This window comes from Talpa europaea (assembly GCF_964194135.1).
Source record: "Talpa europaea genome assembly, chromosome: 9".
In the NCBI taxonomy this organism is placed as follows: domain Eukaryota; kingdom Metazoa; phylum Chordata; class Mammalia; order Eulipotyphla; family Talpidae; genus Talpa; species Talpa europaea.
The window spans coordinates 33,240,435-33,383,134 of record NC_140076.1 but is presented as its reverse complement, the minus strand read 5'-3'; the positions used below and the strand labels follow the sequence as shown (position 1 = coordinate 33,383,134).

The following is a 142,700-nucleotide window of genomic DNA, read 5'->3' as shown; positions in this document are numbered from 1 at the left end:
AAATTGATTCTGAAACTTCCTCTGAACCATTCTGTGGATTAATTATGTCATGTACTCGTCAGGGTCTTTGGCTAAGGACAACAAAAACAGACTTCAGCAACTCGAGCAGAAAAGGGACTTGTTAAAGGATATTGATTGGAGTCAAAGGGTGGGGGGGCAAGCCACGGCAGACCCACGCACAACCATGCTTGCGACCTGCCTGCTCAGGGTGTTCTGACTGGGTGTCCGGGGAGGACTCACCTCCATCGGCAGGACCATTGTCATCGCCATCACAAACCACAGCTACAGCCAACCTCCACTGAGCCCTCAGTAGGTCTGGGGATGTGCCCAACACTTTAGTTGTATTAACTCCTAGGTGAGTAAACCGACCCATGAAAGGTGAAGCAAGTTGCCCAAGATTAATCATTAGCAGGTGGAAGGGCCAGGATCCCACCTGGGTGGCTTGTTCCAGAACCCACACTCTTCACCACCATGGTTACTTCCGCCCCACCATCTCTGATGACCCCTTCTGCTTTGCGTCCCCTTCAGGATCTAAGGCCCCAGCAAAGTTCTAAACCCGTGCCCTCAGGGAGAGGAGAGGACACCATTTGTTCTGCTTCCATTTCCAAAGTGGGAGGTGTGGTCCTGCTTCTTACTATCTGGAGACCCTGTTCCATTTGGAAGGAGGGTGGGTCACCCTCAAATGGCAACAGTCCCTACAAACGTGAGTTGACTCCTGCTAAAGGTTATCTGTCATGTCAGCCTTGAAGACCTGAGACCCCAGCCTGAAATTTGGACTTCGGGCTGCTAGTAAGTAGAGTGGTTTCTGTGATCCAGGGGAGAATGGGTTAGGCAGCAGGAACTGGTGGTCCTTCTTGTGGACAGCTAGGCTGGGGTCTCCCAGTTGCTCGGGGGGCCATTTCCAGTTGGGTGGGGAAGCCATGTTTCCCAGGACGATGTTGGCATCCTTGGCCTCTTTTCCCCTGAGAGATGGTGGCGGCTGCCTCCTCAACCCTGGAGGCACATCTCAAGGAGAGCAGAGCTGCTATCTTTGTTTGGTATTTTTCAATGTCAGCAGCAGAGAAGCAAAATCAGCCCAAAGGACTGTTTAATTGCAATATGAAAAAAAATCATGCTTTTTCAAGGAAAAAAAGGAGAGTTCTCCACCCCTTGGGTTTCTAGCATGATACCATATCTGCTGATTCTGTCTCATTCAAATCCAAACAAGCACATTCATCATCACAAAAAAATGCCATTCAAGAGAACACACTTCACAGGGCTGCACTTTGCCTCAAATCTTCCTAAGCCCAATTAAGCCTGGTGCCAGCTACTGAACCCCAGCAGAGTGGGTGTAGATAGGGGACACACCCACGGTGGCCTTGAAAATGCGTCTGGCTTACCTAGTAGACCTCAGGGCAGGAGAGACGGGTGCCTGGACTGCTGAGTCAAGAGTCCTGGACCAGCTGTGAGCTCAGACCCAGGGGCTGTCCCTGCCCCTGTCCGGGGCTCAGCCCCCTCTCTGTACAGTCGGACAGGCTGGGTGGTGGAGGGCGAGTATGGGAAACCTCGTCCTGCTCTCCTCTCCCTCCCCCACACCGACATCTCTGATTACTCAAGACTTTACTTAGATTTGGCCTTAGAATCTTTGCAACACAGAACCGCAGGTAATTGTCCTTTGGGATGAAGTGTGTTGCCACCCCCTGAGCTGTAAGAGTTGTCTGGGCCCCTTCCAGGTCGCACACTTGAACTCAGAGAGTAATCACAGCCACAGACCCTGGCAAGGTGCTTCCCCGCCCAGCCAGTCTGCACTCTGAGTGCTCAGGCTCCGTAACACTTACTTGACCCACTCAACCACTTCACGGGTCTTACTAAAGACCCGGGTTATGGAGGACGCACAGGCTGGTGAGTAACTTGCCAAGGTCTCACAGCTGGCATGTAGAAGCAGGATTCAGATGCAGGTCATCGGGTTCCTAACTCTGAGCTCTGAACCCCCCCAAACAAAGTAGGTCAGTCAATAAAGAGTCAGTCTCTGGAAAGATAGGGACGACCCCTGAGCCATCTTTATGTCCTCAGCACCCTGCATATTTGTTGAATAAGCAAATGAATGAACGAATCATGTGAAAACCAGCAAAAGGCTGGAAAGAACACAATAGCAACGATGATGGTAATGGCTGCCATCATCAATTACTTATATAGTATTACTTATGCCATGTGTGACGCCCACCCCTCCCCTGTTTCAACTTGGAAGGAGCTCAATGAATATTTGTTGAAAAATGAGGATTTTATACCCCTTTGAGGTTAAGACCCATGTGGCCTCATTTTATTGAGGGGAGAATGTTCCTGAGTTCTCTGTTAGCAGTGGCAGAGCTGAGCTCTGTGCACGGGTCTGGCTAAACCGTGTTCCTTCTGGGCTCTACCTAATGCCAGAGGAGGACCCAGGGAGCAGGGAGCAGGAGAATATAGAGGGGACTGTTAATCCTGCTCAGGCACCCCCTCCCTCAAGCTGCTGAGAGGAGAAAGCTAGGAGGCCGGCCCTGGGCAGCCTCCCGGCTTCCATCTGTGTCCAGCGCCTTCTCTGCCTGGCTGCTCAGCGAGCAGGGGGCAGGCCTAGGGGAGGCTCACAGAGTGTAGCAGAGCCCTGGGCAACTGCCTGCCCCCCAGCTCCTCTCCCGCCTCCTTGATAAGAATCAGCTCCCAGGGAAGGCAATGCCCAGACCTACGGGAGGCAGAGGCTTTAAAATCCCTTTGACTGTGACTCACAGAAATTTGTCTTACACTCTGAAATAACAGTTGCACGAAACAATATTTACCCTTTCTAATTATGAAGTATTGTGATAACTTTCTATTCCACTCTCTCCAAAGAGAAAGCTAGTGGTGACGCACCCCATTGATTTCACGGTCCATTAGTGGGTTGTATGATTTGAGAAGCATCACTCTAAGGTCACGCATTACTAATAGCCACTATTAGCCGAACACTCACAGCCAACTGTGCAGCTAGGAACCCATTTGAGTGGTGCAACGGCCCTATCAGGTAGATCATTACCATCCCCGTTTTGCAGACGAGGCAACTGAGAACCCCAGAGCTTGAGCGACTGAGCAGTGTGTCCCTGATGTTCCGGGCAGCTCCTGCTGCAGAACAAGCAACCTGAACTCTCAGTGGTGCAAAGCAGTGAGCATTTATTTCTCACTCCCAGGTTTGTGGGTTGGCGCTGGTACCCCATGTGTCCCGGGACCAGCAGACCAGCTGGGACACATACTTTCCCAAGCAGTGGCTGGAGCATGTAAGTCCCACGGCAAAGCTCATTTCAAGCCCCTGCTTGCATCACATCTGTCAACTCCCACGTTATAGGACGCACTGTTGCACTTTCAATTAAGGCTTTGGGTTCTTCAGAAGAAGAGAAAAGAGACAGATCTATGCTTGTTGGCACTGCAGTCCATTCAGACTGCTTTATGGGTGTGCAGTCAAATAAAAACAGCATTTTAAAAACCACCCATTTATGTACTCTATGGCAAGGCTTATAATTCTTTGTTTCTGGTGAATTTATTCCTTTAGGGAGGAAGCATAGGAGGGAGAGCAGGGGGGAGAGAGAGCTCAGAGAATAGACATGTGGACAAATGCCTTCCCATCTCTGAGCTGAAACTTCTTCACCTTTAAAATGATGACACAGATGAATACATTTTAACAGGCAGTTGAATGACAAAATTGGGTTATGGTATAGCATTTGGAGTAGTGTCTCATTTTTGCAGCTCTGTATTCATGTTTAATATATATGCACGTGCATGTGTGTTTAGATACATAGATGTCTGAAAAAGGTTCACCTAACTCTTACCAGTGGTTCCCTTGCAATAGTGAGTGACTCTTGGAGTGATGTTCATTTTTTCCTGTGTACTTGCTCTGTTCTGCGTGAATGTTTTCCACAGATCATCAGAGAAAGCAATAGGACAGTCATATTTTGAACTGAAGTCACCAGTGTCTGTGTCCTCTGATGAAGGCAGCCCCAGCCCCTAGGCAGCCCTCTTTTGGATCCCAGACCTGCTTATCTCCCAGACAGCATGCCCGCCCTTGCTCACTCCCTCTACGTTCTGGCCTTGAGTCCTTGTTCCTCCTCTCACTGCCCTGGACACTCTGGGCAGCTTATCTTTTACATTCCATTTTCCTTCTCTGTCCCCATGACCTTTAAGAACATGGAGCTATTTTTCACAACACCCAGTGAGGTGGGAATGCAGTCATTTATTGTCGCATAGATTCACCCAGCCACCACTCATTCATCAAACATTCATTGGTACCCCCTCCCTGTGCCAGCTGCCAGGGACCCAGCGATAAATCAGATGCCAGCCCTCCAAGACCCCCCAGTCTAGTGCATGGCACATGCCAGCTAACAGTGGCTTAACAAGCTGCCACAGGAGTACAACTTTGATTCTCCAGGTCTAACCCTCATACTGACAGAGAAAAACATTACCACTTCCATTGTACAGAGGAGCATCACAGAGACTCCGTGTCAGAGCAGGAGGCCCTTAGAGGCCTCTCTTCAGGTGGCAAATATGTCATCTCTGCCCATGGTCATGGTGGATATTACTGGTGAGACAGGTGATTTTCCCCAAGTGCCCGTGGTACCTTTGAGGCCACGTCTGCATTCTGTTCTGGGCAGCCACACTGGGCAACTGAAGTTAGCATCTGTGTTTTCGAGCCCAACTCCAGGTGGGGGAATGGAGGCTCGGAGCGGCTCAGAGGCATTGACAGTCACTCAGCAAGCTAATCTCCCAACTCCTGCGTTTAGGCACAGAGGGTGGGACCACAGAGGGGCTGTGTCAGAGGGCCCTGGCACCCTCCAGCCTGCTCCGGGGCAGCAGCAGGTGAACGATCCGCTCTTTCCATTTTCTGCCCTGTGGCAGGCAGGACAGAGGGATGATCCTCAGCGGAGAAAATCCAGGAGGCATTGTGGCAGGACGGCTTTTGTGGGCCATAAATTGCCAAGTGGATTAGGGAGGATAAATAAGCCGGAAGACGCCACATCCGCACATGGTAACAGGCACAGCTTGGATGTATTTCATTTCTGGTCACACCAGAATGGAGCGAGAATTATGAACAAAGTGCATAAACCTAAGCAGCCATGCCTGATAATTTACACTCCCCACTGTCATTTTTAATACGCTGTGTCTGCCTCATTCCAACCCGGGAAGCCCTAAATCTGGTCACTTGAAGAACCACTTCACACTCCAATATGCCAAAGGCCTTTCTCAAGATGTGGCCTGGTTCCTGTGACAGATCCCCTGCACATGGGGAGCCCTGGGCACCACCACTGTGGTCCAGCCATGGGGACTGAATGAGGGGAAGAACCTGACAGAGGGTTCTGGACACGGATATGCCTGCTATGCACACCCACATGCCGGCGGTTGTCGTGGGGAGTCCATGTTGAGAATATGTGTCTGACACTTAGCACAGTTTATACTTTAAGCAGGACTGTTAATATCATGGTTATTATCCAGAAGGAGCATGATGGACCTGCCCACTGGCACTTTGAGATGTCTTCCCGCCCCTGGTTGGACACAAAATGGACTCTGCATGGGATGGATGGATAGATGGATGGATAGATGAGCGAATAGGTGGATAAACATGTGGATGGATGGACAGGTAAATGGCTAGATGGAAGGATATCTGAATAGGTTCTATTTTTGCCACAGAAAACATCAAAAAGATTTGAGAAGGGCCAAGTTTGGCCCCACTGATGTCAATCTTGAAGGTGACATTTCCTGCTTCCCTCAGTAACCCATCACTCAACCACCATTAGAGAAGTTTCCTAAACACTCCCAGGCCTATATACATCCTCAGAGGGACCATATAGACTGCCTGTGCCTCCTCGCCCTTGTTCTGCCTCATTCAGTCCAATTCATAACTTGGCACTCTGGCTGGCCATGCCAGGCCTGTGCGCCCACCCTCTGAGCTAGGCACAGAGAGGAGGGCAGGGACAGCTCAGGGGAGGGGCTGGGGGCCCTGCTCCAGGCTCAGTCCTCAGGCCTCAGGCATCTGGGGGAGGATGTCCTGAAGGCACATGTACCTGGGGTGCGGCTCTGGGACATTTGGAGGTTTGCTGAGTTGTTCAGGGTCTTGGATTCTCTGGTCGGCTGGGCCCATAAAGTCATTCCTTCCCAGCTTTAATCAAAGGCTGCTTGGCAGCCCACCGTCTCAGCCAATGCCCAAGGCCTTGCAGGGCGGGGCCTTCCTGGTATCTACTGAGGTTACTTGACACACAGTAAATTGCTTTTCATGAACACAGGCAGGAAGGAATCTGGGGGAGCCACAGCCTTGTGACGCGTGACTTTGGCAAAGTGCAATCTTCATTCTGCACAAGCAGGATTGGGCTGCGTGGCACTGAGAACAGTGTCAGTTGCTTTACTGTGGCCTGGGGCTGGGCGGGGGGTGGGGGGGCGCTGCACTGGTAACAGACATCAACAGAGGCATGAATGGAAGTGGGCAAGGTGCCCTGAAGGGACCAGTGCCAGCTGCCTGCTGCTAGCACTAACCTTGGTTTCCTCCTCCTTAAGATGAGTGCAATGGCCTCTCCCACTTCAGTGAATTATTCTGAACATCAAACAGAAGTCATAACAATTACAAGCATGCCCTATGATTGTCCAGACTTCTACAGTGAAGGCCCTTGCCAGGAATACGATTCAGTAAACATTCTCCCCTCACCCATGAACTGCTGCCTAAAATTCCTCCATGAGACTTGAGTTCTTTTTTCCTAAAGTGTTCATTGCTCCCCTCCGGCTCCTTCCCCAGGGAGCAGCGCTTCGCTGGCTCCAGGCTGGAGTGATCATGGAGGAGAAGCAGCAGATGCTGGTTCCCTAGCTGGGGCTCTCTCCTCCACCCCCTGCCAGTCTCCTTCCATCCTGCTACCAGCAGGACTAGAGAGGAGCAGGGAGGTGCTGGGGCCTCCATGTGGGGGCCAGGACAGGGTGTCTGGGGTGTCAGAGAGGAAGCTGACTCGTCTACCCTGGAGAGGAGGGAAGTAAAGGGAAATGTCACCCTCCAACACCAGCTGTTTCCAGGGTGTGTCACTAAGTGTCATGTAATGCACCCAACAATGGCTCCTAGGTTGATACAGATTAACCACCTCACCTCCTCCACTTTACAGGGCCTTGTGGGGCTGAGACTCAGAGAGGGCAGGGAACATGTCCCAACCACATTTGTGGCTGGGAGGTTAAGCTTCAGATTCACTCTGAGGTGAGGGTGGATGGAGGGGGACAGAGGACCGTTATATGATCATATGGGTCTTGGACATGTGTGTAGGCAGAAGGAGAGGGGAGAATGAAGGAGTGGTAGGTGGTAGATGAGTGAAATTTAGAGGGTGCTGGGTAAGCCACAAATTATGGCAGAGCAAAAGATGAATCAAGCTTCACCCTGGGGCACAGTTCTGGACTTCTCTCATCTGGGGTCCCCTGGGCCTCAATTTAAGGGCAGGGGAGGCCTCTACCTGCTCACAGTCTCCAGGAAGCCTGAGTGGGCACTAGGGAGTATTTAGCAGACGAGATTGACTTCCTTCCATGGCAGCCACGGAAGGACCGTTCCTCCTCCCCCATCCCCCGAGGTGTGTGGACACAGGTCAAGGGACAATCTGGCAGGAAAGTCCTGCTAGGTAGAAGTCATATTACAGAGGTTATGAGCTTCTAGAACAGTGGCAGCATTACTGGAACAGAGAAACTCTACCTGGGGAAAGGGCCCCTGAGATTCTTGGAGGCGCCCGGCACTGAACTGTTACCCACCCCAGCTGCCAGTAGCTGTGCCTCATCAAAGGCTCAGCTTCCTCCATTATTCACCAAGGCCTGGGCTGCCCCCCTGGCCTCCCATGTTCAATGCATCAGGGCCCACTCCTCCCAGGCTCCTTTGTCCGGGAGGCTTTCACATCAAACACTTCTCTCTTTGTGCCCTGTTTCATTTTCAAATATGCTCATTTCCTGCCTCATCTCCTAATCCATTCGGGGACAGCTTTCCCTCCAGTTGCTCAGGTCAGAAACCTTGCAATCATCCCAGAGGACTCTGTCACCCCCGACTCCCACACCTAGTCCATCAGAGTTGTAGGTTTTTTTTTTTTTTTTTTACAGAGGCATGTTTTTTATTTATTTATTTTATTTGTTTGTTTGTTTTGTTTATACATGCACTGGGTACAGTCAGAAGCGCGGGAGGGTGAGAGAATTCACCAGAGCCAGAGTGGGGAGCAGAGCAGGCAGAAGGACCGAGGTACACTGCTGAGGGGAGCAGCGGGCGGCAGGGGAGGTCTGCGCGCCATGTGGGACCCTCCTCTGGTGGCCGGGGAGCAGCCGGGGATCGAACCGGCGCCGTAGAGGCCGCGGGCAGCTTCGCAACCCAGCGCTCCACCGCTGCGCCACCGGGGAGGCCCCCCAGAGTTGTAGGTTTTTCTTTCTAGGACCAGAACCTCCTACAGCAGCCCTACTTGGCTGAGCACCCTCGTTTCCAGGCCTCAGCAGTCACAGCAGATGTCCATCCTGTGTCCCCATCTCTGCCCACCTCCCCTGCAGTCTCTTCTAAGCTCTGTGGTAAGAAAGCTCCATCAAACCTAGGTCAGATCATGACCACCCCAGACGCAGGACCCTGTGTGACTCCCAGCTCACTGGAGCAGATACGGAAGTCCTCACCACCTGGCCAAGCCGAGTGATCCTTTTCCTACACCCCCACCAACAGCCCCTGGCTCACTCTGTTCCCCTCCTCTGGCCTCCTGTCTGTTCCAGGTGCTCTCCAGGCATGCTCCTCCCACCTCAGGGTCTTAGCCCTGACTGCAGCCTCCCCAGTCCCCAACAACCAATCTCCTTCATCTGTCTCCCTTTTAACTCAAAAACAGTTAGTACCTTCTAACAGCTACATAATTTACTTCCTTACTGAGTCTATTATTTATTGTTCCTCCTCTAGGCTCCAGAAAAGCAGAGATTTTTCAGTCTTATTATCCATGTACCTCAAGGCCTAGAACAGGGCTTGGCACATTGCAGGCACTGAATAAATATTGATTGAATGAAAAACCGTTGCTGGAAATGTTCTCCCAGCATAAGTAAACTACTATGTCATATAAAGTATGAAAAACAGAAAGAAAAAAAAAAAGCAAAGGGAATGGTTTTACCCCTTAAACGCTTATCAATAATGTTTTGGAATAGTTAAAATTTTGTTAAAATTTTTTTATGGCAAGAGCCAGGAATTGCTCATCCAATAGACAATGTCCAGGGCCATTTTCAAATAGCATTTTACTGTTTTTCACAAGTCATGTGGTAAGTTTGCTCCTATTTTCTCAGATGAGAAAAACAGAGATAGAGGGGTGGAAAAAATTGCTCCTTTAAACACTGATCTTAACATTGTGTTAGTACTGGATGTGGCCTTTTTTTTTTTATCTTGCCCTTTTCACTTAATAATGCCAAGATCATGTACCCATGTCTTTAAACTCTAACTTTCATATAAATTTTACTGGCTATAGAATATGCTTCTCAGAGGTTATGCTACTCATCTCTACCTTATCCCTGATTGCTTAGAATTTTGACTATTTCTAACTTTTGTTATGATAAATACTAAATAAATATTCTCAAACATAAAGCTTTCCCTACATCTTCTATTATTTCCTTCATCCAGATGTCAGGAAAGGAAAATTCAGGGGTAAAGTCACACAAACTTTGACAAAGACTCTGGATACCTGTTCCCAGCCTCCCAAAGCCTGGGGTGGGGGGGGGGGAAGCGCCAACTGTGTGAGTTTCCATGCGGGAGGCTCATCTCAGGTGTTTTCCTTTGGTGTGTTTGTCCTATTCATGGGCCAGAACGACTCACATGTCTCTGGGTGAGGCCCCTGTTCATTATTGAAGCCTCAGCCCTCAGTGTGGCTGCAGTCAAGGACTCTAGGCTGCCACATAAATATTGTAGGCAGGGCTCCTGAAGACCTAAATATTTGATCAGAGCATGTGCCAGCCTGTCAGAGAGCCATATTCAGAGCAAAAGAGATCCTCTTGCCCTTCTATAGTACCAAAGTGGCGTGAGGCCTGGCCACCATCAGATGGTGTGGTCAGTTACCTGCGGAGAGTTGAGTACCGTGAGGAAGACTGTGAAAACAATGACATGGCAGCCTCAGCACTCTGTCTCTATAGTCCACAGCTGACGCCCTGCAACAGCACCCCACCCTCTGGGAGGGAGGGCAAAGCAGGGTCCACCAAACCCAGCCCACTGGCGCGCAGTAGGCCCTGTGCGTGCTCACCTATGAGTGCATGACTAGACCTTGGAAATTGGGAATGTTCATTCAGTTCATTCACTCACCACTTATTAAGCACCTACTGAGTACTAGGCTCCCTGCTATGCCCTTTTCAGTGGTTATTTTAATTGCACTAAGAACAGTACCTAGCACATATTGTTAAAAGGGGTTAATTATTATACATAAATGAATAGTATTTATTTGTTATTATGTTCTATTTATTGTCTCAAACCTATGAGGGTGGTGTCATCAATATTCCCATTTTACAGATGAGGAAATAGAGGTTCAGAGACTCAGCTAAGGAGTCAGGAGACTGTCCACAGACCCTGCCCACACACTGCAGATCTAGAGCTAGACATGGATGGTCCTGACCCTGACCTTGACTCAGGGCTCCTCCTGCCCTGGCTTCAGTTACAGGTCTCCTGCTCCTTGCTCAATCTCAGCTACATGGGGAGAGGGAAAGAAAAACTCCTAGGGCCAGTGGATCTGCCTCACACTCCCCAATAGGTGTGTCCGGCTCTGAGTGGAGAAAGCATGGCAGCTAGCCTCTCGTCCATTGTGGAGCTCCAAGGCCTGGATGACAAGGGCCTGGAAAGAGAACAGGGTGGAGTTGTAGGAGTGCCTGAGGGAAGACAGAGTACAGAGGGGGTGACAGGAGAGGCCTTAAGCAGAGAGCCAAATTCAGGGGCACGTATAACCACGAGACATTACTGTAGAACTGGCACCCCGAGATCAGGGCATCTGAAACAGTGGCTGAGTACAGTGAAGATGCCCCCTGCACAGGGGCCCAGGGCAGGCCCCACAGCCCATAGGTTGATAGGTCACTCCCTCCTCACCCTGGGCACTAGGACAGATGCGTCCTGCTCCCCACAGCTCCAGTTCTCGATGTCACACTGCATGCCAGCTCATGCTCCAAGAATATTAGCTCTTACCATGGAGAGGAGTGTATTCTGCAAAAATAATCAAGGAAGCGTGTAAATTTAGTTATAGCAGTTTTCATCATGGTGGGATAACACAACTTTCTGTATGACCGGACCAGCTCACGCACACAGTCACCGATTAATTCTCTCCCTCTTTCATTCCTTCGTTCACTCATCAGACTTGCTCCAAGGGGCAGAATGTTGCTCCTCTAGCTTAAATCCTCCCATGATGTTCTATCGCCCTTAGAAGTCAGACTTTTTAGCTGGCCTACAAGGCCCTGTATAACCTGCCCGGCTCCTCGCAGCTCTTGTCTTTCTGTTTCTCCATCAGCATCTGCTATTTCTTTTGTCTGATATGCCTCTCCCCCACCTGTTCCATCATCTTTCAATCTCAGTTCAACTTCCTCCCAGGCAGCTGAGGCGACCTCCCTACCCCCCACCCTGCTCTCATTTCTCCATGGATTATCTTGTTCGATGCTTTTCTTGTTGGTTGTCCACTTAGATTTTCAAAGCTCTGGGAAAAGAGGCCCTTGTCTTGTTCACTGTTGTGCCCTGAGTGAGCATTCGTGCCCGGCATTGCTGAAGCAGCAAAGGAAGGGAGAGAGAGAGGAAGGACAGACCAAGCAGGTCCTGAGCTGGGCTTGGGACAATAGGTCGGTGTGCCCAGCCGGGGCAAGAGGAGAGGCGTGCTGCCTGAACTGGACTCACTGTTTCTGGGCCTGCGGCTTTATCGATTAATCTCAAGAGAAGAACAGAATAGGTGTGACTTACCCATTTTACACAGGAGCCTGGAAGATGGCCAGGCCAGGAACCAGAGGCTTGGCCCTCCCCTCCCCCAGCATTCCTGGGCACTCCCTCCTCTATGGCCAGGTGCTCCCCCCTTGCTCAAGGAGCCCCCTGCCCTGTTTGTCATTCCAGCAGCGGCTTCTTTCACTCACACGCTTCCCACCATGCCAGGAGTGGGTTTGTGATAACGTCCGAATAAATTATTTAAGCTACTTTCCACCAGGCAAGGCAAGGATGAAACTCCAGGCTGATAATCAGTGGGGGCTGGGGCGGAAGTTCAGGGCTCTGTGCTGTGACCATGTCACCCTGTACTCCCTGTGGGTGGGTCCCTGGCTCCCACAGATGCAGCACCGCTGCATTACTGTGTTAGTCACGCTAGTCCTGAGCACGGGAATGGCCTTACTCTTGGCCATGTATTCATAGCACTGTGGGGTGCCACCGAGCAGGGAAAACAGGCCAGGATCACGGCCTGAGAGATCAGAGCCTGCCTTCTGTGAAGCCTCTCAAGTGTACCACCATTCCTGACACAGGCAGGGCCAATTCCACAGGAACTGGGGTGGGGAGCCCCTCAGGGAATGGAGGGCAGTGAGGGAGTTCCCTACAGGATAGGGTAGAGGGAGGTGTGCTATAGGAGGGGGGAGCCCCTGAGAATAGTGGAGGTCACCCCACAGGGATGTGGTTGTTGCCTAAAATACGCCTCTGAATTAAGGAATAAACAGAGACTAGGCTTTCCAGGGGGCATGTGTTACCACAACAGGGACCTGGTGAGCCTGCGGATGCCAGCTGTCCCTCCAGTCCGCCACGGTTCTGCTGCTATGTGACCCTTTGAAGCCGTGGCCCCTTGCTGGCCTGGTTTCCCTACCATCAGTGGGGATCCTGGTCCTCGCCCTACCTTATCACAGGACAAAGAGGAAATAAGAGCAGTTTGTCCTAACCAAGTGCTTCCTGGGGGCTCTGCTGCTCTGTCATGTGTCACCTCATTTAGTCCACACAACGGTCCTGCGAGGTAGACACTATCATCCACCTGACAGATGAGGACACAGAGGCACAGGCTAGGTGGTGGCAAAGACAGTGCAGTGGGGGCTGACGATGGCTCAGGCTGGCTTCAGAGCTGTGTCCCAGGCCATCCCACCCTGCGTGGGGGATGGGAGGATTCACTTCCCATGGTCTGGGTTGTCAAAGCTGGCCCTGGCTCGTCCCTAAGACCCAGACACTGGACAACTTGTCAAGGGCCAAGAGCCAAGTGGGCTGGAGGAGGCTGACCCCAAGGACACAGACTATGGAGCTGAGTGAAGGTGAGGCTGTGGGAGGAAGAAGGAGAGGTGGTCTGGGGGTCGGGGGCTTGGGAGGAGGACAGACTGTCAGCAGGTGGCAGCAGCCTCACCTCCATCCCCAGTCAAGGCATAGGTCTGTGCACCCCCCATAGGGCCGCCTCCCACTCCCACCAGAACCCCACATGCTCCTGTGGGTGAAGAGCAGCTGCTGCCCTGGGAGCAATGCCTGAGCTGAGTGGGAGGCCAACATGGCAGGCCCTGCCTGGCTTCTGCTTGGAAGGGTGAAAAGGAAGCAGCACTCCCACAGAGTTTGCACCGGGCTAGGCCCCAGCAAGCACTGCCTCGTTTAATCCTCAGAGTAACCCATAGCAACCCACAGAGCACGGTGGATGTGACAGCCCATTTAACAGAACAGAAACTGAGGGTTCGCGAGTATGAGGAGAAAACACAGAATTGAAAACACAGAAAACACAGAATTGAAAGTATGAGGAGAAAACACAGAATTGAAAGTGCAGGGGGCAGCTGAGCACGGCCGCACAGGCCACACAAGGCTGCACCCAGGCTAAAGGCTGTGGTCCAGCATTGACCCAGCACCTGTTCACTGACACAAAACTGAGGTTGAGGAAAGAGGAGGCAGCTGTCCCGGTGGCACAGCTGGCTGGTCAGAGCTTCATGGAATACTCTTTGGCTATAAGGAAAGAGGAAATGTTATCATTTACACCAAAATGGAAGGAACTTGAGGGAATTATGCAAAGTAAAGTAACCAAGAAAGATAAAGACAAGTAATAGATGATTTCATATGCATGAGTAATACAAGGAAACAGAGTAGATGAGCTGAAAAAACAATTACAAACTAGCAGACATTGATCGCCAAACAGGCGTTTCTGAGTTTAAGAAAATTGGGGGGTGGGGGGTGGGGAGGGATCAAGGGGATATAAGGGATGGTTAAAAAAAAAGAAAAAAGATGTGACTATCTGTGAATACGTATATAATAATGTCTAATACACAGAGGATTTGTGAGGGCAAACAGAGACAGGTTGAAATCGCTGTTAAACAGTACAGTTAGAAGAAAGAAGAGAGGAGGCCTAAAGTTGGGAAAGCTACATATCACTTCTAGGATAATCTGCCCAAAACGCAGGACCTGCACTGAACCCTGGCCTCACACTAGACAAGCCAAAGCGGAGGGCTCTTCTACCAACCAACTGGCCTCTCTCCTTCAAAAATGTCAAGGTCGGGGCCTCCCTGGTGGCGCAGCGGGTTGAGCACCGCGCTGTGAACCTGTCCTTAGCCTCTGCAGTGCGGGTTCAATTTCCAACCAGACAGGGAGATACCCACATGGTGTGGCAGACCTCTCCTGCCTCGCCCGCTGCTCCCCTCAGCAGTACATCTACCTGTTCTGCTCCCCACTCTGTCTCTGGTGAATCCTCTCACCTCCCACGCCTCTGGCCTACACCCCAGCTCTTGTATAAATAAAAAAAAAAAAAGTCAAGGTCATGAAAGACAAAGAGACTGGAGAATCTTCAGAATAAAGGAGACAAAAGAGACATGAGGACTAAATACATGATCCTGAACTGGTATGGGACTGGAAAATACAACTCTTTCTGCTAAAAGGCTACTACTACTAAAACAACTAGCAAAGTTTGATTAACATTGTAATTAGATAAGTTTTAAAAAAACAAGAAGGTAGTACAGAGAGTTCCCCCATGCCCAGAGTCCCCTACTATTAATCTCTTGTGTTAGTGGTACATTTGTAACAATTAAGGCACCGATACTGACATGTTGTTATTAACTAAAGTCCATGATTACCCCTTAGTTTCTACCTAGTGTCCTTTTCTGTTCCAGGACCCATCCAGGACGCCATAATACAGTTAGTCATCTTGCCTCCTTGCACACCTTCCCTGGGTGTGCGTGGGGTATGGGGGCTTTCCTGGAGGGTCAGGGCGATCCTCCGAGACTGCTGCTTAGGGTGCCTCGGTGGTCCTGGGATTGCAGAGCAGTGTCATTCAAGCAGCCTGTGACCTCCTGAAGGAACTCCCCACAGCCCTCAGCAACCAGAGTAGGCCTGTAGGTAGGTATTTACAAGTGACTGAGTATACTTCTGGCTAAGATATTTGAGGATGCAACTTAAAAGCCCCCTGCTGCTCTGGTTCCCCTGGGTACTACATGGAGAGCTGGCAGACAGAGTACTCCCTTCGGACTCACCCAGGCCCTCAGGGCCCCAAGACAAGCTTCCTTCCCTCTTGATGCCACACAGTGGTAGGATGGCCTCTTCCTTTCAGAGGAAGAGGTGCAGACTAAGGAAGATTAAGGTGATAAGGGGCTTTCACAGAGGGCAGCTGGAAAGCTCTATGAAGAGATAGGGATTAACAGATTAATCAGGGCCAGTCTCCTGACTCAGGGCTCTGAGCTCAAACTTTGCTGATAAGTGCTGGCTCAAGTTCAAGGCGCTCAAGGAGTACAGCTCTCTCCAGGCAGTCAGCTGAGAACAGATAATCAATATTATCTCCACTCTACAAGTGAGAAACAGAGACTCAGACAGATCAAACCTCTTAAAAGTGGCTGAGGTACAATTGCAAACCAGTTTTAGCCTAAACTGCCTCCCCAGAGAACTGGGACTCTGAGCCGATTCAAGTCCTGTCTCTACCCTCATGGCAATCACTGTCTCATGACTGAGACAGACAGGAAAGTAAGAGGAAGGAGAAGTCACTAGGGTAGTCAGGGAGGGCTTCCTGGAGGAGGTGAAGGAAAACAATGCATGGGCTGTCTTTGAAAGTTCAGCACCCCTTTCTTCAGGAGAGGAGCTCAAAAGTAGCTATCACCTGTGAGCAGAGGTACCTGAGCAAAGAGGACCAGACAAGGTGAGGTTGGTGTGCACTTCACATCCACATCCTGTCTGGTAGCAGGGGTCCCTGAGTTGGCAGCAAGCAGGCTAAAGAATTGGTCATTTGGCTACAGTAAAACCTTCCTGTTTTACCATAAAAATGATCACCTCTATCATGTGCCTCCTAATCATCTCCAGACCCTTGGCTACATGCTCATGGGTCCCTGCCCTAAAGGAGTTCATAATACATGCGTGTGTGTGTGTGTGTGTGTGTGTGTGTGTGTGTAAGGGCACTTGTACACACAAGAGGTAGGGTTCGGCAGTGGTGGCGGGGAGTCGAGCCGCGAAGAGGGAACAGAGAAAGATGGTGACTGCATAGATAGGTGAGGACCAGACAGCACCGGCGAGGGCGCCCAGATGGAATGTCCCCAGCCTGGGCATCAGGAGGAGACCCTGAAGAGGAGAGAAAAGCAGGGGACAGACGGCATAAGCAAAGGGAAGAACAGAAACAGAGTGAAGAGAGGAAGCCCTGGAGAACTGGAAATATAACTGGAAGTTGTACGCTAGAAAGAGGGTGGGAAGCCACTAGAGAGTAGTGTTTGAAAAAAAGATTTTATTATAGCAATTTCAAATATATATATATGCATATATAAAGAGACTAGAATAGAATAACCATCTATGTAGCCATCTTTCAATTTCAACAGTTTTCTGCTCATAACCAAGTTTGTTTCATTTATTTTAACTTCTATTGTTGTCCGCCCCTTAAGCTGGACTGTTTAAATTAAGTAAATCCAGATATCACATCATTTAATATATTAAAATTTCAATATAAAGCCCCAAAGATAAGGATTCTTTTAAAAAACATAATCACAATTGCTATGGACTGAATTGTCCCCCCACCCAACTCACTCATTGAAGTCCCAACCCCCAGTATATCAGAATGTGTCTGTGCAGAAAGCCCTCACTTACATCCTCAAGAGGTTCTTGGAAACTGAGGTTTTAAGTGAAAAGAGTATAAAAAAAGCAGGTTCTTGAGTAATGCCCTTTTGTTCAACATCTGCTGGGATTGTTTTTTTCTCATGGACCTTTTAACATTGAATGAAATGACATTATTCTAAGAACTGCTGTTATTGGAGATAGAATCTTGAAAGAGGTAATTAAGTTAAAATGAGGTCATGAGGGTAGACACTAAACTAATATGACTGGTGTCCTTACAAGAGGAGATTAGGATAGACACAGAAGGGAGAAGATACTAAGACAGACAGACGCTGTGTCATACAAGCCAAGGAAAGAAGCCTCAGAAGAAACCAGCCCTGCCCACACCATGACCTTGGACTTCCAGCCTCCAGAACTGTGAGAAAATGTATTTCTTTGCTTCAGCCACCCAGTCTGTAGTATTCTGTTATGACAGTCCTAGCAAATTAATAGAACAATATTAGTATAACACCTAAAATATTAATCACATTCCTTAAATTGTCAAATCTCCAGTTCCATAATTTTAACAGTTGGTTTGACTAAAGATGCAAATTAAGTCCACACACTGATGTAGATTGCTAGATCTCATCACTTTCTTAATCTAGGGGCTCCCTCTTCCTTTCCCCCCACCATCTGGATTTTTCTTGTGTGTATATCTGTAACATCATTGAACATGTTTCTCTGTCTCCTGCATTTCCTATAAACTGGTAGTCACATCTAAAGACTTGACCATATTCATGCTGATTTTTCTAGAGAGAATAATTGATAGGCAGAATTATGAGCTTCCATCAGGAAGAATAAAACATCTGGTTGTCCTCATTTATGATATTAGCAGCTATTGATAAACACTGATTTAGATCCATTATTTCCTGAGGGCTTGCAAAATGAAGATATTCTGATTCTATTATTTCTTTATTATCTACTAAGTAGAATATTTCTATAAAAAGCAACTTTTCTTTAGAGTGGTCACAATAAAAATTTTAAAAGAGTCCCTAGGTGTATATATTAATTAATGTGGGCTAATTGCTTTAACAAACAAACACCAGGTATATAATGATTAGAACATGATAGATATTTATTTCTAGCTCAGAAGAAGTCCAAAATAGATGTTCCTGATTGGGCATTTGTGTGTGTGTGCCACTCTCAATCAGACTTCTTTAATCACTGGCTGTGCTATTTTCAACACTTCCAAGGTGACTGTACTGGTCCACCTGAAGTTAGTAAAGGAACATGAATGACCCAGTATAGGAAAGTTCGACGGTCCAATATCTATCACTTCCACCCCCATTCCATTGACTAAAACTTCATCATATAACCACTTTTAATTATGAGAAAGTCTAAGGTATATAGCATATATAGGTGCTCAAGAAATAAGAGGAGTTGTGGGAAAATTGACAATCTAAAGTTCACCTAGGGGCTTCCCAGGTGGCGCAGCGGTTGAGCGCTGGGTTGCGAAGCTGCCCGCAACCTCTGCAGCGCCGGTTCGATCCCCGGCTGCTCCCCGGCCACCGGAGGAGGGTCCCACATGGCGCGCAGACCTCTCCTGCCGCCCGCTGCTCCCCTCAGCAGTGTACTTCGGTCCTTCTGCCTGCTCTGCTCCCCGCTCTGGCTCTGGTGAATTCTCTCACCCTCCCGCGCTTCTGACTGTACCCAGTGCATGTATAAACAAAAAACAAACAAAATAAATAAATAAATAAATAAATAAATGAAAAACATGCCTCTAAAAAAATAAATAAATAAAGTTCACCTAAAAAACATTCAAAAACAGCTTGAATGTTAGAACATTAGAATCACCATTTTTGTGCAATATTTGACAACTGTGTGAACTGGACCAGCTTCCTAAAAATGCAACTCTAGCAAAATATACAAAAGAAAAAATAGAAAACTTAAATGAAGAAATGGAATCTGTGATAAAAATTCTTCCCACAAAGAAAACTCCAGGTCCAGACGGGCTTCATTTGTGGATTTTATCAAGCATATGGAAGAAATAATACCAAACTCTACACAAACTCTTTCAGGCAAAAGAAATTCTAAAAATCAACAATGAATGTTGAGTTTTACCATGTAAGGAGACAATAACATGGCTAATTCCCACCTCATTTTATGACACCAGCATAATTCTGATATCAAATCCCCATAAAGATATTACAAGAGCTAAAGTGCAAATACCTTGTATGAATACCTCTTATGAATGTGTAAATTATTAACAAAATATAAGCTAATAGAATTCAGTAGTATGTTAAAAGAATAGTACATCATAATCAAGTGAGATTTGTTCCAAAAATGCAAGATTAGTGTAACATTCATTAATAGATTAATATCATTCACTATATTGCAGAAGTATTCCAATAGAAACAGAAAAGTCATTTGACAAAATAAAAACAAACTGTTTATGATGAACACTGTTATCAAACTAAGATTAGATGGGAACTTTCTTGGCTTGGTAAAGGGCATTTGCAAAAAACAAACAAACAAACAAAAACAAAAAAACCACAGCTAACATAATAGTTAAATTAGAATAGTTAATAAATATACTAAATGTTTCCTGGACTCAGAAATAAGGCACAGATGCCCTCACCACTTCTTTTGATATTTACCTGGATGTTTTAGATGATGCAATAAAACAAGAAAGAGAAGTAGAAAAGTATAAAGATGAAAAGGAATAAGTTAAACTTAGGTGGAATTTGCAGATGATACATTGTTTACCTTAAAAAAACTATGGAATCTATAAAAATACTAGAACTAATAAATTAATTTGGTAATGTTGCAGGATATAGGGCAAGTTTATGAAAATCAATTTTATGTCCACATACTAGCAAAAAACAATTGGAAAATGGAAATTTTAACTACTACTGACATTATCATCAGAAAGCATCTAATACTAGGAATAGAGCAAGCAAAATGTGGGTAAATCTGTATCTAAACACACAAAGGATGACTAAGAAATTAAAGAAGAATTAGATAAATGGAGAGATCCCCCATGGACTGGTGCAGAGTGAAGATGTTTATTCTCGGTGCCTTCCTGGCAGCACAGCGGGTTAAGACACAACCTATGAAGCTCTCCACAGCCACTGCAGCACGAGTTCAATCCCCAGCCAGGGAGCTACCCACATGGCGCAGCAGACCTCTCCTGACTCACCCACTGCTCCCCTCAGCAGTGCATTTCAGTCAATCTGCCTGTTCTGCTCCCCACTCTATCTCTGGTGAACCCACTCACCCCCCCACACCTCTGGCCTGTACCCTAGTTCTTGTACGCATGACTAAATAAGTCTTTTAAAAAATGCAGTTTAAAAAAAAAGATGTTTATTCTCCAGGAACTGACCTGTAGACCTATCACAGTTCCTTTCATGGTAAGATGCAACTGCACACCCACCAGAATAGTTAAAATGAGACCTAAAAATTGAACATATCCAATTGGGGAAAAAATGCTGCAAGGAAATGAACAAACACGTATCTATATATGAGACACTGCCTGTTGATATTTTTAATGACCAATAACCCAAAAGACAAATGGGCACAGGACATGGATAGTTGGTTTACAGACAGTGCATACAGAGGCCTTCTGAATATATGAAAAGGTATCCATGCTTTGTATCCATCCGTACAATAAGAGAAAAAGCAATAAAAACGACATGTGTTACCATCTTCCTCTGTAGATGGCATGGATAACTTTTGTGATAATCCCCAATGTGGGTGAGCGTGCAGGCAGCACCCCCTCGTGCATTGTTGATGGGAGTACTCATTTTACAAGTCTTGGAAAGACAATCTGGAGATATCTATCAAATATAAAACTGAACCTACCCTGTGACCCAGACACTCAACTTCTAGTAATTAATTCAACAGATACACTTCCACACGTCCAGAAAGATGAATGGTAGAGATAGCCAGTGCGGCCTTGTTCACAGTGGCAAATAATGGCCTTTGAGAAGAGGCTGGTTAAATAAATGACCGCTTCTGGATATAATGGGATTCCATGAGGCTGCTTGAAGTGCACCAAAGTGGTTTAATGTGGACCCTCGGAACACCGACTCTAGTGTGGAAGTGCCTGGGCCCGCCCCCACAGCACTGACACCCACTGGCTGTGTGCCTTTGAGCCAGTTACCTCCTAACCGCTCCATGTCCCAGTGTTCTCACCTCTAAAATGGGATCTATAGTGGTCGTAATGTAGCTATCTATTTAAAACTGTTATGCTGGGGATTAAATGCGTAAATATACTTTAAGTGTTGAGACCAGTATGTGGCACATGGGAAGTAGCATGGATGTATAGACTAGAATTATCACCCATTTGAAACAATCTCCAAAATATTTAAGTACCAAGAAGAACAAGGTGCAGTTACAGTTCTGTAAATGGGTTTGTGACTTGCCCCAGGTGTAAGTGGCAGGGACTTTTTGTGGTATGACTGCAAAAACTTTTACTCTTTTCAGCTCAGAAGTCTTCTTTTTCCTATTAAATTTGATCTGGCAGAATCTGGGAAGGCTTCACAGAGGATGTGACATTTAAACTAGGGCAATAAAGAGTAGCTGGTGTTGTGTCGAGGCTGGCCTAGGCTCGGATAACCTTGGTCTCTCTCCAGGGTGTCTGTCTCCCTTAGAAGATGTGCCCAGCCTGTTCCATGGCAGCAGTGGTGGATCCAAGAGAGGGAGCAGAAGCACCCAAGTTCTCCTAAGGTCAAGGCTCAGAACTGCTCTACCATTACCTCTTCCAGATCCTATTAATCCCAAACAAGTCAGAGCCCAGGCCAGATTAATGGGGGAGGAGAAAGCCTCCCCATCATGGTGGGTGGAACTCAACAGTCACATTACATGGGCCGTGGTTATGGAGGTGAGAGCGGAAACTGGAGTCAAGTTTTAATCAGTTTGTCCTAGAAAAGAAGTCCTGGCTCTGGGGCAGAAACAAACCCACCTGATCTGTAAATGATTATTGTTTAAAACCAATGGCTGAAATGGGGGCGGGGTGGGGGAGGTTACTACACATCCACCCAACTAATACAATGTCTCCATCTCATGTGGTGTATTTGGGGAGTGGGAGGAACTTCAGTGTGACTGGAACATGGGGGTGCTGTCAGAAGGAGGAGAGAGGTAAGGATGACTCTGTCTAGGTATTTCCTTGTCTCTTAAACTAGAAAGGTGAGGCCTACAGGAGAGTGACCATTATTGTTTTATACAGGTGACAAAGATAGGGCCCAGAGAGGACAGGTGAGTCCAAGTTCACACAGCCATGGGTGCAGGAAGGAAGAAAGGCTTTCCCCAGTGGGTCCAAGGAGATCATAGAAGGAAGGCGGGCTTAAAAGTTCTTTTATAATCTCAATGTAAGACCAGGAAGCCATCAGATATCCTTTAAAGAGTGGGGAGGGGTGGCCTGATGGAGACTGTGAGTGTGAAATCACTGAAACCCCCCATTGATACCTACACTCCTGCAGGGCTGCACTTATTTATGCTTTCAATTTGAATGATTGTTTTTTTCCTCCAAAAATTCTCTGGGGCTCCCCTTCTATCATTAGGCAGCAAATGGATTTGCAGGTGTTTAATTAGGCTGGAAAATTATAGACAGCCAGAAACCTTGACCAGGATTCCCTTGGCCCTGGAGGCCAAGAAATCAGGCCAGTTCTGGGGGAGGGGGTTCCCTGTCGATGTCCTGCCCTAGCAGGCCCCTGTAAATCCACTGGCCTTCCACTGGCTTATCCCCCTCGGGAGCCATACCTGAGCTGTACCTTGAAGAGTGGAGAAGGTGAGAATCAGTGTGGTGGGATTTGAGACAGCAGGAGGTCTGTGTGAGCAAGCTAGTGAGGACAGGACCAACTGTGGCCTGTGCTGAGCGCGGTACTGCTCCTGAAGTGGCCGTGGGGAGCAAGGAGGAGGGAGAAGGGCTCCCGTCCTCTCTTGGAAAGGGCAAGGCTCTTCCTACAAACCTGCTGAATGTCTGCAGCAGCCCTCCCAGCCTCAACTGCCCAGGGCTGTGTGTTCTTTGTTTGGCCTGCGGAGACACTCTATGCTTTTGTCAACCCCTGACTTTGTCACTTGAGATCCCTTGCTCTCTGGCTTAGGTTGATTCAGACAGTGGAAGGCAGGCAGGCAGGCAGCAGCAGCAGCAGCAACTCAGAGGTGGGAAGAGAGAGGCTGGGAACTCATTCTCTGGCTCCCTTCCTGCTAGATCAGGTTGTGTTCTTCCTCTGAGGGCCAAGGCTCTGTCAGGTGGCCCCATCTACAGCCTCTGCTCTCTTGGGACTCTAGCAAGGGCTCCCTGCTTAGGTGTTCAGGCCAAGGGGCAGGAGGGGGTCAAGGAGGGGACTACTCCTCCATTTTGGGTCTCAGCGTTTTAAGCTGTCATCAGACTCACTTCCATCACATCCCTAAGAGGCACCTGGTGGAGACATAGGTCTCTGTGTCTGCTCCTGCCACAAGTCCGCTACCCCCGTTTCCGCACTAGAAGTCACTGTTCCATCACCCCAAGTCCCTCATCTCCCCCTCCCTGCCATTCAAGGTCTTCTTGGGTGAACAGGTGATCAGGGCTGGGAGGAGAGCAGACTGATCAAACTGGTTCCCTGCAAAGCAGTCCTTCCCGCCCATCAGCCCCTGCTAATCTCCAGAACCAGCAATGCTTGCCTTTCATCAATTCTCTTTTCTGCCAGACTTAAAAAAAAGAATCTGAAATTTTGTTAATAAACTTCATTTTAGGGCAATTGTAGATTTACAGAGATATGGTGAAGGTAGTTCAGAGATCGACTCCCTTCTTAAACTTTATTTTAAAAGAAACTTTTCATTATTTCTGCAAATGAAAAACCAGCATGACTTGCCTCAAAGAGATTTTCATCTTCAAAATGAACAGTGAAAACAAAACAATGTTATTAAATTTTTAAAATTGAAATAAAAAATTAACAGCCCAATACTAGTAGTAATAAATCTGATTGATTTATAAAAATGCATTCTTTGCCATTTTGCCTGGGATCTGTGTGCGTGTGCACGCACATGTGAGTTTGTAGATGAAAGGAGAGGCAGGACATGAAGCCGTTCAAATGCAGGCCATGGCCGGGCACCAGTAGTTTTCCCCAAGGGGTTGGTCAGTCACAGCAGAGCCAGCCTTTATGCAGCACCTGCCTGGTGTGGGCACTGCTATAAAGACTTACTCATCGCAGCCTCACAACAACCCACAGAGACCGTTATTTTATTTATTTGAAATTAATTAATAAATTTTCTTACAGCATTGTTCATTTTTGTACAATATTTTATTTCTTCTCTCAGGTGTAGTCCCGCCACCACAGCCCCCATGTTCCATCACCACAGTCCCTTGTGCTCTTCCCGCCCCTGTTTTGAACCCTCTACTTCCCCCTGCCCTGTTGTGTGCCTAAAATCTATGGCCAGCTTGCAAGTTTTGTCTTTTCCCTGAACTTTTGTTCAGATTCCCTATATTTCATGTATAAGTGAAACCTTCCAATATTTTTCTTTCTCCTTCTGATTTGTTAAGCTTAGCATAATCCCTTCCAGCTCCATCCATGTTGCTGCAAATGGTTTGAATTTATCTTTTTCATCACTGAGTGGTATTCCATTGTGTAATTGTGTTTTCCGGCATTTGGGTTGTTTCCATATCGTGGCTATTGTAAATAGTGCTGCAATTAACATAGGAATGCAGATTTCCTTTCAAATTAGTGTTTTTGTGTCCTTTGGGTAGATTCCTAGTAGTGGAATCACTGGATCATAAGGCAGGTTTTTAGTGTTTTGAGGATCCTTCACACAGCTTTCCATAGTGGATGGTGTAGTTCTTATTATTAGTTCATCTTTCAGATGGGGAGACTGAAGCTGGTGAGGAACTGGTTCAAGGCCACAGTCAGGAGACACACGAGGCAGCCAGGCCCCATAGTCTGCACACACAACGCCTGTGTTGTGCTATCAAAACAGAAATAAAAGGAACTATGTGTAAAAGAGGACTCAAGGGGGATCTCATAAATCAGCTCCCCCCACCCCCATCAACACCTTTGTACTCTGAAATTCCTCAATTCCCTAGAAAGGTTAGAAGGCTAGAAAATGAATACTCTATATCCTTCTCCAAAATTTGACGACTGTTAACACTGTGTATGTTCATCTATTTTGAACTGAAATAAACAAAGCTTTTTCTCCACCTGTTCTTGGCAATAATGCCAGATTTGATGTGCTTGCTAATTTTTTCTAGATATATTTTTAAAACGAATACAATTATGTGAAAAGGGAGATATTTGTTCATGTACTTTCTAAAATCACTCTGCGAATCCCTGCTGATACGAGGGCCACTGCTGAGAAAAACAGGGCCTAGATTGGGAGAGATTCCAGGGATCTCCATGGCTATTTTTAACAGGATGCCAGCCAAACTCACCTATTCCTTCTGCTGGCAGAGCTGGGGGCCACATGGAGAAGATACTGTGGGATCCATGTGGGGAAGGAAGGGCGTCCTGGGGTCAAGTGCCTAGCATGAGACTGAAGGGGGCGGGGTACACACATGGCTTGGTTTTCCTCTGGGTCTGGACACTCTTCCTGACTATTTGGAGGCACATTTTCTTCTTTTACTTGGGTGTCTGCCCAGATATCCCTCTCAGGGCTGCCTTGCTGACTTCCTACCCCACTTAATCTGATTCATTTTCTTCAAAGCAGTTCAAACCATGACACTACTTTCTACACTTCAGCTTCTAAGGGCACGGCCACAGGTCTGTTTACTCAGCGCTACACCCCCACGCCGGGCACAGAGCCTGATACTTGCATGTGCTACATAAATGATTCTTCAATGTGCAGGTGAATGAATGAATCAGTGGCCTGGGGTTCAGACTCAGACTCTGGGTCTGGGGCCATCACTAGAGGTGACCCAGCCTCTGCTTGCATGCTTTCCCAGATGGGAAGTTCAGGCTCTAAGTTCCTGAAGTATGATCACATTTAGGGTCTTCTTCTTAGACTTTTTCTATAGATGTGATTTTTTTATGTCCCTCCAAAAACTGAGATTTGTGCTTTTTTTCAGACATGTAACTCCATGAAGAAATGAGAAGGGGGGGGGGTCTGTGCTCAGCATGGGGTGCCCACCAGGGACTCAGGGAGGGCGAGTTCACATCCCCGAACTCCCGTTATGCCTATTTCTGAGCAAGAGTTCCATTTGCATCAGACACTGGGCCATGGGGCCCTAACTCCTCCTACTTTGCTCCTCCTCACCCTTTCCTACTGATGGGGAGAACCTCTTCCTCTGGGCTGAGAGGCTTTTTGGCAAAACTCTGAGCTGGGTGAGGCCATCGACAGTGCCCCAGCTGAGATAGAGCCTTCCTGGGTTCTCAGCCACTGACGGGCTGTATAACCTTGGACCCTGCCTTCCACACCTGTAAAATGGGGACAGAGAATGCGTTCTGAGACCAAGAATAAGAAGCTGCTCTATGTCAGGTTTTCAAGCCCCACGGGCCTTCCGCCAATAACTGAATCACCCCTTCCCCAGAGGTCTCGGGAACAGATCAGCAGCAGAGCAACACTGCAGAGCCCTGTTTGCCAAAGCAGAGGCAGAACGACAGCGCAGGAACCCAGCAAGGGGCGCGCAGCAGCCTAATTTTGAGCTGTCAGCGTGATACATGGGACAAATTAAGTGTCCCATGCGCGAGTGAAGTCATAGTGGGCTGTGGCAACATGGCTATAGCCCGCACTCCTGGGCCACTAGGCTGGGGGTGGCAGGGTTTTCCCTTGCAAAGCCCAGCCAGTGTCCTTCTGCCTTCCCTACAGACCTCACGGAGCCTGGGCACTGAGGCTTTGCTCCTGCCTGACGTGCTCTTCCCCACTGACTCCCGCTGCCAGAGTCCCACAGCTACCGACTGAGGAGAATGGGATCTGGTGGGAGATGAGGTGCTTCTGGTGTTGAGGTGCCTGGGCCAGTTGTCTGGTTTCAAGGCCCAATCTTGGGGTGAGGGTTGCCACCTGTTTGACATTCAACGGGTCAGGAGTGAATTAATCCTGAGGAATTGCTTCTATTGGGACTCTTATTCCCCTGAAGAATAACCATTCATCAAGGTCAGCATCAGGACATCTCCTCCAGCAAGTCCTTCAAATATACTTATTTATTTTCTGTCTCTCCCAATAGGATGTAAGCTCCATGAGGGGAGGTCTCTATTTTTCTTGTTTGCTTTTAGATCTCTGTGCCTGAGCAGTGCTGTGAACAGTAACCTCAAATAGTTAAACATAGAATGAATAACACAAAGGGTGCACAGCATATGCAAAGACTCAAGGTGTGAAAGGGCAGGGGACGTAAGGTGTGACAGGAGGCAGGACTCCCAGACTGAGGTCCTCAAAAGGTGAGATGGGAAAAGGTAGAGGCCCAAAGTGGGAAGGTTTTTGAATACCAGGCCAAGAGGTAGAGGTGGTGGTGGGGGTCTCAGCAAGGTGTTAGAGGGGGGAGAAACCAGGTCATATCTGGGTTCAGAAAGACCCTTCTGGAGGAGTGGAAGGAAGGATTTGAGGGGAAGTTGAGAGAACAGTGAGGAGGTTGTGGGATTGGTCAGGCAAAGGGGAGAGGGCACCTGGTCTAGGATGGGCTACTGAGGGTGAGGGGAGAGTCATGGTAGAAATCAGGAGGGTGAGCAGGAGGCCTGGGCCCAGCTGGAGACTGACAAGCTATTGGAGGGGTGAATGGCCTCTCAAATGGGGCTCTTCGGGGTGGCCAGCCCTGCCCCAATGAGCTGTTCCCAGAGGCACAGGAACTGGACACTCTAGCCTGGCACTGCCACTCGGGACTCTCGGGATGGCAGGAAACGGGGGCCGGCCTAGCCCACCTAGTGTCTGCCATGTTGAATGTGAAACAGGCAAACCAGTGGGGACTTCCAGCTGACACCAAATACTTGCCTTTATATGCATTCAACACTCATAAAGAGTGAGGCTCATAAAAATTGAGGCTACCCCCAATTTACAAGTAGGGGAACTGAGACCTGGGGGGCCACGGTAACTTGTTGGGGCCACACACTGGCAGAGCTCTCTCCACTCCACCATGCTGCCATCTGAAAGGAGGCCAGGTGGCAGGCACGGGGGAGAGGCGATGGAGGTCATCACAGATGCCCAGCTGGGAGGGGCTTCCTGGGGAGGGGCGAGCGGCCAGTCTGAGGAAGCCAAAGGAATGCTTGTCAGCATCTTTGTGGAGGGGTGGGTCAGGCGAGCTGTCTTCTGGGTCCCCGTCAAGCTGGGCATCTCCTAGTGTAGGAAGACCCAAGCTGAGGGCAGACTTGGCTCCTGCTCCATGTCCCCAAAGACCCCCTTCCCAGATGCGGTCTCTTTCCCCCAGCCGGGTCTGACCCTGCAGAGCCACAGGGCGGCCCACGTTTGCCCCACCCAACACATAGCCCCGGAACATACTCTGCAACATAGATGGGAAAACTAAGGCTCAGACAGTCGATGGGCCCCTCCTAAGTCACATCTGTGCCACTGGAGGGTGCCAGGCATGTTCCTCAGTGCTGTCTGAGGGCTTTAGCCAGTGTCCAAGCAGCTGGGCCGGGCCCTGCCCAGGCCACCCAGATCACCCCAAATCCTGGACATAGTTCCTGGTCAGACTTACAAGAGTACCAGGAAGCTGGAATTTCTGCCGCCCCAGCCCCGCCCTTGTGAAATCTGCAGGCACCCACAAAGGGCAGGAGCAGGAAGTGTGTGGGGGGCAGTGCACCTTCTTTCTCAAGAAAGAGGGCTGGGCTGCCTGTCCTTCTCACTATCTGGGTTTCCCCTTTAAAGCAACTTTCCTTGGGGTCTCCATGGTGTCTCTCAAGCACGCTCACCACCAGTGCGCTCCTGGGGTGGACAAAGGAGGACACTAGAGCTGGGGGATGTTGAGCCGCGCCTAGGTCACAGGGTGAGGCTTCTGAAGTGGGGAGACAGATGAGTTCCTCCATGGGAGCACATTCTGACAAGGGGCTGGGTTTAGCAGAGGGTCTGTGGGGAGGGCAGCAGGTGCCAGGGGAGCCAAGGGCTGGAGCCACAATGTAATTCTGGTCCTGCTTAGGGTTTGGGGCTCCTTCCACCCCCTCGCAGCTTTGCATCGGTGTCTGGTGCTTGGAGCCCTACAGCCCAAACTCAGTGCTCTCCATCTCGGCTGACGCACCCAGCAGGCCCGCCCCATCTAGCTCCTCACCTCACAGATGCGGATATTTCAGGGGGGTTGAGGTCACACCCACCATGTGCTCACCCCAACTTGCTGCTTTCCAGCTCTGTGACCTGCCCAAGCCTCGCAAACCCAAACGCCAACTCTCCGTTTCCTCATCTTGTATGGCCTGTCAAGGGTTTACCTGTGCCAGGTACCGGACTAAGAACCTCGCACATGTGGGTGCATTGATTCCGGCCAGCAGCGCCTTTTCGTGGGTGGAAAAGGAGGTGGAAGCTCAGTTGTTCCCCAGGTGACACACTGGGGGTGGAGAGGAGTCAGGATTCAGATTTGGGTCTCGGTGAGTCCAAAGCCCACATCTTGGAATAAAGAAGAAATGTGGACCTCATTTGGCTGTTGTGATAACACAGACATAATACATAATAAAAAGCTGCTAATGCTTCCATGCCAGGTGCTGTTCTAAGCATTTTATACTATTAAGTTTTTTAACCCATACATCAGCGCTTTCAGCAGGCCTCAGTGCAACTATTATCACCCCCCCCTCCATTATAGATCAGGAAAAAAAATACAGAGAGGTTAAGGGACATGTCCAAGGCGACAGGCCAGTGAGTAGGAGAGCCAGGATTTTGGGTTTGGGGCCAAGCCTCTAACCCCGGAGTCCTTACTGCTACCCACTAGTCCATGAATGTAGGTGCTGAACCCTACACCCACAGAGCCAGAGCCAGCCATTTGGGTTCTGCCCAGTGATTCCTGTCCCAGACAGCTCCCCACCCCTATGGCTCCACCCCGCCCCAGGGTTTAGCAGGATGCATAGGCCTTCACCACCAGGAAAGAGAATTAACAGCCTGAGAACAATGCTGAAGCCAAGCCATGGATCTTCCTAGAAACCTGAGGCAGGGCTGGCCCAGCTGATGCCAGGAAGGAGGAAGTGTCCTCCTGTTCTCTCGCCTCCCCCAGGTCTGCCCTCCCTTTCAGTTCCCTGAGCCTAGACTTGCCCCCATATAGCAGGCCCTAGGGAAGCCATGACCACCCTCCAGATTCTCTTGGATTCCCCTCCCCTTCAGGTTTGTCCTCTTAGGTGAGGACACTTTTTCAGTACTGTTCCAACATGCCCTTTCCAACGGCTGCACCTTTGCTCAGACCACTCCCTCTGCCTGAAGGCTGTCCCATAGCACTCTGGAAAGACTTCCTTGCCCTTGAAAGCAGAGCTTGTCCCAGCTTCCTCTGAAACCCCATGACACCCACGACCTCTGCCATGCCCCCATGACACGCCGTTGTGATTGTGTATTGTCTGTCTCAACCCCAGCCATGTGCACCTATTAGTTTTACACAAACACTTAATCCCCTCCAAACACATAGCAAGGTACTCAGAAACATGCAACCACACAGAAATATACCAAGCTCCCTTCTCCTTGGGTACACCCAGACACCCAAAGGTGCAACTACACAGAGGCAGATGCAGACACATGTACCCCTAAGACACCTGTGTGCATGCTTACACTCAAACAAACAAGGTGACACGTGTGAGTATATATACTTGTGCACACTTACTCCACAGCACACTCACAGAAATAGCCTTTGACGCACCCAGCACATACAACTGGACATTCATACAGAAACGTCAACACCACCCAACAGTGAGATCACACACAGAGGGGCCCAGTGGCACACACGCTGCATACCAGTCCCGGGGGTGGGCTGGCCAACTCTGGGCTGAGGCTGGAGGACGTCTCCTTGGAGACGGACTGGGAGGCCCCATGATAGCAGGGCCTGGGAAACCAGGCACCACCTCCCGCTGGAGCTCAAGCCTGGGGGGAAGATAAATGATGTGTCTATCGGGCTCCTGGGTGGAGGGTCCCGGGCAGAGGGGGCTCTTGGGCTGTTTCCTGGCTCCAGTTTCCTTCTTACCATTTGTGCTTTCAGAGCCAACAAGCCCCTGCTCCCAGGCCAGGCCCCCAGTCATTGTTCTAGGCGTCCTTGGCAGCCTTGGGCGTAAGTAGTAAGAGCCAGCATTTACCAGCATTTTCCGGGCTCCCCGGGGCCTCAAGGTTCCCACCCTGGGCTCCACCCTGACAGTGTTGACACAGGCTGACAGTGGGCCACACCTCAGGTGCACAACCTCATGGGATCCTCTTGACTCCTCGGCAGGTGGCGTCATTCTGTCCATTTTAAAGGGGTGGAGATGGAAGCTCAGAGAGGCGAGGGGGATGGCCTGTGGTGACACAGCAGTTGTGGTGGGCATAAATGGACAGGCTTCTGAGGTGGTCCTGGCCCACTGGCATGGGGTGCCCTCAGTCCTTACCTGCCATCTAGGGAAGCGGCAGGAGCAGGGAGACCCCAGGGCTGGGGTGAAGTTTTTCTTTGGGTCTGAGGAGGAAGATTTTGCTGGAAAGTAGCCTGACTTTTCTAGTTCTAGTCAAGGAGGAGGCCACCTCCTTGACTTCCAGAAAAGGGGTTCCATAAGTCAGTGGTGACTGCTGTCACCCACTTTGGGGTCCTAGCAGTTTGTGGCCCAGTTAGTGGCTAGAGCCAGTGCTCCTGGCAGGTGCCTGTGAGACCCCAGGCTTTTGAAATCCCTGACCTGAAGGAGCTGAGAGTCTCAGGTTTTCCTGGGCACTAAGAAGAATAGCTGGAGCTGGCACCATGGGTTTAAGAGATTACCACATGAGAAGCTTAAAACCAAGAAACCTCCACACCAGGCTGATTGCTTTTAAGAATTAGGCAAGACAGCCACAGCAGATGGAACTAGAGGTTTAGAGGAGCATGGAACTACTTCAGGCCTGATCCCAACTTGGACCTGAGCTCCCTGTGAGACTCTGGGAGTATTTCTCCTGGGACGCTCTGAGTGAGGTCAGACAAATCCTGCCTCCCTGGCTGCTAGACTTGAGTGGAGATTTCCCAACTGTGCCCCCTTTGGCAGAGCTCGAATGGAGAGCTGCCAGCTAGGGGGCACTAGGATTCCTCGCCACCCTTGAACTGAACAGTGTGGCTACAGGTTCTCCAGTCTTATTTCTTTTTGGACCAACAGGAAGATTCGTCGAAACTGCCAACAGGACAGAAATTGCCAAAGGTCAGTACCTGGGTTTTTGTAGAAGGAGTATGGCAGAAAGAATGTATCCTGTGCCTAGACGAGCGTGACACGCTTAAAACCACAAATGAGACACACTTTGCTCCTTTCTTTGCCCCTCTCCCCCACAGTGGCAGTATATTAAAGGTCATGACACACCAAGAGGGAAGGACCATGGATCCCTGAGTTGTCATGTGGAAGAGAGATGCTCAGGAGATCCGCTGACCCACACTGTATTTGTGAGAGCAAGAAATAAACGTTTACTGTGTTACCGCATTGAGATTTCAGAGTTTATTTGGCCTAGACTCAGCATGGCTTAGACTAGCAGGACTAATATACTCTTCTTCAGTGGGTTTTATTGAGGTTTCACATAGGCTTTTATTGAAGAAAGAATTCTGTGACTAAAATCCCAGATCCTAGATGTCCTCTCTCAGTGTCTCCCAGCCCTGAGGTTACATTGTGCATTTAGACAGCCATGGGGCAATGGACCCCTGGGATTCTTGAGGTTGGTCATACATCCTGTGTGTGAACTTGCGCAGGCTTCCAACTTTTCTGAGCGCAGTGTCCTCACCTGTAAAATAGAGGTGGTGGTGTTCCACCACCAGGGCTGCTGTGGGGATCAATGAGGAATTGTAAATTATAAAAAGGGGAGATTGTGCTCCAGGGTACACCTGACTTTTTGTCATTATGCACATTCCACCCAACATACCTATTCCAAGCAAGGACAGGAGAAGGAGCCTTCAAGGCTTAATTTCTAAGGGGGCTACCTGGACATCAAGAGGTCTCACTCATTCAGCAATGAGGCATTGGGTTAACATCTAGGAGCAGCAGTTGTGACAGCAAAGGCCTTGCGTGTGGGTGTGGGCTGGCGGTACAGCCAGCCCTGTGCTGGACCGTAAGGCCAGTGACTAGTCAAACTGTTATAGAACAGGGAGAGGGCAGCCCAAGCCCCGCAAACCTGCCTATTCTAAATGGGTTCTGCCATCCGCCGCATCAACACAAAACACATGAGACTTTAATGGGAAGGATCTTTAATAAAACTAGGAAACAATACAGGTAAGGCAAAGAGTCCAGTTTCTAAATGAAGCACCCAAAGTTACCCGTCCCCTCGTGGGTAAAAGTCCATCCATATGGGATCGGCCCAGAACAAGGCCCCAAAGCCTGCTACAAGTCTAAAGCATCTTCCAGTGGGGACCCACAGAAAAGGGTCACAAACAACCGGACAAGCCCGGAAGGAAAAGAGCAAAATCAACATCAAGATAAAAGCTGCCATTGTCACCTCCCCATGGGTCTCACCCACATCTGTGTCACCCAGTCCACGGCCAAAAGACAAGCGCAGTTTCTTCACGTGTCTCTAGGCTCCATGTGCCTCCTCCAGGTCTCCTTCTGGCTCCATCCTGCTTCCCTCCTCAGTCTCTTCTGCTGCTTCTCCTCTTCCTGCTCAGCTCCACCCTCCCTTGGGTGGGGCAGGGAACCTGGAACTTCCTCCTTTCTTGGAGACCACCCTGTTACAAAACCTTCTCCTCTCAGGTATGTCTCCTCTTTCTTGGCAGAGAGTGGTGGTGTCTTTGCCAAGAACAAAGATGTCTCAAGGTCATTGAGTGTTTCTTGTGTTCCTGGCCCTATTTTATTCAATTAAGCCTCAGTGAGGCAGGTACGTTTCTCATCCTGCAGAAAAGGAAAACTGAAGCGCAGAAAGATGGAGTCCCTTGCCCGAGGTTACCTAGGCAGGACATGTGTCTGCGTAGGCTAGTCCACCATTGCTGCCTCCGCAGTGTGCACATGCCCAGGCGTGTGGGTGGTGGGCACAAGGTCGGGAGGGGAGGCTGGCAGGGGAATTGGCTTTCAAAACTAAGCAGAATTGTACAATTTCTGTTTTGTCTCCTTCTGTCTCTCTAACTCATATTCCCCACTTTCCTTCTTAACCCCATTTGCTACAACTCTTCCTGACTTTGCAGCTCTTCTTGCCTCACTTTAATTCTTTCAAGGCCTCCTCACTTCCCTCAGAATGCAGCCCACGATCCTAGGCTTGTCATTCAAGGCCTCCAGCAGGTGCCCTTGCCAGTCTTGTGTCCCAGCTGTGCTGCCAATGCCCTGAGCTCTATTTTGGTTGAACTGCCCTCCTGGGCGCAGCCAGCGGTGGCTCTCCTTGTGGTTCTTTCTGCCTGGAGTACTTGCCCTCACTTTTACCACCCTGCCCCAGGTGGCCTTCCTTGGATCCCTGATTGAGACTGTGTTCTCTCCCTTATGGTGCCACAGCGAGACCTGGCATGGAGGGGACATTGGTGAACTTGGGTAACCTGGACTGGACCTAAGTAATGTTTCAGGGGCCCCTGGGAGATGAACCCACACAATGATAGCACCGGGTAGGATTCAGGGCAGGGTGGGCTGTGAGGACTAGGGCACAAGGGACACAGTGGCCAGAGGAGGTCATCTGAGGCCCCAAGGACAGATACTGCACTGATGTGGATGGATGCCAGAACCAAACTACAAACATCCTATTTACTGTGGCCAGGCAATGGCCACAATATCATTACTTAATGATGTTGATAGATACACACAGAAGAGATACAAATAAACAAAGAGAAGTAAATAAACTGCTCATATATTTTATAATCCAAATCAGGGACTTGCTGAGAAAGAGGTTATAATGAATAACTACGTAGAGACAACAGGTACAAGTCAAGACTGTCCCAGGGAACCCGGATGTTTGGCTACCAGGATGTGAATAACGAGCACCTTTGAACCCAGCTTAAACCTGAGAGCACGATTAACACTGTGTGCTTCTTCCTTATCTCATTCCCTTGCCTTCCCTACAGAAGGAAACAAAATCTTGAATTTTTGTGTGATTCATTTCCTCCGTGAAAAAAAAAAAGCTTGCATCACACATGTAGGAAAACTGAAATAATATCATCTATTCTGCCTCATTTGGAACCTTATAAATGTTCAATCATTTTGTTTTTGGTTTTCTGCACCAAGCTTTTCTTGCTCAACATTTTGTTTTTAAGGTTCCTCCCCATAGTTGGTGACAGCTGTATCTGACTCATTTCCACGGATTCATTATCTGAAGGTAGCACAATTCATTAATACATTTTCCTGATAATGACATTAGTGTGCTTTCTAGGTTTTTGCATCACAAACAGTACTACCCTGAGCATCTTTATATTTGTCTCTTGGTGCTTAAATGCTAGTTTTTCTAGGGTTCCACTTAGTAATGGAATCACCAGATTCCAAAAGGGCTGCAGCAATTTCCACTGGATTAGGAGCACAGAAGAATTCCTATTGCCTCACATCCTCGCTAATACTTGTCATCGCCAGACTGCTTTTCTGTGGAAGCTCTCACTGTGGTCTAATTTACATTTTCTTCTTACTATAACGTTGATATCTTTTTTTTTTTTTAAAGATTTATTTTTATTTATTTATACCAGCACTGGGTACAGTCAGAGGTGTGGGAGGGTGAGAGAATTCACCAGAGCCAGAGTGGAGAGAGTAGAACAGGCAGAGTGATGAAGTACACTGCTGAGGGGAGCAGCAGGCGGCAGGAGAGGTCTGCGTGCCATGTGGGACCCTCGCCCGGAGACCGGGGATCGAACCGGTGCTGCAGAAGCTGCGGGCAGATTCGCAGCCCAGCGCTCAACCACTGCGCCACTGGGGAGGCCCAAAGTTGATATCTTTTCTTCAGGTTTACTTTCTATTCGTATTTCCTCAGCTGTGAAATGCTTGTTTATAAGCTACTGCTATTTTTTTTTAAAAGATTTATTTATTTATGTACACAAAAACTGGGATACAGCCAGAGGTGTGGGGGGGGGGGTGAGAGGATTCAGAGACAGAGAAAGGAGCAGAACAGGCAGAATGACTGAAATACACTGCTGAGGGGAGCAGCAGGCGAGTCAGGAGAGGTCTGCTGAGCCATGTGGGTAGCTCCCTGGCCAGGGATCGAACTCATGCTGCAGTGGCTGCGGACAGCTTCATAGGTTGCATCTCAGCCCCTTGTGCCACCAGGGAGACCCTAAACTTTTGCTATTTCTAAATTAAGTTGTTTATCTTCTTATTATTGAGTTGTAAGAGAATTTTTATGTATGTGAGGTAGTAATTCTTTGTTCATTATTTGTGCTGTGACTTTTTTTTTCCAGTGGGTGGCAAGTCTTTTCAACTATCATGAAAAAAAAAAAAAAACACCTTTTTTTTTTTTTTTTGAGCTGAAGAGACTATGTATATAAGATACACACCTTAGCAATGTAACAATGAATGATTATTAAATTCTTAAAGAAAAAAGAGGGCCTCCCTGGTGGTACAGTGGGTTGAACGCCACACTGTTGCGCTGTCTGCAGCCTCTGCAGCACGGGTTCGATTCCTGGCTGGTCAGGGAGATTCCCATATGGTGCAGCAGACCTCTCCTGCCTCGCCCGCTGCTCCCCTCAGCAGTGTCTTTGGTCCGTCTGCCTGTTCAGCTTCCTGTGCTGTCTCTGGTGTATTCTCTCACCCTCCCCTGCCTCTGGCCTATGCCCCAGTTCTTGTACAAATAAATAAATATTTTTTAAAAAAGAGAGAGAAATTACTGCATCCATGAAAAAAGAACAAGTTACTATAAAAAAAGAACAAATGAGAAATTCTTAGAAACATGACCAAAAAAACTTAAAAAAAAAAAAACCAACACTATGGAGAGTTGAAGAATCCAGAATGCAGAACCAAAAGAGATGAAAAGATAGGTAAGAAATGTAGACTAGTCCAACAGGGCCAATTCTGAAATAGTTAAGGAGCTGCCAAAAGAGAAAAAAACCAACAACAGAGCAAATGGAGCTGAGGAAATCATTACAGTGATAGTTCTAGAAAAATATCCTCAACCTAAAGATGAGTTTACAGAATGAGAAGACCCACAGCTTTCTCAGCACAATGTAGGAGATAGATTTGCTCTAAGATACAATGAAGACACAGGAACTGGAATGCTTTCAGAGGAAGAACAGGATTCTCATAAAGGGCTAGGAAACAAAATGGTATAAAAAAGAAGACAAAGGAGCAAAACCTTCAAAATTCAGAAGGAAAATTATCTCCAAAGTAGAATTTATATCTAGTGAAACTATCAATTAAGTGTGAGGCACTACAAGGTCTCAAAAACCTCCTTTCACAAATGACAGGTGGCTGTTCCCCCAAATATGCTGGTGAGTATAGAAAGACAAGAGATGCAAGTTGGGAAAAATGCAAAGAAGCCTCCAGATGATGGTACCGGGTTGCCCAAAGGAGCTTAGCGACTGGTCTTGCTGTCAACCAGTGCACGAGAGAACAATCAGAAATCCACAGAAACGTCTCCTGACAAGTAAGTCAGCAGAATACTTTACATGGGTGTTTGCATGAGGAGGAGAGTGACACAACAAGGGAAAGTGTGGGGAGAACTAAGGGACAAATGCATAGAAAACTAAGCAAAAGGGCCTCCCCGGTGGCGCAGCGGTTGAGGGCTGGGTTGCGAAGCTGCCCGCAACCTCTGCAGCGCCGGTTCGATCCCCGGCTGCTCCCTGGCCACCGGAGGAGGGTCCCACACGGCGCGCAGACCTCTCCTGCCGCCCGCTGCTCCCCTCAGCAGTGTACTTTGGTCCTTCTGCATGCTCTGCTCCCCACTCTGGCTCTGGTGAATTCTCTCACCCTCCCGCGCTTCTGACTGTACCCAGTGCTTGTAGAAATAAATAAACGAATCTTTAAAAAAAAAAAAAAAAAAGCTGGTACTGACCATTTAAAAAAAAAAAGAAAACTAAGCAAAAGATAAAAAAAAAAAAATCAACTATTAATTCCAGAAAAACACAAAATTGTGTAAACAAGGAAATTAATCATGGCACACTGCAAATTGCATTTATTTTGCTAAGATTGTGTCCAAATCCTTTCTAGATATGACACCAAAAACAGGGACAACAAAAGGAAAACTGGACCCAATGTATATAAAGTTATCGTCAAGTAAGCTATCCACAGGGTGGAAGACCATATTTACAAATCATATATATGATGGGTTAATATTCATAACATGTAAAGAATTTCTACTACTCAAACAACTCATTTTAAAATTGGGTAAATGACTTGAATAGGGCCTCCCTGGTGGCCTATGGGTTAAGTCTCAGAACTATCACCACCATGGCCTGAGTTTGATTCCCAGCTGGCCAGGGAGATACCCACATGGCACAGCAGACCTTTCCTGTCTCGCCCGCTACTTCCCTCAGCAGTGTATTTAAGTAGATCTGCCTGTTCTGCTCCCCACTCTGTCTCTGGTGAATCCTCTCACCCCCTGCACCTCTGGCCTACACCCCAGTTCTTTTATGCAAAAATAAAATTAAAAAAAATACAGACCTTTAAAAATAAAAGGACTTGAATAGATAGTCCTTCTAAGAAGATTCAGAAATTAACTGTAATCTTATGAGATGATGCTCAGCATCACTAATCATCAAGGAAATGCAAATCAACCATAAGGACACAGCACCTCACACCCCTTAGGAGATCACTATAAGAAAAAAAAAAACACAGCAGTAAATACATCTGAAGAGACATGAACCTCTGAATTATAATTGGTGTTGTGTACTGCCGTTACCTCAATAAAAAATAATATAGTTGTGAAAAAAAAAAAACTAGTGTTTATAAAGATGTGGAGAAATTGGGGCCCTCGTGTGCTGTTGGTGGGAATGGGAAATGCTGCAGCCACAACAAAAGCACTTCCTCAAAAAATGAAAGAGGACTGTTAGAGGATCTAGCAGCTCCTCTTCTGGGTACATATGCAGAAAAGTTTCTTGAAGAGCCATTTCATTGCAGCATCCACCACAACAGCCGAGAAAGTGAAGCAACTCAAGTGCCCATCATTGGACGAATAAACAAAATGTGTTTCTTTACTGTACACTGGAGCCCTTTTTGGGCTTAAGAAGAAAGGAAATTCTGTCTTCTGCTAAAGCCCAGATGAGCAGCAAGCACGTCTGCTAAGTGAAATAGGCCAGTCGTGAATGGATATGTACCATATGATTTCGCTTATATGAGGTACCTGCATTGGTCAACTTCATAGAGAGAAAGCAGAATGCGACTGTCAATGGAATGGGGGGGTTATTGTTTAACAGGTACAGTTTTAGTTTGCTGAGATGAAAAAAGTTCTGGAAATGGATGATGCAATGGTAGCACTGTAAAGTGAATGCAATTAACACCACTATCCACATAATGAACTGGACCCCTAACATGGTTAAGATGGTATATTTATGTGATATGTATTTTACCACAATTAAAAATAATTTAAGAATAAGCAATCCTGGGCCTCCCCGATGGTGCAGTGGTTTAGCGCTGGGTTGTGAAGCTGCCTGCAGCCTCTGCAGTGCCGGTTCGATCCCTGGCTGCTCCTCGGCCACCGGAGGGTCCCACATGGCGCACAGACCTCTCCTGCCGCCCGCTGCTCCCTTCAGCAGTGTACTTGGGTCCTTCTGCCTGCTCTGCACCCCGCTCTGACTCTGGTGAATTCTCTCACCCTCCCGTGCTTCTGACTGTACCCAGTGCTTGTATAAATAAATAATAAATAAATAACTAAATAACTAAATAAATAACTAAATAAATAACTAACTAACTAAATAAATAAATCTTAAAAAAAAAAAAAAGCAATCCTGGGCCACCCACTGTAAGGGGTGTGAGCCTCCTAAGGTGGTGCAGCGGATTGGGCGCCGTGCTGTGAAGCTGTCCGCAGCCTCTGCAGTGCGGGTTCGATTCCCGGCCGGCCAGGGAGATTCCCATACAGACAGGCAGACTTCTCCTGTTGTGCCCGTTGCTCCCCTCAGCAGTGTATTTCGGTCGCCTGCCTGTTCTGCTTCCCACACTGTCTCTGGTTGAATACTTTCACCCTCCCGTGCCTCTGGCTTGTACCCCAGTTCTTGTATAAAAATAAGTAAATCTTAAAAAAAAAAAAAGAATAAGCAATCCCTTTAAAATCATATAATCACACCATACTGGAAGTAGGATGGACAAAGATTGACTCATAGAGAGGGAGTGTGTGGGTGTCCTTATGTGTGTGTTTGGGGTTGTTGGTGTGTGTGTGAGAGAGCTTAATCCTCATCTTCATGGTGGGAAGTCAAAAGGTAGTGCCCCAGACAGAAATAAGTGTGCTATTTGATGATAGCAAGTAAATAACAAAAAGAATCAGCTAAGAGTTGAATGACTTTCCCTCTGGGGAAAGGAAATAGAAGTAGGGAATAAATGACTTCTTTTTCATAACAAGGCTTGCAGAACCATTTGATTCTTTAAACTATGTGTAAGTAAAACTTTGATAAGAAAATAAAATAAAATAAAAAACTAAATGCAAACATAAGCAAATAGAAAGTTGCTGCGCCTCCTTAGAAGGTCTGTGACTCAGGCAGTGGGCACTTGGGATCTGGATGACCTCCAAGTCACCTTGAGGAAGCAGTCACCAGAGGAAGGCCTGTCAGGACTCCAGCTCAACAATCTTTACCCCAGATTAAACGGGGAACACAGAGCTGGTGGCCCTGTGAGAAGAGGGACACATCTGGATGGATAGAGGAACATTGTTTATTGAAATGACCACATGCTTATTTTAATGGGTATCAGAAAAATATATTTAGCGTAGCAAACCTGTGATTTCATGAAGATTATTGCTTAGGGTGAAGCTAAGTTTATTAAGTGAAAGGATTTAAAGGAAAATACTAGAATGACAGTGAACAAGGTAAGTGAAAATAAAGAAAGTCATTCAAGGCAAATGAGAGTGACTAGTCATTCTTGATGAATGACTGATCCAACCCATCATGTTGGGGGTGGGGTCCCCAAGTCCATAGAGGGAGAGGGACCAGCCCAGTGGGTTATAACAAGTAGGTAGAGGAGGTGTAACTCGACCCCCAACATGAGGGGGTGGAGGCACAGGGAGAGCCAGGAGGCAAGAACAAAGGCTAGGGGTGTCTGCCTCTGGCCTGCTCCAGCCCCCTGGAACACCTCCATCCTCTCAGTTCCTGGTGTCTTTCTCTGTTTAATGAAGGGTCCCCCAGCTAAGGGCAATGCTGTTCATGACAGTAGTAGATAATGCTTATGGAGTGCTTACTATGTTCCAGAAACAACATCAAAAATAGCAAATGCTGGGGCCTCCCTGGTGGCCTAGGGGTTAAGTCTCAGTGCTGTCACCACTATGGCCTGAGTTCAATCCTTGGCCAGGGAGCTGACCCACATATGGCACAGCAGACCTCTCCTGTTTCGCCTGCTGCTCCCCTCAGCAGTGTATTTCAGTCAGTCTGCCTGTTCTGTTCCCCACTCTGTCTCTAGTGAATCCTCTGAATCCTCTCACCCCCTGCACCTCTGGTCTACACCCCAGTTCTTCTACACAGATGAAAAATAGCAAATGCTTATAGAGGGTGTACTTGCAGCGAAAACTCTTCTGAGCACTCTATCTATACTAACTTATTTCACCCTCACTAATCCTGAGACAGTGCACAGCCAGCTTCCAAGACATGATTTGTGCCTCCTGGCCGCTGCCCTCCTGGACAGTCCCCTCTCACATGGAACGTGGCTGACTTGTGTAACTTATAGGATCTGCAGAAATGCTGGTATGGCTTCCCCTGTTAGGTCATAAAAAACCCTGGAGCTTCCTCTTTGCTTTCTCTTTGTCTCTCCTGGCTCAGTCATGATGAGGAAGTTGGCTGCCATGTCCCGAGGATGTGGATTCAAACAGGCCTATGGAGAGAGCCACGTGGTGGGAAACTGAGTCAGCATGCCAAGAGGGACTTGCCAACCATATGAGTGAGCCAGCCCAGACTCTCCAGCCCCGGTTACACTTCCAGAAGACTGCAGCTTGGTTAACTCTGTAACTTGGTCAACACTGTAACCCAACTCAGCGGTTCCCAAATTCCTGACCCACCTGACACTGAGAAATAATAAATATTGTCTTAAGTTGCTACATGTTGGGCTATTTTGTTATGCAGCAATCCATAATTAATAACTATTAGGTAGCATTGCCTTCTCATTTTATAGATGAGGATATTAAGCAGAGAGCTCAGGTCACACCCTTGGCAATGATTTACCTCCGAAGTTTGGATCTTTATAAAGTTCATATAATGAATTAGAATCCCTCTTGTAACAGGAATGGAGGCATTCCCTCTAGTCAGAGAGAGGGAGGGAGAAATAGAGAGACTGACAAAGAGAAACTGGCAATTGGCTCACGGCACAGCAGGAGGGATTTGGGCTAGACTTCTGTAAATGAAGCCAGTGGACAGGGGGAGAATTCTGCTGTCACTGCAGGTCAGCTGTGATTAGCTTGGGGGCCACTGGTCTCTGACCCTCTCTGAGTGGGTGACACAGCCTTGGGGACTCTGGGGGTAAGAATCTGCTGCCCCTGAGGAGCCCCCTCTCTGGGGGCTCTTATCACTCTGTGCTGTTGCTCTCTGCCCCCAGGCCCTGGATCCTCAAGGTCAGCATGGAGTCTTACTCATCTGTGCCCCCGGCTTAACACAAGGCCAGCCAGAGCAGGCTGGGGGAGGCGTATGCAGAAGGCCTGCTGGCCCAGGCTTGACCCTGCAGAGAATTTATTCATTCTTTTACTATGTCTCATGGAGACACAGCAAGGACAGGAATGAACCCTTTTCTGACGTCAGTAGCTCTCTACTGCATGGAAGGCGCGTAAGAACTGTCCAGTGTGATCTAAGACCAAGACACACAGTGTTGTGGGAGCCCAGAGGAATGGGGAGCACCTCTGGGAGGAGGCTGGAAAATTTCTCAGAGGAAGGCATTTGCTCTGAACTGTGGATGAACTGTGCAAGGATGTGGTAGGAAGAGAGCACAGCCTGGCAAAGGTCTGGAGTAAAGGCCTGGTAAGGGTGATAGGGTGGGCTGCTGGGCCTCTGGAGTCAGGGACGTGGAGATCTGGGTGGGGCAGGGAGGGGTGCAGGCAGCAGGTGCAATGTCAACTATATCTGTCACAAGAGGAATTCATGGCACTGAGGGTTGGGCTTGAGAAATTTCCTTGGAAACCCAGGAGTGGGCAAGGTACATAGGCTTGAATTAGTTCAGGACTGGGAATGAGAAGGGGAAGTCACCTGAGCATCTGGAGCTGTGCCAGGACCTCTGTCCTTTTGGGATATGGTCTATGCCAAGGGCCGCGTTTTCTCCATGTCCCCCTGACTGGAGTTAACCAACACAGGTGTCCTAAAAATCCAATTCTATCCTTCACTATAGAACTGATCTGTTTTACCTGATTTACCCTTCCTCCTTCCCTTCTGGCAACCACAAATTTGGTCTTATCCTTAAAATCTTTATTTTGAATGTATTTAGTTCATTCACGTATTTTGTTTCTTTATGTCCCACATATGAAATCTGATCGTATTTGTCTTTCTTTGTCTAAATTACTCCATTGAACATATTATTCTCCAGGTTCATCCACATTGTTGCAAATGGCAAGGTTTCATCTTGTTTATTGCCAAGTAGCATTCTATTGTGGGTCTATCCCACATCTTCTTTATCCAGTTATCTGTCAGTGGACAATTGGTTATTGTGAATAATGTTGCAATGAACATGGGGGTGCATATATTTCTTCAAATTACTGTTTTTGTATTCTTTGGGTAAGTACCCAAAACCCATGATAATCTTCAAACTAGAATGAACCTTGGAAATTCCCCACTGCCTCCATTTCACATACGTGAAACTGAAGTTCACAGAAGTTTTGTTTGTCCTAAAGGAAAAAGCAGAAGGGGCTGAGCTAGAGACTTCAAGGGGTCTGCAGGAGGGGCTCCGTCCAGGCCCCACAGTCTCAGGCATCCTGCCAGCACAATGCATCACTGTCCTGGGAACAAAATTCCAACTCCTTGCTGTGGCCTGTCACGCCTTCATGTGGCCAGGACTTTGCGGGCCTTCCTCTGATCTCCTTTGGTGTACCCACCCCGGCTCTAGCCCGTCTAGAAGCCACTGCACTGCCGTTCCCCCTGTCAGGAATGCCCTTCCCTGTTCCTCATGTGGTTAGGCTCTGTCAGTCCATTTTGATGTTATAACAAAATACCATGGGTTGGGTGACTTATGAACAACAGAAATTTAATTCTCATCATTGAGGAGGCTGGGAAGTCCAAGATCAAAGCACCAAAAGATCAAGATGCCCACAGATTTATGGTCTGATGAGGCGCTGCTTCTTGGCTCATAGATGGCTGCTTCTCACTGTTTCTTCACATGGCAGAAGAGGCCAGAGATCTCTGTGGGGCCGTTTTTATAAGAACACTACTAACCCAATTCAGACCTAACCCGTCTTACTGCCTCCCAAAATTCACATTGCTACATAGCCTCACTTGGGGATGAGGTCACAACATGTCATTTGGGAGGACACATTCAGTCCATAGTAGGCTCCTTCCTGTGGTTCAGTGAAATGTCACCTCCCCAGAAAGAACTTCTCCAATCACCTCTCTAAAGTTAACTTTCATCACTCTCATATCTCTCTGAAATTATTATTTTTGTTTTCTTCTTTTGTGTGTGTATCCCAACTAAAATATAAGCTGCAGAAGAACAAGGAGGGGCCTAATCTGTTTCTCCATTAATCCGGGCCTCAGACAGTGCCCGGCACATAGTAGGTGCTCCACAAGTTTTTGTTGAAAGCATGTGTGTCTCTCATGATCTGTTTATGATCTATTTTCTTGACAAAGGCCTCACTGGGGTTGGTACCGTATCTGATTCACCTGGAACACATAGGCCCAAGACAGGGCTGCCACAGAGCAGAGATGAACATGCTTATTAGATGACTAAATGAGCAAAGGATAGAAAGGCTAGTGCTTTGCTGGACTCTGGGGTCTGCGTCCCTCTCCTGTGGGGTAGCTACAGCCACTGTGGGCTCAGGGGGCCTCTGATGAGGCAGTGTCTCCAGGCCTGGGGCCATCATTTCCTGCCCCTCTTCCATGGAGGCAAGGGGTTACGAGTGGAGAGGCAGGCGGGCCTAACACTGGGCTTAAGCTTCTGTGGGACTGCCTCTTAGCCACCAGCATCCTCAAACTCATTCTCCCAAGAAGGTTGTATGGATCGGACCTTGCCTGCTGGTAAAGCAAGTGGCTAAAATCTCTTCCTGGATCTGTTCTCTGCACCGTGGCGTGGGGAAGCTGACCTGTCAGAGGAGGAGTCTTCTCATTCCTGCAGAGGTTATAGGGGTGGACACACATCCTGGCGTGTGTCCCCTATGTACGGGCAGGGACATCACATCACTTCTGTGGGTCTCCACATACCCCACCCTTCTCAGTCACAGGGATTATCTTGCAGTCGCTGTGGGTCCCTCGATTGTCTTTCCCTCTGCCTGGCCCCACGAGAGTGCTGGATGAGGATGAATTAAGTCTGTGTGCCAGGCCCAAGCCACCTGCCTCATATTCTTGCCATGGTCACGTGCACAGAACTACTTGGGCATATTAACCAGCTACACAATGGCATAATATGTGTTGTGATATTATACTATGTGTTCACTGTGTGAATGAGGGGTTCAGAGGTCCCGTTCTACCCCCTCAGCCGCCACTGATTATGCACATCCTGGTACTCAGCCCCCTGGCTGCCACGATCCCCGCTCCTCTGCACACCGCATGGCACCTTGCACCTGGGAACACCCCCGCCTTTCCGCCCAGGCTCACTCCTAGGTATCCCTCAGCCTCCCGCCGGGCTGTCGCCTCCTCCGGGCAGTCTGTGCCGCTTCCCCAGGTGCGCCTGCCACCTCCTGCTACCGCCTCGCCCACCCCGCGTCCGCAGAGCCCGGCAGGCAGGTGTTCTCAGGACAGGGACACGGAGGCCCCGCCGAGGCGGCCGCGGGCTGAGGGCATTTGGGACTAGCGGGAGGTGGCGGCGGGAGGAGCTTGGGGCGGAGGCGACAGCGGGAGGGGCGCGCGCGCCGGCGGCGGCCGCCCAGGGCCGGGGCCGCGCGCTCAGGCTGAGCCCGCCCCGCCGCCGAGCGTCACGGAACCTGCTTGAAATGCAGCCGAAGAGCCGGGGCGGGCGGCAGCGGCGGCGGCGGCAGCGTCGTGGGCAGCGGCAGCCCCGGCGCCGCGGCCAGGGCTTGGCGGATTGAGGCGCGGCGGCGGCACGGGGCGCGCGGGGCGCGGCGGCCGGAGCCGGGGGCCCGCCATGGGCCGCCCCGAGCGGGGCGCGCTCCGGCCGCTGGCGCTGCTGCTGCTTCTGCTGTGGCTGCAGCATCTCGCGGCGGCGGCGGAGCCCCTGCGCGGCGGCCAAGGTGCGTGCGGCGGGCTCGGCCCGGCTCTGCGCGCGAGTCGCCAACAAAGCGCAGCCGGGGGCCGGGGGCCGGGCGGCGGCGCAGCCCCGAGTCCGGGCCTGGCGGGGACGCCCGAGGGAGAAGCCCCTGGGCGTCCAGCGCGCTCTCGGTGTGCCCGCGACCCGCGGCCCCCGGGTGGTGGGCTGCGCTCTCGGGCACCTGCTCTCGGGGGGGCGGGGGGATGGGCGCAGCGGGGGGCGGGCGCGCCCGGGAACTTTGCGGGGAGGGGGTCGGCACTGATGGTTGTTGGTGACAGGGAGACTCCCGCCGTTGGGGTTATTTGACACGCGCGCCCCGCGGAGACGGCGAGGCGGCCCCGGCTGCTACCCCGCCTGACAATGCGTTTCCGGGGACCCCTGCGCGCCGCCGAGAAAGGGGAGCCGCGCGGTCGCGGGATGCGGCCGCGGCGCCCGGGGCGCGCGTCTCGGCGTGTTCGGGGCGCCCGCGGCCTCTCCGCGCCGGGCTCCGGCCGGGCCCGCGCGCTGCTGTTCGCGAGTGGGGGGCGCACCTGCGCCGCGACGCCGCGTGTGCGCCCGGCCCCACCGCGCCCCGGAGCCCCTGCCCGCCCGCGTTCCGGATCGCGTGTGCCGAGGCCCCTGCTCGGGGGTTCCGCCGCGCCCCCTCGCCCCCATCCCGGCAGCCCCTCCCCGCGGCCGCGCCGCCCCGGCTCACGCCCCCTCTCCCCGCGCAGGGCCCGCCAAGGAGTGCGAGGAGGACCAGTTCCGGTGCCGGAACGCGCGCTGCATCCCCTCGGTGTGGAGATGCGACGAGGACGACGACTGCTCGGACAACAGCGACGAGGACGACTGCCGTGAGTGCGCCGGGGGGCGGCGCGGGGGACGCGCTCGGCGCACACGTGGCTGCAGCTGCCGCCCGGCCACCCGCGCGGACCTCGCCGCCGGGGTCTGCCGCCGGGACGCGCGCTAGCGCCGCCCCCTCGGGGTGGGGTGGTTCCCAGCCCCGGCGGGAGGCGGCCGGCCGGCGAGCCCGATAGGCCGGGGCGGAGCCGGGGGCTGCGGGGCCGGCGAGGGGGCGCGCCACGCCCGGGTGGCCGGGCTGGGGCTGTGCGCGGGGACTCGGCGGCCCTTGGCCGAGCTAACCTGCGGCGCGCGGCTCTCCAGCACTCCCGCCGCCACGCGCGCGGCTTTCAAAGTTCCACGCGGCTCCGGGCCAGGCCCTCGCTCCTTTTCCTGCTTGTTTTTTTGTGAATGAATGGGCTCCCCAGGGTCCCTGATTGGCTGGGCTAGGAACACCCCATAAGCCCCTGTGGCCGGAGCGGCCAATCCTGTAACTGGCGGGTGTGTAGTTTTCGGGGCCCGCGGCTCAAGGGCCTAGCTGGGGCCGCGCCTCGGCCGCACCCCCGCGCGCATCCTTAGGGTTGTAGGTGCAGCCGGGGCTGGGACGCTGGCGCCTGCTGCTTTTCTGCCTAGTCATGGTGAAGACCATTTCCTGCCACCCGGCATGGTTTACCGCGCTCTCCCGCCAGCCCGCTCGGGCGTCAGTCATGGGGCAGAAGGCCAGGAGGGAGGGAGTCAGGAGAGTGTGTCCTGGAAGGGGCTTGAGGAACCCGGGACACGCATGAAGCCCCTGGTGCGGGCAGTTGGTGGACTGCCTTTGCAGAGTGTGGTGTTTATCCACCGGGCGCCGACTGCTTTAGAAGTTCTTTCTAGGGGTGTGCATGGTTTCAGATGTCTGTGGGACCTAAAGCAAGTTAGCAGGCACTCTCTGCGGTGGAAGAAGTAGAATTCCAGGAACAGAGAAACTCGACTCCTGGAAACAGAGGCAGGTGATCATGCACCGGTCTCTTGAGGCCCTGCTGTGTGTAGGGCCCTGGAGCACTCAGAAAAATTGGCTGGGGAGCACATGGTCTCCCAGAAAACAGGTGGACTGACCCACAGTCTCTACAGCAGAAGGACTGGTAGAGGGACAGGCACCGTCTGGTGAGCTCTCCAGGCTTTTTATACTGAGTTTGTCATTCATCCTTGGGGGTCCTTGTCTCCAGCCAGTCCCTCTGCTGGCTCTGTGATAGGCACATCTTTCCCTCCTGACTTAGTTTCCTCACCTGACTACATGGGCAATATTTCCTTGCCCTGGTTTTGAAGACCAGTTCTGGTGATGGAGTCGATGTAATGACACCACCATGCTGACAGCTGCGTGCCAAGGACTGTGGTGGGTGCCTATCTTATGTAAATTCTGTTAATCTAAACAACAGTCCTATATTTTCGACTACCCAATGGAAACACTTTTAAGATTACATTACTCCCCCACAGCTATTGAAGTTAGTGCTAATGAAGTATGAAAATGGTCAAGCCACAGCAAAATACCACAGCGAGGCCCACACTGGACCTCGTTCTTGTGTGGCACCCTTACTGTGGGAGTGTGGAGGACAGGTGGGAAAATAGGAACTGTGCGTTTCTGGGCTGTTATTGCTTGATCTCCCTAGCTCTTTTTAACAACAGTCTTGAGAAAGTGGCCGTGAAAAGCACAAGTTTTTCTTGTCACTACAGTTTGAAGATAAGGAAGCTGGCTCAGAGAAGTTGAGAGATTTGGCCAAGGTCACACAGCTGAGCACAGAACTTGGTGAGGTGGTCTGCCTGCCTCCTAGCTCGGGGGCCTTGACCCCTGTGGTGAGGAGTGTGGTGCAGAAGGGCCGGAGAGGGTGACCCAGGAGCTGGGGAGCCACACTCTGAATGTTGCATCTCCATGCGAGGTTTTGGGCAAGATGGACAAATGAAGTGGCAGGCACTGGCTGGGTGACCCCAGATGGGGGGCTCTGATGGTCTTTCGGGGATGGATGGTGTGGAGTCATAGACAGTGAGTTAGTGAATAAAAGCAAATGATGTGGGAGGCTTGGGGTGGAAAGGATGGGGCCTTTGCTCTTAGTACCATGTATCTGTTGTGTGTGACTTGACTTAGCTGAGCTTATTTCCTCAGCTACCAGGTAGGGGCTAGCTTTTTCTCCATCACAGGTTATACAGTAGAATGTCTTCACACAGGTACACAGTGCTGGCGGGGAGAAGGGAATGGATGAGTGTTCACACCTCCTAAATCTGTAGAAAGGAAACCTTAGGAGCTACGAAGAGAAATTTTGAACAGGGTGGTGGCTTTGGGAGGTTGCATTGGGTCAGATGTTTGAATGGTCTCTCCTCACCTCTTCCTTCCCTATCTGTCCTCGCCACCACTTCTCCACCCCCACCCCCACCCCATTCTGGGCCTCCCACCCAAACTGAATTTCTTTTAATTAATTATCTTTCCCTAGAGGCTATTGGCTCCTCTCAGAGTAGCCTCCCTTCCTTTTATCTGACCCTCTACTTAGGCACCCCCATGAGAGGGCCTGAGCTGCCCACCTTTTGCCTTTCTGGGTCTGCAAAAAGGAGATTGTAATTTTTAAGTGGTCTCTGTTGGACAAAATGAGTACAAGGTCCCAAAGGAATCAGAACATAGCCCATAAATATTGAGAAGCTGATAGAGGCTGGAAGGAGGAGTTTTTATGTTGAGGAAACCAAGGAAGGCTTCCTGGAAGAGGAGACAGCTAAGGAAGGTCTTGAAAGATGGTATATAATACTATTCCCGCAGGACTTATCATTTTAAAATAGGTAACATGGTCTCTGTATTATAGAGGAGGAAACTTGGGGCTCGGAGAAGTAAAATAACACCCCCCTGTCACACAGCTGCTCAGAGCTGGAGCCAGAAATCAAACGAAAGCCTCTTGATCCTTTTCCCCAGCGGGTAGGTCTTGGTTCTTTGGAAATTGGAGACACAGAGCTTGCAGGATAGGGAAGGGGAAGACTCATGGGGCTTCAGTTCCCACCTCAAAGAGCCTTCAAAGTGGAGGAAGGGGCTGAAAGCCAGAGGACCAGGCCCAAGGAAACCCAGGGGTGAGGGGTGGTCCAGCCAGGGGAAGTGGGATGGGCTGTTGGCTGTGGACCTGGGTCACGTAGGCCAACTGGCCCCTAGGCCTGTTTCCTGTTGCTTTATAGAGTTTGGGGGCAGAGACAGAAGATTTGGTTTCTGGCCAACCTTTTGCTCCTAGGGTAACATCAACCACACTGGACACTTACTGAGCACTTGTCATAGTCCAGACATTGTGCTGACATTCTACCTGTATCTTATCACCTGCAATCCTCAAAATGGGACAGCTCTATGAAGTACCTGAATTAGACCTTTTTTACAAAGCCACAGAAGGGTTAAATAACTGGCCCAAGGGTGTACGATTTTTAAGTGAGGCTGCTGGGCTGTGAATGCAGGCGCCCAATTCTAGTACTGGCACTGTCTCAAGCACTAGCTGGTGACCTCAGTCAAGTCCTCCCCATGCCCCCATGTCCCCGTCTCTACCCAGCTCTGGGAAGAACTCTGTTCTTTGTGCATGTCTTGAGGGAACAGGTGGACCAGTTTCGTGTTCAATTCCTGCATCTTGTTCAGGCTTTAGGCCATCCTGTTCTCCCAGCCCCCATCACCCCCTCGCCGGGTTTAATGAAGAGTGGCCACAGTGAGGTCTCCGTGGTTGGCAGTTCATTAGCTGGACAAGGCCAGGCTGCAGGAGCACTGAGGGCTGCCGGGAAGCAGCCTTGTAAATAATTAAAGCTTGGCCACAGCTCCCAGCTGGGGCTGCAGCCTGCATCTGGCCTTCAGTATGCCTCCTGCCTCGGCCCAGCTCTCACATCCCTGATACTGGACCCCGCTTCATCTCCTTTTCGGATGGAGTCACGTGACAGACAGTGCTATGCCTCTCTGAACTTCAGCTTCCCAAGTACCCACAGATGAAGTTGGCTTTAGCGCTCTGCATTTGATCGTCTGTGGCCAGCTCTTGTTATCCCCTCCTGCCTCTTCCTGTGAGCCTGTAACATCAAACCGTGGCTTATATCACTCTCTGGTCTTCCTATTGTTTCTCACCTCCAGGCCTTCACACAGGCCATTCTGTCTACCTGGAATATTCTGTTTCCTCACCTGGCTACTTCTTTTTGTCATCTTAGAAGATTCAGTGCAGGTTCCTCTTCCAGGAAGCTCTCCCTGCTGCCTTCCACCCCAAAGCTGGATACAGGAGAGAAGGGGGACTTAGGAACTTAACGTTGAAATCACAATTCAGTGGGGTCCTGAGTCAGACTCACCTGATTTTCCATCCCAGCTGTCACATTTGACTGAATGGCCTCAGAGGTGACAATAGTTTCTTCCTCCCAGAGATATGAGGATTAAATGAGATAATGTGCCTGGGAAGCCTGCGGGGTCAGCAGATGGCAGTGGATATGAGTGATCTTGGTGGGAGGAGTTTCACTGAGATCTGAGGTACCCGACTGCCCTGGACCCTGCAGGCCAACCAAAACCCTTCCGGCTTCCCTGCCCCCATTTGCTTAGCCACATGCCTGAAGGCTCCTGCACCTGGGGCTTGCTTCAGTCAGTGCCCAGCCACAGTGGAGAGGGCCCCAAGGCCATTCAGCCCAAGATGAACCTGGAAGTGAAGAAAGGTGCCTGGAGAGGAGCTGAGGGAAGAAATGAGTCAAACACACCTCGTTGGTCTTGGGGACAGAGGGCAGCTTTCCTCAGGTGATGTGCTTCTTTTAAGACTGGTTTCTGGTCTCATGTTCCTTTCCTCCTGGCAGGCCCAGGAAGGGGAGGAATCTGCAGCCTCCACAGCTCTGCTGGGCCAGCTCTACGCTTTCCTCTCCTCTAGACCCAGGTCTGTGCTCCAAGGCTGGCCCAGCGGGCCCCAGGAGTGTGTGCTGAAGGCTTTCCAGTGGCCCTTCCCACAGGTCCCCCGAGACAGAGTTCCTCTCTGTGACTCCCTTGCTTTCTCAGGCCTGCTGGGGGACCAAGTGCAGCAGGCTTCAGGACTGGCTTTCCTCCTGGTTGTCTGCAGGTGACTTTCTTGGGGGAAAAGCAGCAATAGGTGCAGCCAAAGACATGTCACCAGGGAGAGCAAGAACTCAGAGGGCTGATGGAACAGGAATGTGTGGACTTTTGTGATCCCTCAAGGGCTAGAACCAAGTGGACGCTCTCCTGTCTGCTTGGTAGTTGAATCCCCAGGCCAGTGTTACCTCCAGGAAGCCAACTTAGGGTCCATGGAAAGGTATGAGAGCTATGAAATAAGGCCACTGGGCCTCAGTTCTATGTACCACTGGTAACACCTGCCGCACAAATGCCCAGGCATCCAGATCACCCAGGCTGAGAAGGCCTGGTGGAGAGGCCACCTCTTCCCAGGTTGTCTCGCCTTCCCTGACTCCCTGTCCTCCACTCCCACCCCCTCCTGAAGCTCCCATGACTGTCCTTGTTCTTCCCTCAGCCTCACATCCTTCTCTACATTGTCTGCTCAGCTAGTCTTGTGCTTGGCACTAGGGAGTCTACAATAAATCATTCCCTTGAGGGAATGATAACTGATTTTGGCTACTTCCCCCTCGTCTGGTGATTTGCATTCATTAGCTTTGCTACTCACAACCCGTGAGGTGACATGACTCACAAGTGGCTGGAGCCAGGATTTGACCCAGGTCTGTCTGCTCTTGGGCCCAGACTCTTCCTCACACTCTTTTCCCTCTCCTGTCTCTGTCCTGCTGGGACCAGAGGGTATGGAGGAAATGGTGAGTGGCCTCAACATCCAGCAGGGCCACCCTGGCTACTGGCTTGAGGGGTGAGGTTGGGAGGAACTCTTTTTTTTGGTGACCCCCAAGAAGCCCTAACTTAAGAGCCCCCCTTTCCAGCTTCCCACAAGTATGACTTCCACCATTTTTGGAAACATGAAGCAGTGGTCTCTTAGTCACTGCCTTTAAATTGGTGATGATTCTTCCAACTGTATAAACAGGGAGACTGGGGATCCAGTGACATGGGTGCAGGCGACCTCAAGGAATGTGAGCCTCAGTTGTCCTCTAAGAGTGGCATACCCCATTTATCATTCTCCCTCCAGAAAAATCCAAGAGTCCTTCATCAAGACTTACCAAAGTGTGGTTTGATCCCCTCTGATCCCCACCCCCCACCCCATGCAGTTCCTGACTTGACACATGATTTTCCCTCTGCCTTGGATTGTCCTTCTCTGATTCCTACCCATCTTTCAAAACCCAGCCCAATGCCACCTCCATGAAGCCTTCCTCATCGACCTGGTGGGCCTGATGTACCCAGGGCTTTGTGCGCCCTGTCACAGTCCACCATACGAGCTCCAGCTGCTTGGAAGTGTCTGTGAGCCGTTTGAAGAGGGGACCACATGACCACGGGGCTGGGAGAGAGGCATTTGGGGGACGGTGGGAGAGAAAGCCAAAAGCGCCCTTGAGGTTACAGAAGGAAGCTGGGTGTCCTTCAGGAACCATAGTCAGGCTCCCCTTGTGATCTAGGTTACCTGAAGCCCAGAGCACTCATGACTTGGGGGCGGTGGGCTGGATCCTCACATGTCAGCTTCTCCGCATTCACCCTGCAAACTTGGAACTTTTCTAGCCCCAGGCATGAGAAGGGAAAAACAAGGTCCTGGAGAACAAAAATTGACTCCAAGTAGCCACATGGACCCATTATAGGAACTAGGGTGTCCTCAGTTCCTGGAGGGACTCAAATCCCTATGCTGCCGCCTCCCAACCTCTGCCATTCTCAATGGCCACCCTTGCCCTCGCTTTCCTGCTGGATATGGGAATGAGGTATTCTTAGGCAGAGGGCCAGGCACAGGCCTCTTGCATGCAGAAAAGACATTGGTCTCCCACTCTGGGGCATGCCAGCCCTTGGCTGGGCCCTGACTGCTGGCCCCTGAACCCCTGGGGAGCTCATCTAAAATAACCGTGTTGATTGCGGTGTGAGTTAATGAGCGCACTCACTGCTGAGGGCTTTCTCCTGCAAAACCCCTTCAGCCAGTGTCTTGAGTAGCACCAGTGCACTCACTGAAGCCAGAGCCAACCTCTAAGAGGTGAGGCCTTTTCAACGTGGCCAGCAGGGGCCGGACTGGGCCATGCTTGTCGGGCTAGAGTACGACGCGAGGGAAAGGAGGAGATACACACCCCACATCCCACTCACAACAATGTCAGCGGGTGCAGGGTGTGCCAGGCCTACTTTCCTTTCTACCCTCGGCCGCTGCCAGGAGGTGTACTGGCACCTTCCTGAGCAGTTCTGGCACCTGAGTGTCCTCTGGCGTGAACTGAGCCCCGGGCAGCTGTTTCAATTATCAGCCGTGTTTACCCAGCTCTTCTTACAAGCTGCTGCATGTCACAGACCCTGACCCTCAGGAATAGCCTCTTGGCCACAGCAGCTCAGGAGGGGCCCCGACTATGAGCTCCCTGCCCTCTGCATCTGGTCTGACCTCTGTGTCCCTGGCAGGACCCAGCCCAGCCACTTTGGGGGTGCAGAACCCAGCATACTGTCAGGCCCCCCAAATACCCTCTGACGGGGAGAGCCATCCAGTGAGCCAGGGCCATGGGGACCCCAGGCCTAATGCAGTTCCCGTGGCCCCTCAGTGCCTGCACATACATGCCTCTTGGAACTGGGGGTGGGGAGCAGGACAGAGCTCAAAGCTTCTCTGAGGACTGCCTGTCCCGGAGACCATGGGCGTGATCCTGTGCTCACTGTCCTCTGCTGGCCACTGGCCTTGAGGTGCCACAAAGGCCTTTATTTCGGCCGTGCTGGAGACTCTTCAGTGTGCAGCCTGATGGAAACATAGAACAGTCTTTTTCAGTTAAACCTCACCGCCATGCGGGGAGGCAGGCAGTGCAGCAGTTAGTTAAACTCCCATTACCTGATGAGGAAGTTGAGGCTCAGGGAGGGCCGGGGGCTCACCTAGAGCCGCGCAGCTAGTTAGTGGTTGTGCTGCAACTGTCCCACTTTACTTATTTTTTAATCAAAGTAACCTTTCCTAATTATATTAAAGTAATTTCACACTTGTAATAAGACAACACAGACAACACTGAGGAGCAAAAACGGGAAGGTCACAGCCCCCTTAAATCACCACCATGTAAGCGGCATATGCCCACACGTGTGCTGGAGAACTGGTGTGCGTGAGCGTGGGTTTTTGTGTGTGTGTGTGTGTGTGTTTTTTCTTTTTTTTTTTTTTTAACAAAAAGGAGGGTGTGTTATACCAGTTGTTTCTCCCCACAGCATACATGTGTTCCGTGTCCAGATTCGCACTGCTTTGAAGGGCTAGATAGTAGCCCATTGTGTGAATCATCCATAATTTAGTAACACATTGCTCTTATTGACAGACGTATGTTTAGCTGTTTCCATTTCCCCCCCCTCTTCTACAGAACCGTGCTGGGATGCACATCCTTGTCCGATTTCTTTGTGCATGTGTATGATTCTTTCCTTTACAGTGCTTTCTTAGGAAAGGGGTTGCTGAGCATGTGCATTTTCCTCCTCACTGCATAGCTCTCTCCAGGAGCTGTTTTTCCTTCACCCCACCCCACCGCTGAACGGGACTCCCCACTTGACCCTCTTGACAGGTGGGCGGCCCATAGGACCTCCCTCTTCCTTGAGCGCTGGGCCACCTGTCCTAGCCCCAAGGAGCAGACAGTGTAGCCAAATCCAGGCCACACAGAGCAAAGCAAGGAGAAAGGACAACTATATTTTGGCCCAAGGACACTCCCACCCCCAGCAAAGAAAACAAAAAAGGCAGACAAAACTGGTCTTCCTTCTTAAGATATTTGTAGACTTCATCTCCTTATAATAAATATTTTGTCTGTGCCCATAATTTGCTGTGTGACCCTGGGTCAGTGGGTCACCCTCTCTGAGTTTCATCTCCCCTTTACCTAGTTTACTGCCACCAGCACTATGAGAAGATTTTTTTCTCCCTGGAATTGGGTTCAGGACTGGAGCTGGACAGTCCTGGCCTAGGGCTGGGGGACCTGTGGCCCCTGAGCTCCTTTCTGTCTGGGGAGGGTTGATGGGGAGAGGTGACTGGGTGGGTAGATTCTGGGCAGGTAGATGGAGGGGAGCTGGACTGCCTGAGGTCCACTTCCAACTCAGCTCTGAGGCCCACTTGGGCTTCTTGTTCTTCTGGTTGGGTTGGATGCAGTGGAGTGCTAGAGAAAAATGGAGTCAGACTCACCAGCCCATGACCCCACTAGCCCTGGGACTCTGGCATGGGTCTCTATTCTGAGCATTAGCTCCTCTGACTGTGAAACGGGGATAAGGAGCCCGCCTCCTGGGGGTGCACAGGTTGCTATAAACTGTTGTGCCCAGAATCTGACTGACCCTGAAAATGAGCATTCCCTTCCGTTTCCCCAGCCTCTGACCCCTGCACAGGGAGACAGAAGGGACTGTCAGCAGCTTTCCTCCTCCTCCTACAAGGACACAAGAGGGCAGCTGCTGAAATAGCAGTAGGAGGAGATGTAGGTCAACTGGCCAGTCGGGAGGACTTGGCTGCTGGGGGAACAGCAGCTTCTCGAGTTGGGAGGGCCTGGGAGGAATCATCTCCTCCCACTCTCCCATCTGCATGGGGGAGCCCACATAGCTGCCACCCAGATGCCTCGTGGGGAGCTGGTGAGGCAGAGGGAGCCAAGGGGAGCTGGTTAACCAGCTAGGCTTGGCGTGGTTAGTTATCCAGGAGGGGCCTTGGTTCACCAGTGGGTCCAGGTTCACATCAGAGAGTTGGCAGCAGATGAGAGGCAGGAAAAGCCCATCAAGCCCAGGTTGAGCTGCCTGCGTGAATAGATGGAGGCCTAGGGTGGGCTTTCCTGGCATACAGAATCCAGGATGCTCAGGCCAGTGCCCCTCCTCCCTCCTCCCCTCCCTCCATCCCTCTCTACTTCCTGGACCCTGAGCTGCCATCTGCTGCCCCGTCCCTCTCAGAGCTCTCAGCCGTGTGCACCAGCACATGTGTGTGCATGGGATGTGCGCTGAAGGAGGGGTTGTGCACCAGGTGGGAGGGGCTTGTTCTGGACTTAGAGGCTGCGGGGCCGAGGTGACACTCTTCCTCTCACACCCACCTGCCAGAGGAGCCCAGCCAAAGCTGAAGTCCCCCGCTGGGCTGTTTGTGACAGGGAATTATTTGTAGCTGGAGAAGTGCCAGCATTCTCTGTTCCCAGCCTGCCCCCCACCATGGCAGCCTCTCCCCTGCAGTCTGCTTCTGGCGCCCACCCCCCCACCCAGAGGGCCCAGGCTGATATCTGTGGTGTGGCCCCAGAGGACAGGCCCTACTCAGCCCCCATTCTCTGGAATTCTTTTGTTTTCCTCTGTGAGCCTCGTGCTCACAGTCCTTATAGTCCACCACACTCAGGCGCAGGTGTGGGGTTCCAAAAAGCTGCTCCTAATCCCTGAGGACCAGAGCAGGGAGCAGGGGCTGTGAAATCCAGCCCCAGGGGACCAGCTGGGTGCCTGCCCCTGTTTCTTACAGGATGCTGCCTAAACCATACACACCAAACTGGAATCAACTCTTGATTAGCAGAACTTACATCCACTTGGGGTTTTTTCCTGCCCATATAATTTTTTGGTGAGTGTGACCAGGCTGGATATTTTTTGTTTCTTTGTTTTTAATAGCTGTGAGCCAGCCAGAGTGGACTTCATATTAGCTATATATATGACCTCTCTTGTCTCCCTCATCCCTTTGCCCGTGCTGCGTGGGGTACAGGGAGAAGCCTGGCCTCCCAGTGTCAGCCAGACCTGAGTTTCCACTGCAGTGCCTCCACTTTTGGCTTGGGGGGTCTCGGAGCAAGCCCCTTGAAGCTGAACCCAGACTCCTGCTCTTTGCAGGGGGGTCAGAAGTCATTTCCGGCCTGTGTGAAGTACCTGGTAGCTCAGTGTTCTGGGCCCCATGGAGTGAGTTGGTTCTCCCTACTCCAGGAATTGATCCACACCAGACCAGCCTGTGCACCAGCCCGGTCTCTCTGCCACCTCCTCTCCCACACCCCCAGTCCTCCCTCTTCCTGACCTTTGGCATCTCCCACCTTTGCAGATTCTGTGCTGAGTTCGCCCTCCAGGAGCCCTTGTCCATATTGGTTGAATGAACCTGACTGCTAGTTGCCTCCACCCGCCTCCCCCCACTGCTCCTGCTCTCACCCTCACCACACCAAGGAATCAGGCAGCCTTACCATGTCACCAACTGCTGAGGGACTTGGACAAGTCCCGGCCCTTCCCTGCCCCACCTTGGGCCTCAGTCTCCCCTCCTGTACTAGGAAGAAGTTAGAATCAGATTAGGAGTTTCAGTCACTCAGATTCCTTGGCCCTTGTCCTGGCCTGACTCCAAGCCTCTGCCCTGAAGCCAAGTGGAGCCACAGACATGAAGACCTTGACCCCCGTCCTCTGACTGCTCCTGCATGGGCCCTGGTCTGTGAGAGGCTCCACCATGATGCAGATAACAGCGGGTGCCTCTGGAGAGCTGGGGTCAGGTCCAGACTTCACCATTTCCTAACTGTGGGGCCCTGGGCAAGTCACCTCACGTTTCTGAGCCCTTGCCTCATCTGTAAAATGGAGTCACCAATACCCAGTTGTCAAGGTGTATGGAGGATTATGTGAATTTATGAAAAGCACGAAGAGCAATGCCTGGCCCATGATCCATGCTCAGTTCAAGATTAGTTAGGCATATTTTTCCCTCTTCTGAACCTCTGTCTCCCGTCTGTCCTTCAGGAATCCCATCCTGTGCCTGGCTACTGCAATGTTCCCTGTTACTTGTGGCTTCTGCTGCCCACAAGAGAACTCACAAAAAAATAGGAAAAAGCTATTTCTCTCTATGTTGGGGTCTCCAGGAGAAATGGAGCCCCTTGGTAGGTCTGGGAGAGCTGGGACTGAGCACCCTGGCTGGGGGGCTCATGTGGAGGATGGCTCCAAGGCCTGTACCTTGTTCGGATTATGCCCTAACAGCTGTGTGACGCTTCTCTGGGCCTCAGTTTCCCCAGCTCCCCCTGCTCACCTCACGTTCCCGCAGTGAGGACCATCACCTCAGTCACTGCCTGCTGCTATTCACCTTCTTCGTGGCACTTTTTTGGTCTGTTCACGTCCCATTCTGGCCTCACTTCTCCCAAGAGGAGGCAGCGCTGGGGTCTTTATTCTGCATTGAGTAGGAAGAAGCCCCGATATCAGCCACTGACCTTGCACAGACACTGGTGATGTTCGGAGCCTTCTCCACGTGTTGCCTCCGTGCTCCTGGTATCCCCTGGGGGATGTGCCTGGCAGGCTTTGCCAGACCAGTTGTACAGATGGGGACACTGGGCCCATGGTCCCACAGCAGTCAGCTCCTTACTGGATGGGGAGACAAATGGGTAGCCGTGCTAAGTGGGGGTCACTGGCTGGCTGTCTCTCTTTTCCCCACTCCCACTTTGTTGATGAATCATCAGTAGGAAAAGAGGGAGACAGACGAAGGGAGAGGAAGACACAGAGAGGAGGGGGAGAGAGAGGCCGTGGTGGGGGTGATGGGGAGACGGGGAGGGGGAGGGGTCCAAGCAGCGTTGCTACTTCCTCTTGTGGTTCTCACAGTCTGTCTGCACCGATTCCTGACAGATGGAGGGAAGGGGAGAGCTGGTGCCAAGAGGCTGTCACCGCAGGCGGGCAGAGTTGGGGGGGAGGGTGCTTTGTGGCCACTTTTTGTATGGGGAGGGGGCAGCAGCTGGTGGTCTGGCTGCTGGGCCTCCTCAGAGCCTGCTCCCCAGGAGTGGTGGTTGAGGGGAGTGTGGATACTGTAGGGCAGGAAAGTGGCTGAGGATGAACCTGCCGCCTGCCGTGCCCTTGCCCCCGTCCAGGCAGAGACAGCCACCCCGCCCTCCCGCATTCTCTGTCACCAGTAGGGCCCTCCCACCAAGGATGCCTCCTTCCTGGGTGTCAAGGCTGGGCAGGGGCTCTGGGAGGAGGCACGGAGCTGTGGTGAAAGGGGACCAGGGTAGGGAGAACCTGGATCTAGGAAGCCCCTAAGACCATGGAGCTGTGCAGGGCCTCAGGGCAGGATGGGGCTCAGCCCCTCCCTCATTGAGCTGTTCCAGGTTTTTCCTGTGTTTCTTCACCGCAAAGGAGCTCTAGCTTTTTCTGCAGGCTCTGACACATCTACAGGAGGTAGGAGGGCTGACCTGGGGCGGGTTTGGCATCATCAGCATCTTTGTCTTTTTAGAGTGTGGAATTGGGTCTCATGTTCTCATGCTCTCCCCTCCCGTCTCAGCAGGGAGGAGGGGTCCTGTGAATGCTTGAATGAATGAATGGATCCCCTAATTTGCCCACCTTGTGGGACAGAGTCCTCACTTCTTTATAAGACACTTCTTCCTGTTTTCAGAAACAAACTCTTTTAATTCTGTCTGGCGAGGCCCCATGGGCACCAGATCTGTCACAGGTGCCTATGGAGCCCCAGGTCTTGTGGCTTTAGAGCAGCTGCCTATATAGACTGGACACACCCCTACGTGCACCTCACTCCTCAATGGGGCTTGACAGGACTGGGTCTCCACTGCGCTGATCTCTGAGTTGTCAGTAACCACAGCTGTCATTTACCAAGCCCTCACTCAGTGCCAGGAAGAACACCATTCAGTTCTCACATAGCCCCATAGGGTAGGTACTGCCTTTACTCCTATCTTACAGAAAAGAGAAAAGAGGGAAGGTAATGAGTGACTACCCAAGGTCAAGTGGCTAAGGTCTGAGTGGGGGCCTACCCAGGCCTCCTGGAGCAGAGCCTTGGGCAGGGCTTGTGGGTCTTGACAGGGTCACAGTGAGGACCTGTGACCACAGTGAGGACCTGTGACCTCTTGAGGTCCATCTTTCCCTGTCCCAGCTCCTCCCCTTCCCCACATTGTTCTTGGCAGATCCTTGACCCCCAACACTCCAGCTGTGTAGTCCCCACACCTGGAGACCAGGGTGCAGGGGTGCTCCATGTGAAGCCCAGGGACCTACCTGTCCTATTTGGTGACCTTCAGTGCTATAGAATGAGGGTTGAGGGTCGGGGGGGTGGGAGCTGGATCTCCTGCTGCTGCTTAACATAGGTTCTAGTCAGAGGTGTCCTCCACTCGCATGCATCGTGGCCATCATTAATAAATGACGGCGTGTCCACCCCCTGCCTGGACTGGGCTGGGTGCTCTGGGGGAAGCCCTAAGCAGGAAAAGCACCCATCCTGAGAGCAGAGGATGCATCTTCCACGGCATTTATCCCCCAGGGCCTGACCTAGGCTCTGTGCTCAGGAGCAGAGCAATAAATTCCTCCTGGCTGAAAACCAGGAACCTGGGCCTCTCTAATAGGTCAGCACTGCCAAAGGGCATGCTTCTCCCCTGCATCATTCACAGGTTGATTTCACGAGCCTTACCACCAAGACCTTTCCCCTTGCCTGGCTCTTCCGATGCTTCCAGGGACTCTCCAGTAAATGTAGTGGGTGGCCGTGGTCCCTTTAGCCCTCTTGACTGTGACTCTGTGTGACCTTGGGCAGAAGCCCTCCCCTCTCAATATCTTGGTTTCCTCATCTGTGCAGTGGGTTATAGTAAATCCTACCTGAAAGAATATTAGGAGGTTACATGAGCACAGCACAGAGTAATCTCTCCGTAGTGTTCTTCTGCCTTTGGGGGGTAGAGGAAATGAGCCCCACTGTTCTCCATGCATGACTTCTGACAGTCCTGGCAGGGGGTTTGCTCCTGTCCCTAGGCTGATGGGTTTGGTGAGACCCAGAAGCGGTGCCACAAGGTCCCTCGCCTGTGAGTGGCAGATTCAAACCCTGGTCCCTGGGACCCTGTGTGCATTCGCCACAGCACCAGGCAGGGAGGAAGGACTTAACCTGAAACACCACTGGAACTGTAGTTGCAGAGGCTCCTGTTTCCTGTGCTGATCTCCTGCAAGCCTCCAGCCAGCAGATCCCAAATCCCTCCTAATCCCAGGAAAGAGGCAGCTCCTGGTCACGTCTGTCAGCATTTCTGAGAGTCCTTCCTGGGCCTCTCACCTCCCACATGAGCAGGGAAGCGGCAGGCAAAGGCCTGGGCTGTGAGGATGGGGGATTTCCCGACTCCGGTTGAGATCTGTCACAACATTAATGTTAATTAAGCCTTGTTAATTCAGCCCTCTGCTTACGCAGAGCTCCTGACAGCAAATTACTCATAAGTGAGGCGGTAAATTTATTGCTGCGTTTTCCCAAACACTCAGCTACAAAGAACGTGCCCCCTGGAAAGGCAGGGGAAAGGCCTGGAGGGTGAGGCTGAACCATGGGGTGGGGCTTGGTGGCCCAGGAACCTGAGAGCACTGGGTGCCCATGGGCTCTAGTCAGAGCAGGCTGCCTGGAGATGCAGGGAGCTCCCCACTGGGAGGCACGTGAGCAGGAGGGCTGGAGCGCTGCCAGCCCCCTGGACTGGCCCAAGGTCTTTCTGGCTTATCCATCTCACAGGGCAGGCATGGTGGCTGTGCTGTTTCCTCCCACAGTGCCTTGAGCGCACATGGTGGGGCCCATAGAGTGTGAGTTTGGATCAGGAGGTGAGCCCCACAGCTCACCTTGGGGTCCTCTGCAGTGTCTCCGCCAAGAGCATGAACAGAACTTCATGTCTGCTGAGGTGTGTGGGCAAGGCCAGCAAACCTGCCAGGGACCCTGTCCTGGGTCATGGGGTGCTCCTGGGTCATATTTGGGGGCCCTCTTGCTAGGCTAGGTATCAACCCTTGGATGAAGGCACAGCCTCTCTCCTCACAGCCCCTCCTCTTGAGTCCTGCTTCCCTCCTTGGCCTCAGGCTGAGCCAATCCTGGATGTTTGGAACAAACCCAGGCTCTGGGTACCTAGATTTTTTTTTAATTAATTAGAGCATTAAATGGTCGCCCTCTGGGAGAATCCCACCATCTGGCTATCACGGGAGAGGCAGGAAAATCTATGCATATCTGTCAATAGTATGTGAGCATCGTGTGAAGCCACCTGTGCATGTGGGGGTGTGGTCCATGTGCTGCAACGTGTGCACTATGTGACCTGTGTGCCTGAGTGTGTTCAGCATGTGCACATCTGAGTGTGTGCCTCTGTAGGTGTGCATGCCCATCTGCATATATGTGTGCAGTGAGTGGTGGGGCAATAGTCTGCATGTCTGCCTGAACACACTTCTGTGCACAGACTAGCTTTCTGGTGCTGAGAGGCAGGCCAGACTGTGTACAGAAAGAGTGGGGCCTCTCCCCATCCTGGCTCAGGGAAACAGCTGGGACCAGAACCCAGGCCTCCTGGCTCCCACTCTGGTCTCTTGTTGCTGCACTGATGTGTCTTTGAAAAGGACTAAGGGGGGCTCAAGAGGCAGTTCAAATCTGGGGAGGTGAATGCTGGGATACCAACCAACTGGAGAAAACTGGGAATTGCTGAAACCCCAGATCACTGTGCATGAATGAAGGATTTTTAGAGAAAATTGTTTTAATGATTATTGTTTTTACTATGCATGCAAATACTGAATGGTAAATGAGATTTGTATCATGAGGTTTGTATCATGGGCTGTACATTCTGTACAGATGGGAAGACCCAGGCCCCAGCATTGCCTGCATTTGTTCATTCAGTCATCACACAATCCTTAAGTGTTTCTCCCTCCCGCCCCCACCCCCCCAAACTTGTAGGAAAAGATTGTTGGGTGACAGCAATACAAGGTGATGAGGCTGTGGCCATGACCCTATGTGGATCCCATGTGGGATCATGAAAGATCTCCCAACAGAATTGGGGGAGCAGGTCCTCCACTCCTAACTCCCAAAGGCTGAGGTGTACTCAGCAGAGGCCACGCCTCTTGATATCATTTAAAAATTATAACAAAATCTTGAGGACTTACTAGATATATAGCCTGCAGGTGGAGGAGCAATTGAGAAAAGTGGGAGAAACTTCCACGCTGCGTGTTTCTAAGGGCTCGGCCCAGGCACTGATGAATCACATCTTAAGACCAGCTGTGCTGCAGGACAGGCTTCATCGCCACAGTTTTTGATGGGAACTCGGGCTCTGAAAGGACAAATAACTTCCCTGAGGTCACACAGCTAATAAGGGGCAAAGCCAGGATTTGAGCCCTGGTTCCTAAATCAGCTGTTGGTAGGAGGAGGTTCTACAATAGGCAACAGACTGGAATCTTCCAAATCGCTGTGCCAAGAGAAAACGTCCCCTTAAAGAAAAAGACCAAGTGGGTGGGATTGTCATGGAGCTGCAGACATGCTCAGGGGACAGCCTGTTTCAGAAGGGGCTTCCCTTTCATCCAAGCAGTGGTAGGACCTATCTTGTTGGGCGACCCAGGATGACACGGGGGCCCAGAGATTGGGACCATGTCTAAGGGGTACTACTGCAAGTGGCATGGTGGCCAAGGTCTGGGCCAGGATGCCAGTGAGATGTGAGGAGCTGCTGGGCACGACCCCAGTCACTCCCTCTGCTCACCTCCTGAAGCCATGTGCATCTCCTTCTGCCCAGCTTTGGCCCAGAGGCCTTATAGCTGCCCTGCTGGGTCCCTGGCTGGAAGCACTAGTCTGTGGCCTGTGGCCATCAACTCTGCCCCTGTTGCCTGCCCCATGGCTGGCCACAGAGAGGTGGGTGGTCTCAGCCAGACCTCTGAGTCCCAGCCCACAGGACCAACACGCTGAGACACGAAAGTCTTACTTAACTGCAGGGCTTGCCAGCACATAGCAGGACACCTGGCATGCTGGAGGCCTCCTACTTGATTCTTTTGGCTTTTGGCAGCAGAGAACTGAGACTTTATAGTTAGAACTGGGGTCATCAGAAGCTGGCCCTTCCAGAACAGAGGGCGAAGGGTGTGCACGGGAGAGGGCTGGGCAAAGGCAGGTGTAATGGCCCTTGCACCGAGCTCTCCTTGAAGTGAGTCTGGGCAGCCCCTCTGCCCCGAGCACTTGCCAGGCAGTCCAGTGGCAACGCGTGGGTCAGCCTTTCCTCCCCCACTCTGGCCTAGCTGTCTCCCAGGAAACGGGGAATTTTCCCTCATTCCCATCATTAGGGTGCCAGGGCAAACAAACAGCCTAATCCAGATGAGCCCTGGGCCATAGTCACATTCTCTTTGGGGGTTTTCTCTTTATTTCTAGCAATTTTGAGAAGCCTGAAGTAATTGGTATTCCACACAGGTTGATAGAACTGCTGCCTCCTCAGTATTATGCCTTAATTTCCTTTATCGCATAGCAAGTTGGAATTAATCGCCCCTCTCCTTCCCTTTTCCCACCGAAACCCATTACCAGCCTGTCTGCTGGTTAAAGTCATTTTGTGGCAGCTCTTGGCTCCTTTCCACTTCCCTAGGAATCTTTCCGACCAGAGCCAACGAACAAGGAGGGGTGAAAAATCCATTTGTACAAAGTGGGGATCTCCTGTTGAGAACTTATTTCCCTCCCTGTTCAAGAGGAAGGAACGTGTCCAGCCTCCAGCCGGCACAGCTGACCGAGCCCCCTGTCGCTGAGAGCATTCAAGGAGGCGGAATGACCATATGTCAGCGGTGGGAACAGAGGATGCTGGCGTGGGGTGGGGGAAGGGCAGGCCTTTGGCAATCCCGGCACCAGGGTTAGGTTCTGTGATTCGAAGCTCCGGGGTTCTATTCTGCATCTGTGGATTTAAGGTGCTCACCATGAAGAGATTCTGCGAATCCATCATCCTAACATCAGACCATTTGGGTCTAAGTACTTTTAAATTGTGTTGTAAGATGCTAAGATCCTCTCCTGGGGCTTAGCGATTCAGTTCTGTAATTCTCAGGCTACTTTGCAAGTCGCTTACCCTGCGGTTCCACTCCAGGATTGGGTGCTGGGAGGGAGTGTGATTGCTCGGCGGAGACTGCCTTGGGAAGCTGTTCCTGGCCTTCTCTGGCTTCAGTTTCCTCATTTATGAAATATGAGGGTCGGACAAGATGGCTCTAGGGCCTGACCGCCAGGAGTGTTCTGCCTGATGCCTCTGTGGCTCCTTCTCAAACCACCACCCCTCCTCCCCAGGGCCCGGTCTGCCCTGGCTGCCCTCTAGCACCTCAGGGGACCCAGAAATGTTCCCCATCTGAACTAAGCCGGGCTCCTTGTCCACTTGCCTCCAGCCCTCTCCCATGCTAACAGGCAGGCAACCCAGCTCTCCTCCAAAGTTCCAGCAGGAAAGTCGGAGTGGGCGATGGTAAGAAATACACCCCATCATCACCAAGAACTCTGTCGCCTTGCGGGCTGCACAGTTCACCTTGTATTTTCAACATCTATAATCTCTGAGGGGTATAGCTATTATCAGCCCCATGTCATAGGGGAGGAAACTGAGACTCTGAGAAACGAAGTGACTCACCACTAAATCATACTGGAGGTCCCAGAATCCGAGCTGCTTGTTGTTGGCACAGCTGCAGGCTGTCGGGGCTGGTCAGTGTGATGAAGGAGAGTTGGTGGGGAGGGGCAAGGCACCGGGGTAGTTTCTCCCGAGAAAGTTATGCTCACACCTCCTGCTGGAACCAACCTGTGGGATATTAAAGGGCTTCAGAGAATGGACTCCTTTTCCTTCCCAGTACGCCAAGATGCCAAGAGACCACTTTCCCATCTGCATTAGAAACTGCCTTTTCCTTCTGAATCAAACAAGATTTCTCAGGGTTTCTGTATACGCCACCCCTCTACTTAACTCCTCCCCACCCGCTGCAGACCAAAAGCACCTCATTTTTTGAGGTCCTACCTAATGACTCCCCAGCTCTACCCCCCTTCGGTAGCCCTCACTTGCAGAGAGGGGAGACACTGGTGAGGGCTTGGACACCCCAAGTTCAGGGTCTTTCTTTTCAGCTGGGGGACTGAAACCCAGAGAGAGGGGAAAAAAATCTCAGTTCTCTCAGTTCTCTCTCTCTCTCTCTCTCTCTCTCTCTCTCTCTCTCTCTCTCACACACACACACACACACACACACACACACACACACACACACACAACCTCTCTGCCTTTGATTCTAATCAGGACTATTTTATCCTATTCTGGGTCATGGCCATAATATCTGTAATCTTTGTCACCTCAGCTCAGCTATAAACCGTCAGGGAAGTCCCATCCTCATTTTCTTCTTTCCTCATAGAGCATAAGATATCTGGGTTTTGGTCCTGCCTCCAGCTTTGTGACCTTGGGATGGCCCACTGCCTTTTAAAAGAGCATTGCTTCCTCATCCCTCAGAGTGATACCTGCCCCCCGCCTCTGACCCACCTCATAGAGCTGCTGTGAAGAACAAGACCGAGGGGCTGGGGCCAGAGTCTTGAGCATGTCACTCAGTGCCATGTCTACTCAGGACATGGGCCCTGTTCTGCCAGATTTAACTTTGGGCTGTGCTGAGTTTCCCAGTCAGTTTTATTGTCCCTCCACAGCCCGAGGCCCACCACCTCTGAGCTGCTGCTTCTCTGTGGCCCCTGCTTCCCTCTCTCCAGGGAACACGTAAGTGCTCTATGGTCCTCTTCACTGGCAGCACACCTGCCGCCCCTCCTGGCAGCCAGTGCTCATGACATCCGCTCTCAGCTGCTGCTCACCTGGGCCAGCCCCCAGGAGATGGATATCCCAATAACGGGGTGTCGCTGCCCATTTATCACCAGAGTGGCCCAGTGGGGCTCCTCTCTTCTCTTCTCCTACCAGCCTAATTGGTGAAAGCATTTGCATTTTCTGCTTAGCGCAGGCTGCTTCCCAGGGTGTTCAGCTGCTGCCAGCAGGGGAGGGTGCTGCATGAACATTAGTGCAGGGCCCAGGGCCCTGACTGCCTGTGGGTAGGGCCATCACTCTGTCCTTCACTGCCTCGTGCCACCTGGCTGCTGGGCAGGAGTGACTGACTACCAGTCTCTTTGCCCTTAGTAAACCCACTGTTCACTAAGACTGTTGACTAAGGCGGTGTGGCCCTCTGGCCTGGCCTCCTTGCTGATGACTGCAGAATTCTGCCCTGGGAGCCAGCAGAGGTGGAGGAAGCAGAGCCCAGAGAGGCCTGTCCAGTGTCACCCAGCGTGTTAGTTGCGGAGCAGGGCTGGCATGAGGGCTGGAGCCTCATCCTTCACTGCAGAAGCAGAAGAGCTGCTCCTCCTCACATTGGGGCTGGTGGCAGACAAACAGGGCCTGAAAGGTTCTGGATTCCTTGGCAGGTTCTGAGGTCTGTTTGAGGGTGGTGGAGCCATTGATCCCCGAGCTCATGTGGCCTGGCTATGGTTGGACAGGCAAGCCCCCTGGTCAGAGGAGGCTGAGTCCCACTGGGGGCAGCTAGGTATTCCCCGGTGGAGTAGAAGGGCAGCATGAGGCTGGGAGCCAGGCAGGACTCTGTCTGGACACTGAGGAGGGTTTTCCGGTCAGGCCTCTTGCCCTCTGGAGGTTTTTACTTTGAGGACCATGCGTTTCCCCACTGCTGTTTCCTCTGCCAAGTCCAGAGTTGGACTGGCCTGAGCTTGGGGAACGGGCAGGGCTCTGTGCTGCTTGCCTGCTACCCTAAGCAGCACCCCCTGTCCTTCAGTTTGCAGGCACCAACTGGAGACCCTCTCTGCTGACCCACCCTCCTCCCCCCCACACCCATCTTCCCAATAGCCGTCTCTGGCTCAATACCGCCAATGTCCACAAATCACTATGACAGGAAGACCCCTTTGTCGTCTGTCCCTCGGAGACTCCATCTTCCTGGTGGCGACACGGAGTCCCACATACCCCAGCGAGGGCTTGGACCTCCCTTGGTGACAGCGGGGCCAGGGTCAGAGCAGCTGAGATGTGCTGGGCCTTGGGGAGGGACTTGGCTGTGGGAAGCCCCAGGTGATCCTTTTGGTGGGGCCCACGGCAGCACCAAGGACTGCACAGTCCATCTGTGTCTTAGTCACAGACCCAGAGGTCAGCTGCAGGGAGTCCGTGAAGTCTTGTCCACATGAGGAAACTGAGGCCCAGCATGGGAAGAGGCTACACAGCCTGGTAGAGCTGTGGGACTCAGGATCAGACCCTGTGTGAGGCGGGGTGAGGAGCACACTGAGATGAAGTGACAGGAAGGCTCGTGTGGTGTCTGGGCTGCAGGCACTAAAGAAAGAGGCCTGGACCAGGGGAGAGAGGCCTGGCTTCCAGTCTGGCTGTGACCCTGCTGGCCAAGAAGTCTCCCTCAAGTCCTCATCTGTTGTGTCCAGCATGCCAGACTGGGCAGATTCATTGTTGATTCAGGCATATGGATAAAGGAATCCTGGGGGGCTTGACAGATTTGGCCAACTTTAATGCTGAAGCAGGCAACAGGTACACAGGCAGGCAGGCAGCTGCGGAGGCACTGAGAGCCTCAGAGCTTCCCAGCTCCCACCCCCTGATCTCCGAACTTTCTTTGCTTATCTCTGGCCTCCTCTCTCCGATCTCCCAATAATAATCTCTCTTGGGCATCCATACTTACAGCATGCACGCCCGTGCTCTCTAGCTTCTTGACCCAGAGTGTCCATAATCACAGGGATGCGTGCCCTGTGCTCATACTCCCAAGCACTTTTTGTCCCAACTCGCTATCACACGTGGGCAGTGAAACCTCGGAGGCAAGCAAGGCCACAGGTGCAAGCCATTGCCGCTGGCAGTGGGAGGTGAAAAAGAGCCTGAATCACTCCCTTTTCCCCCCAGGCCCCCAGCAGAGGGCAGCTTGGAGACCCTTCATTTGGAGTAAAGTGGTGTGGGCAGCTCACGGAGCAACATCTGTGTCCTCTGCCACAGCCAGAGACACCACTGCCACTCCCCATGTTGTCCTTCAACTGCCACTTGGAACACAGCCCCTCCTCCAGCCGGGAAATCTGGGCCACCTCCTCAGGAAGATGGGCTTTGTGGCTGCTCTCATGCAGTCTCCCCTTGGGCCCCCAACCCCTCCAAGCCTCGTTTGCACATCTCATTCTTGAAATGTTTTTGTTTTTTGGCTTAAGCGCTGAACTGGTTAAACATGTGTAGCTCCTTAATAGATTGGGCCGGGGGAGAGAGAAGTTGGAGAATGTTACGGGGAACTGCTCAATTTAAAAGCAAAGATGCAGGCCTTCATCCCCCTCGCCCCTTCCCATGCCTGTCCCTCCCCCAGCACCTGCTGCTCCTTCTGAAATTACCCCTTGCTCCCCAGGTGGGAGGAAGCGGACTTGGATGTCACCTGCTGATGGATGGTGGTGGCCGAGCCCCGGAGCCCGCTGGGCAGCACAAAGCGGAGCTGAGCCCCACCCACCACGCGCCCGGGGTGTCGGCACTGTGGGAACGGTCTGCCTTCCTGGCACCAAGAGCCTTGAGTCTGATTGTCAGCATGTGGGCGCTGGACTCAAACAGTCCCTCAGAGATCGGATGGGAACTGGCTCCAGCTTATCTACATGTGACTTCTGTGGTAGCTGTACTGAGTCCTGTCATGGTACCAACGGGGGCAGGTCTGGGTGTGCAGCCATAGAGCCTCAGGTCCTTAGAGAGTTAAAACCTTACACCCACAGAAGCTTTTCTAAATGGTCTATTAGACCCTTGGGATCTTTAAACCAAGAGTTCTTAGGGATTCAGTTTGAACCCAGAGCTGCTGGACCACAGAGCTGCTGGTGATGGGCTGTGAGCCCAGGTTCTCTTGACCCCACCAGGGCTGTTAAGAGGATGCTGGGGAAACAGCTGATGGGGATCCCCCCTTGCCCTGGTTCTAGTGGCACAGCTCCATTTCTTTAATCTGTTTTATATGTTGGGGTTTCACTTGGGGAAAGGTCCTCTGCTTAAAAAGGAAGAATAAAGTTTCCAGTCCCTGCGCTATACCGCAGCTCTGTGCCAGGACCCGCTGCAGCCCAAGAGGGTGGCTGTGGCCGGCGGGTGAGCAGGGCCTCTCGGGAGGGGGTGCAGGTTGCTCTGGGCCACTGTCTCCTCCCCTTCTCACTCCTGCTGTGTTGTTGCCGTAGCCAGAGAACACTCTGGGTCTGTCGTCCTGTTGACTGGGGTGACAGTTTAATAGTAGCTTCCTGGGCTGTCATTTAAATCTGCCTGCCAGGTTAGTAGGCCAGGGGCGGGCTGGCACGCCCCCTGCCCCCACCCCGGATCTTCATCCCGCTGGCAGCGGTCGTCTTGGCAACGCCAGCCCTAGCGAGCTCTGTAGAAGGGTAACCATGGGGGGAGCAGCCCTTTCATCTCCCGACCCGGCTACAAGTGGCCCAGCTGCCTTAGGGCTGGGCTGCAGGGCCGGAGCCAGGCCACCCGGTGCTGGTCCAGGCCTAAGAGAGGAAGAGGGAACAGATAAGTCCCCTCTCTGTCCTGGGCTCCAAGGTGGGCTTTATTTACATATTTGCTCTCTCATCTCTCAACTAGCAGGGGAAGGAACTTCACATGCCTCAGCAACAATGTTGAACCAAATCTGCCTTGCACTGGTCTCTGCTCTGCTCTCAAATAATTTTCCTTGGGCCCTATCACCTGTTTGCAGAAACTGGAGGGCACGGTCCTTGACATCTCTGCATCCTTGACATCTCTCTCAGCTGCTGTTCCATGTGACCTAGTATCAACCCCATCCCAGGTTCTCTTCTGGGTGACTCTGCTCTGAAGACTGGGGAATGCCCTCAGCTTCACTCTGGGCCAGTGCTCATAAACATGTATTTTTCATGAGTTGGTGGAGCCAGCCCAGAACGGAAGGCTGGGTGCCAGCCTCTGCTGTGTGACCATAGGCCAGTCCTTCCCTCTTAGCCTTCTTGCAGGATGAAGAGTCACACTACAGCAGTGTTTCCTCATAGAGCTGAACTCCTTGTTTTGTGGTTTGCTGAACTCCTTGTTTCTAAGGAAATTAATAGACGTGGCACTCGATAAAGAAGTTCCTCAGCTACACTAGTTTGGGTAGTGCTAGAGGCAAAAAAAACCAGTCAGGTATCTTTACTGTAGTGCTTCTTAGGGCTTTTAAGTAAGCCAGTGGGTACCGTGCCTCTCCAAGGGGGAATAAAAGGGTCTTATCCCAAATACCTGGGTGAATGGCCACTCCTGTTCCCTGTCCTGTCCTCTGCCTCTTTCTGCCTCTGCTTGGTGCACTGAATCCTCAAGGAAGCCTCGGCAGCTTGGAGTTGTGGGCTTTGCTGGCTGCTAAACAGCAGCCCTGTGCTTAAGAGAGGAGAGAGGATGGATGAGTCCAGGGGAGCTCGGGCAGACCCCACGCTGGGCCTCTAAGAGGCTGCTTGGTGCCAGGAGGCTCCAGGAGGCTCCTGGGCTAGTCCTGGAGCTTCCAGGTCCTTTGCCACTTGGCTCCTCCCCACCCCAGTGGTCAGTCTGTTGGCTCCTCCACAGGCCGACCCTCTTATCCTTTTCCCTGGAGTGCCCTTCAGTGCCCTCCTCACTCCCACAGCACAGCTCACACCTCTTCCCTCCTCCAGGAAACCTTCCTGGGTGGAATGGGTGGGTGGCCCTCTCCCGTGCCCTGGCCACACCTGGGTTCCGGAGCAGCCACCCCACAGACACGGACTGTGACTTTGAGCATCCACTTCTCTCTGGGCCCCACTTTCCGACCTAGGGAATGGGAGCACCATACAGGGGACTTGTAGGCTCTGCCATGACGTAGCATTCTGGTTGCCAAAAGGAAGCCACACCAAGCAGCTCCACCAGGTAGCCCTGACTAATTTTTGTTTTGAAGCCCCCTATTTGCACTGGGGCTGTGGGATGAGAGTGGGTGGGGAACAGTGGCGTGAAGGATGCATATTGTCTTAGAGAAGGATGCCTCTGGGGGTGGAGAAGCTGGGAGGTGCTGAGTGATCATAATAATTTCACAAGATCATAGACTGGGTGCTGGTGGGGGGCTTGAGATTCAGTCAGCACCACACCTCCACTTCCAGCGTGGAGGCAGGCCAGTGTCACGCACACAGCAGCTGAGGCTGCTCATTTCATATCCCCAAACCTGCCCCTTTATGCTTTCTAGTCTATATAGCCCATTTGCTCCTCACAACAACCCTGTGTATTTGGCGCAGCAGGGCTATTACTCCTGACTGCAGATGAAGCAAGTGAGGCTCAGAGAAGTTGTGTACCTTCCAAAAGGTCACACAGCCCACAAGTAGCGGAGCAGATTTTGAACAACTGTGGATGCTTTCCTTGGCCTGTGTTCTTATAAACAGCAACGCCTGCTTTCTTTGTCCCGGATTTCCCATTCTCTCCCAATCTGTCCTGGGGTTGGCCCCGTACCACCATCCTCTGGAATTCCAAATCCTTTGTGGCAGCCATCTGTTGCCATGGCACCAGATTATGATGTCGCAGACGCTGGATGGCTGTGTATGTTCCTAGGCTTAGAACAGTGACTCACAGAGGTGAGCATTGTCCAGCAGGCAGACTGACATGGAGGGACATAAATCCCTGGAAACCGGGGCCACAGCCTCGAGCCCAGCTGGGGTATCACCCTGGGAGCTGAAGCCAAAGCTGCCAAGGACTGAAGAATGAGGGTCGGGCATGGCTGACTGTGGCAGCCCCATAAGACAGCTCAGCCCTGATCTCTTGGCAGGGCTCATGTAGCCTCTTGATGAGGGGCTGCTGGCCTCATTACACTCAAAGTCCTGACTGTAGGGTGCTCCCTGAGATCCCCCTGCTTGAGCATTTTTGCCTTCTGTCCTTGTGGCACTGTTCTGCATGAAAGCCACAATCCTCCTTTGCCCCAAGAGGAAAGGACCTTGCCCCGGGGTCACACAGAGAGGGTGATGCTGCTGAGTATTAGGGGAGCAGTGATGGAGAAGAGGGGCATATGACTGCAACTCCAAATAGTGGGCCCACTCCCCCCAGATGTGACCTTAGCATGTAACTTAGTGCCTCTGACCCTGGATTTCCTTTTGTGTCAAGAGGAGACATCACTAGTCCTTTGTTGTGGGGTCTCAGGGGTAAGTAACTCGCAAAGAGACTGGAACACCAAAGGGACTCAGAGAATGTTGAAACAGGAAAAAGAAAACACTAGGAGACACGTTTCTTTTGGGGTTGCTGAGCTTCTAATGGAGAGAACACATCAGTGTTCCTATTAGGAAATACCCCACGTGCTGTGGTTCATAACATTCTCACTTTTGGGTGATCATGGGCCATGATTTACCAAAGGGCAGGATTTGCTTCTATGACCTACAGTTAGCCCCTCTGGATCAGGGAGGGCCCCTGGAGGCAAGAGAACCAGTTCTGATCCCCGCCTTGCTGTGTTTCCCTTCCCCTCCCTGGACCTTAGGTCCCCCATTTGTGTATAGACTTTAATTCCCTTGTTTTCTCTAGCCCTGCAAAAACAGGTGGCGTTTTAAGGAAAAAAGTGTGAAGAAAACTCCTTTTACAGCGCAGATGTACTGAAAGGATTCTATTGAAAAGAGAGGCAGAAATAAAACAGGGTTAGGAGACCCAGTGTCTGTCCCAAAACCCGGGCTAGGCTGCTCATCCCAGGAGCAGCAGTCACAGCCCAGGGGCAGCTAGAGGGCCCTTGGGAGGGCTTACATAACCCAAGGCTGGCCACGAAGGAGGAGCTTTCTGGGAGAGGGTGAGCCCTGCCTGCAGGTGAGGGAGAAGAGACTGGGCAGTGAGGTGCCTAGTGTGTTCGGGGCCCCCCAGCCAGATCCAGAGGCTGCACTGAATAGTCCCTGCACTGGAGGCGCATCAGCCAGTGGACGGAAGGAAAGCACACCCAGTGCTCGTCCCCAGTCCTGCTACCAACTGTGAGATCTCAGCCTATCATGGGAGTCCCTCGGAGGGCACCAGAAGACCCCATCTCCTTTATTCGAATGAAGACTCAAACCATTAAAACAGCTGTAGCTGTTACATACCTGAGTCTGCTGTGTGCCAGGATCTGTTACGTTCTTCACACATTATAGTTTCTTGTTTCTCCTTTCAGAGCCTTTTGTTTTCTTCTCCCTATTACACAGATAAGAAAACAGAGACTCAGACTTTAAGTAGCATCACCAAGAACACACAGATAGAAAGAGGCAGAGCTGGGAGTCAACCCCGCTACGTGAAGGTCAATTTCTCTTATCAGTGTCCTACAGTCTTTCACTTCTTTGGTTATATAACTTTATTCCTAGGCATTTTATTCTTTTTTATGTGATTATAAATGGGATGGTTTTCTTTCTGATAGTTATCAATGTATAGAAATGTAACAGGTTTCTGTATTTAATTTGTATCTTACAACTTTACTGAATTTATTGGTTCTTTTTTAGTGGTCTTCAGGGTTTTCTATATAAAATATCTACAAATAGTGACAGTTTTACTTTTTCCTTTCCAATTTGGATGCCTTTTATTTCTTTTTCTTGCCTAATCGCTCTGGTTGGGCCTTTCAATACTATGTTGAATAAAAGCAGTGAGAGTAGGCCCTTGTCTTGTTTCTGATCTTAGAGAGAAAGTTTTCAGTTTTTCACCACTGAGTATGATGTTAGCTATGGGCTTATCACACATGGTCATTATTATGTTAAGGTATGTTTCCTCTATACACACTTTAAGAGTTTTTATCGTAAATGGATATTAACTTGTCAAATGCTTTTTCTGCATCTATTTTATTGATGTTTATCCTTCAGTTTGTTAATGTGGCACATCACACTGATTTGTAGATATTAAACCATCCTTCTATGCCTAGAATGAATCCCACTTGATCATGGTGTATAATCCTTTTAATGTATTGTCATAGCTCATTAATTTTGCCACAAAGTAACCATCTGCTTTTAGAATTCATTATCACCAGCTTCCCGATGACTGCAGAAGGGGCCTTGACTTTGTTGGTTGGGAGGAGCAGGCCAGGCAGTAACGGAGGATTAGTTGAAGAGGCTAAAGCAACTGTTCTAGGTGGTCAAGGGAAGGCTTCCTGGAGCTGGTGACAGTGGAACTGAACTTTGGGGAAGTGAAGGGAATGACAGAGGTCAGACATTCCTTCGGTGGACTTGAGCTCCAGGACTAGGAAGGCAGGGCCAGGTGTTACCTGTCTCTACCTAGTGGTCAGTAAACACTTGTGGGATGAATAATACTTTCTTCCCTGTCCCCTCCTTGGTCAGCGAGTTACTCCACAGGCTGTGGGTGGTCATGTGGTCCAGCTTTCTGATGGAGCACATTCTTTGCACTTTGTAGCCACCTGGCTGTGTGTCCTAGGAAAACCTCCTATACCCACCTGGCCCTTCACATTCTTCTCCTTTCTCTGCAGCCAAGAAGACCTGCTCAGAGAGTGACTTCACCTGTGACAATGGCCACTGCATCCCTGAGCGGTGGAAATGCGATGGTGAGGAGGAGTGTCCTGATGGCTCCGATGAATCCAAGGCAACTTGCAGTGAGTTCTTGCCCCTTGAATGGGGAGGGGACCTCCATCTGGGCCTGCCTCCTGTTTCAGATGTCCTGGTTGGAGGATGGAGGCACGAATGAGTGACGTGACAGAGCCCCAGATCCACATTATACCCCGTCTTCAGGGGCTCCTGGCAAATAGTCAGGTGTGTCTAGTTCCTGGTTCCAGTAATCCGTTTCTGGGCTTTCTTCACAGTCCTCTTGCAGGTTGGCCTCTGATCCTAGGGTTCCTGCAATTAGGCTCATCCCTAGCACATCGCCATAGCACATCCTCCAGGCCTCCCTCAGCCTCCCACACTATTTTTCTTGAGGACCTTAATCATGATTCTAGTAATAGTAATGACAGATGGTGCTTATTAAGGTTGTCTGGGTGCCAGGCCCTGTGCTAAGCTCTGTGTATTAATTCATCTTATTCCCACAGCAGCCTCATGAAGCAGGTACCGTCAACTTTCTGACTTTTGCAGAGGAGGACACTAAAGCTCAGAGATTGAGTGACTTTCCCAGGGTCACTCAGCTAGGACTTTGAGGCTCCAGCTCTGGCTTCTGCACTGGAGAGGTTGAGCCCAGAAGCCCTGGCCCCTGTGGCAGGCTGGGCAGCCGCAGAGGCAGTGATGGGCGAGGTGGAGGCAGAGTCTCGCCCCAGGCCTGCCTCCCACATGCTGGGCTTTGTATTTCCATGATTTCTTTTCCAGGCCCTAATCCTCAAAGCAAATGTACACCCGGCAGGTCATTCCGTGACATTTGTTAAATTAAAAAGGAGATGAGAAGGGGGCGGGGAGGGACCCAGTGGTCGGAGGCAGCGCTCCAGCAGAGTGAGCCCGAGACAAAAGGCTGAGCGGGAGGGGCTGAGAGGAGCACGTGGAGGATGGCGGGGCTGGTGGGGACCTGTGATGGTGGTCACAGTCCCTGATCCTGTTAGGGGTCACAGTCGCCCCAGAGGGAGAGGCAGGGACAATGGAGGCCAGCGTCCCATCTAGGGCTGAGGCTGGTGATAACTGGGTTTCCTTGTCTCCTAGCAACAGACCTACCAGTCTCCGGGAAAGAAAGAGAGAGAGAGAAAGGGAGAGCCAGAGCAATCCCGCCTGAGACAAGGGGCCCCTCATTTCCTTGCACAGCTGCTCCTGCTTTCCTGGTCATGCTGCAAGCCCTACCCTTTCCTCACCCTACAAGCAACCAAACTCCCTGCTGGCCTAGCGGGGCAGGACTGAGGAGAGCAGCCCAGCCCTTTGTCCTGAGCTTCAGAAGGAACAAAGCCCAGCCACACCCACTTATGACTCTTCCCTCTTGGCAAGCTTGGGATGGAGACGATCCCCCTTTAGAGAGAAGGCAACTGAGGCTGGGTCAGATTCAGACACATGTCGAAGGGGAAAAGCTGTGTGTACCCCAGAGATGTGTTTGGAGTGGGGTGCTGTGATCACAGGGGATTTTTCCACCAGTGCTGTCAGCCGGCTGACTCGGTGCTCCAGACTCCACTCTGGCAGTGACACTGGGAGCAGAAAGGTAGTGGGACCCTCATGGTTACTATGGGATGGTTACTATGGGCGCGTGTCCTATCACCTGAGAGTTGTGCTCCCCCTCCTCCAGTCTCCTTTGCGTTGATGTCTCTTTTTATCTTCCTCTAGTGCTCTCCAGGGCCCAGCCCAGCCCTGCTCCTGTGAGGCCTCCCTTAGCTGCCTGCCTCTCTTCCCCACCCCACTCTGCATTTCCCTGTTTCTCCCTCTGCTCCCAGCACATGTGCCTTTCCGCCCTCTCTGGGACCCTCCTACTTCACCCCTCCTGCCTCCCAGGCTGCCTGGTACCCAGCTGCAGGACGCTATTACTTGACAGTTGAGGAACTAGAAGCACAAAGGAGTTGAGGGCCTTGTTTCCAGGACACATGGGCTGTCCAGGCCGGCTTGCTTTCTATGACAAAAGGCAGACTCCTGGGAATCTCAGGCTCAGTGCAGGCAGAGCACCCTGAGGGAGCAGCCATGAGGTACTTTGGGAGTTGGGAGGCCTAGCACTCCTCTAGGCTCTCGCAGGGAGTCACTGTGAGGCTCTGCCTACATCACCGCTCCTTTCTGCACACCAGTTTCTAACATTCTAGAATTCTGAAGACCATGACTTCAAGATTCTTGGACTCGGGATTCTAAGACTCGCTCTCTTCTTTGCCTGTACCCAGCTGGGACCCAGGGCCCAGGATCCCACTTTCTGTGCAGCTGGGTTGGTCAGGGGCAGGCAAGGCCTGGGGTTGGGGAGGGCTGCTTGGAGGAGGCCCAAAGTGGGACCTCAAGGGTCAGGCAGAATTGGGGGCAGCAGGACCTGGTAGCAGGTTTGCTCGTAGCTTCCTGATAGAGTGGGAACCCAGCAGCCAACCCACTGCCCATTTAATTGGTGTTGCCATAGCAACCCATGGCCTACCAGGTTTCTGGGGTCTGTGCCAGCTCTTAGGATAGAGAACCTCCCCACCCTCCAAGAATGATTATAGACAGTAGTAAAGTGTAATGGTTGTGCTGGCTGAAATATTTGGGTTCAGGTCCTCTGACCTATCTCAGGCAGGTTGCCCAATCTCCACGAGCCTCATCTGTAAAATGGGAGTAGTGGTATACCTACCTTACAGGATTGTGAGCAGCAAATTTAAAAAAAAAAAAAAAAAGGCACCTACAAAGTGCAAATGCAGGATTAAATGGCAGGGTTATGTTATTATTAAATTTGACTCCTGGCCTCTCCTCCACATATGCCACGTTAACATGTTAGAATAGTGTAAGTAGGGCGAGTGGGCTTGCAGAGAGAGGGAAGGGGATTTGGGAGCAGGTGCCCATTCTTGCGTTCCCCACTATGTCTGCTGCCTCAAGCTGGCCTGCATTCCTCCCAGCTCTGTTTCCCCCAGGTTCTGAGTTTGGTGTCTGTCAAATGCAGCCAGGAGTCACAGTAGGAAAGCCTGGGACATTTGCCTAATGAAAGTAGCATTTCAGCTCTAATTATAGCTCACTTGATTGAGGACGGCTTCTGACCCACCTTCAGGTGTCTGTTGGGAGGGGTGTGGGGGGGTGGTGGGGAGGAGGTTGGTTCAAGGTGAATGAGTTAACAATTCTGGGTGCTGCTTATTAAAATGGGGTTTTATTCATGCATCTCAGAACCTTTCCCCCTGGCGGGTGGGGGCCCTCACAGATTAACTAAGCACATCTCCCTATTACAGATCAGGAGGTGGAGGCCCAAAGATTTTCTGAGATCGCCCAGCGAGTTAGGGACAGACCCAGCTAGTAGTGCTTTGCCTGGCCCTGTGTGACGGGTAACCGCCCCGCTACAAGGTGGTATGGGCTTGTGCCGTGCTTCCAGGGGCAGAAGTTGTCTGAGTCTCTGTTCCCCCTGCAGCTGGAAGTCTGCCCCCGAAACCTCACATGACCTGACACTGCAGACGCCTTCACTCATTGAGCAGCCAGCAAGCACTTACATTCTTTTATTCAACAGACATTTCCCTTTTTATTAACTTGTGAAGTTATGAATTAGAGAAAGTGTCAATGGATTTGAATTTCTGGGACAGGATTCTCTGGGAATTTATAAATGTCTATAGCCACTCCAGGATGCAGTCTCAGGCCCTTGCCGACTTGGGAGGCTTCCTGATATCTGAGAGACAGTGGGGTTCTTCACTTCCACCTCCCAGATTCTGGGGCTACTTGGATAACAGGTCAAAGGAAACCCTCAGGACATCACCTCAGAGGGGGACAGGGAAAAGGAGAGGGAGAAACTAAAAGAGGGGGAGACAGGTGCATTGGGGGTAGGGGCTACATTGTGGAGGGCAGTGGATTCTCAAAGTGCATTCCCAAAGGCTGAGACCAGGAGGGTCCCTTAGCCCTTCGCAGCTGCATTTCATTTAATGAAACAAGGGCCATTGTTTCCTGAGTCCTGAGTTTGTTCTAGATCCTGAGTGTTGAGATTTCCATGTTTCCCCATTTAAACCACCCACCAACTCTAGGAGATTATGTAACCCCATTTTCAGAAGAAGGGAAGCGGGGTACAGAGAGATAAAATGACTCTGATAATAAAAGAGATTTCAACCCAAGTCTGTTATTCTCCAAAGCCCTTGCTCTTTCTCCTGCATACTGCTGCCAGGGGCCCTTGGCTTCTGTTACCCTGGAAATGGACATCAGACGGCCATCTTGGTGACCCTCCCTGAGCACAGGTAGTGAAGGAAGTGAGCCTTCTTCCTCCTGTCACCCTTCTCTAGCTCCGAGAGGCTGGCGAGTCTGGCAGGGCCTACTCCTCTCATGCACTGGATAAGTGCAGTAAGTGAAGCTGTGCATTTGGCGTTGAGAGAGACCTCAGCTGGAGGGCCAGCTCCACTCCTCACCACAAGACTTAGAGCAAATGGCTTACCTTCTCTGGGCTTTGCGCTCATCTGTAAAATGGAAGTAATAACAATACCTATCTCTAAGGAGATATGTCAACACCCTGCCCAGTCTCCCAGAGTTAGGCAATGAGAGGCCTGACTCAGGAGCCTGGAGAGTGAGGTTGGCATGCTGGCTTTGGGGAAGCGCTGCATCACAAGGGACGCAGTGAGGTGCCAGGAAGACCAGCATCCAGTAGTGGGTCCCTTCCCCTCTCCTGTCACTCCAGTGCGTGTGCCTTGACATGACCTCCCCGGCCTCTGGTGTCCTGACATTTCAGGACGGTGCCTTGCCTCTTTGAGGGTAGGAGGACCAGTGTCAGGCACTGCTGCAGCCTTGAGAACCATAATTAGAGCTGTCTATTTAGGAACACAGCAACTGTCTTATTAATTATAAAGAAAGGAAGCAGACGGATTGTTTAATCATTGTCCTTGCTGAAAGGTTATGCAATTAACTGTATAAATATTCATTAAAAATTCAGGCGCTGCCTGCTGCCTTGGGGTCTGCAGAACCAGGCCCCCAGAGTGATGTGGACAGTGAAGGGCCATTTCTGTCAGCTGGGCATTTGGGCCAAGAGTTTGGGGCTGGTTCTAAGCCACTTCTCTGCTTGCAGGGTGGTCTGCAGCTTATTGGAAAGGGCAGGGCTCCAGTCAGAGGAACCAGGACTGCCTCTCACTGCTGGGCATCTGTGGGCTGTTACTTGGTCTCTCTGAGCCTTGGTTTCCTCACCTGTAAAGTGGAGAGCTTACCTGCAGGACAGCTGCCCTGCTGTGCTCCAGGTGTGCTGCTGATGTGCTGATCTTTGTGAATGGTGTCCCTGGAATTTGCACTTGGAAGCATTTCAGCTCTAATTATAGCTCACTTAATTGGGGCTGGCTCGTGCTAAACTGAATCCTACTTCTAGGGCCCAGCCCAGGGATTTATGTTTAGTAACTCCTTCCTCCTCCCCCACCACCCCATGAGTCACATGGAACACCATTTGAGAACCCCTGGTCAATATTCTGCAAGTCTAAAAAATATAAGAGATTTCATCTTTTTAAAATTCACTCCCATGAAAGTGGTAGAGGTGTTTTACATGTCTGCAAGCCCCTGAGAGAGGACTGGGGGTGGGGGTGGTTGGCATGAGCAGGGGCCCAAGAAGCCGTACTTCTAACAGCCCCATACCCACCCCTTAGTGGAAGGGACCATCTCTGGACTCCCAGGCCCCTGTATCACCCTACATGATAGCCAAGAGTGGCATTTAGAAAATATCTTTTCATGTCACTGCTTTCCAGGACTCTACCTGAGTTATCTGCAGAGGAAAATTTCTGTAAGATGAATCCTGTATTCCCAGTAGATGGCCTTATATTTCATGAAGTGTATTCGCAGGGGTAACTTTGGGGTCTAAGGTCCCACTCCCATGGCATTATTGGGTCCAGGGACCTTTATTCAGAATCCTACCCCCCACCCCCATCTTGTCTATGCCCTTTTCTCCATCCTTTGTGGCTTCTCATAGCAGGTATGGAAGTAAAAAAGAGGGGAACTGGTCTGAGATCAGAGGGTGAGGTCCTGGTGATTCACTGCTTCTGGGCTATGACAGACTCCGGGCTATGCTCAATCTCAGGGCATCAGACACAACTGACTCTGCAACGCTGACCACAAGTCACCAGTACATGTTGGTGCTCAACAGATACTGAGTGAATAGACAAGCCTGAAGTCCTCATCCGTTATGTTTAAAGAATAATAGTGCTTATCTCTTAGTAAGTGATACCCAGTGGTTGGGCGTTCTTCTGAGTGCTTCACAGACTTTAATTCAGCTGTCACAACGATCCAATGACCTGGAATAGTATTATCCCCACCTTACTGGCACAGAGATAAGGGTTGTTTGCCAAGGTCGCATAGCCAGTAAATGACCAAGCTAAGATTGGCCAGGCAGCCAGTCTCCAGAGCCCATGCCCTTGACTTCCATGTTGGAGGCCATGACCTATTTTCACCCTGCTGAGTTAGAATTAAACAGGTGGAGATTAAATATAAGAGTCTAGCACTGTACCTGGCATATCCTAGAAACCGCCTCCTGTATATACCCCAGAGGGAGCCAGCCATGCAGTTGGTCTCAGCTGGGTCTGTCACGTGGGTCATCCTGGGAAACTCAGAATGAGAGCCACCCCCAGCCCTGATCAGGGTTCTCATTCTTTTTTCCAAATTGAGAATCAACCCTGGGGCTTCAGGCCCCTGATTGAGTCGCCTCCGATTGTGGCTGCAGTAATTATTAGCTATGTGGTCCCACTGGGCCCTGCCACACAGTGGCTGCTCTCAGCAGCAGGCTCAGCACTGTCTTGGGAGGGAAGAGGTTTGGAAAGGGTGGTCATACCAAGGGAGCTGTCAGGAGCTTGGTGAGCCCCTCCAAGTCTACAGGTTCAGATCATGGAGTCACTGATCCGGAAAGCACACTGAGACCCAGTCAGGGCATGTCTGCACACAAGGGCGCAGAGATGGCAAATGGCAGCAATGTGGCAGCTCTGTGTTAACTGGAGCTTAAAGGGGAGCCTTGAAAGGGTGAGAGGTGAGGTCCATAAAATAGGCAGGGTCAGCCAGAACCAGGGTGTGATGAAAGGATGGTAGCAGGGCAGTGTGGGATCAGATGTGCGATTTGGAGAGCCTTGGGGCAGAAGGAGGCTTTTTACTCAGATGAAGAGATGGGGCAGGAAGGCCTGATGGACTGCCAGGACCTGGGCTATAGGCTTATTCCCACCTTGGCTAAGCCCTGCATGTGTGCTTGTCTCCACAGCCAAGCAGGTGTGTCCTGCAGAGAAGCTGAGCTGTGGACCCACCAGCCACAAGTGTGTGCCTGCCTCGTGGCGCTGTGACGGGGAGAAGGACTGCGAGAGTGGAGCGGATGAGGCCGGCTGTGCCACCTGTGAGTCTGGGGTCAGGGCCCCAGGGTCTGCCAAGCATAGCCAGGCCGCCACTCAGGGAGTGGCAGCCACTTTTGGGTAGGGGGCCTGGTTCTGGGGGACAGGAGGAAGTGGAAGGGGTTGATAGGTGGAGAGGAAAGACTAATGATCAGGACACTAGTAATGGCCAGGCACTGTGGAGACATTTTCTTCTTTCATCTTCACAACCACCTCACAAGCACCATTATCATCCCCATTTTGGGTGAGGAAACTGAGGCTCAGACAAGTGAGGAAAAGTGCCCAAGACTGAGTGATAGAACTGAGATTCAAATTCAGGTCTGGATAGCAAAGCCCATGAGCTTTTTACCATGTCAGACATCTGCTCATCCATTCCACAAGTCTCCGCTGATCTCCGCAGGGAGACCAGGGCTGGGCCACAGGGCTGACTGGTGGTGGCCTGCGCCAGTGCCCTGGCAGTGTCGGGGAAAGGGAGGGAGGGAGGGATGGGGTGGAGAGGAACAGACAGATTCCTGAGGTATGAAGGATGACTGTTGCTAAAATCTCAGATTTGAGCACAAATGTTACAGGTTGGGAAGACATTCCCAACAGCCTCAGCAGGGACAGATGGACGTGGTCACTAGGACAGTTTCACATCACTGAGCTTCAAACACAGGATTATCTCCTTCCCAGGGGGTGGGTCAGCAGGTCTGGACCAGTAGGGAGCAGACCTGGGCCTCTTGTTTTAATTCAGTGGACACCTATTGTGTGCCAGGCCTATAGCCAGGCTCTGGAAGGGACGATGAGGTAGAGCCCACACATCCTTCCTCCGGGAACTCATGATCACGAGAGACAAGTAACTAGGCTGGAAGCTGGGCTAAGATATGGGTGATCACTCAGGGGGGATTTTGCTAGGTACTCACTCACCACCGCCTCTCTGGTTCCTCCCTCCACCAGCCTCTATATTTGTATCCTTCCTGGCCCAAGGGAAATGCCATCTCCTCAGGAGGTTTCTGAGTCATAGCATTCTAGATTCTAAGTCTGGAGTTTGGATATGTCTGAAGCTGAGGGATCTGGGTATGGGAGAGAACCTGGCTGGAACCAACAGTTTCAAAGCCCCAATGCTGGCAGTGGCTCATTCTTTCAGCAATGATGATTTTTTTAGGGTCTCAGTGGCCATGAGAATCCTCTCCCTCCTTACACCCCCATAATCAGATGTTTCCTCAGTCAAAAAAACCAACAACCACTGTTGCAGGGTGTGGGAATAGTTCTAACTAGGATATGTGTGGCAGGAATGTTCCCTGTTAATTATAGGATAGGGTGTTAGGTGTTCTGCTGGGATTCTCTGCTATAGCTCCCAGCCCAGCCACCTGGACAGAGGAAAGAGTCCCCCTTCTCTTGTCTGTCAGAGCTTCTTCCATTTGTGAGTGCTGGGAATGGGGTCTCAGGGTATGGGCCTGAGAAGGGGAAACCTGAAGTTACTGTCAGCTTTGAAAGCTTGGAGGAACTCAGTGCAAAGTACTTCCTCCCCGAACTCCAAATGTAGTGAGTCCTCCCTCTCTGGAAAGGAATGAGGGGAACTAAAATAGAAATCAGCATAATCTTGAGGGGTACACCTCACAGGGTATTATGTGCTTTTCCCACCAATGCCCCAACATCCTAAAAACCCAGAAGGGGAGAAAAATGCAAATGTCAGAAACTTGACAGAGCTGTCAGCAACACATGACATGAACTGCCTACATTGTGAAGCTGAAGTCATCATTCTATTTTATGTTCAATGACTATGAAAAATGATGTTTTTTCCATCAGAAAATAAAAACACAGACTCTGGGCGCCCTCACATGGAGAGATCTGGTACTGCCACCACAACATTACCTGTTGCCACAACCATGCCCCTACCTGGGCCACTAGGCCCAGATGTTCTTAGCCTGCGTGTAAGGAGTGAAAGAGGCTATAAGATCGCTGCCTTATAAAGAGCTTACACTCCAGGAAGGGAGGGGGCAACCAGAAAGCCGAGAGGAAGATTATGGATAGAAAGGAAGAGCCCCAAACCTGAGTTCTCATTCCCTTGTCACCAGGGAGAACCGGTGCAACCCTGGGCAGGCTGTTCCTCTCTCTGGGCTTGTTTTTGCAGCTGTTAACTAGAAGTCGGGCTGGTGGTCTCCAAGGCCTTTCCATCCTGTGTACTCAGAGCAGCCCACCAGAGAGAGGAAGCCCAGTGCTCCAGGCAGGGCCCATGACTTGAGCCCTTAACCAGTGCACATCCCCGAATTAGTCCTCACAGCTGGGCTGGTCCAGCATCCATCCATGCCACACCCGCCCACTGCAGGAGACTCTGTACCAGGCCCTCAGGACCAAGACGGGTCAACTCAGACACATTCCCATGCAGTGTGTGGTCATGGAGCAGATGGAAAACACATGAGACCCAGACACCTGAGCAAGCTGTGAAGGAGAGCGAAGGGGGAGGGACACTTCCCAAGCAGTGGAGCATGAAGGGTATTATGAAACAGGTGGCCCGTGGGCCCTTGAAGGACGAAAATTCACAACTGTGAAATGTGGAGACAGTGATGGGCAGGAGGTGGGTACCCAACAGATGGAACAGCTTGAGCAAAGGCCTGGAGGTGGGCACGTGTGCATCTGGCCTAGTGCGGCTGAGGCCAGAGTGTGTGCGGGAGTGAGGATGTGTGCGGGAGGAGGAAAGGGGGCAGAGCAGTGGCCGCGCCAGTGGACTTAGATGCCCGGCCAGGGAACGTGGACAGGACAGTGCAGGTCAGCGGGTGAGGAGGGGCCTGAGCTATGCGTGAGGAAGCAGCTCGGACCTCACTCCCTGGAAAGGCCAGAGTCATGTTACGTTATCATTTCCTAGGAAGACCACAGGCTTTCTGAGACAGGCTGCCCTCTGCAGCTTTAGAGTCTCCCGGGACCACCGTCCAGTGGGCAGCAGGACAGGCCCTCACTCCCAAAAAGGCTGGGGAGGCTCATTCTGTTGCCCCCAGTCACCCACCACGACCCTGACCCCATTTCTAGGACTCGGCCCGCGCAGGGCCCCTCCTGCCTGGAGGTGAGGGTCTGGGCCCAGGCGCGGGACCCGCGGGCCCGGGGGCCCGGGGCAGGAGCCGACCGGCTCTCTGTCCCGCGCAGTGTGCGCCCCGCACGAGTTCCAGTGCAGCAACCGCTCCTGCCTGGCCGCCGTGTTCGTGTGCGACGGCGACGACGACTGCGGCGACGGCAGCGACGAGCGCGGCTGCGCCCACCCGGCCTGCGGGCCCCGCGAGTTCCGCTGCGCCGGCGACGGCGGCGCCTGCATCCCCGAGCGCTGGGTCTGTGACCGCCAGTTCGACTGCGAGGACCGCTCGGACGAGGCGCCCGAGCTCTGCGGCCGCGCCGGCCCAGGGCCCACGGCCGCGCCCGCCGCCTGCGCCGCCCCCGCCCAGTTCGCCTGCCGCAGCGGCGAGTGCGTGCACCTGGGCTGGCGCTGCGACGGCGACCGCGACTGCAAGGACAAGTCGGACGAGGCCGACTGCCGTAAGCCCCCGCCCCGTCCACAGGGCCCAGCCCGCTGCTCTGCTGCTCGCAGCCCAGGGGCGGCGGCGCCCCTGCCCGAGCATCTGTCCCCCAGGCGCCGGCTGCCTTTCCCAGCCCGCTCACCTGTCGCCCTGTTTTACTGCGGAGGAGCCTGAGCTTGGGAGCGTGAAGACGTGTTTGAGGTCACGTGGCTGCGAGGTCGCGGCGCTCGGGTCTAACCTGAGGTCAAGGGTTTTTCTCTGGTACCGGTGTCCCCCAACAGCCCCGGTGCTGGTGCTCAGTCCTTAGTAATTCAGGAACATCCGTGCCCTCAAGTCCTGCTGGGCCTGCTCATCCCTCAGGGCCTCACCCAGATTCCTGACCACCCCAGCTGGGCTGGGTCTCTCCCCTGGGCTACCACATGCCCCCAGGCCTTCGCATCTTACAGCACATGCCACCCTGTGATGTCTTCACCCCAGTCCCCAACCCCCAGATCCCCTCAGGACCCTGGAGGATGGGAAGCCTCCTAGTAGTCTCTGGTTTCCCCACCCTGGGCATAGCGCCCAGCACACAGTAGGGACATAGGAAGGGTTTGCTGAAAGAAAGAAATCATTTAGTAATGAGCACTGAGATTCAGAAAGAAAGTCATGCATCTGCTCTGGAGGGACGTGGCCCTGGGGAGCTGGTGGATGGGAAAATAGGACACCTGAGTTTTAGTCCTAGCACTGCCCCTGGGTGAGGCGATCCCCCTCTCTGAGCTTCAGTCTCCCCATCTGTACACTGGAAGTGCCTTGGCCAGGTGTCCTCTGGGAACTCCCAATCTCAGCCACTGGTTTTGTTGTGGGAGGGGGGTGGAGGGAAGAGAGCTGTCCCAAGACCATGTTGGCCCTGACCATCTCTCCCTTTGCCCTCTTCTGGTAGCACTGGGGACCTGCCGTGGGGACGAGTTCCAGTGTGGGGATGGGACTTGTGTCCCTGCAATCAAGCGCTGCAACCAGGAACAGGACTGTCCAGATGGGAGTGATGAAGCTGGCTGCCTGCAGGGTGCGTGTGGTCAGAAGCAAAGGGCAGTGTCCTTGTGAGGAAAGCCCTGAGCTCTCCCCTGGCACAGGAGAGAGCAGAGTTGAAAGAGGTCTCCCTTCGGCCCCTGATGAGCATCTTCTTCCAGAGCATCATGTACCCCTAAACCACCCAGATCCCCTCCAAAGGGTCCTCATGACATTGAAACTGGATTTTTAAGGGCCCAGGGCAAAGGTCCCTTCAGATCGTGGGTCCAGCCCACAGGGTCTCTATAGACCTGCTGCTTTTCCCTCCCAGGCCTTCAGTACCATCAGATCACACCCAGACCCTCTAGCCCTGCCCTGCTTGATGATGCTTGGGCACCCTGATCATCCCTGGGATCCTGTCCTTCTGTGACCAGAACACCCATCAATCCTATATCCAGCCCACCAGTGGGGGCTGGGACTGGAGCTGCCCACCTCCTGTGGGCCCCACTCAACACAGCCTAGCCCAGCCCTACTGTCCACGTTCTTACAGGCCCTGTGTACTCTCTTGTCCAACCAACAGAATCAACATGTGAGGGTCCCCGCAGATTTCAGTGTAAGAGTGGCGAGTGCGTGGACGGCGGGAAAGTGTGTGATGCTCAGAGGGACTGCCGGGACTGGTCGGATGAGCCTCTGAAAGAGTGTGGTACAGTACCTGTCCACTTCTGGCAGCTGGACTAAACCCTCCCTGCCATGCCCCCACCTGGCCCCCAGGCTGGGGCCGCACCTGCCCCTCTGCTCACCTCTGCTCTGACCCTCTCTCTGCACTTATGTGCTGTCCTAGGGCCTCAGATGGGGCTCTCTACCTCTGTATCTCTCCAAATCTAAGGTCCTTTCCTTTCCAGTCCAAATGCTCAAAAATTATGCTTTCTCTCACAAACCCAGCCTCTCCTCCTCACTCCTACCATTCAGGCCTCTGAGTGTGTGCTGACTCTGGAACTTTCTCTCCTCCTCAGTTTCCGCCCTATTGACCTTGCCAGGGCCCTGGCCTCTGAAGCCTTCATGCCCCCTGCAGGAGTCCCTGTAGAGGGAGAGGTATAGAACAGCGGGCAGGTGGCCAAAGAGGCACATCCCAAGGCCTAGTGGCTCAGGCCAGGCCTGGGTGAGGGTAGGGCAGACCCAGAAGTAGGAGGTAGCTGTGTCCTGAGCCCTGAGGAGGTAGGGCTTTCTGAGCAAGCAGATTTACAAGTTAGTTGTGAGTAATGAGGGGAGTGAGATGGCTGTCCTGACGACTAGCACTGCTGGGCGTTCCGGGAGCTGCCGGAACATGCTAGGAGCCCAGTGTAGGCTCAGGAAGGCTCATTTCTGAGGTCAGAGGTTTGGACAGAGAATTCCTGGGAAGACAAACTCTAGGCCAGAGACTCCCTCCCCACCTTCTTGGTAGACCCATTTTTCATCCTTGTAGCTACTCAAAGGAGCTTCGTTCTCTGGAGTGCCCCAGGAATATATTTCCACCCCTGTTGAAGATTTCAAGATTGATTTTGAAAGGGAGGGTAGTGGAATGAGGCCACTCAGCCTCCCCCTGAACTTATAGGAGATAGACTCTGCCTTCCCTGCTCCTTGCCTGCAGTGATCTTGCCCAAAGAAGTCTCCATGATTAGGACAGAAGTAGAAACAACTGAGCCTAGCCTCCACCTACCCCCCCCCCCTTCCAGGTTATAAGTTAGCCAGGGAATACTAACCTACTAAACACTTTCTCTCTTCTCTCTCTCTCTCTCTCTCTCTCTCTCTCTCTCTCTTTCTCTCTTTCTCTCTCATCTTTTGCATGACATGCCAAAGAGAAGTATGTTTGCATGTGTTTGTGTCTCTGGGCTGGTGACAGACCAGTGTCTGTATCCATGGCTCCTCTGAGCAAGGCAAGAGCATTGTATCATGCGTCTCTGTGTGTGTTCCACATCTGTTTGAGTGTGTCCGGGAAATCCACGGCCCATCTGTGCCTCTGCACGTAAGCTGTGTGTGAGCATGCAGGTGTGTGCATGTGCTGGGGAAGGTAACACTACCCGTTCCCCCCATGGTGGGCCTCAAATGCTGTGCTACTCAGGCCTCTCTGCACCACCTGCCCAGACCCCCTGCAGAGTCACTTCCTGACCAGAGAGAACTAGGAAGGCCCAGAGAATCCCTTTCAGCCTCAGCCTTGTTGCTGGCCTTCCAGGGCAGGGTTGATAGAGACAGAAAGGTCAGGACCACGACCCATTCTCTCGCCCCTACCCACCTTAGCCCCGGAGGACTCTGCCTTCCACTTTCAAAGAAGCCTGAGTCATTTAAGTGCCCCCCTTTTCCCTTTCAGAGCCATCTGACACATGCCCCTCCATCAAGTGCTCAGTAAATACAGTCATTAGTTGCTGTTGCCTGCAAAAGGAGAGGGAGGGAGTGGATGCATGAGTGAGGCAGCGAGTGAGCAGGTGAATGAACGAATGATGGTGCTGAGGGGATAAAATAGTGTGGGGCAGGCAGAAAGGGCTTCAAGGGACAGAGAGACTCCTGGGGTGGTACACATAGACATTACCCAAAGCTTTTATACATGGCTCAGCCCACCCTAAAGGGCTCAGGGTTTCCCAGGGCAGGGTCTGGCTGAGTCACCCCCAGGCCTCCCAGTCATGGGGTTGCTATGGTTTTGTTCTTTCAGTTCTGTCAACGTCCCAGGGAAAGAGGAGGAGGCCCAGGGGTAAAAGGGAACATTCTTTAAGCATGGCTTAGGTTGGAGGTGGGGTGCCCACCGCTGTGCATGGCCTGGGGTGGGCAGCTGACACCAACTGCGCATGGCCACACCACGCTGGTTTAGCTCAGCTCTGCTTGGCTTGGCTGAAGTGCAGTGCATGAGCCTGGTGGGCAGAGGGGTGGCTCGGCACCTCCCCTTGGCTTGCAGAATTGACCTTCTGTAATTGTAAAGCTGAGAAGATGCTGTGAGAGCCTGGCAAGCCTTGGTCCTGGCCTCCCTGACCTTCCCTAGGATCCTGCCAGAGATGGGCAGTGGAGGACCGGGGAACCAGACGACCTCCAGACATCCCTTCATCTCTTGTAGCATTGGTAATCCTGGGACCAGGCCCGACTTCAGTGTAGTAATAGGGATAGGTGCTAAGAGGAGAGGAGGTGAAAAATCTGTTGTAGTTCATGGGAGGAGAGACTCGACTTAGCAACAACTCTGAAGAAAAAGGCCTGGGAGCCTTAGGTAACCAGACACAGTAGGGGACAGCCTCTGCTGTTCAGACTCAGACAGGTGGCAGACCAGGTCTGGACCCTGCCTGGAGAAGGACATGGCCAGATAATGTCTACCCAGAGGAAGGCACCTGAATGGCAGGTGGCCAGAAATCTGCACATTAAAAGAGATTCTGAGGGAGATACTGGACTCTGCTCAGCCCCACCCAACAAGCTGGGGGCAGGAGCAAAAGCTGCAGGAGCAGACCCTGTGAGGCAGTTCCAGGAGGAGCCTGCTGCCTCGGGGGGTGGCGGGGGAGTGGGCTTCCTGAACCTGGAGGTGCTTGAACAAAGGCATTCTTGGGGTGTCCTGAGGGTTGGACATGCACTCATTCAACTCTGAGGTCACGAGGAAGGAGATGCTGGAAGAAATGTGTTTGTGAAAGGAAAGATCTTAGGCAACTAGCTGCCTCCAGCCTGGTGGTGGACAAAGCCCTGACCTGGGACGCAAAGGACCTGAGTTCTGGTTCCACTCTCCCTGTCTGTATGTCTGGCCTGGAGCAAAGAACTGCCCCTCTCTGAACCTCCCCTTGCCCAGTCACCTGGTTAATGAGGCTGAGGTTCAATGAGGCTGGAGAGCATCCTGGCTCTGTGGGAGCCCTGCCATCCCCCAGTCTCTGCTTCAGCTCTCGGCCCTACCACTGTCCTGCCCACACCCTAGTCTGGGCTTCTGGACCCTCAGCCCGCGTCCCTCCCCAGGGCTGAACGAGTGCCTGCATAACAATGGTGGCTGCTCCCACATCTGCACGGACCTCAAGATCGGCTTTGAGTGCACGTGCCCAGCAGGTTACCGGCTCCTGGACCAGAAGACCTGTGGGGGTAAGACCCTCCCTTGATCCCACCTCCCCGAGCAGAGGCAGAGCCTCTGACTTGTTCTGACCTCTGTTCCTCCCCGCAGACATTGATGAGTGTGAGGACCCAGACGCCTGCAGCCAGATCTGTGTCAACTACAAGGGCTACTTTAAGTGCGAGTGCCACCCTGGCTATGAGATGGACACACTGACCAAGAACTGCAAGGCCGTTGGTATGGACACCCCAAAGTGGGGGCAGGGGGCCAGCTCTGAGGGGTCACAGAAAGCGACACGCTCCCACATATGAGGAGTGGATATGCATGGCATGCACGCGCACACACTTGTGCACACCAGTGCTCGGACTGTAGGTATCTATCACACACCATGCCCTGTACGTGAACACCCACATGTAGAGCCCAGAGACAGCACTCACACAACACACCGTGTGTAGATGCCAACGGCACTACAGCTACACACAGCGTGATATGTGCAGACCTACACAGTGATCAGCTCAGCCCACTGCATTCATTTCATTCGGTTCTTTGTAATGAACACCTAATGTTGTAGGCACTGGGGATCTAGCAGCAAGCAAAACACACATAAATCCCTGTCTTCCCTACAGGACAGCAACGTCTAGGTCTCTGATGATCTTCCTAAAATTGAATCCGAAATCTAAAAAAGGGTTTTGTATATACATAGACATGTGTGTCGTTGCCTGTGCACACATCTAAGTGGTGTCATATATTACACACACCTCACCCCAACTATTGGCTCAGAATAAAGTGCAAACTGTTCACCCAGTTCATAGGGCCCTTTGTGATCTGGTCCCTGCCAGTCTTTGCAGCTTCATCTCTTGCCATAGCCCCAGAAATGCTCTACACAAATTAAAGACTCAAAAGACCTCCTTGAATCTCCTCCGTGGAGTCTCCCCCGAGCCTAGAGTCTGTCCTCCAAACTTCAGCTTCAGTTATCTTTCTAAAATACTTAATGCTCCCTGTTTCACTCCTTGAACACTGCAGTAGTGCCCAGAGAAGAGAAGTGATAGCTACGGAGAAATGCATTCTAGGTAGAGGGGCCGCCTTGAGCAAAGGCCCTGGGCAGCAGAGCGCTGCTGTGGCTAGGTAAGGATAGGCGGTTTGGTGGCTGGAGTCAAGGTGTGTCAGGGGGTGAGTGATGAGGCTGGATAGGGAACTTGGGGTATGCAAGCCTAAGAGGGAGGTGGGGAATCAAAAAATTTGGAGGGAGTTTTTATAAAACTCACAAAAAGAATGTGGTGCTTTCCAGCTTACCCAGTATTGTACCCAGTATTTCATCTACTCCTCTAACCTTTGAGATAGGAATTGTCACTCCTATTTTTCAGGAAAATGAGGTATCACCCAACAAACCAGTGGCAGAGCCTTGTTCTCCAGATTCCCCAACTCTTGCACTGATCTTTCCCCCTCAATCTCCCTGCATGGCAGCTGGCAGAAGCCCATCCCTAATCTTCACCAACCGGCACGAGGTGCGGAGGATTGACCTGGTGAAGCGGGACTACTCACGCCTCATCCCCATGCTCAAGAACGTCGTGGCCCTGGATGTTGAAGTTGCCACCAATCGCATTTACTGGTGTGACCTCTCCTACCGCAAGATCTACAGGTGAACAGTGGCAGGTGTTCTGCAACCAGGCCTAGCTGGGGGCAGGAGCTGTCAGAGGAGAGGAAGAGTGGCCTCTGCACTCCTTCTGCCTCTAGGATTCCCCAGGATGGAGCTGGGACTTGGGAAGGGAGGCACAACCATTGGAGCTGCCAGGACTCCACCCCCTGGACAGGCCTGGGCTGAAGGGTCTCTTGGGAGAGCAGTTTTGAGCCCCATATACCCAGGCTTTGACTGACCTCTGGTGGCCTTGTAGGGCAGTGCAAGACACAGTAAGTGTCCAGCCACAGCAGAAAGGAAGAAATCCCTTGCCTTGACGACTTTCATAGCAGCTCACATATCCATGTTAGCTCCTAGGGACTTGCACACCTGGTCCTGCCTAGAAGATCCCACTCATAACATAGTGACATCCCCTGTGATGCTCCTAAGGGAAAAGTGTAGAGGAGGCCTCTGACCCTGTCTAGGAGTCAGGGGATCTTCCTGAATGGCATTGCCCCCAACCCAGCCCTTCACTGTCTGTGACACGAAAGTCAGAGGACTTTTGTGCTTGAGACAGTTTCTTTACACATGAGGAGGAGCTTTCCTAGGTCTTTCTCAGATGCCACAAGCCTGCTGCCTGCATGTCCTGCCCCCACCCCCAGCCCACCCCTTTTCATAGTCATGGCTTTTCCTTGTCCTGAGATCCACTTGGTGGGGCTACCAATGACCAGGCACTGGGTAGGTGAGTGAATGGATGGGTGGGTGGGTGAGTGAATGGAAACAAATATACTTCACTGACAACTCAATGCCTATTACACCCCCTCAAAACAAAGACACACAGAGAGAGAGACAGACAGGGGCTGTTTCATTTCATTACAAAGCCTCCTCCAACCCTTCAGGATGATGTATTCACCATTTTTCTATTGCTGTAGCCTGTGATCACACTGTATTGTAATTGTTTGGCTAGAAATTTCTGTCCCCTACTAAACCTAGCTCCTCCAGGCCAGACACTATGACTGATTCAAGCCAGTACTCTTACCCCATGGCCCAGGGAATGTGTTGAATGGAAAATAGCCAAGTTCCTCTAAAATGTGCTGAGGCTCTCAGAGAAGAAATGGGGGGAGGGTCCATAGGCAGCTCCAGATGGAGCCCATGGCCAGCTCTGGTTGCCCCTAGTGCCTACATGGACAAGGCCAGCGATCCAGCAGAGCAGGAGGTCCTTATTGACGAGCAGCTGCACTCTCCAGAGGGCCTGGCGGTGGACTGGGTCCACAAGCACCTCTACTGGACCGACTCGGGCAATAAAACCATCTCAGTGGCCACAGCTGATGGTGGCCGCCGGTGCACTCTCTTCAGCCATGACCTCAGTGAACCCCGGGCCATTGCTGTCGACCCCCTGCGAGGGTGAGTGTCCCTAACCTGAACTTTCCATTCTCCCACTGCAGGTGCTCAGTCCTCATGTATTTGTCACAAGAACCACCTTGAGGGCTTTGGAAGGCCCTGGGATCCTCCAACCCATGAGGAAGAAAGTCTGCATGAGCCCCTCTGCCTGTTAACACTGAGCAAGGGTTCTTTGGGCATTGATTGTCAGCATCTTCTGGGATACTGCTGCTCACTCATCATATCATAGAAGCAGAGCATCTGAATGCAGAGCAGGGCTCTCAAGATTGCAAAGGCAGGAAGTCTTTCCTCAGGCTGCTGTGTGCTGTGGGTGGGCATTTGCTGGCTGCTCACAAACTTCCAGAGACAGGAGTGCATTACTTCCCAGAAAGCTTGTCATTTGGGAGCAGCTGTGCCCATTAGAAAGTGTTTTGTTTTTTCCCAAATCCCCAAATATGCCTTCCTCTGACTTCCTTCATTCTGCCTCTGGAGTTACATCAAAAATATCTACTACTTACCCGAGGGCAGCATAGGACAGCCTGCAAAGTCTGGGGACCAACATCCCTGGGTCTGCTTCGCTCCAGGCTGCCCACTGCCATCCCCCCCCTGTTTCCTGTGTGCTCTCATGCAGTTCTGAGGCTGCACCTGCCATACCCATCTCCCAAACCATATAGTGACAACCAGCCCATCCCTGGTCCACTGTGGATCTGTCAGGGTCCCAGCAGGAAACCCTACTGCACATTTAAGTTAACTTGAGGGGGCTTAATGAAGGGACTATTTACGAGTGGGTAAGCTCTAAAGCACTATCCTGGACTAGTGACAGCAGCATATTACCAGGTAGGCCTGGGTGGCAGGAGTGAGCAAGGTTACCCCAAGGGGAGAGCGGGGTAGAGAGTGTCACCTTTAGACCATTAGCAGAAGGCAATGCTGCAGGGGAGGCAGGGAACAAATGTCCTGAACTCAATATCTCTGCTTTCCCCCTCCAGTATTTTGCTGAACACAACCGGGAGCCGGGAGGCTAGGCAGTTGTGGTTCCCACATGGATCAAACTTTCAGTACACAGAGCGGAATGGAGACAGATAGAGAGTGAATCCAAAGTGGCAAAGGGCAGGGATCCTGGACAGTCACTCAGCCCCCAGCCCAAAGACAGTCTTGACTTGATACCAGGTAACAGTGAGGCAGATTTGAGAAGTTTAAGCACATAGGCTTAACTGGTTCAGTTTGAATATAAATTTAAATTTGAAGCCTGGATCCATTACTTACTGACAATGTCATTTTAGGAAAGTCAACCCCTCTGAGCTACAATTTACTCATCTGCAAAATGGAATTAAAACTTAAACCCTCATGGGACTGTTGTGAGGTAAAATTAAAACATTATTCCACAAATATTAAGTAAGACCTATTATATGCCACCCATGAGTTACCCTCCAGGTATAACGTGACCAACAGGCAAGGAGCCCGCAATGGGGCTTACTGCAGTGAGGAAACAGACAGTAGTAAGCAAGCACACCACAGAACCTGAGCACAGATGCCCAAACAGCTGTGGAAGCAAAGAACATGTGCTTTAAGAAGAGAGTAACAAGGAAGGGATCCGAGAATGAGTCTCCACTGAAAAGATGTTTAAATGGAGAACTAACCAGAGAGAGAGTGGGGGACAGAGGCTTTGCAAAGACAGGCTTGGTACCCTGGGGAGTCAGAAACAGGCCCTGCAGGGCATATGTGAGGTTAGTGAGGGAGGTGTGTGTAAGGGGTGGGAGGGCAGGAGAGACAGTCAAAGAGGTAGGCAGGGGCCTGCTCATGCAGAACGCCGCTAGCTATGGTAAGGATCTGGGATTTTATTCTAACGGCACTAGGAGAAGCCACTGTAAAATTTAAAAACAGGAGAGTGACAACTTTCCATTTTTAAAACCTCACTTGTGCTTGCTTTGTTAAAAGAGGCAGGATTATTACATTTGTAAGCACATGAGGGGAAACCACTCAGCCCAGTACCTGGCACATAATAAGTACTCAACAGGTAGGAGACACCTTGACCGAGCCCTGGCTGTGTGACATGGGGCTGGTCATTTACTCTGCAGATCACTTACACTGCAGACCAGGAGAATAAGAGAGGGCTGCTAGAGCCTTTCCCTCTCTGGCATGCTGCCAGACATGGAGAGATGGCTCACAGGTTGTCCACCCAAGGCAAGTGGACTCTCAGGGAATAAAGCCTCTCCAATTGCTTAGACGAGGTAAAGGCTAACGCACCTACTAACTCCTAGCTTTCATGGTTTTAATGGATTTCTAAGGTCTTCCCGGTCCCTACTAAGCATACCCTTCAAGGGGTTAAGGAGCCCATGTGACCTAGACCACCCCAGTCATGTCCCTCGACAAGAAGCCACATTGGGTTCTTCTCTCTTACAGGTTCATGTATTGGTCTGACTGGGGGTACCAGGCCAAGATCGAGAAGTCAGGACTCAACGGCGTCGACCGGCAAACACTGGTGTCAGACAATATTGAATGGCCCAATGGAATCACCCTGGGTGAGCCCTCCCTTCCCTGGGTCAGGAGCCTGTTCTGACACCTGATCCTCACCTCTGCCTGGAGCTCCTCTCTTGTTTCTGCAGCCCCTTGTAGTGCCACTGCTTTTGCTGCCTATGGTTGTCCCAGGGTGACCTCTGTCTGAGGCCTGGAAATATGGGCAGGGAGGGGGCCCGAAGGAGCAGAGATCCATCCAGGCAGCTGTCCCAGGCTCATAACCTCCCCCCCCCCCCCCCCGTTTCCTTCCCAAGATTTGCTGAACCAGCGCCTGTACTGGGTAGACTCCAAGCTGCACCAGCTGTCCAGCATTGACTTTAGCGGAGGCAACAGGAAGATGCTGATCTCCTCCCCTGACTTCCTGAGCCACCCTTTTGGGGTAGCTGTGTTTGAGGTGAGCCCCAGGGTGGGGACATATGGCTCCATCAGGAAGCTAAAGCCTCATAAAGGCTTATTCAAGTAGGACGGTTTTCTGAGACTTGTCCAAATGGAAACAAAAGGACAGGCAGTCATCTGACTTGTTTGTGTACAATCTGTGAACTACTGACATACGAGGCTTTGCAGCCCTTTGCCCACCTGGCTCCCTTCCCAAGATCCCTCCCTCAGAGTGCTTCCAGGTAAGTTGCTGGATCGTGTGTTTCATCGGCACCCAGTAGACCCACATATACAGAAGGCATATAAAGGGGGGAGGGAGAAATAATAGACATTTCCTTAAAATCATTTATTGTTGGACATGGACCGAGAGACTGTTAAATCCAGTACAATTTTACTGACCTTTGCTGGACTCTGGGGTCATAAAAGTGAATCAGACATCATCCTAGTCCTCAAGAAGCTCCCAGGAATGTAAAGAGTCAGCACCCTCCTGTGTTTTGACTCTTAACAACCTTTCTTCTCGGAGAATAAGGAAGCAAGAACTAATCAAGGTCTCGCACACTGACCTCTTCCCCCAAACTGACACCAAGGGGAGGGAAAGCGGGGGGCAGTGGTCTGTGGTGGGCAATGGCAATATTTGCTTGGCGCAACATCACCCAGATCTACTCTGAAATTGTGGGCAAAGCCCCACCTCCAAATCCAGCGCCCGCTTCAAAATACAGGTGTGTTCAGACATATGCATATGTGCTTCTGGATCTGTATGGCATGTGTATGTGAAGTATAGGTATGTGCTGTGTATTCATAAATGCATATATGTAAAGCGTGCATTCCTGTTGTGCTGGTGCTTGTGACTGTAAATTCCACACCACTACTTAGACCAGTGCTTAGTGAGGTACCAGTGTGCCTCTGTGTAGAGGGAAGCATGTGGGCATGTGTCTCGATCTGTGCATGAAGATGCATGGGTGTACCTGTAAGTGTGGATTTGTCATGTAGGTTTGTGTGAATCAACCACAGGATGCACATGTGTGTATCCCCAGAGGCTGTAGGAGGCCCAGGAGGGAACAGTTCCCAGCTGCTCACCCATCTCCTCCAGCCCTGGTAATGGTAATAGCTATAGAGACCCAACCTTGGGTTTCTGCTGGGAGGAAGCAGGCTGAGCTCAGCATTAATGACAACCTTCAGGCCAAAAGCACAGGATCATCAAACAACTCTCTGGGACAAAGAGAAAGCAGAGCAGATTCTATAGTGCCACAGCTGAATCCCAGTGAATCTGTGGACAGGAGAGCTCAGGGAAAGTGGCAGGGAGGGCCTTATGACTATGGATTGGGGCCAAGCCCTCAGGTTGAGGTTATGGGTATAGGCTCTAGGCCTCCCATGCCCTGTATCTGTATCCACAGGACAAGGTGTTCTGGACAGACCTGGAGAACGAGGCTATTTTCATTGCAAATCGACTCAATGGCCTAGAAATCTCCATCCTAGCTGAGAACCTCAATAACCCACATGACATTGTCATCTTCCATGAGCTGAAGCAACCAAGAGGTGAGCTTTTCCTGGTCCCTAATCCCTGCCCATCTCTCTTCCCTCCACCAATCAGGCTGTGTTCATGTCCGTGTCATGTCTCAGCAGCCCCAGGATGAATAGCAGCAATTCCTCTCCTTGGTAGAGTGCTTTGCTGCCACATACTCTATCTTATTTTGCCTTAAGCTTTTGGTGAAATAAGGCTGGGTTTAAGTAAATACATGAGTGCTGTTTTTGCCAATCCTACGAAGTATGGGTTTTCCTTTCTCATTTAACACTTGAGGAAACTGTAGCTCAGAGAGGTGAAATAATGTTAGCAGGTATAGGAACTAAGACCTAAACTCAGATCTGTGGGTCCAGTGTGAAGGAGCACACTGTCTCTCATTCCCATTTGTACCCACTCTGCAGCAGGATAAGATAATGTCCTCACACACCATCAGTAAGTCAGCTTGTTGCCTGGGAACAGAAGCCAGGAATCCTATTGGGATGGCCCTTCCTCCGTCACTAGGATGTACTAGTTCTAACTATAACTGAGGTGTTGGCTGCTGGGGTGAAAGTGAGAAAGCAAAAGAGATAAGGTTGGTGCCTGACTCCAGATCTAGAAATTTAAGTAAGAAATATGGTGTTGGGATGGGAGCAGGGGACAGGGACTCTGGAATCCAACTGATCTCAATTTAAATTCTGTCTCCAAAATTACTAGATGTACAGCAGAGCTGTTAAATTCCATCCCCAAAATTACTAGATGTACAGCAGAGCTGCCATCCCAATTAAATGAAAGGACAGGTCTAGAACACCAGGGATAGTACAGGATGGTGCCCGGTGTGTGGTAGAGAAAGCTTCTTGAGCAAGCCAAGTGGGAGGGACTCACCTTCTGGATGGGAAGGCCTGGCATGGCCTGACTGCTCCAGCTCTGTCTCTTTTCATCTCTGCCATTAGCTGCAGATGCCTGTGAGCTGAGCGCCCAGCCCAATGGAGGCTGTGAGTACCTGTGCCTTCCTGCTCCCCAGATCTCCACCCACTCTCCCAAGTACACCTGTGCCTGTCCTGACACAATGTGGCTGGGCCCAGACATGAAGAGGTGCTACCGAGGTAAGCAAACATATCGGGGGTGGCACCTGGCAATGCCAGGCCTTGTCCTGCTCAGGTCCGCCCTTGGCTTCTAGGACACCAGAGCTCCTGGTTTTCCTGTCTTTTCTGGCCACCTGTTGCCTTTGCAGTCTGCTCTTCTTTACCTCCCATGAAGGCTGGTGTCCCCCAGGGTCCTTCCAAAGCTTTCTCTTCTCACTCCCAAGAAAAATGCATGTTTACATACATTTTAAGTTCAGTTTGAGAGGCTTTTTTGGCACCCCTTAAAGACCTCAAATTAAGAACCCTGATTTCCATGGTTTTAGTTACTATTTATATGCAGGTAAGTTTATTTCTCACCTAGAACTTAACACATTAGATAGAAGCCCTTTTGTGATATGGTTGGGACTAATAGTTAAATATAAATTTATATTCATTTCCCAGCCTTAATGCAGGACCAAAGTCTTTTGTTTCACCATGTATCTGCTACAGCATTTATGACTCCCAGTTCAGTTGTTCAAAGTGGAGTGAGACTTAAACCTGAGAGTGTGACAATATGAATATAAAATCTTCCTTGATTTATAAGATCTCCCCTCCTCCCAGTCTTTTACAGTTATCTTGACCACACCTAATTAATTCTACTACATTGTTTTAATCACTCATCTTTATCAAATCAACACGCAGTATAAACATAAAGTGCTTGGGATTCAGCTAAAGAAAAGATTGTAGCCCATTCAGGAGGATTAGGGAAGGCTTCGTAGAAGGGGCATTTGAGCTGAGCCTTGACGATGCATTCATATGGATAATTCAGGCAATAATTTAGACACTAGAGCAACAGAATTCTCTGTCCAGTGATCTCCATGGTATTTCCCCTCCAGCACCTCAATCTACCTCAACTACGACGTTAGCCTCTACCACAACGAGGACAGTAGCAAACACCACAGGCACCCCTGGGACCACCGTCCGCAGCCCCACCTACCAGAACCACAGCACAGAGACACCGAGCCTGGCACCTGCAGCCCCAAGCTCATTTAGTGTCCCCAGGGTTCCTGGCATCAACCCATCTACCCCAAGCCCTGCAACCAGCAACCACTCCCAGCACTGTAAGGAAATGAGTTTTGCATTCTTTCATGACATGGAGGGGTTGTGGGGAAGCCACGATGGGAGGGTTCATGGGAAGAAGAAATCGTACCAATGCTGAATATTGGACATCTTAGAGGAGGAAGTGGAAGGAGGTAGAGTGCCAACCTGCAATTTAGGAGTCTTAGGAATCCCTACCTTATAGAGGGTCTTGAGGGAAGCTACTTCGTGTATCTGAGCCTCAGTTTCCTCACCTACAAAGTGGAAATAATAACCCTCCCCCTACCAATTTCACAAAATTGCATGAGACAGGTGACAGTGTGAATGGCTTCTGCCGACTCTGGGCTTGCCTTTAGTTGTAACATGTGAGGCGGTGTCCCTCAGGTTTGGAAACTTCAAAAGCTAGTGTCAACTAACCCTTGGTAGGTTCCCCAGATAGTGGTATCTGTAATAATGGTCTGTTTGTGCCGCTTTCCAAACCCTGAAATGAAGACAATTAAGTTCACTGCTTATTAATTATCTGGAGCAGTAACTGTCATGGCTAGAAATGTTCTATCTCATTAATCAGCAAATACTTTTTTAATTGCATTACTTGCCAGGGAGGGTTTATTGAAGACGATAAACTATCTTTTAAATGTTTGCCCATCCACACATGGTCCCCAAGCTGAGCAGCTTGGCAGTACCTCTCTAGCTGAGACTGTCTGGCCAGCAGCTGGATTTCAGAGTTGAACACTTACCCTGAAGTTTAGAAGCAGGCAGAACATGTGTGAATCCCAGTTTCTCTCATCTGGGGCAGAGCCTCTGGCCGGTGCATATATGAGTGGTTTCCCCATGCTCTTGGTTTTAACATCCAGTGCTTGCGGAGTCCTGGAGTGAGAGGACAGGCCCATGTCAGGTTTTTTTCTCCCCTTAATGATTAGGTTCCTTTAGAGCCAATTGGAGAAAGAGGCACATAGAGGATTTGGGCCACTGCCTGGGACAGTCATCTCTCGGGGAGCAAAAGCAGACAAAGGCTCCTTTTCACTCCCCAGAGGGCTATCATGAGGATACAGGGGGATGCCTTTTAAACCACAAGTGCTATGCAGGCATCATAAAGAAGATGGTTATATGAGTGAAAGAGATGGCACAACATATTTTTTTTAAAAATACAGCACATTTTCTGTGTACTTTTCAGTTTAGAATGTGCTTTTGTATATCCTAGTTAGACCTCACAACAGCCCCTACCACACTTCCTGCTAGACAGGCTGTGCCAAGCACTGTGCAGTGTGTGAATGGAATTTGTGAGCATTTGACATAGATTGCTTCATTTAATCTTCACAATATCCCTAGGAGGTAGGAAATGTAATTATCCTCATCTTAAAGATTAAAAACAAATGTTATTTATTATATATAATACTTGCCTAAGGTCACACAAGTTATAAATAGAACCAGAATTTGATAAGTTTGACCCAGGAGGCTGTGCTCTTCATTTTACTATACTATACTGCATCCCATTTAATTGCTTATTAAAACAATAAAGCAGATCGGAAGATAGTCTGCTAAAAACAGAAGAAACATAGTAGGTGCCGGCTGAAAAAGGCAATTGCCCCAATCAGTCAGCAACACGAAGCTCTAAGTGCTTCTCTGCCCAGCATAGCCCCCAGCTTCCTACCACTGTGTGTGACTGTGGAAAGCAAATGGGTGTTGGGTCACAAGCCTAAGTTTTGAGTCCCAATTTTGTCACTTACCTGTGAGCCCCCAAAACCCTAGTAAGACTCAATTTCCCCATCTGCGAAATGGAGATAACTCTACTGCCTGCCTCACAGCAGTTTTGATTGGATCTAGAGAGACTGATTATTAAGCATTAGCCAGGGTCATTGTTTTAGAATAAGGGCAAGAAGCAGAAGGTAGTTTTTAGCTTGAGACTGAACAGGACTTGGACTTTTAGTGATGGAACACTGTTCTACAAATATTTTTGGTTTGCAGATGGGAATGAAGGTGGCAAGATGGGCTCAGCAGTCACTGCTGCTGTCATTGGGATCATCGTGCCCATGGGTGAGTGTGGCCCCAAGTCATAGAGAGAGAAGAGACCCCTGCCCAGGGCCTGGGAGGAAATCACTAAAAGGATAGTGTGATTAGCACACTGACCTGCCCTGTCAACTTTTTCTTCTCTGGCTGCCTTCCCGCCCACCTCCCAGTCCTGATTTAGTTTGGTGCCTTAGCTTGGCACAAAGGTCCTCCAGGACCAGGCTCCAGGTGATCATTCAGATGCATCGCCCATTACCCCTTCATTCACACTCTGCAGTCCAGCTGTGTGAAGCCAGAGTGTAGGCTCCACGGGGACATGCTGGCCTTACAGCACACCACTATCCCCAGCTTCTAGCAGTGCCTGGCAGATAGTAGGAAACAAGCTATTTGTTGAATTTAATTAGTAGAGCTACTTGCTATTCTTTAAATAGATCATACTATTTGTCTTTCTTTCTCTTTGATTTTTAGCGAACATTTATCAAGGAGTACTATGTGTCAGACTCTGTGATAAAGGTGGGGGGTGGTGGTTAAAAATGAGGCAGGCATGGTTCCTGTCATCCAAAAGTTTCTAGTCTTATCAGAGAGACATACATAACAAAGATAATTTGATGATGACATGGTAAATCCTAAAATTGAGCCATATGCAGTTTGGTAGACGTGCTCGGGAAGCACTTAGAACTGGGAGAGAAGGAAAGCAGGCAGGGACAGTTAACTGACATTTGAGCCAAATCAGCCAAGTGAAGACACATCAAGAGCAATCTAACCACTGAAGACAGCATGAGCAATGCCAGGAGTGGAAAATGGCACGGGAGGGTAGGGAGTTCATATGGACAAAATATAACATTTGACTAACCGCTGCAGAGAAACATGGGGGCCAATTCATTCTTTCCTGCCCTGATGTTCACAGGGACAGCCGGTCTCTCACACCAGTCACAGTTCTTGGTAGGATCTTTGATTGCCCATCCATAGATTTCTCTCTCTTACTTGTCCATAATTACCTCAAGGACAAGGACTAGGCCCTTTTATCCATGAAATCTTCATTGTGTTGATGAGTGAGTGAACATTTTACAAACTTCTACACTGCACAGGGGACTGTGCCAAGAATCCAAGCAAGAAAAAGATTAAAGACTTTAAGAGCTTTCAGTCATTCATCACTTAGTCATATAAAAATGATATGAGAGAGGTGTTAATACATGGAATGTGGTCTAATAGAGGTGTGATCTTTGGAGGAAGGGGAGTAGTATTTGAGAAGATGACATATGAATTGACCTTGAAAGGCTTCAAGATGATGAGACTATTCTAGGCTTATTTTGTGTGGGGCGAGTAGAAAATACTCTGAGTATCATTTAGTGAAAGAGAAACCCCTTTCCTGCCATCCTTGGCCCTACAGAAAGACATGAGGGAGACTTCACCTTTGAGCTGGACCTGAAGGATGGGTGGTTAATGAAGGAAGAGATGGGAGAAAGGCTTCCAAGCAGCAGAAAAGAACACTTAGAAACAGAATCTGTGGAACAAGGGACAGTGAAACTGGAGAAGGGGCTGCACTGACTAGAGCCTGCTGGAGGTCCAGTGAAACTTGTGTCTTCCTCCAGGGGTAATAGCCTTGCTGTGCATGAGTGGCTACCTGATCTGGAGAAACTGGAAGAGGAAGAACACCAAAAGCATGAATTTCGACAACCCAGTATACAGGAAAACAACGGAAGAAGAGGATGAAGATGAGCTCCACATAGGGAGGACCGCTCAGATTGGCCATGTCTATCCTGCAGTAAGTATTCCTTGCTGGAAGAACACCTGCTTTCCTTCCTCCTCCCACTCCTTTCTTCCTTGCCTCCCTCATTTTCCTCCTTCCTGTCTGTCTGTCCTTATTCAAACACTTATCCAAAAACCTACCATGTGCCAGGCACTACCTTAGGCCCTGGGGACAGAGAAATGCTATGGCTGGTGGTTGGGACAGAAAGGTATCAGGACCATCTTGTGGCTGGACACTCTTCCTGGCAATAAGGAAGTGTCTTTTTCTCTGCTGAGTAAGCTTTCAAAACTTTTGGCCTAGAAGGGTAACTGTAGCCTAGCCATTTAGTTCAAGTGTTCAACAAACACTATCTGCTGGTTATGTGCTAAGCACCATATTAGCTATCAAGTGTTCAACATTAAGGAAGGCATGTACTTGCTCCCAAGGAGCTAGTGGGGGTTAGATAGCCACATACTACTGCACAAGTATGTGCTAAGTGCCATGGTGGATGCACAGGTGTGTGCTTTGCTAGGAAGCTTTCTCTGGCTTGCTTTGTTCTCTCACAGCTTCTCTCCATCACTGCACTATCACACTGTAGTTTACAGCCTTTTTACTTATTGGTCTCCCCACTAGGCCGTGAACTCCTTGAGGGCAGGATTGTCTAATCAGTCTATTTTCCCCAGTGCCTAGCACAACATGGCTCTTAGTACATGCTATGGAAACATCAGTAAGGAGCTGTTAATTCTGTTTGGGAAATCAGGCAGGGGAATGCCTCATAGAAGAGGTCACAGATGAACTGTGTCCTTAAGAGATTAATAGCAGTCTTCTGGGTAGAGGGAGAAAATGGCATTCAAGAAAGAAGCATGTGCAAAAGCTTAGAGACACAGCAGGGCACAGCTTGTTGGGGGAGCAGGGACCACAAAGTGGCTGGAGCAGATGTCCTGGTTGTATAGCAGAGTCAGGGGGCTGAGTGTGACCTCATAGGTCATCCAGTCCATCCCCCTGTCAGGCAATCAGCAGCTTTGATCGCCCACTGTGGGCAGAGCCCTGTCTTGGGGAGACCAGAGAACTGGAAGACCCAGCCCCTGCCCTCAAGGAGCTTTTTGTCTTGCCGGGGGAACCAAGGTCACAGCTGCACCAACTCCCGAAGAACCCTCTTTCCGAGCTGCCTGTCGTCAAGTGCAAGGTAGGGCAGTGCCACTCAGTCTGAGGGGCTGGTGAGTGAGGGCGTAAACCACTCTCAGTCTGAGGGGCTGGTGAGTGAGGGCAGGTGCAGCCAAGCCTAGACGGCTTCTTGTTTCTGGAATTTGGCTGCAAATTGTAAGCTGGGTGCTGGGGCAGAGCAAAGATTTGCTAGTTGCAGACTGAGGGACGGCATGTGGAAGAAATGATTGTGTATGGGGCAGGGCAGACTGAACTGCTGCTGAAGCAGACTGTTCATGAAGGGGAGATGTGGGAAATGAAGTCAAACAAGTGAAGAGGGTTAGCGGATGGCCTGGAGGAGCCTTTACCTCGGCCAATCCAAGCAAACAGTTGCTTAACCAATTTTTAAAGGTCAAAGAGGGCACGGTGGAAGAAGAGTTGAGCTTGGAGTAAGGAGATAATGACTCCCAGTTTTACTATTCCACAGCCCTGTGACCTTAGTCAATTTCTTTCTGCTCACATTTGTTTGTAAAATGGGAATAATAACTCCTGTTCTTTCTGCCAACTAAGTTTGTAAAGTTCACATGGTATAGCACATGTGAGAGTACTTTGTAATTTATAAAGCACTCTATACATGTTTTCAGAGAAGAACATAGTGACTCAGAAAGAGCTATTCCTGATGAATCTAAGCTCCTGCTGGTTGCAAAGAAACAGACTAGGAAAGTGAGGAAATTGACATTTAGTGAGAATGTGTCAGACACTACTCAGTCTTTTATATACATTTTCTTGTTTAGTCTTCACAGTAACTATAAAATTGCTATTATTAGACCCATTTTTCGGATGGGAAACTGAGACTCAGAGAAATTAAAATAATTGAATAATTTGTCTCGGGTCACAGCCAGGAAGTGGCAGGATCAGGACTCAATTCCAGTCTGTATGTACACTACACAAAAGCCCATGGGGTGTCTCTTAATGGGGTAAATAGCCTTGAAGCTTTGGAAATCAATATGCTCAACAACCTGTTCTCTCTTCCCTGCCTTTCTCAGGAAGCTCCCCCATTACTGCTGGGACTTGTCTTTAGCCTAGAGATCTGTCTTAGAGAGTGGGAGGGTAACCATACTGGAAGAAGGTAGTCTCAAATATCTGTGCTAATGGAACAAGGCCATACATTCATGCAAAACTGCAAATAACCCAAATACGAAAGGCAGCAGGGTTAGTTTTTATTGTATGTAGACTGTCCAGAGATGGAAAACTTGAGTCTGATTAAACTTTATGCTGGGTAGGTTAATCTAGAATTCTCTGGACCTGTGTGTGTTAGGTACTAGATTCAGCACTCTAAATACATTACTCGTCTGACTCCCCAACCTTATAAGAAAGATCCTATTATTATTCCTATTTGACATGAGATGAAACTAACACTCAGAGAGATGAGTGCTTACCCCAGATTTCTCATCAGCCCATAGCAATGAGAAATACATAGAAACACTAGGCTCTGCCCAAAGGAGGGTTCCAGGATATGCAGAACGGGAAACAAGATAGTATCAGGAGCAGGTTGGGAAAGGCTGATATGTAGTCTAGCGAAGATGACGCTCAGAAGGGAGGGAAGGGATTTCAGACACCATCCACAAATATCAAGGACTGTCTTGTGTAATCTTCTCAGGTCTTAGAGCTAGAAATCAGGGACCATCAAGAGATAGAAACATATTTCATGTCAATATAGGAAAGAATTTAAATCCACAACAGAATAGATTCTGGCAGGGATTAGGGCCTCACCATCTAGTGATCAGCCATTTATGGCAGAGGAAGGTCTAGCATAACTTACTAGAAATTGGGGGGTGAGGGGAAGAAGGATTGAATTTAATTGACCTGCACTGTCTTACAATTTTGTATAAGCTTTTGGGAGGGGTTCAGGAGAGTACCTTTTTAATTGTGATTAGCATGCTGGAAACAAGTAGCTAATGGTCTGGGATTAAACATTTGCTAAAGCAAACCCTGAAGTCAACTAAACCTACATTCCTACAGGAGGATTAACAAAGTTTAGCTCTCTGCAGTCCTTCTTTACCAAGCAGCAGAACAGAGTATTGGAAAAAGTGATAGCTCTGGATTCACACAGATCTGGGTTCAAATTATAGTTCACCCACTTGCTTTGTGATCCAGGACAAATGTTTAAGAACAACTGAGTCTCAATTTTCTCATCTGTAAAATAATATAGCAAGCCTGTTTCCCAGGGTAGTCTGAAAATTATGTGAGCTAACTCCTATAAAGTAATAGACTGTATGATGCCTTGTTGGTACTTGGTGCACAGCTAATGTGGGTCTAATGAGGATTTCTTTGCTCTCTCTCCCCAGCGAGTGGCATTAAGCCTTGAAGATGATGGACTGCCCTGAGGATGGGACCACTCCCTTCGTGCCTCATGGAATACAGTCCCATGCACTACACTCTGGATGGTGTATGCCTGGATGGAAGGGTTTCTGTATATGGGTCTGTGTGAGTGTGTGTGTGTGATTTTTTTTTTTTTAATTTATGTTGCGGAAAGGTAACCACAAAGTTATGATGAACTGCAAACATCCAAAGGATGTGAGAGTTTTTATATGTATAATGTTTTATACACTTTTTAACTGGTTGCACTACCCATGAGGAATCATGGAATGGCTACTGCTGAGTGACTAACATGATGTACATAACCAAATGGGGCCGATGGTACAGTAGCTTACTCATCATTTTAAAACTATATTTACAGAGGGTATTTGGTTTGGGGGGGATTTTTTAGGTTTTGGAGGTTTTTTTGGTAAATAAAATGATTATGCTTTGTGGATATCCATCAACATAAGTAAAAAAAAAGAAAAAAAAACACTTCAACTTTCAACTTCCTCCCCCATTTAGATTATTTATTAACATATTTTAAAAATAAGATTAGTTCTATAAATAATTTAGAGACATGAGAGTATTTATTTTTGGTATGATTGGCCCACCATGCAGACTCAGTGCATTTAGTTTATGTGTGTATGTGTGTGAGAGAAAATTCTGTAGAGAAGAGGCGCACCTGTTACTGTTGTTCAAATGCATAAAGAAAAATATATTTTAAAACAGTCCAAAAGAGGGTTATCTGTAGTGTCTGAGAAGCCTTCGGAAATTAGGCTCAGAAAACAGATAACCTGGTTTGTTCAAACACGTAGTGGAAGAGGCCAATCTTTCCCACCTCTGGCTATTCCTGGGACCCAATCAATCAAGAAAAGCCCTTCCACTCACCCATGGCTGCTGTGACTCCCACATGGGCATACTCTTCTGTGCCTAAGGCCAGTGCACAGATTTGACACAGTGCCAGTTTTCATGAACTCAGATGAAGACTATTGCCTGAACCTCAGCTACCCCTTATTTTAAGGTTCAGCTATTTGAAAAACTATTTCAATATCCTTTAGGACACTTGGGTTGAATTCAGTTAAGTTTCCTCTAAGGAATGCTAAACATCCTTACTTACAGAGAGCTAAGTGGAGTGGTTCTAGAACAGCCCAAGTTTAATCTAGGGACTGGCTCAGGCACTGAACCTCTGAGATATACTATGGATGAGGATAAGGACAGTGGAATAGGTTTTGTTACATCTCTATTTCTCCCTTCTTCATATTCTCTACCATTTCCTTTAGGTGGGAGAACATTTCAAAGTAATAAATAGGCTTGTTACCATCATGTGTTCATGTAGATGAAACTCATTTTTGGTTTAAGTCAGAAAAAGTGGCCAAACCTAAAGTCATATCTGATGGGGAAAATGGCATACGCAATATTATAGTATATTGACTATATATGTTCACACAGGGATTTGGTTGACTGCTTTGTAAATAAAAGGAAAAACTCTGGGTATATATACAGGTTTTTTTTTTTTTCCCCCCATTATGGACACTGGGCCTTGTGAGACAGGGACAAGTGCCCTTTTCTCTTTGTGGGATCTGCCACTGGAAACCATTGTAATCTTACAGTCCCAGAAAGAATTAGTCCCCACTGGCTCTCTGTGAAGGTGTGGTGTTTCCTTAACTCTGCTGTTCTGTCATTTCACTGCTTCTGGACAAGCAGGGACAAGGTGTGACAGAGAAGTGTTTGACTTAAGTAGGAACAGAAGACACAGCTAACCTTAATCTATCTGGAATTTGACAAATTTATGCAGATTCATCCCCCACTTTCCCACTCTCTGCTGCCCCCTCAATGAAGCGTGGATGACTTACCAGCTTGCTACCCCTTGAGTTTCCAGACAGACATTCTGGTGTTCTCTCACCCTGTTCCTAGGACCTTCCTCTGCATCACTCCTGGTCTCCTTACCTCCAAGAAAACAACTGTATTCTGGAGCCTGGGCACTGTGCTTTATAAAAACAAGCAATTTCTTCATGATAAGCATGTGTTGATAGTCCTGAAACATTCACTAAGAGGGTAAATGCTATTGACCTAGAATGATCAATACCAAACAGAATTTCAAGAACAGATGGCCAACTCCTGTGGAGCTCAATCACTACTATTCTTTCAAGAATGGAAAGTAAAACTATTTTTGGCTGAAGAAAAATGATGAATGTGGAAAATGTTGAAATTTACACGAAACAAGCAACTTTTTCTGTAACCTGTCTCCAAAGAAATAGAATTTCCTGGGGAAATGAAATGATAACCATGACTAATGCAGTTTCTAAACTTTCAGTCAGATCCTGGTCTTCACCAGAAAAAAACAATGAATGGGGTCAAGATAATTCAGCTGAGAGCTCAAAATGATGATGAAACAACTTTCTCAGCAACATCCATGTTTTCTGAATATGCTACAATTGCAGTTTGAAAGAGGCAGCTTTGGAAGAAACCTGCAAAAAAAAAATATGAGATATTCTCGTGTTGGATGAAATCTAAGGCATCAGGTCCATCCTCTCCCTTAGTGTAGGAGGCATTTAAGCCTCATTTGGAGGGGTGGTTGCATTTCTGTCACCTTTCACTCCTGTGCCATCATGTATCCATAACCAGTAACAAATCCAGAGCTACTGGCCTGAAAAGCTGGAAGGAAGTTTAGACAGAGTTCCCGGAGGGCAGAAAGTTCATTTATCAGATTTTTTCCCTCTACATAAAAGGAACTGGCCCCAGTCCTTTTCTTCCCTTTCCTTTACCAAGAGATGACTTTGGGCTGCCTGAACATTGTACCAAACCTGCTACCTATTTTATGGCCTATCTTTCCAGGGGACTTACGAAGGCACTGGCAGAAAGGCCTTTCAGAAACAGGGAAAACTAAAATTTTATTTATTTATTCTTGATAGCATGATTATTTATAAAGCAGATTAAAGTAACTTGTAACCTCAGAATGAGATCGGATTTAAATTTATGGCAATAAATCAATCCCTCCAATTCTCTCTTGGTGACTGCAATATATTATTTCACTGAAACCACTCACTAGGTGCCAGCTTAGTGTCAGGCACTATCGATTAAGCTTTGTTTGTCCTAATGGAGCTCACAGTAGCAGTAGAGGAAAACAGGTGAATACAAAAAAGAAATAGATTTTTTTTTAGTGTACTGTTAGGGCACAATGGTGAAAAGGCTAATTACCCAAGTAGATGAGAGATGTGGTCAAGAAAGACAACACAGAAGTGACCTTAAAAATCAAGTAGGGGTACCCAGGCTGCTTCAGGCAGAGGAGACCATGAGTTCACACAGAGGCATGAAACAACATGGAGACTTTAAAGAACTGCGTGCAATTCATTATAACAAACAGAAAGTACAAGAGGGACTAGCAAGAAATAAGGCTGCATGAAAAGACAGGTTCAGTGTAAGCACTTTATAGATTACTTCTTTTTAATTTCTGGTTCAATTACGCAAATATTTCTTCTGTACAGGCACCAAGTGCATCATGAAAAATTCATCAAAATGCCAGCACTTTGCAAATGTGCCAGTCTTCAGCCTTAAGTTTTCCAGTGGCCAAAGGGAAATAGTGACTGCTTTTCATGTATTTGAATTTTAAGTTTCTTGATATGATCAATGAAAGCAGATATAAGTACAACAGGATTTTCAGAGAAGCATTCCATGTTGTCAAGAGTCTCTTAGGATTTTCTCAACGGTGAGGGCAAAGACTGGAAAGTTCTAAGATATGGAATCTGGAAAAAGAACCCCACGTGCTGTCTAGTCAGGCAATGTTGGGAATGGAGAGAGGGCACAGGAATGTGGGTCATCCCACCCTGCTCCTTGATTTCAGCCTTACATTCATCATGTCATAGAATATAAATGAGTTAGCAGTTAAATATTTCAGAACAAATAATTGCCATTCCTATCAATGCATGAAAATTAGAGTATCAGAGTCTTCTCACAATGTACTTTTAGGGTACTGGGATTTTCCAGGATATACAGAATTTAGGAGGTGGAGGAATGACAGCTTCAAATTTTCAGTTAATATAAAAAATCAGAAAGCTCTGTTCTTTCAAGCTATGCACCATGTGCATAATCAACCATTAAAAACCCTCCGCAGTTGCAAACACTTTGTGCTATAAAAAAGTAATTTTTAAAAAGCCACCTGTATATATATATATATATATACACACACATATATATTTAAAGACAGGAAGGTTTTGATACTTTTTTTACAAAAACTACAAGAGAAAACATATGTACAAACCATATGTTTTAAAATAACATTTTGTTCTATACAAGCTGTTGTTAACTTGGGGTGAAGTTCTGGTTTGCAAACTCCACCACATTGTACCCAAATGAATTTTCCATTTGTCTCCCCTGCCTTACCCCCAAATTACCATATTTGATGTAACAGGCATGTTGGGTCACACTAGCCATTTCTGCTCTTTTTGTCTTCCCATTCTGAGTTCCATTAGTTCTGTACTCTGCCCTCTGCAGTCTGGTTTCTTCCAGAGGCAAAGGGATTGAGGGTGGTATGCTGCATCCCATTACAGTAATGACATCATCTTGGTGAACTAAAAACCAAATGTGAACATTTGTAAAATCAGTGCACTGTTTCTAGAGAGATTAAATTCATTTTTTAAAATCTGAAAGTATGTTTTATTGTGATGCTTTAACAAAGGGAGAGGTGAACGATGTTGATTGAGCCCCTAACGTGTACCAGATACTCTGCTTGAATTATTTGTCTTCAATTACAATTCCATGAAAAAAATACCATCAATATTATTCCTATTTTATAGATGAAGAAATGGGTGAAGTAGTTGCCCAAAGTCATATAGTTGTGTTTAGTGTCCCCAAAGTACCTGTAGTACACTTGGCCTAGATTTCTCTTCTCTGCCTCTTCATTCTGCTAAGGCCTGTTTGTCCCTGATTAAGTACTCCATTTAGGAGCACTCCTCCAGAAAGTCTTCTCTCAGACTGGGTTAAATAACTGTGCTTTCAGAAAAAATTTTGCCAACTTGTATCAGACCACCGCCTGCTCTGCCTCTCACTCCCATGCCACCAAGGACCTCCTCTAGTACAGATCCTATCAATACTTTTAGTTCTTAATCTTCCTTGACCATGACGTAGTATTTCACGAGTATGTACTGATCCAATCTGCTACATTATAGCCAGAATGATCTTTCTAGAACAAACAGGTCATACTACCAACCCCTTTTTTCTGCTTAAAACACTTCATCTGTTTCCCTTTTTTAAAATCCAAGTACCTTTGGGTTTTAGCCCAAACACCTTACTATGGCTTATACGGTCCTCGGTTTTTTCCTTCTGCCCCTTTAACCTCACTGCTAGAGTAACAGCCACACAATTCTTGGGCCTGTCTGGAATATTTGCTTCTAGAAGACTCCTCTGAGACCTCTAAACTGGATTAGGAGCCACCCTGTGTGTTTCTATGCTATTCGGTGCTTCACCTATTTGTAACCTTTATCCCTACATTAAAAATGGTTGCATGCAGGCACGTCCTGATGCATGCACACCCCATGCTCTTTCAGCACTGCCCTGTTGCCTCATACCCAAAACCTACATCACTTACGGCCTGCTTGTTATTAAGTAGGGTGCCCTTTAAATTTCTCAGCACTTTTGTTATTTGCCACATTTGCTGATGCCCTGAGTCACCAGCACAATAAAGTTTTATAATTTTTGTCTCGAAAACTAACCTGATATTTCTTATATTGCATACTTAACACCAATTCACCTCAACATTGTGGTGAGGATTCAAACAAGCACCCACCTAGGGCTCTGCCTAGGAGGTGATATTAGGTGCTTAATACCCAAAGGTTCCCTTCTCTTTTTTATAAAATTCCCTTGTTGCCAGCCCAGAGGCCTTCGGACAGCTTTCTGCCTTAAGCCTAAGGAGAAACGGTGGGGCGGAGAACCCACACCGACCCCGCCTCTGGGTGAAGGCGTCATTTCCACCGGAAGAAGCCTGGTCCCCACGCCCGGGAGCGTGAGAGGGGACGCCGCTCCAGGACGTCACCTTGACGTCACTTCCGCGCGCCGCTCATACGTCAGTGTTGGGCGCGTACAACGGTGGTGTGGTTTGATTTTTAAAGTTGGGGCTTAGTGATCTGTTGTGAGCCATGGAGAGTGACTTTTACCTGCGTTACTACGTGGGTCACAAAGGCAAGTTTGGTCACGAGTTCCTGGAATTTGAGTTTCGACCCGACGGTAAGAGCGGCCTCTAGTTCCTCGGATGAGTGCGCTAGATTTGGGGGCGGGTGAGTGGGGAGGCCCGGGGTCCGCAGAGTGCGGGGAACTAGGGGAGAGAGACCTGTGCCAGGCGAATCTGAAAGAAACGCTGCTGTGTCAGCCTCACTGGCTCTTTATATCCATGTGCAGGACTTAACGTTTAGTGGCATTTTTGTCCAGAATGCTTTCATTCAATAAACATTGATGAAGGCCCACTTTGTGCCAGGCTGTGTGCCACAATCTGAAATACAGAAGTGAGACTAGCTTCCTCTCTCACCCAACTTGTATTCTAGGGGTAGGAGATCATTTGAAAGATCTTCCAGGTAGTAATGAATAGTCAGAAAATAAAGCAAAATGATGAAATAATCGTTAGTAGGCTACTTTTAGATAAGGTTACCTTTGGCGAGCTCTCTGGAGAGGGGATATTTGAACAGAACTGAAAAGGAGCCAGCATTATGAAGCCCAGGAGGAAGCGCATTCTAGACAGAGTAACAAGTGCCAACGCCATAGGAGAAGAACGAGGTAGGTAGGTTTCAAGTGCATAGTCTGGCTGGAGAGTAGTGACCTCTGGAAAGACAAGTGAATGATGACAGATAAGAAGGTAGAGTGAGATGATAAGTAGTCACACCATGCAGGTCTTTATAGGTTCTTATTGGTAAAGAATTTGGGTCTATTTAAGTGCGGGAGGAAGCAATTAAAGTTTTAAGCAGAGATGTGATCTGTTCTTGAAAAAGTATTCTAATTATGGAGAGTAGAATGGGCAAGAGTAGAGGAAATGGAGCTACTTTTTAGGACACCGTTGCAGTTGTCAAAGTAGAAATGAAGTTGGTTGGGACGAGGGTGATAGTTAAAGTGGCAAGGGTTTAGGACACTACTGGAGATAGAGCCAACAATTTTGCTGATTGGTAGGATTGGAGGAGGAGCATTGTAGTGAATTTAAAAGATGAATCAAAGATGGCAGCAAGTGCCCACTAAATAGGGGCACAGAGATGAATCTGACACACCACAATTGTGAGTGGGACAGATTATAATGACAGGACAATGTATTGGGTCTTGAAGTAGAAAGAAATAGAAGGAACTCAGGTAGCAGAAGTACCTAATCTAGCCTGAGGGTCAGAGAAGGCTTCCTGAATAAAAGGACTTGGAGAAAGGGGGCATGAGTCTTCAGTCATGGTTATGCAGATGAGAACCACGAAGGCATTTGGACAGCATCAGTTGCAAAAAAAAAAAAAAATGGAATATTTCAGGCAAAAACCAAGCAGTTTAATTAACTCCAGCCATGTGAGAGGAAAACTGCAGGGTCGTATGATAATATATGCAAAGAGCATTTTACAATTTTGAGCCTTAGGAAATCTTGTGTGTAGGCAAGTTATCAATTACTGAGGACAGAGTTATCAATTACTGAGGACAGAGTTATCAGCTGAGGACAGAGTTACAAAAGAACCTGTCTGTGTTCTTTTATCACACCAGGGCTTTTGCAGGACCTGTAATTCAGTATCAACTGTATTTTGACTGTCAGGCTATTTAATAGCCTAAAGTGAGGAACCAAAAAAACTAGTATTATTGAAATATCACCAGTGTAAATAGTAAATCTGGTAGGAAGTTTGCAGGGAAAGTTAGGATACATTTTAAGCAATAGCTGACAGTCACAGTCTTGGTAGGCTAATGATGCTATATTCATATTTTTATTGTACCTTGAAATTTGTTTTTTGTCCCTCACAGGGAAATTGAGGTATGCCAACAACAGCAATTACAAAAATGACGTCATGATTAGAAAAGAGGTAATGGACCTTCTGAGAACCTTTCATTTACTGCACTTTAGCCATTTGTCCTGTAGTGGTTTTGTTCTTTCTGAGAGTAGTATTAAAAGAATAAGGAAGTATACACATTTATCTGTAGGCAACTTCTAAAGTTTTTCTCAAAGCTATTTTTAGCTTATATTTTCTTTTATAGTGTTCAGTACATTACTGGTAATCATTTGAAGTCTTTCAGGTCTTGGTTTGAACTTGTGAGTTTGGTTAGATTCCCTGGCTGAACTTGATAAGTCTCAGTTTCTTCATATGCAAAAAAGGGAAATAATAACACCCCCCCCCCATCAGTACTGTCATAGAGTTAAATACACTATACTTGGTATATCCCCTGGCACACAGCACTCAGTGGAACTGTCCATTTGTATTTGAATGGGAAAAGGTGCATAGAAAAGCAGTTAACATTATTGAATACGTGTTAACACTGTGTTCTTTACATACATTATCTAAATTTGTGTGACTGGTAGTATTACATACCATTTGCAATAAAAAATCAAAGGGCCAGACATTATGAGACCTGTTCAAAATTACCACCGCTAGTAAGAGCTAGAATGGGAATTCAGACTTAATGCCTGCCTCTGTCAAGTCCATGTACTCCATTTTTGACTACACCATTAAGAACGTGTCTTTTTCAAATGTGACCACTTTGTCACATTTGAAAATGTTATGACAATCAGTGTATTTTCATACTGCTTTATGTAATTAGTAACCAATTTTATGATTATCACATGTCAGCACCCTCCTATTTTCTTACATGGACTAGTATGCAAAATGTATTTTAAAGACATGTGTCTGCTCTTCAGAAGTATGTCATGTAATTCAGAATAACCAGGGTTACTTACAGACCTTTTGGATTCAGTGTGAATTAGGTATGAATGCAAGGAGAAGGTCCATGTGAACAGGATGTGCCAAGAAGCAGAAACAACTAGATGGGGAGCTGGGATCTTTCATTGCAAGTTGAGGCAGAACATTGCCTAACGATACAACTTAAATGCTGTTCAACTTGCTTTCAGGCTTATGTACATAAAAGTGTGATGGAGGAACTGAAGAGAATCATTGATGACAGTGAAATTACAAAAGAAGATGATGCTCTGTGGCCACCTCCTGACAGGGTGGGCCGGCAGGTGAGTGTTTTAGCAACTCTCTGTTAATGCAGAAATCTTACAAATCAGAGGTTTACTTCTCTGCAGACAATAGAATCCAATGTCTGTGTTTGTGAGAGAAATAGATGTATTCCCCAAACAAAGAAGATTACCAGCACCTTGGCCTAGGAAGCATTAATTCCACAGGGAGGAACAGAGAGAGCAAGTGGTTCTGCTGACCACTGAGCTTAGCCCTGAATTCTGTCTTGTGACCCAACCCACTCTAAGAGTATGAGTTACCAGTAAATTAATTAAATTGGTATTACTTCGTTTCCATTGTTCAACAGAGTTCAGTCCTGAGTGAATTGGTCTTGTTTAAGTGGCCATCTGTAGAAGAATTGTGTGATTTGACAGATGTGGGGTCTTTATGGTTGAAGAATCCTGTTTGGCTTGACTTAGTTCTTTTGTATGTTTCTAGGAGCTTGAAATTGTCATTGGAGATGAACACATCTCTTTCACAACATCAAAAATTGGTTCCCTTATTGATGTCAATCAATCCAAGTAAGTACATTATCCTTATATTCAGATCTGTCTGTTTTGGAGCATATTGATATGAACCCTTAAACCAAATTGATATCTAGTATTTTTTATCTCTTGTCTTTACATTTTAAAAACATAGGTTTTTTTAAAGCATAAAATATAATTGAGATCAACAATGTTATTTTAGTCAATTTTTTTTCATTTAATGTAAACATTTCCCCATTTAAAAAAACCCTTAACACTTTAAATTACCTATTTTTATATAGAGGACAGAGGCATTCCTTTTTTGGACTCTTAATTTCTTCCAAAGTTTTAATTTTGGTAATACTTTTATAAAGAACATCAGTGTGTATATAAATAATCTGGGTTATTTTTGCCAGTTTTTCTCAGCTTTTTAAACATTTTTTTCCCTCTTGCATTTTAGGGATCCAGAAGGCTTACGAGTATTTTATTATCTTGTCCAGGACCTGAAGTGTTTGGTCTTCAGTCTCATTGGATTACACTTCAAGATTAAGCCAATCTAAATTGAATATTGGTGTGGACACAAGGGGTGGGTGGGAGTAGCCGTTTTTCATTGCCATTATCAGGAAATTTTTGTGTATATCAGGGCAATATTTTTTTTATAAACTATAAATGATTATCTTTTAAAAATATGTGAAAAATGCAATTTTTACTATTTTTATAAACACCTGAACTTGTGAGCTCTTAGACCACTTTCTAAAACTTTAGCATCCTATGTGAAGTATTGCACCAAAAAATCTAATCAACTCTGGGTAGAGAATGGAGAAACAAGTTAAAAAATGTAACAGGAATCCAATCAACACTATCCAGAGGAAACGACATAAAATAAAGTAAATGGAGGTGCATCAGTAGATTTAAAGGAGATATAAGAGACACATAATTGATAATGTTTGGACACTATTTGGATCATGATTCAAAAAATGTAAAACTGACATTAATGAATTGTTAATTTATTAGGTATGAAATGATGTGGTTTTCCCCCCCTCAAGCTTTGTTGAGATACAGTTGAGATTGGGTTTGTTTTTTAAAATTATCTTTTATAGATAACCTGGAGCTATTTCAGTATGTGGGGAAATACTTTGGTTTAATACATTTTAAGGCATAAAATGCCTGGTCTCAGAAAAGTTGCCCAATAATCCATTTTAAAATCAGAATACCAACAGCCACTAAGAACTGAGACCTAGTTGGTACAGATAGAGTGGAAATGTGTTCAACAGGTTAGATCTGCAGGAACTTCTTACTGCTGAACTAGGGCAAACTGCTGGTTCAGCAGATGTGGGCACTGAAAGGAACTGGCCCCTGTAAAGCTTCATCAAATGCAGGGGAAGAGATTGGACAAAGCTCACATACCTCAGTAGGCCAGCTTGGAACAAGACTTCCAAGTCTTCTGACTCCTAGTTCTGGGGTCCCCCTCATCCCCCCCCAAAACACACTATCCTGCCTGCTTCAAAGATTAAAGGGCATCATGTTAGGTGCAGATCTGGGACCCGAGGTGGCAGGATTCCTGACTTCGTGCACCTTCTGCTACAGAAAGGTACTTGGGAAAATGAGGCAAGTTGGTAAAGAAGGCATCAAAAACCAAATTTTCGATGACAATTAAGACCCGGAAGGCTAAGGGAGCCTCAAGTGGGCTGTTCTTTGTAATAAAGCGCCAGTCTCAGACGTGCCCTGGACAAGAGGACTGATAAAACAAGGTTCGGCATGTATATTAGGATAAACCAGAATGGAGCCCAGACAAGAGCCGGCTGAAGAGGGGGATCTAGCCGCGAGGCCCACAAGGGTCTGTACACGGGCAACCCGCTGGAGGGGGCCTGGAAGCGGGTCTCCTGGGGGCAAAGAAGCACAACTTGAAGAAGAAAAAGGAGGCCCAAACTACTAAGCTGGCCCTGGGCAAGGGGGGCGGACCAGGTCCAAGACACCTCTGAAGGCAGGCAGAGTTGTGAAGGAGGAAAGAACTGAGGGGCAGGCGGAAGGCCTCGCCGGGGCTTCGGGCAGAGGCTGCCGAGTTGCCGCGGCACCCTCAGTCAATACCTGGAAATACTGCTTCCTGGAGGCCGGGTCCCGAGCGCCGGCTCCCTGCGGACTCGGGCACCGCCAAGGTTAGACACGTCCAGGCAGGCGGGCGCCGAGGGGGCGGGGGCGCGCGGAAGCCCCGCCCCTGCCGTCGCACGCCCGAGCCCCGCACGCAGGGTGCGCAGGCGGGCGCCGTTTACGACGGGCCGGAAAGTAGTGCCGCCGCCAGCGCCGGGCCGCTATGGGGGTGAGGCGTTGCGGGCCGCTGACGGGGCAGGGGCGGGGAGGCGGCGGGGCCCGGAGGGATCGGGGATGCGGCGCGCGCCGGGCGGGCGCGGGCGGGGGGGATCGCGTCGGGGGGGGCGGGGCCGGGCCTGGGGCGACGGCTGCGCAGGCGTGCTCGGTGCAGTCGCGCGGCCCCTCCCTCTCCGCAGAAGATCGCGCTGCAGCTCAAAGCCTCGCTGGAGAACGTCACCAAGCTCCGGCCTGTGGGCGAGGACTTCCGGTGGTACCTGAAGGTACGGGAGGAGGGGGAGCCGCGGAGACGCTTCCAGGTTGGGGATGGGGATGAAAGCTACTCCGTTCTCATCTCAGAATCGAATAGGCGCTTTCTGTCCATTAGTTTGGGAACTGTTTGACCATGAAATATTTTTTTTTTCCCTGGGTAGGCTTTTGTTTGTAAAGTTTATTGGTAATTTTAATTGACAGTTTTGAGATTCTTTTTGTAATTTTTCCCTCCGCTAACTATTCCATGGTATGTAAACAGCAGAAGCTGTTTACAAGATCACTTAAGTGATTTTGTGATTATTTAGTATGGAGAATAATTTCACTTGTTTTGATCAGGTTTTATCAATCACCCTAGTGGGGAGTTCTTAAGAGATCTGTCGCCTAGTAGTAGTTTGAGTCCTTTACTCTTCTAGATCTACTCTGCTTTCCTCCTAGCTTAAGTCCCAGCATCCTTCAGTTCCTGGCATAAGCCATATCTCTTTTCTGAGGCCTCTGACCTCCTTTATTTCCAAATAGGTTGAAGTTCCTGTGCCAGGGCTTATTTGAGGAATTGATGTTCTTTGCTTCAAAAAGCACAGAATCTATTGAAGGAGACAAAGAATAACAACAGAATGATAGGTCCTTTTTAGGGACCTAAGGAGCCTGTGAGAACACAGACGAAACTCCTAACCCAGCAGTGGGCATGGGGGGGAGGGAGTTGAGGCCATATTTGTAGGAGCCTTGAATTTCCTGCCAGACTGGGCAATTCTTAGAGGATGGGTTTGCCAGCAGGAGAAACCCTTTCCAGAGATAAATCTAGTTATATCCTTGGTGGGGCTGGTTCTAAGAATGAAGTGAGATCACCAAAAGCAAAGCATGCTAAGAGCCTGCCCCCCTTACACTGTTATAATCCTTCCCTCAGTATCTGGTCAGCTGAGCCAACTACTAATACTCTTTTTTGCCCTCAAGATGAAGTGTGGCAACTGTGGTGAGATCTCAGAGAAGTGGCAATACATTCGACTCATGGTAACTGCACCCCCCACCACCATACCCACACACATACATCAGGGCAGGGATGTGGTGAACTTACAGCCCTAATCTCTCTGGTCTTTGCACCCTGCCTTTTATGATTTAGGTAGGCAGGCACTAATGTGATCATTGGGGAATAACAGACATCTTTGGGGTGTGCGGCAGAGTTCAACTCTTCAAACCCTTTCCTCAGTCCCAAAAAAGCCTCTCTAGGCTTTCTCTCTCTCTAGGTCTGGGTCTCCAACTGGGGATACTAAGTTGTAGGACTGAGTGTCATCAGGACCCTTGCTTCTGATATGTGACTAGAGGGTCTGTTTATTCCTTGCCAGGACAGCGTGGCACTGAAGGGAGGCCGTGGCAGTGCCTCCATGGTCCAGAAGTGCAAGCTGTGTTCGAGGGAAAACTCCATTGGTAGGTGAGGTAATGAATGCTGAGGTCTGTCAGGCAGGCCCACAGCTTCCTGGTACCAGACCAGAAGCAGGCTTGTGTTACCTGTGGGTGGACCCAGACCTGAGGTGCCAAGCTTCTCCAGCAGACTCTTCCCTTTTGTCACATCTGAGCACCTGAGTAGGGCCAGGGTTCAGACTCAAGTCAACTTTGTCTTCTCTTATGTTTCAGAGATACTGAGCAGCACCATCAAATCATACAATGTAAGTTTCCCGCTGTAGTACCAGGCATGGTGGGATTAAATTTAATCTGGGAGCCAGGCGACCTGAGTTCTAGAATTATACCTGCATCAGAGTGACCTACCGTGGAGCAGTCCTTTGTGTACTTGTGCGACCATCCCCTCACTTGGCCCATTCACTCTATCAGTCATTGTTTACCACACTGAGTGCTTGGCAGGAAAATAAACTTGCAATGCCTTCTTCAAAAGTGCTGGCCTTTGAGACCTCAGGGGACCTTTGACCTGACCTAGTCACTCAGTTTCCATCACTGCAAGCACTTGCCTCGTCTCTCTCTTTGGGGACGAGTGACTTCTCTGAAATCATTGGTGAGACAATTATTTCTCTGTGTAATTGGTGAAGTACATGGTGCATCCCACCCTTGATATTGTCAATTAGATAGTTACACCTTACTGTGTAACAAATTGTCCATGTAGAAAAGAGAGAATGTATGCTTTGGGTCTGTTTGTTTGAAGGGCAGTTACTTGTGTTCATTTATTCCTTATTTGGTATTTTAAAAAAGTGTCTATGATTTGTGCCAAGTCCTCAGCTTCTTCCTGAAGTTAGATAAGTCATGTGAGAACTTACCCTCAAGTAAATCATAATCTAGTGGAAGAGACAGACCAACAAAGAAGCAAACCAGGGCTAACTGTTAGAGCAGTGCTTCATCTGTGCCAGGCACATGGTTGCTGTGCAGGAAATGACTTTAAAGTGAGGGCAGAATGGGAATGGCACGTGCGTGGATGGGACTTAGGTTCTCCCCCCAGAGTGAGGGAGGCATGAATTTCCTGCTACACCACCACCCTCAGAAAGGCCCCCTCCATGTGTAAATCCCATTTCCAAGGCTTTGTCAGCCCCCTGCCTTCACAGCATGGCAGATGGCTAGCAGAAGTCTAGCTAAGTGTACTGGGATTGTTTGGATGTTCTGTTTATGATACTGATAACCTCAGCTACCATTTATTGAGCATAGTTTCAGGTACTGTGCTGGGTACTATCCACATAGTTCAAACTTTCACAATAAACCTGGATATGCCTTTTCCTTAAAGTGTAACTAGCCAAGAAATGGAAGCCACAGTGAGAAAACCACTAGATTTGTAATTTGAAGTCCTCTTATCTTTTTCTACTATTCAATGACTCAGTCATTTGTGATACATATTCATTTGAGAAGCTAATAAAAAATATTAGTTCTTTTCCAATGAAAAACAGTAAGTAAATAAGTATATCTGGATATTTCAAATCTTCACTATAAACCTGGAGTATTTCCTCAGCTCCATATAACATTCTGAGGCCCGGAAGGGAAACAAGGCAGAGTTTTGTCTGAGCTCATATCATGGGTTCTGCAGTACCCATGTCCAAGTCTCATGGGGAGCAGGTGCCCAAAAAACAGGCTTCTTCCAGATGGGGATGAGCTGATGGGAGCGGCTTGTCTCAACATAATTCCTTTCTAGGCTGAAGACAATGAGAAGTTCAAGACAATTGTAGAGTTTGAGTGTCGGGGACTCGAACCAGTTGATTTCCAGCCCCAGGTGCGTATGTTCCTAGGAACTTTTATCTTTGGGGAGGGCATGTAGGAAGTGATAGCAGAACTTTACTTCCTACAGGGACCATGGACTACAAATTCTCCTTTGTAACAGTAACAATAATTCTTTATAAAACCCCTCTTATACCTATGATTCAGATGAACAAAGAATTACAGGGATTTTGCAGCTTGCCAGTTAGTAAGCAATGTAGCTATAACTTGAACTCAGGTCTATCTGGCTCCAGAGCTGGTGCTCATCCTACTTTATTTGTGTAGTGTTTTCATCTCACAACATTATCTGTGAGGTACGCAGAGGGGGCAGTATTGTCATCTCATTTCCATATAAGAAAACTAAGGTCCAAGAAGGAAAATGACAATGCCTTGGTCATTCAGAAAGTCAAGAGTGTAAGGGTTTATCTCAACCTGCTTTATGGTCCCGGGCTCTAATATGAAGGAACCACTTTGGTCTGGGGAAGCTGCCAGGCCCTGAAGTTATTCCAGAACAGCCGCCTACACTGCACATCTGTCCTCTCATCCCAGGTATAAAAGAGCTAGTTCCCTATCCAGGTCTCCCGTGCATTCTTCCCCCCACACTAACTACTGTCTTCCTGTCACCTCAGGCTGGGTTTGCTGCTGAGGGTCTGGAATCCGGTACAGTCTTCAGTGACATTAATCTGCAGGAAAAGGTATGGGACTTGGGGGCCTTGTGGGGTGATGTAGGGCACCTGGTGGGAATTACCTTTTTAGTGAACAAGGATCATCAATGAAAGGCTGACTGTATTTTTGTACTTTCAGTGTTTTAGATGGCCCTGAGTTTGGTACAGAAGTGCCATCTATTTTTGCACATGCAAGACGGCTGGGCTGGGGCTTAGGAAGAAAACACGTTAGATAAGCTTGGTTTAACCCTGGGTTAGAGCACTGTTGGCTGTAACTTCAACCGTAATGGCCAGCAATATTAGTACTAAAAAAGGCTATGTCTTAAAACAAATTAGCTTTAAAAAAAATGTATATCTTAAACATACACAGAACCAGACTATATATTGGTCAGTTAAGAAAATGTGACTAGATGCTAACAAGAACCTAACTCTATGTTTCCCCTGGTAGCAGTGCTTCTGTCCTTGCTAATGCACTGCGTGAAAAAGTCATGCTACTGCCTTGCAGATAGAGAACCTTGTGGTCAGTTCTCAGGAAAAAACAAAACTTCATTCAGTTTGCATTGCTCCTAATAAAATAGTAATTGGTGTTTCCTGGGCTCGTATATATGCTAACCCGAGGCTAAGTACTTTTATACACATTACCTTGTTTGAGTCTTTCAACATTCGATAGGAAATCTATTATTGTGCCTTTCTATAGAGGACTGAAGAACTGGGGCTCTTGGAAGTTAAACAGTTTGCCCAAAATCAAACAGCTGGCAATGCTGGAATTCAAGTCTGAGTACCCTGGCTCTTCTGGGTCATACATACTCATAAATATAGACTTTTAAATCCCAGTTCTCACCCTTCAACACTGTCACAGGCTGCCATGTGAGGCTAACATTGCTATTTTACTTTACAGGACTGGACTGATTATGATGAAAAGACTCAGGCGTCTGTGGGAATCTATGAGGTCACCCACCAGTTTGTGAAGTGCTGAACCGTCTTCCTGCACATCTGTCTCTAGGAACTGAGAAGGGACATGTTCCAAGCAAAAGAGCCCACTGACTCTAGTTCCTACATCCCTTGTCTCTTGGCAACTATCCCAGCCCTCACAACTTGCATGCTGGGCTCTGTCACAGCTTCCCAAGCCCCATCAATAAAGCCCATTTGTGTAGCACTGATGCCTGAAGGCAGTATCAGTGGCCATATCCTCCACAAATAAGAATTCAGGTTTGCTTCCTGGCGTCCTACACTATTAAAAATCTTATGTTTGATCCAATTTGTAAAATATGGAGGAGTCTACAGCTTCTAAGGGCTTTCCAGCTTTGGGGGAGCAGGCAGTCATAAATCCAGAGTTGTCAACCCAAGGTGTCAAGGCCATTGGTGCAAAAGGCAGCTGAGCCTGTGGAATGATGCCACGAGCCTGGTAGTCTTGGGCCAAACACTGCATTGACCAGAGCTTGGCTTTCAAGTAAACTCGGGCATCTCTCTTAGTTGGTGTCACCTTATATTCCAGGACTAAAACAGATTTTAAAGGTCAAGCAGTCTGGTTCTGGTGTGAATCTGCTACAGAACTGCCTAATGATCATGAGGATACTGCTCACTTGCTGTGATCAGCACCCTCTCCCGCCAGGGGAGTCAATATAAAGTGCTCCAGTTTGCTAGGTTACCTTCTTGGCTCCCTGTAGTAACTCCTGGTCCTGGTTTGTCCCCTGTAGCCACACTTCTTGTGTTCTGCTTCCAAACAGCTCATGGAGACAACAGTTTGGATCCCTAGCCAGAGATGTTCACTGCACAGTTAGGACATGAGGGCATATGCATGCCTTCACACTGGTGAATCCACCATTTGGAAACCTGTTACAAGATTTTCTGTAATGTTCTGCTGAATCTGGAATTGTTTGGAAGTAAAAATATCTTCACTTTCTGAGTGGTCCACTAGAAAAGGATCTTCCTAGTGGCTGGTTGCAGGGCATTAGAAAGGGGAACCTCAGATTTTGGGGAAAGCTGGCATGACTAAGCGTGGTGAAGTACCTACCTTGTCACCTCTACAGTCTGATGGCCACATTGTACTTCCTCTATGTCCCCCGTGTTCCTGGCCCCTGCACCTGTCAGAGCACAGCTTCTTTTGCCCTCCCTCAGCCAGCACATCTACCAGCCACCCCATACTGGGTCCAGTCCACACTCCAGCCTGGAAGGAAATAAGTAGAAACAGGCTGGTTAAGCAACCTTTCTGGTTTTTTTTAGTTTCTATATCAACCAGTGTGTGTTAAGCTTATAAAGACAAACACTAAAAGGATCTTAGGGTTTTCTTTATAGTTTAAATTATTTTCTCATCTGTCAGCAGGTAGAGGAATTCAAATAATCATTAACAGATTAAAGGAGAAATAGAGCATATTAATAGATGGAGAAAAAGTATTCAGTGAAGTTCAATACTCATTCAACAAAACCAAACCATAGAAACAACAAACTAGGAGTAGAAAGGACCTACCCTCCCCTCACAAAACTACAGAAAATCCCAAACAAATGCTGTTTTTCATAAATGATGAAATGTTTGAGGTATTCCACTTATGATCAGAGGAGATGAGACACCCTCAGTCACTGCTAATCATTGTACTGGAGGTCCCACCTAGTGTGGTAAGACAAAAAGGTGAAAGAAGTAGAAAAAGGAAGATACGATGAATTTTTTTGTGGTTTTCCACTTAGAAAATCCAAAAGCATTAACAGATGCTGGATTTAGGATCGATACACAGAAATGAAATATAGACAGGCAACATGCAAAATTTAAAAGGGGTACCATTTATAATGGCAACAAAAATGTACCCACAAAAGTAACTAGAAATTAAAGCTATTAAAGCTATCAAGGTGTTAAGTAAGTGGAGACCCTTACTATTATTGCTGGATAGGAGTATCTGACACAGAGATCAAGTGTATTGTCAAGTGTATTGAGTTAGATTCTTGTTGAAATCTTACTCCTGGGGCCTCCCTGGTGGCGCAAGGAGTTAAGCATCACACTATGAAGCAATCTGCAGCCTCTGCAGCACGAGTTCAATCTCCAGCCAGGGAGATGACCCACATGGCACAGCAGACCTCTCCTGTCCCACCCGCTGCTCCCCTCAGCAGTGTATTTCAGTCAGTCTGCCTGTTCTGCTCCCCACTCTCTCTGGTGAATCCTCTGAATCCTCTCACCCCCCGCATCTCTGGCCTGTACCCCTGCTCTTGTGTGCATAAATAAATCTTAAAAAAAAAAAAAAAAAAAAAAAGAACTCTCACTCCTTAGAAAAATGAAGAGGGTTTTGAAAGAGAGGATGTCCCGGGAGAGAGAGACACTTTTATGGGGAGGATGAAAGAGTTTCTCACCATTACCTGAAGAGCTGGAAGGCAATGAGAACTTTTACCTGAATAAATGAGGGCCTCCCCGGTGGCGCAGCGGTTGAGTGCTGGGTTGCGAAGCTGCCCGCGGCCTCTGCGGCGCTGGTTCGATCCCCAGCCACCGGAGGAGGGTCCCACATGGCGCGCAGACCTCTCCTGCCGCCCGCTGCTCCCCTCAGCAGTGTACCTCCGCTGCTCCCCTCAGCAGTGTACCTCCGCTGCTCCCCTCAGCAGTGTACCTCGGTCCTTCTGCCTGCTCTGCTCCCTGCTGTGGCTCTGGTGAATTCTCTCACCCTCCCTCGCTTCTGACTGTACCCAGTGCATGTATAAACAAACAAACAAACAAATAAATAAATAAAAACTTGCCTCTATTAAAAAAAAAAATTTTTTTAAAAATTACCTGAATAAATGAATTTACTGATGGCAAGTTCCTTGTGGGGACTTAGGAATTTAGATTTAAAAACTAAGAGGAACCATCTCCAAATAAATTTTATTTCTGCTTCAAAAATAAATAAAACTGAGTTCTCCAATCCTACCTCCTCATCAAATGAAATAAAACTGAAATCACGTAATCTTTAGTTGTGATCTAGTCTCATAGAAAAATCAAATGTTTAAAGACATGATTTAAAACCTTACAGCACTGGCTGCTCAGACCCCTCATTATTAGTTTCATTAATCACAGAATAGCACCTATTGGCTACAGATAGTGCATTTTCACGTTGATAAAGCAATGGAGGGTTTTCACCCACCCAGAAGCTAAGATCTGATGGATTTGCCTTCTAAGGCATCAAACATGTCTTCTAAGGACTTTTCCACACATTGGAGAAACTCTCGAGCATTGCGGCCTGGGTAGGAGGAGACATTGCAGCCTATCCAGGTGTCATGAACAGCATACCCAACACCAAAGCCATCAGGCACCACAGGGGCAAAGCCGCCAAGGTTTACCGCTGGGCTGCTCAGCGTGCTTGTGGACAGGATATTGTGGTTTATCTGCCCGTATGCAGGATCCAGGTACAGCTCAGGCAGGGCAGTCCCTTTGGCTGCTGCCAAGTACCGCAGAGCAAACAAGTGTCGGTCAAAGCCCTGGCCTGTCAGAGACAAAATGGAAAACTGGACTTAGAATCTCAGAACTGAAAGGAACCTTAAGACCTCCCATGCATGGTAGAAATCCCCTCACATCATCCTTGACAGTAGAGGGTCTGTCTACAGACCCTAGAAGAGGGTCTGTCTCTCTCTGCTTAACTCTGTCTCACTGACCCCTGAAGCATTTCACTCTGGAAAATTTCCTTTAAAAAAAACTGTCAGTAGCTAAAAATGAAAGCATGATTTTAAAAAATATGAAATTGCATCATTTCAAGCCAAATAGTCAAGGAAAGTACATATAGAGAAGTATGGATTAAAAAATTAAGTAAAACCCGAACTTCAAGTCAAATGCAAAAGACAAGATTGAGTCGGTCAAACTGGAAAAGCTATCCGACCAGGGTTATAATCACAGCCCTACAGCTAACTTGCTGTGTAATAACCCAATGGCCTCCTATAAAATGGGGAAGAAGACCCGAATATCTTTGTGGTCCCTTTTAGTTCCTGGACTTCTGAGTACATGAAAGGATTAAAATATATGATCCTCCAAATCTTGAATTTTACCAAAGAGGCAAAGGATGCTAGTTAGATTTAGGAAGAACCTCTGTAATGGCCTATTTATAGGAAACCAACACCCTACAACTGAGGTGAAGTACGAGAGCCAATGGATTTAGCAATCCTAAATTGTCAAAAGTTGAATATGATGACTAGTAAGTACTAGAAAGACAATCATGTTACAGCTAAAATTGACTGTATATGAGGATGGAGATGCATTTCTCCATCTCTGCTTAGGAGAATAGAATATCTTGATCCCTGTTGGCTAGTTGGGCTATTCAGATTACTAGGGCAGAAAAACAGAATCATTCTGGGAGTTGGGAGGTGATTTAAACCTAGTAAGGGGTGGAAACCAGATGAGAGACACAATATTGCTGATACTGACCCCAGTGCTGAGAGCAATGAGACCCAAGGGTGTGTTCCCCACCCCATCTCACCCATTGCTGCTTCTTTGGTCAACGTGTTGTGGTATTTGGAGCACTCGGCCATCAGCTGCTGAAGCTCCCCAGCACTGTGCTTGGAGGGCGCCCTGACAAAGGCCTCAGAGCACCTCTTTGTGAACATGGAAGCTGGGCGGATGGTCTCCGTGCGGCCGTGCTTGAATGCTGCAGTGCTGCAAGACTCATAGGTGGCCACTGTCTGTCCATACTGCCGCAGGAAGGCCATCTGGAAGGCCAGCTGGGCCACTGAGTCAGGGCTCAGCTTCTGCTTCTTCAAGAATTCTTTGCCTCCTCTCTGAAACTGGATACAGTCAATGGTGAGGGTTTTCATGGTGGCATCAAACTTTTCTTTAGCAGAGCGGATGCCAGTTTTTAAGGCATCAGTCAGCTTGAAGTTGAGTTTCTGCACAGCGACAGAAGAGTCAGTGCTGGCGGGCTGGCTCTGTGGAGTGATGGCAGGAGTATGAACGCTGTCTTTAAACACTTCATTAAAAAACCTGAGCACTGCAACACCATCACCCCAAGCATGCTCAAAGTGGACAGCAGAAGTGCCATCCTTGGCTATAATGAGGTTAAAGGACTTATCATACCAGCGGTTTGTGCCATCACCATGCAGCATGTTGTGGGACAAGTGGACAAGGTCCTTAATGGGGAAGTCATCTAGGCAGAGACAGAACACAGCAGTGTCCACTTTCCTCAGAGTCTCCTCATTGCCACTACTCAGTAGCTTCTGCCGGAGGTCTGCCCAGACATCCCGGTTCTCACTGGGCAGATATGCCAGTGGAAACTCAGGGACAGGGCTGTTATCTGAGAGAATGTATTTCAGATGAGCCTGGATTTCAGAGGCACTCACAATATTCCCATCTCTATCCAGGACATCAAAGACATAGAAATTTCCTTTTCTTAGGACCAGAAGGTGTCTAGCCTTGTCATCAGTTAAGAGTTCATCACGAATGGATTTGGGTAAACGAGTTGAACTGAAAAGTCGAAAATACTGAGACATATCCAGGGGATAGGCATTGACTAAGTAGGCACCATACCAGGACAGAGAGGAAGGCACAAAGCGTATAAGCCTCTTGAAGGTCTCAGTGTCACTCTTGGCAGGATTCAAGTGGAACACTTCTGGCTCCAAAAGGCCAGCCCGGAGTGTCTTCATAAACCGAACGGCAGAAACAGTCATGTTGGTTGCCCGGGTAAGCTGATCATTATACCCAGACTTTGGGTCAGGGTTGAATGCAATAAATGGATTAAAGTTCAGCACAATGGACTCTCGAGCAGTTAAGTACATATCAAACCAGGGGCCTAAAAAAAAAAAAAAAAAGAACAATATAAAAAGTAATGCAATCCCTAAAAATAAAATTTGAGGAAAAAAAATAAAGCATATGCAGATGGCATCAACCGCTAGAGGTAGGAACTTCCTGATTGTTATTCATGACATAAACAGGATACCACAATATGTAGTCTTTTGCATGTAGTTTCCATCATTTATAATAATGTTTTTGCAACACCATGTGGTAATGTGTGTGTGGAGTTCTTCAATTCTTTTTATCGCTGAATAATGTCCCATTATTGAAACATGGAATGGAACAGTTTATGGATACATTTACTTGTTTATCCATTCATCATATGATGGACATCTGGGTTGTTTCCACATTTGGGTTATTATGAATAATGCTGGTATGTACAAGATTTTATGTGGCTATAGGTTTGTAATTCTCTTGGAGATATAGCCAGGAATGCAACTCCTAGGGCATGTGGTGAGTATGTGACCTTTTGAGGAACTGCCAGGGTGTCTTCCAAAGCACCTGCACCATTACCACCAGCAGAATGTGAGGGTTTCAATTTCTCACGTCCTCAGCATTATTTGTTGTTATTGTCTTATCTTTTTGATTGGAGTCATTCTGATGGGTGTATCACTGTGATATTCATCTGCATTACCCTAATGTTCATCAATTGCTTTTTCTTCCTCATCCTGTTTCCTTTCTTGGTTCTTTTTTTTTTTTTAAGTTTATTGTATAATTAGCAAATGTTTTTATATACTTTTTTTTTTAAAGATTTGTTTATATTTATATAAGAGCTGGGATACAGGCCAGAGGCGTGGGAGGGTGAGAGGATTCACCAGAGAAAGCAGAGAGCAGAACAGGCAGACAGACCAAAGACACTGCTGAGGGGAGCAGTGGGACGAGGCAGGCGAGGTCTGCTGCACCATGTGGGGTTCTCCCTGGCCAGCTGGGAATTGAACCTGTGCTGCAGAGGCTGAAGACAGCTTTACAGCACAGTGCTCAACCCACTGTGCCACTGGGGAGGCCCCTTTCTTGGTTCTTAAAGGAGTAAAATACAGTTACACCTCACTTGCATTCATGCTAGAACAGAACATTTCATTTCCACTCCATTTCCTTATGTTACCTCACCTCATCTCCTGTCAGGGACAACACTCACTTGACTGTCTCCCGACTGTGGGGGAAAGTCTTCACCATCAGTCTGTGTCCTATGTGCATTTGTGTATACCCTCTTTTAGAAAATACTTGAAAGGCAATTAGAAATAACTATTAGTCGGGCCTCCCCGGTGGCGCAGCGGTTGAGCGCTGGGTTGCGAAGCTGCCCGCGGCCTCTACGGTGCCGGTTCGATCCCCGGCTGCTCCCCGGCCACTGGAGGAGGGTCCCACATGGCGCGCAGACCTCTCCTGCCGCCCGCTGCTCCCCTCAGCATTGTACTTCGGTCCTTCTGCCTGCTCTGCTCCCCGCTCTGGCTCTGGTGAATTCTCTCACCCTCCCGCGCTTCTGACTGTACCCAGTGCATGTATAAATAAATAAATAAATCTTAAAAAAAAAAAAAAAAAAGGAAATCCTTAAAAAAAAAAAAAAAAAAAGAAATAACTATTAGTCATGTGTGAATCACTCAACCTAGCCCTCGGTGTTCTTGTGAATATTCTGCTTGCAAAAATTGCAGAAGCAATGTTTTATCAAAAAATGTGTTTTCAAGGGAGGTTCCCGCCAGGATTAGCAAACATGGGTAAGCTCTACAATTAAGGAACATCTTCCTTCCACTCATAATTTGAAGGAAACAGTTTTTACATGTAAAGGACTGGAAAATGGACACAAATTTATCTATTATTCATTTGTTCATCCATTCATCCCTTGAGAATCATTGTCAGGCCCTAGTCCAGGGTATATAGAAAGGAAAAGGACATGGAATTTGATTCAGAAAAACGCCAGTAAAGGAGACCAGCAGAATTAAAACAAAATTAAAATTAAAACCAAAATGGTAGGAGAAAAGAAGTATGGGCAAGAGGGAAGACAGATTTGATGAAAGAAGACATGATTTATGCCTCTGATCCATTTAGTAATTGGATTTTTTTAAAGTCATAGGCAATAAAATAAAGAGAATGAGAGGGAAGAAAAGAGCAACTACTGGAAGTTGGAAAGCATTCAGACAACTGGTGGTGACTAAAGCAGAGTCAAGAAAGCCAACCATAAGCTAGCAGCAGAGAAAGCCCAGAAATAACATCATTTACACAGCAGAACCCCCAAAGCGACCAGTACTTGGCATCTTTGATATGGCTGATTGAAAGACTGTGGAATTAGACTCCTACCCTCACTTACCAGATTCCCCAACCCCCCAGTAGAAGTCTTAGGTTCTATTTTCTGGAGAAAGTACATTTGGGGGCTAAGTCACAGTTGAGATCTCAAGCAGTCTTCCCTCACCTCACTCCTACAACACCAGCAACCAGAAAATACCTTTTGTCAGTTTACTAGAAATGTCTTCCCTTACTAACTTCAGCGGCATCTCAAGGAAATGGTTACAGATCACATTACAATGAAGCCTATAACTGACAAGCCCCACCCTCACCCAAAGAGCTATTTAATATCTCATTCAGCTCTAAGACAATAGAGAAGGGTTAGAAGCAGCTAAAGAAATGAGGGCAAAACAAACAGGAAAAAAGTTTTAGACTATGAAGGAAGATGAAAATTTAAAAATAAGTCCAAGATAAATTATTAAATACATAGAAAACTAAACACAGTATTACTAACTTAATAGAAAACGAAAGTTTTGGGTAGGAAAGGAAAAATAATGCCAATGTACTTGCTACGTGACTGAGCCAACAACAGTAATTATATGGTCATAATAACAAACACTACACATGACCTAACCAAAATTATAAATAACTAAACTACAAAAATGGGATAGGAAATATGTATGTGCTCACAGATGTGAAGCAGATATAAGAGACTGCTAAATTCTAATCTATAGTGAGATGTCAATAGATAATGCCTAAAACTAAAAAGTTAAGATGCAGGATATAAGCATGTAATTTAGAGAATGGGCATATGTACCAAAAGAATGAGAAAGCAACTTAAAGTGAGAAGTGAAAAATTAGGGAAGAGTCAGCAGGCCTTATAAAACTATTTCATTCTTTAAACCATGTGCATGTATAACCTTAATAAAAATATAAATTCAAAAAAGTACTGAGGGGACCAAGGTGGAAGCAAACAGGAATAACCGAAAGGTTTCACAGAAAAACATCCTATCTGGGGCTTAAAAAGAAAGAACTGGCCAGATAAAATGGTAGTGGGGACAACATGGAGAATGAAAGACGAATGGGCTGAGAGGAAAATGAGGTCTTTAGTATTACTGAGTATGAACGGTGTCAGGGGCAGTAGTAAGAGATGAGGCTGGGCAGGGCAGTTAGGCCAGGACACAGGATTTAATCATACTGCCACTGATTAGGCTCTGTCTTCATCTTATCTACACAGAAGTCGAGCCACTGCTCTTGAGCACAACTTATGGTCAATGCCTTAGTGGAGGAGGAACTCAGCCTTAAAGGTTACTTCAGAAAGAGGATGAGACATTACATCAATGCTGGTCTCATCAGAAATATTTTTGAGTACAAAACAGGAGAGAAAATGCTGCGCTCTCTGTTATAAAAGGTTCTGAGAAAAATCACCCCACGGCCTAGACTACCTACCTGAAATGTAGCTTGTCTGTTTATTCTGCTTGTCCTGAGCAACCAGCTGCTCATGTAATTCTTTTCCAATCCCATTTTCAAAACTCTTGCAAAATTGTTCTGTTTTCCTGAAATTAAAAGACAGAATCAAAACATACCAAGAAATATATGATTTTTAGATTCATGGCCAAGAACTCATACATAGAGCTTTGAGTGCCCAGTTGATTATCCATGAACCTGGAGACTGAGATCAGAGGGACCTCTGATCAGAAGAACAGGAATCAATCTGAAACAGATAAATCTAGAATATCTTCTTAAAATGATTAATCAGGAAGATCAAACAACATCTCATACAACAATCCATAATCTAGGAGACACGTTGGCATGGAGAAAAAGATACATACTTTGGAGCTAAGTTTGAATTCTAGCTTTGTCAGTTTCAAGCTGTGTGGATTGGATAAGTTACTTGATCTCTCTGGTCTCATTATCTTCGTGTGTAAAATAATAATATACCACCTTCCAAGATTAAAGAAATGCAAATGGGTTACTGGCATGGGTTTGGGGGAGGGTGAGTGGAATGTGTACATATGTGGAAGAACAAAATGTAACCCCCAAATTAAATGTTTTTAAATTTGAAAAACTGAGGATTTAGAATAGATTGAAACATAACACTTAATAAATGGTAGCTATTAAAGCATTACCATGTCAAGAGAAGTTACAAATGACTAATAAGGAATATTTAAAATCAGAAGACTAGTTTACGAACAGTCTCTACCTCCATTACCATATGGCTGTCTCTGTGTCTCTTCTCTTCTAATCAGGAAAACAGTACTCCACTATGACCTCATCTTAACTAATTGGATCTGCTACAACCCCATTTCCAAATAAGATCACATACTGAGGTGCCAAGAGAGCATGAATTTTTGGGGGCACAATATCTAATCCAGTACACATGCTCACCAAGAAAAATTCTGGTACGTCATATGCTCTCCTCAAAGAACCTCCCTACAGAGAATACATGCTCTCTGCAAAAGCCCAGACCAGCTAGCCTCCCAAGTACACTACCAAGATACAGTACAAATCTGGCATTCACTTGTTGAGTCTAGTTAGAGAGACTCACCTTGGAGCTTGATCAGTCCTTTAGGAGTGAAAATATGTTTCCTGAACTTGCTAGTCCCTCCCCGATAACCCCTGATGCTTGGTTCAGCATTGCTTGCCAGCATCTCTCAACCACCCAACCATTCATTCAAGGTCCTCAGCATGTACCTGAACTGGCTGTCATCCAAGAGAGGCTTCTGTGCACTGAGGTATCTCCTAATGGTGTCTTCAAGTTTAGGGATAGGCAGCCTGGGGAGAAAGTAAGGGCAGTGAAAGTTAATGATATGTGGAAGAGGCTAATTAGCTTCACAATCAAAACTAATAAACTTATTACTGAATAATTAATTTCCTTAATTATTTAGGCCCCCAAACCAAGAAAGTCACTGAAAAATTGAAGTACTAATGTATCAATGGTAACTCTTACTTCTACTTTTAAGTAAATATAGTAACTTTAATGCATTTATGATGACTTTCACAAACTAAAAAGTTCTACCTTTTCATTTTCTTGTGTATTTTACAACACAGAATCATACAAAAATGAAGTCTGTCCATTGGCCAGACAAATCTAGGATAGACCAGTGAGTAGTGCCTGGAGTCGTAAGAGGAAGAAACAGATCTTCCTATGTGTGTTTTTACTTGTCATTCTCAACCAGTGAATTCCCAGTGACAGCTATGGTGTGGAAGTTACTGGCTCATAGTGAAATGAAAATACATGGACAGTACAGTGAAGTGGACTTTCTTTTTGGTTTCAACAATTTTATTGAGTTATATCCCTTAGTACCAAAGCTCGGCCAGAGTTTGTTATAATTACCTCTTCCAACTGCCAAAAATTAACTATACTTAAAATATCTAAATATAACAGCCATTGGTAAAACTGAAAAGTTATCCATAAAACATAGTTTAAAACCTTACTATAAGGTATACTGTGGTTCAGTTTATTTTTCAATGTTTATCCAGAATATAATATAAAAAATAAATATGAATTATAGTTGTATGAACTAGATACCCACTCATAATACTTTAACACTGTAGACCCCCTTACAGTCATGGACTGGCACAGGAAATCCCAAACACTACCTGTCACCTTATAATCACAAAGTTACTGACTTATCTTTTCTCAGGACTTTGTTTTGATACAGTGGGGACAATAATGAAAGTACCTTTTTAAACAAAATCCTCAATAACAAGCAATGGACATTTTATAAGAAGAAACCTTATTAAAAAGCTTCTGCAGTGTCACCTCTAGGCTGACCTTATTTTATTGGGTAATGCAAGATTTCGGAGTGATTTAATTTTGAGTCACTAATACAATAGCAACTGAATTTTCTAAATGGAACTAAATTGAGGCAGGATAGATTCTGTATAAAAACTTATCAAGGATACAAAAATCACCTGTTTTCTATAAAAAATATTAAAGATAATGAATATGCCAAGCTTACCAGATTTATATTTTGCCTTAGATAAAATGCCATCAGTGTAATGCTATATAGTATTACAGTTCACATCAATGCATTATCTAATGCCCTGCAAGGCAGAACTGCACCGTAACCTTTCATTCATTCATAGCTGTGTGACTTTGGGAATGCCACCCACCCCTCACCTAACTTTTCTCATCTATAATATGGCATAATATGTACCTCTTAGCATTCTGTGCAGATTGAATGAGGCAATGTATGTCATTGACTGAACTGTGCCTGGCACATAATAAGCAATAAATATAGGTTTTATTATCTACTAGTTCCCTAAGGAACTAGCTCATCATCTCTCCCTCAGCACCTAGCATACCATATCATTACTTCTATTGTTTTGTCTGTCCCCCACCCATCCTTCTGTCTTCCAATAATAGCACCCCTTCCTTTGCAAGTCCCTGTGGTTCAGCTGGATGGAACTCTGCCCTAACACTTCGGGGTAGATTTACAGCTTTCTGCTTCAAGACAATAAGACCCTATTAAGAACCTGTAAGACTTAACTATAGGATTTTTTTTAACTGTTAGCAAAGGGGAATGTCTCATAGATGAGGTCACTAAGAGATTAAGCTCTGCATTATGTGATGGCTGCCACTTTGTCACCATGAGGGAGAGGCTGCTTGAGAATAGTCACAGAAAAGAGTCGAATGAAATGGCAAAACAGAGTCCTGATCCATCTGAGTATTATCCAATCTGGATTTTCAGCTCTGTAACCTCATACATTCTTCTTTATATAAATCACTTTAATAGGGGTTTCCACAACTTGCTACCACAGAGGTCCCTTACTGTGGCCATTTCCTTTTCAGTGAGTGTTCAAGAAATAATTTCAGTCCACATTTGTTCTCCACTCCTTAGAAATTAAGCTGTGAGGTCATGATCTCTTGCACGACCCAGCCTTCTCCATAATTCCTCTAAGAATACCAAAAGCGGTTTCACATGCACACCTACGCTTCCTCAACTCCCTGCAATGTAATTCACCACGTGCCTTGAAAGAGGTACAGCAAGGTCCTTGAGAGATGCGTGGCAGTCCCATCTTACCTGTGTGGGCTCACCTTCTCCATCCCCTATCTGAGCATTGTTTGCCATAATAAAGATTGAAGAAAGTTACCACTAAGCAGATTTACCTTATTTATTAGCTCCTGTGTAATTTTTCTAAGTGACCAGTTATCACAACCCAGTCTCTAAATTGAAGGCACTTTATTTTTCCTGAAGAACACAGCTTTGGCATTTTTATATCATCTAGTTCTCTTTTGGATGAAGTCAAGCTGGATGCCAAGACAATCTGAAGGACATGCCTTGGGGCGCCCAGAACATTACTATTTCTGTTATTTCAGAAATAGTATTTCACCCATTAAACTCTGGCCTCACCTATCTCCCATCTGAATTCTAAGAACCTGTTTGTTATATCTTGAACAACAGTTATCCTCTAAAGTAATTAGGGATTAAAAGAAAACAAGAGATAATTAACATTTATTGTGACTCAACTACAGGCCTTGTAGTTTCATAGTATAAGATTAACTATTCAATGTATATAAATATAATCCTTAAAATAACACCTGAACTATACAGTCAAAAATAGTAAAAATGATAAATTTATGTTACGTATGTTTTGTCACACTAAATGAGTGATATAAAATGTAACTAGGGCCTTCCTGGTGGCGCAAGGGGTTAAGACACAACCTATGAAGCTGTCTGCAACCACTGCAGCACGAGTTCAATCCCTGGCCAGGGAGCTACCCACATGGCGCGCAGACCTCTCTTGACTTACCTGCTGCTCCCCTCAGCAGTGTATTTCAGTCAGTCTGCCTGTTCTGCTCCCCACTCTGTCTCTGGTGAATCCTCTCACCCCCTACAACCCTGACCTGTACCCCAGTTCTTGTATGTATAAATACATTTTTTTAAAAAAAGTAACTAAAAAAATAAGCGAATGATAGTGTAGCAAGTCAAGGCCAAGTGATGTGACAGGAACAGGAAAGTGGGAGATTCAGCTGAAGCACTTTATCATGAGGGACTAGTCCTTCATATGCCAACTAATTAGGATAGCTCCTTATCCTTGGTATCTTTCTCACTCTATCCACACATTAGTACTGTGAACTGTGTGTTTCCATTCCTACTCTACAGGTAAGAACTGTGGCTCAATTAAGTCAACTGAATTGTCTGCAAGTTACACATACAGAGCTTCAGATTTGGAATCTGAAACTAGACTCTACCAGACTTCAAAGTCAGGGCTTTTCACCAAGTGTTATGTCAAAATAAATGTAAAATGAATGTCAAAGACAATACATTTTATCTAGAAACTGAGGAATCTTATCTGACCCCAATTTATAGCTGAGATAAAGAATGAAGGAGGGAATCAGTAGTTAAATGTTGTACATGGTGATGAATGTGATTATTTGTAGCTTCAGATTCCTACAGATTTTTGTGCTGTGCATGGGGTTAAAGTAAAAGATCTTGAATACTCTTTCAACTTCCTAATTCTAAATTAGAGGAAATCACTGTGATTTTTAACCTGGGTAGGGAGGCCCAGGCCTGCCTAAAAATCAAAGGCCATCTGCTGCTAGATTTGGCAAGTGAAGACAGGTTGTGTCAGTCTTCACCTTTCCCCTACATACTGGCTTAGCTCACACCCAGGCTGTAAAAGACTCCAGAGGCATGCTCCAGGCGTATTCCACAGGCACAAAGACCCTTCTTCTTTCTCTTGCCCTTTTTCTCTCTGCCTGCCAAATTTAAACAGTGAGATTGGAGCTAAATAATCTCATTGTAGTTTGTGTAGATGTTTGCACACTATTTCACTTTAGATGATTTTCCTAAGAGGCTGGAGGAGGGGGGGCAGTGATGATGGTGGGTTAAATGGTTCCTGAATATGAAGAAACACAGCCAACTTAGTAGTTAGGGGCGATGCCTGTCATATCATCTTTGTTCCATGAAAGAAAAGACAAAACAAGCCTATGGGGTAAGGAGGCTGGCTTCTAGTCCCTGGACTGGGAAATCCCTGATGGAAATTGGGTGACAAAATGAGAAGGGTCTTTAAGACAAATTTTGAACTTGGCACTAGGAATCAATGAGTAAATAAAGACATCAGTTTAAGTTTGATTTTAGAGACTGAAGGAATTTGGAGAAATTTCTAATAATGGAGGAAATCTGGCAGCTTAGATAAAGGCTGGGCATTCAAAGGCTGGTAAAACTGGAGGCCGAAATTAAGAAAATGGGAGGTGAGGGCAGAGGAATGAATTTTATAAAGGCTGTTTTCTTAAGGGAAGCAGATTATGGTTGACATGTTTTAAAAGGGTGGGTAAGGAAGAACAGATAGAATTTGGGTGGCCCTTGAGTCTGATTTGAATAAGATCGCTTGGGAGAAATATTAAGGGGGTGTTTAGAATTCTGCCGATGGATTTAAGTTTAGTGGGCAATATGGGTTAGGGAGGATATTTTAGGGGGAGGAACTTGGGGGCTAGTGTGGAGGATGTGGTTGGGGGTGAAGTTTCCTGGTGAAGACGCCTTAGATGCTGAAAAGGATTTGTAGGTATATTGAGATGAACAATTGAAGAGTGTACTTGGGGGAACTGAGGAGATGGTAAAAGAGCAGGATACTGCAGTAATAGAAAGTGGGGCTAAGCGTTTTTGTAAAGAAGGTGGAGTGTTTGGAGATGCTAAGGGAGGCTGTTATGTTACAGGGAGGCTGACCTATCCATATTCTAAGCAGAATAAGGGGCAGTCAAGAAAGTACTTCAGGGACATCCTAACTGGTGGCGCCGAAGACAGGGAGGTTGGACATTTTTCAGGGGGAAAGTAAGGGACTCTTACAATAAGAGTTCCGTTAGAGAATTTGAGGTTCTGAGGTTCTGTAACAGTTCTAGGAGATTCTGAAAGTCACAGGGTTTCCAGACTGGGAAAGCGGAGGCTTCCCGAGTAGGGTTTGGGGAGGAAGCAGGTTCTGCCTAAGTGTGAATGACTGGAGGGAGGTAGCGGCTGATCCAGGGCAGGCGATGGGCACGGGGACTGGGAGGCTGGGCTCACCTGGGCAGGCTGTCTTGGAAGTGCATGGTGGGCACGATGCTGCGATGCAGGTACTGGCCGGGCCCGGAGTCTGCGCTGAGGGATCGACATGGGACTCCCGGGCCAACAGCAGGAGCCCGAGGCCAAGAGCGTAGCAGCAGGCGGACCACCATTCTCCCGGGAGGCTACGGTAGTGGGAACGCGGGGTAAGGGGGAGCTCTAGTATAGAAAAAGACAAGGCAGCCACCCTCAGAGCTCCGGGACGTAGGGTCAGGAACTCCTGTCCAGTTCTAGGTTGTCCCGATAGTCCCTTCCGGCCTGCACCGCCAGCCCACGGAAGGCGCCTCCCGTAGACGGGTCCGCCCGCAGAAGGGTCCGCCCACAGAAGGGTCCGCCCACAGAAGGGTCCGCCCACAAGGGCCCGCCCACAGGAGGTTCCGCCCAAATGTTCACCCCGCCCCGCTCCCAGGGTCCAACCCACTGCGGCTCTAGCGGGGCCGCAGCCTCTGTACTGCAGCCCAGGCAGAGGGGAAACGGAGCTGCGGAAGCGACTCCTTTCTCTTTTGGAGCGAGTAAGAAACTGTAGATTAAGAAAAAGAGAAGGAGAAACAAGCCAGTGTGATCTGACAAACCTAAATGTGATCCAGGCTCCCTTTCCTGGGAAGCAGTGGGCAAAATTTTAACCCTCCCTTTTCTTGTCTAAGAAATAAAGGTCATGCTTCATCGTACCTCCCAGGATTCTAGATATGTAATGAGATACGTGGTATGCACCGTGCTTAGCGCTTAATAGGTTTGCAAGTAAATGGTGGTGGTGGTTGGTATTTTGTAACCCGTGATGTTTGTCCAGCAGATCTTTAGATCTGCTC

The 142,700-nt window shown here is 48.9% G+C and overlaps 4 protein-coding genes across 12 annotated transcripts; 3 read left to right on the top strand and 1 right to left on the bottom strand.

Moving 5' to 3' along the window:
• Nucleotides 1-46,200: 46,200 nt before the first annotated feature.
• On the top strand, nucleotides 46,201-109,206 carry LRP8 (LDL receptor related protein 8; the record flags this gene model as incomplete). 8 transcript variants are annotated; one of them, XM_084243460.1, is made up of 21 exons in its annotated part: nucleotides 46,201-46,306; nucleotides 47,037-47,156; nucleotides 76,166-76,288; nucleotides 83,434-83,562; nucleotides 86,678-87,061; nucleotides 87,962-88,084; nucleotides 88,607-88,729; nucleotides 90,710-90,748; nucleotides 91,978-92,097; nucleotides 92,177-92,302; nucleotides 93,530-93,704; nucleotides 94,857-95,084; nucleotides 97,461-97,579; nucleotides 97,829-97,968; nucleotides 99,344-99,485; nucleotides 100,401-100,553; nucleotides 101,408-101,632; nucleotides 103,575-103,643; nucleotides 105,209-105,381; nucleotides 106,355-106,531; nucleotides 108,837-109,206. In XM_084243460.1, the coding sequence occupies 21 exons, from the start codon at nucleotides 46,201-46,203 to the stop codon at nucleotides 108,873-108,875; spliced, it is 3,033 nt and encodes a 1,010-aa protein (XP_084099586.1). In that variant the 3' UTR covers nucleotides 108,876-109,206. The 8 variants fall into 8 exon arrangements, with proteins under 8 accessions (XP_084099586.1, XP_084099585.1, XP_084099587.1 ...); XM_084243459.1 differs by having other exon boundaries at nucleotides 88,577-88,729; XM_084243461.1 differs by lacking the exon at nucleotides 90,710-90,748.
• Nucleotides 109,207-114,980: 5,774 nt separating this feature from the next.
• On the top strand, nucleotides 114,981-119,043 carry MAGOH (mago homolog, exon junction complex subunit; the record flags this gene model as incomplete). The annotated part of the gene is made up of 5 exons (XM_084243182.1): nucleotides 114,981-115,068; nucleotides 116,812-116,870; nucleotides 117,911-118,021; nucleotides 118,458-118,540; nucleotides 118,944-119,043. 5 exons carry the CDS (start codon nucleotides 114,981-114,983, stop codon nucleotides 119,041-119,043), a joined length of 441 nt encoding a protein of 146 aa, XP_084099308.1.
• Nucleotides 119,044-120,005: 962 nt separating this feature from the next.
• On the top strand, nucleotides 120,006-126,129 carry CZIB (CXXC motif containing zinc binding protein; the record flags this gene model as incomplete). The annotated part of the gene is made up of 9 exons (XM_084242311.1): nucleotides 120,006-120,074; nucleotides 120,730-120,800; nucleotides 120,963-121,071; nucleotides 122,009-122,065; nucleotides 122,398-122,479; nucleotides 122,687-122,718; nucleotides 124,179-124,256; nucleotides 124,870-124,935; nucleotides 125,804-126,129. 9 exons carry the CDS (start codon nucleotides 120,006-120,008, stop codon nucleotides 125,879-125,881), a joined length of 642 nt encoding a protein of 213 aa, XP_084098437.1. The 3' UTR covers nucleotides 125,882-126,129.
• Nucleotides 126,130-129,009: 2,880 nt separating this feature from the next.
• On the bottom strand, nucleotides 129,010-142,007 carry CPT2 (carnitine palmitoyltransferase 2; the record flags this gene model as incomplete). Of its 2 annotated transcripts, none has more annotated exons than XM_084242057.1 (5): nucleotides 129,010-129,341; nucleotides 130,326-131,630; nucleotides 135,296-135,402; nucleotides 136,541-136,621; nucleotides 141,856-142,007. In XM_084242057.1, 5 exons carry the CDS (start codon nucleotides 142,005-142,007, stop codon nucleotides 129,010-129,012), a joined length of 1,977 nt encoding a protein of 658 aa, XP_084098183.1. The 2 variants fall into 2 exon arrangements, with proteins under 2 accessions (XP_084098183.1, XP_084098184.1); XM_084242058.1 differs by having other exon boundaries at nucleotides 130,401-131,630.
• Between the last annotated feature and the right edge of the window lie 693 nt (nucleotides 142,008-142,700).